The sequence below is a fragment of the Cervus elaphus genome, chromosome 7 (genome assembly GCF_910594005.1).
Source record: "Cervus elaphus chromosome 7, mCerEla1.1, whole genome shotgun sequence".
In the NCBI taxonomy this organism is placed as follows: Eukaryota; Metazoa; Chordata; class Mammalia; order Artiodactyla; family Cervidae; genus Cervus; species Cervus elaphus.
In genome coordinates this window covers 8511900-8652508 of record NC_057821.1, presented here as the reverse complement: position 1 = coordinate 8652508, position 140609 = coordinate 8511900, and the positions used below count along the sequence as shown (strand labels likewise).

Sequence of the window (140609 nt, the reverse complement as noted above, 5' to 3'; positions counted from 1 at the left end):
TGTGGCCTGAGGGGATGGTCCAGGGAGAACGCCGCTCTGCCGCTGCTGCGGGTGGGTGGTGCTGGTGTGGTGGGGGCGCACGACTAACGGTGGTCGCTTCCGTTGTCTGCACTTTGCTTCTTGCTTCTCCTGAGGTCTGGGAGTTGCTTTGAAGGAGGGAGTGGCATTAAGGTGAAAAGTGAAATTATTTTGGTGTTGGTGCAAGAGTCTCTGTTTTCTGCATTGTATCAGAATCTAAGAGAAAATATTCACTTCTTCCGAGGACCTGGCACCTCCTCTGAACCATCTTATTTCTAAGAGCAGCATGTGAACTGGTTAAGAGTATGGGGTGCAGAACCAGACCACTGGGGATTCAATCGTGACTGTAGCTGTGTGCCCTTGGCTGAGTTCCTTAACCTCTCTGTGTCTTGGTGTCATTGTCTGTAAAAGGATGATGTTAACAGTGGTGCCTCCCTGAATAAGGTTGCTGTGAAGCTTAAATAAATTAATATCTTGCAGAATGCTTAGAACAGTGCTTGGCATGTAGAAAGAGTGCTTGTAACTTAGCAAAGATTTTCACTGGGGAATTCATCAGCATCATTAACTTCTTTTCTGGAAACAACTTTGAATCTACCTTCAAGTATTATATGTTCTCTTTTTGAGATCTTTTTCTTTCACTTAACCATTTTGTATCTGTCCCTTGTTGCTTTCTAGTTCTTCTTGATTTCTCTCTCCATTTTCCAACCTATCCAGAAACTTCCTGCCACTCAAGCCTTAAAACTGATTTTATTTATTTATATGTGAGTATTTTTGGCTGTACCTCTTGGCTTGTGGGATCTTAGTTCCCCGACCAGGAGTGAACCTGTACCCTTGGCAGTGAAAGTGCAGTCGAAAACCACTGGACCACCAGAAAATTTCCAAGCCTTTTTTTTAACTACACTGTGTGGCCTTAGACAAGTCACACCCTCTGGACCTCCAACTCCTTATCTGTAAAACAGTGGGCTTAGGTGACATGCCCTCTGATCAAGCATTCTGTGATACTGTCACTTACAATATTCAAGAAGCCTTCCAGACCCTCTCTCATCTGATGTCCCCCTTTAAACAAAAAATTTAGTTCCTCCTCTTCCATGAACCTATTGCTGATCCTCCAGCCCCGACGACCTCGACCCACTCAGCCCAGACCCTGCTCTTAGGCTGCGCTGTCCTGGTTCAGCTGTTAGTTTTTTCACATAGCTGCTTTGTCATTGCAGTGATGCAGGGGCCATACACATTTACGCGCCCACCCATTTCCACTTTCCTTTATTGTCACTGACACTTGAAATTATTTGACTTTCAAATGTTGGCAATTCAGTGGGTGTCAAGTGGTCTTACGTTTTAATTTGCTTTTCTTTACCTTACTAGTGAAGCTGGACATCATCTCCTAGGTTTCTCTCTGTGTGAATTGCTGATTTACATTGTTCATCTATCTTAAAAATGGTTTTTTCATGTGACTGCGGGGGGGGGAGGGGGTTCTGATATATTCTATATAGTAATCCTATGTCAGTATATAAATACTGCAAGTGCCTTCTTCCACTTTGCTGCTCATCTGTTAAATTTGTATATGGTTCCTTCCCTAAGTAGAATGATTTCATTTTCATGGTCAAAACCCATATGGTGGGAAATCCCTGGGGGTCCAGTGGTTAAGACTCCATGCTTCCAACAGAGAAGACACTGGTTTAATTCCTGGTCAGCAAACTAAGATACCACATTCACGTGATGTGACCAAAAACTTAAAAAAAAAAACAAAAACCATATGGTTTATGTTTTCATAATCTTGAGAAATTCTTTCCAGACCCAAGGCAGTAAAGTTATAATTTTTGCTGGAACATAAAGTGATAAGGTGAGTCTCCATATTCTCAGTGAGAATATTTTTAAAATTTTAAAAATTTTTGGCCAGTTTCAAAATATAAAGTTTTAGGCATACAGAAGTTATAGGCAAATAGTCAAACGTCTGCTAACTACTTTTATTTAGTCACTCACAAGTTTAAAATCACATAATTTATAACATAGTATTTTAACACATATTGCTGTTTCCACTTTCATGTTCCATAAAATAATTTTTATTCTAATTCTTCCCATGTATTTATTTTTGATTATGCTAATGGTTTCCCAATTATTTGATTGATTGATTTAAAAATAAATCCGTTTATTTAAACTAAAACGCTCCACCAAGACCAGTTCATTCTTTTCTCCCACCTCCTGGCCCCTGTCTCTGGCACCCACAGATCTGTTCTCTTCTGTTTCTATAAGCTTGTTTATTATTATTCCACATAAAAAAGAGATTATATGGTATTTTTCTTTCTCCAACTTATTTCACTTCACATAATGCCCTTGAGGTTCATCCATGTTGTTGAAAATGACAATATTTTATTTTTTATGACTGAATGACATTCCATTATATGTACGCACGACAATTTCTTTATTCTTTCATTCACTGATGGACAGTCAGTTTCTTTCTATGTTGTGTCTACAGTAAAGAATGCTGCAGTGAACATGGGGGTACCTATATATATTTGAATTAATGTTTTTGTTTTCTCTGAATAAAAACCCAGAAGTGGAATTGCTAGATCATATGGTAGTTCTATTTTTATTTTTTTGAGGAACATCTATACTGTTGCTATATGTCTGTATGTTGCTGAATCCTTATGCAATAATGGTAGGAATGGAAGTTGGTTAAGCCATTGTGGAAAACAGTATGCAGGCTCCTCACATATTTACTAATTGAAATCATCTTAGAATAATGTATCTTCTTCAAAGAGCTTTGAAAGAGTGGCCATAATTTGGAAAGGGAAAAACTTAAGGACTTATATCAAAGGTAATTCTCTCTTTTCTGATGAATAATTTTGGATAAAAATGCTTTGCTTTATATTTATCTGGCCATCTGTGATATTGCACTAAGCCTTCTTCTATTAGTGTTTGTTATTCTCCTTTCACATTTGGATCTTTACTGATCTGGAATTTTTGCATATGGTGTGAGTATGTTTACAACTTTCTTTTTCTCCAAACACTAAATTGACATTAATGCCATTTAGAAACTATTTGATTTATTGCCAGGAATTTTATGCCAAATTCCCCCACATGCATGGGTTTGTCTCTGAATTATTCAGTTCAATTGGTTTGCCAGTTCCTGTGTTCACTTAAACATGTTTAAATTATTAAGGCTTTTAAAAAATGTTTTCATATTTGATACTGCTAATTTCCATTTCTTTGCCACCTCACTTCCCAGAAAACTACACTATCCTCTTCTTTATCAAAATTATCTAAGATTCTCATGGACTTTATTATCATATATATCTTAGAATCAGCTTGTCAAATTCTCCCCAAATTCTGCTTTGATTTTGGTTACAAATATGGGGGGAACCTGACTTCTTCATTGTGATACGATGCCTCATCTATGAATAATGGTATGTCTCTTCACTTCTTGAGGTCTTCATTTGTGTACTTTAATAAAGTTTTCCTTTTATTCCATAAAGTTCTTATACTTTTGTATGTTAATTTCTAAATATATAAATATATTATGGTTTTTAAACTCCTATTATAAATGGTTGGCAATTTTCTATTATTTTCTGATTATTAAGATATTATGGGGCTTCCCTGGTGGCTCAGATGGTGAAGAATCTGTCTATAATGCAGGAAACCTGGGTTTGATCCCTGGGTCAGGGAAATCCCCTGGAGAAGGAAATGGCTACCCATTCTAGTATTCTTGCCTGGAGAATCCCATGGACAGAGGAGCCTGGCTAACCTCCCTTTGCCTCCATTTTCTCATAGTTAGGATGGGGAGGTAATAACATGATTCAAGAGTGGTGGTGGCAGGACTTCCCTGGGGGTCCAGTGTCTAAGACTCTATGTTCCCAATGCAGGGGGCCCGAGTTTGATCCCTGTTCAGGGAACAAGATCCAACATGCCACAACTAAAGATCCTACATGCTGCAACTAAGTCCTGGCTCAGTCAAATAAATTAAATGTTTTTTTTAAAAAGGCTTGTGTTGGCAAATCAGGTAAAATATATGCTAGCAGTTCAAGTAATCCAGCTGCAGGATGGAAAGATGTTGAACTAGTTATAGCAACTGTACCCCAAAGGTCAGGGTCTAGAGCAGTGAATCCTAACAGAGAAGATGGAGAGTGAGAAGAGGCGAGATGGCAAGGGGGTGGATGTGAAGCTGAACAGCCTGGGAAGTCATGTAATCCTGACCCAATGCAGAAGTGTGTAGTTCTGAGAAGACTTTGAAGGAAGTCACCAATATGGTCCTACACTCTTGGTTTTCAATTACAGATGTTGGATGGGTTGAACAATTTTTTACTTTATAAAATGGAAGCTTAAGTTAAAACCACCTGTCCAGAAGAGGAGCTTGTGTATGTCCAGGGAGACTAGGAAGTACCTAGAAGAGCTTCAGTATTATGGCCAACCTCTCAGAAAAAGCATAAGACTACATTAGTGAATTTCTTCAATGTGCCAGTGATCTCATTGTCATTGTTTTTGTTTTCACCAGTCCAGGTGGCTGGTAGACCCTCAACAGAAACTTACAACATTTCCAAGCTTGTGCGACTATATACCAACTGTCTTCCTCTTCTCCGATGTGAATGCAGCCCACTTCCAGGCCTACTCAATGGAGAGGACTTCCTCTGCACCAAACCCACAGTGACTTCTCTTTTCTCTTTTAAGTCCACTATCTAGATTGCGTACCCCCTTTAACAAAAACTCTTCTCTTTCTAGATGTTTCTTCTCACTCTCCAACCGACCTGCAAGTGAACGACATGGAGACAGAGGCCACATCCCTTAGCTCTTGGGAGTCCGTCTAATGCTTTGCACATACACACCATAGTTAGTCCACTTCTGACCATGGTGGCTAGTTTGGTGGAAGAGGCAGTGGGCAAGGAGGGGACTCGCTCTTTGGGCCCTTCTATAGTGGCAGTAAAAGAGGGACAGGGACTTCCCTGGTGGTCCAATGGTTGAGAATCCGCTTGCCAGTGCAGGGGACATGGGTTCGATCTCTAGTTCAGGGAGATCCTACAGGCCAGAGGGAAACTAAGCCCGTGCACCGGAACTATTGAAATCCGCGAGCCCTAGACTATGCTCCACAACAGGAGAAGCCACAGCAATGAGAAGTCTTTGCACCACAACTAGAGAAAGCCCATGAGCAACAATGAAGACCAAGTATAGCCAATAAATAAATGAATACAGAGGGACAGCACATGGGAAGCTGCCTGGGGTTCCCTAACTTCAGTCCGGGGTGCTGCATAAATGGTTATCCAATCACCAACAGCCACAGGACTGGAAAAGGTCAGTTTTCACTCCAATCCCAAAGAAAGGTAATGCCAAAGAATGTTCAGACTACCGCACAATTGCACTCATTTCACATGCTAGCAAAGTAATGTTCAAAATTCTCCAAGCAGCTTCAACAGTATGTGAACCATGAATGTCCAGATGTTCAAGCTTGATTTAGAAAAGGCAGAGGAACCAGAGATCAAATTACCAACATCCGTTGGTAATTCTAAATAGATTACCAACGTTGGATCATCGAAATGGATTACCATTCGTTGGATCTTTGACAAAGCAAGAGAGTTCCAGAAAAATATATGCTTCTGCTTTATTGACTACACCAAAGCCTTTGATTGTATGGACCACAACAAACTGTGGAAAATCGAGAGATGGGAATACCAGACCATCTTACCTGCCTCCTGAGAAATCTGTATGCAAGTCAAGAAGCAACAGTTAGAACCAGACATGGAACAACAGACTGGTACCAAATTGGGAAAGGAGTACATCAAGGCTGTATATTGTCACCCTGCTTATTTAACTTATATGCAGAGTACATGATGCAAAATGCCGGGCTGGATGAAGCACAAGTTGGAATCAAGACTGCCAGGTGAAATATCATCACCTCAGATATGCAGATGACACCACCCTTATTGCACAAAGTGAAGAGGAACTAAAGAACCTCTTGATGAAGGTGAAAGAGGAGAGTGGAAAATTTGGCTTAACAATCAACATTCAGAAAACTAAGATCATGGCATCTGGTCCCATCACTTCATGGCAAATAGATGGGGAAACGATGGAAACAGTGACAGACTTTATTCTCTTGGGCTCCAAAATCACTGCAGATGGTGACTGCAGCCATGAAATTAAAAGACACTTGCTCCTTGGAAGAAAAGCTATGACAAACCTAGACAGTGTATTAAAAAGCAGAGACATTACTTTGTCAACAAAGGTCCATCTAGTCAAAGCTATGGCTTTTCCAGTAGTCATGTATGGATGTGAGAGTTGGACTATAAAGAAAGTTGAGCACTGAAGAATTGATGCTTTTGAACTGTGGTGTTGGAGAAGACTCTTGAGAGTCCCTTGGACTGCAAGGAGATCCAACCAGTCCATCCTGAAGGAGATCAGTCCTGGGTGTTCATTGGAAGGACTGATGCTGAAGCTGAAACTCCAATACTTTGGCCACCTGATGTGAAGAGCTGACTCATTGGAAAAGACCCTGATGCTGGGAGGGATTGGGGCAGGAGGAGAAGGGGACAACAGAGGATGAGATGGTTGGATGGCATCACCAACTTGATGGACATGAGTTTGAGTAAACTCCGGAGTTGGTGATGGACAGGGAGGCCTGGTGTGCTGCGGTTCACGGGGTCGCAAAGAGTCAGACAGGACTGAGAGACTGAACTGAACTGAAGTGAAGTAAATTACCAACAATGCTCAAGACAGTTGAAATATTCTTTGGAGTTGACTAGAAGTGGGGTACAGAACTATGTATGTAAAAACAAACAAAAAAAAGTAGAGTTAAGAGGAAAAAGGGAAGGAAGAAACCACTTCGCTGAGCACAGGTCTCTGGGTTTTTCTGTCTAGCTTAATTCTAAAACCACCTTCAATCTTCTTATTAATAGAGAAGTGAAATTGCCTGTGTTTCCTGTTGCTGCCTTATGAAAGGTTTCACATCTCCTTTGGCTGCCTGAGCAGAGACCCAGGCATGAGAGGGAGCTTGCCGAGCCTCCAGGAGATGGCGGAGGGCCACGCAGAGAGCATTCCAGATCCAGGCAGGCTTTGGAGACCTTGGTAAGGATCCCAAGACCTGGTTCCTAAGGTTAGGCTTACCACCTACCTGGCGTTGGAGGAGAGACTTTCAAAGGGGAAGTGAACATGTGTGGAGGAGAACTCACACAGTTTTGAGACTGTTGAAAGAGAAAGTAGAAGACACTGGTTCAGAGTGGGAGGAACTCTGAGCATTGGAAAGATACGACTCAGAGGGATGTGCCGGCTCTTCCCTTTTTCCTTTTCTTCGTGGAGGCCACCACAAGCTACCTCTGTATGGTCATCTCAGTCCTAACACAGTGAGTGTGTGGGCACACTCAAATGTATGTGTGTGTGTACCTTGAAACCTTCAGTGTGAATCTTCAACTTGTTTTCCAAACTGTAAAAAGGACCATTAGCAGGACTTTTAAGATGAAATGAAATAGCGTGGATCTCATAGTATCTGCCACAAAGTAGAAGCTCAACAAATCTTGGACTCCCCCCTCCTCCATCTTCGGTTCATTCAACACCCTTCACGGCTGATTAGAGAAGTTCAAGGGTAGAACAATCATGTAACCAGGTGGGGTTGAGGGCGGGGGTGATAGGAAAACATGGTCAGAGCATCAGTGAAGCTCAACTAATTACACAAAACAAGTTTTTGGTTCCTAATATTCATCTATACTTTCGTTTTGGGGATATACTTTTCCTCTTTCCTTTTTTCTTCATAAATATCATATTCTCTTGGGAGTCACAGACTTGGAGGGAGGATGGGTAAGTGTAGTGTTAAGGGGTTCCCTCCTTATCCTCTTTTGTTTAGCTCACTATTAAGTCAAGTTTAAGAGCTTTCAGGAACCAAGGTGGGGAGAGGCAGCCTTAAAGCCTGGTGGGGACTACAGGGAAGTCAATTTAGGGTTTTACATTTGTAATGAAAAAATCTACCAGCTGTATAAGTCACAGGTGAGAATGAACTGCTATGTGGTTTGTCTTTTCCTGGGGAAGAAGAACAGGGGAACTTTTATCTCATTTTTCTAGTGGCTTCACAATGCGAGGAGGGCCTGCCCCAAGACAGATGGGACCTGTCAGGGAAACACACAGGGGAGTTTTGAGTTTGGGGGAGACAAGTGAGCTTTGGGCACTGGCTCATGACCAAATATTTATCAAGCAGATTAGTGGGGTTGCCCAGCAGTCTGCCCTGAGATGGTTCAAAGGATAGGAGGATAGGGTGTTCTGGCTCCAGAAAGCAGAAAGGGGAAAATGAAGCTCATCTGGCTGGAACAGAAGAAGCAATGGGAGCCCAGAGAGGGATTGTTCAGGACTGTGGCCCTGAGCTCTTACAAACAGCGCCTCTTATTCTGCCATCTTGCTTTGAGGCCAGACAACTGCACTCTTAGCAGCCCTGTCTCTACCGCATTCCCCAGAAGGGCCCCTTGTCCACCTGTTTCCTGGGCAATAGGACAGACCACAGGTTATGTAATCAAGGGTTAAGTTCCACAGTAACTTCCCTTAAAGGAGCAAGAGAGGTTACCTTGTCTCAGTATCTGGGGAGACCTTGAAAGAAAACAGTTAGACCAGTGGGCAGTCTCGGCTGCATATATCCTGGGAATACAGGGTTTATTCTCTCCACCAATCTAGGGAAATCCAACTGTGTGTGTGTGTGTGTGAGTCGCTCAGTCGTGTCCGACTCTGCAACTCCATGGACTGTAGCTCACCACGCTCCTCTGTCCAAGGGATTCTCCAGGCAAGAGTACTGGAGCGGGTTGCCATTTCCTTCTCTGAGGGAGATCCACCTACAGACTGGTTCTGTGGGAGAATAAGAGACCAATTGCTAAAAGCCCAGGGCAGGATGAGATCTACCTGGTAACTGATGATGCTGGGCTGAGCTGCTCAACGATTTGTCTCTATGCTTGTCCCCGCCTACCCAGGCAATCTGACAATTCTGTTTGGGACGCTCAGTTGATCTGGCAAGGAACAGGTTTAGTATCTCGGGCCTTAGTAGCCCCAAATCTCTCATTTAGAGAGCATCAAGGGGCGTGGGCAACACCACATTCCCACTTAGTGTGTGGAGGATCTCCCTACCCAGGCTGGGACTTCTGGGGTAGACGAAGACCCAGGGCCCCTGGAGGAGCTGGTCCAGGGGACCGAACTCCCCGTGTCTCCCCAGAGCAGAGCATGACTGTCCTCCTGCCGCTGCTGCTGGGCCTCAGCCTGGGCTGCACCGGAGCAGGTAAGGACTCTCCCTTCCTCTGCTCCCTTTGGATTGGGGGGTTCCGTTTTGCTATTGGATTTGGATACCCCAAAGCAGTCCATCTCCCTATTATATATACCCACAGCACTTTGTACTGTAGCTTTGTAGCAATTTTTTGAATTTATATTTTTACATTGAAGTATTGTTGATTTACAATATTGTGTTAATTTCTGCTGAGCAAAGTGACTCAGTTACACACATGTATAGTTCTTTTTTATATCCTTTTTTCCATTATGGTTTATCCCAGGATATTACTATAGCTGCCAGAGCTGCACAGTGGAAACGTGTTTATCTGTGTAGCACATTTAATGTAATTAAGCTGTGTAATTATTTGTGTAACAGATATCTCTTGTTGGAATGTAGGCAAAGGTGATAACTGCCCTGTTGATAACTGCTGCATCCCCAGTTCCTCGCGTGGTGTCTGGCACACAGAGAGTACTCCAGATACACATGTGGCATGGATATTTAATAAAGTATCCAGCACAGAACAAGCCTGACTCTTCCCTTTGACCCCTTTTCTCACTCGGTCATTGGTCTTACTGAAGGTCTTATTCCTGGGTAAATTGTTGTGTTTAAACATGCATTACTTGTGTCTCCATGCTGAGTCATATGTAAAGAGGAAACAGGATCTAGGAGCTTCTCTGTTAGGATCACCTAGTCCCTGAATCAGGACTTGCAGAGACTCCTGTTCATGAGCAGATGCTGCCTCAGGCAGAAAACCTGCACCCTCCTCACCAGGTGTAACTGGGGCTTGGGCTCCTGCAGAGGACTCTGAGCCGCCCCCCCTTTCTCTGGCTCCTGCAGGTGGCTTTGTGGCACACGTGGAAAGCACCTGTCTGTTGGATGATGATGGGAATCCAAAAGACTTCTCATATTGCATCTCCTTCAACAAGGATTTGCTGACCTGCTGGGATCCCCTGCAGGCCAGTATGGTTCCTCGTGAATTTGGGGTGCTGAACGGCTTGGCCAAGTACCTCTCACAGTTCCTCAACAGTAACGATGCCCTGATCCAGCGCTTGTCCAATGGTCTGCAGAACTGTGCTGCGCACACCCAGCCCTTCTGGAGCTCTCTGACCCACAGGACACGTAAGGAGAGAGGGGAGCAGAGGGGCGGTGAGGAGAGGGGAGGCCGCGAAGGCTCCCTCCGTCGACAGGGGGTTTGAGATGTGGGCAGAAAAGAAGCAGAAAAGTGGGAGGACCTGTAATGTAGAAAGAGGGGGAAACAAGGGGGTTGACAGGTGGGGTTGGAATGCAAATGGTGGGGGGTGGGTGATATTTGAGCAGGCAAGGAGCTTCTGCTGGGAGAGTAAGAATGTTTTCCTTAGATTTAGGGCATCTCAGGAGACAGATCCAAGTTCAACCAGGAGTTGAATTGTCAGAATAACCAGAATGGCTTTCCCTAAAATGCTTGTGCCTCTGTATCCCAGGTTCTGGTGTCCCGGGTCTAAGATGGGCCCAGGCATGGGACAATTTGGAAAGCCTCCCAAGGGATTCTGAAGCAAAGTGAAAGTGAAAGTTGCTCAGTCGTGTCCAGCTCTTTGCGACCCATGGACTATAAAGTCCATGGAATTCTCCAGGCCAGAATACTGGAGTGGGTAGCCTTTCCCTTCTCCAGGGGATCTTCCCAACCCAGGGGTCGAACCCAGCTCTCCCACATTGGAGGCGCATTTTGTTCCAGCTGAGCCACAAGGGAAGCAAACTCTCTCCCTAATCACTTGCATAGAGAATAACTTGAGATTGGTAAAAAAAAAAAAAAAAAAAAAAAAAAAACAAAAAACCAAACTTGAAGTTCTCTATCTTAAAAAGGATTGTGTCTCAAGAAATCATTTCTCAGAATTGCTGGGGGAAGGTGCTTGTTAAAAATGCAAGTCCTGGGACTTCCCTGGTGGTCCAGTGGTAAAGAATCTCTGCTTCCATTGCAGGGGGCCTGGGTTCAATCCCTGGTCAGGGAACTAGGATCCCGAAAGCTGTGTGGCACAGCCAAAAATAAAAACAGAAATACATTTAAAATAAAAACATAAAAATGCAAGTTCTTGAGAGCTACTGCAGATCCGTTGAATAAAAATATCCAGGGATGAAGTCTAGGGAATCAGCATTTTAACACAATATCTTGGATTTTTATTGAGGATTTTATTTGAAAGACACCAAAGCAAGCTGAAGGGTCACCTAGAAAAATAAATTACTAACAGATAGCAATATGAATGATCTGATGAATAGGGTCCACCCTCATCCAAATTTAAGAGTTAGTCCTGAATTAGTCTTGCTCCCTTAAACTATTCAGGCTTCCCAGATGGCACAATGGTAAAGAATCTGCCTGCCAGTGCAGGAGACTCAGGAGATAGGGGTTCAATCCTTGGATCAGGAAGATCCCCTGGTGTAGGATATGGCAACCCACTCCAGTATTCTTGCCTGGGAAAACCCATGGACAGAGGAAACTGGCAGGCTGCAGTCCATGAGCTTGCAAAGAGTCAAACACGACTGAGCACGCACACATGCCTTAAACGCTTCAAGGAAAAAAATACTTTCTTTACCGAGTTACTCTGTTCAATGAAATTTGAGAACAACAGTGTTTTCGTACTTTTGCTCAACCCCACCTGTAAGTCTGGATGACAGTTTGCTTTTATGTACTTGCAATGAATACAATGACTTCTGAAACAGTTTGCAGTTCAGCCCCAGCTTCTACTTATGGGGATCAAACAGGATTTTGGAGGAACAAGAAAGGAAGGAGGAGGGATGGAGTGGGAGACAGGAGAGTGCAGAGGAATATATTCCAACTTCTCATTTTCAAAGGGATGTGTGGAGGCCTGGGGTGAGGGCGGGGAGGGTGGGTTGGCAAAATCCAAGAAGCACTGAAGTAGGAAAGAAACCAGGTTGGAGGAAAAGCCAAGATGGGGCCCTCCTTCGTGACTGTTTTTCCCTCCTGTGCAGGACCGCCGACCGTGCAGGTAGCCAAAACCACTCCTTTTAACACGAGGGAGTCTGTGATGCTGGCCTGCTACGTGTGGGGCTTCTACCCAGCGGATGTGATCATCACATGGAGGAGGAATGAGCAGGAGGTCCTCCCTCACGGCAGGGCCCACAAGATCGTCCAGCCCAATGGAGACTGGACGTACCAGACCGTCTCCCATTTGGCCACAACCCCCTCTCTTGGGGACACCTACACGTGCGTGGTCGAGCACATGGGGGCTCCTGAACTCATCCTTCAGGACTGGAGTAAGTGTGTAGCAGCTGGGAGGAATTAGCGTTAAAGCAGAGAGCTACTGGAATTCCCTGGCAGTCCAGTGGCTAAGATTCTTCGCTTCCACTTGCAGGGGGGCCAGGTCTGACCCCCACGTGCTGCCGTAGCGTGGCCGACAACAACGGAAAAAGCAGAGAGCTACTGCAAGTGGGTGGTTGTAAAAAGAACACCAATACTTTGGCAGAGGGAAGAAGACGTAGAGAGGTCCACGGTACAGGGAAGAGAGGGAGATGCTGAAAATGAGTGAGTCTGGAGGAACTGTTAGAGAGTTCTCGACCCGAGATGGGGCCAGGGGATACTGGAACAGAAAGAGTTAATCATCCTTGCTGTTGCTATGGTGCTGTGGTTGGTGTTCTGCGCTTGTTGCAAGGTGGGAGGGGAGCCTGATTGTCCTGAAAAGAGGATGTCGATTTGGTAACCATATTTTCAGAACCCCAAATGGTGATGCAATATTCTAGGATCTTCAGATTTCCACTGTTCCGTTGTCAGGTCAGGGAGGGGAACTGGAGAAACAAGGATCGCAGGAGAGTGAGGAGCCTCTCGGAGTTGCCTCACTGGATGGGGGCTGCCCTCTCAGAGGGAGGAAGCCAAGGCTGACAGATGCTTTGATGTGCACGCTTGGGGGCTACCTCGTCAAGGCATCGCTGTTTGAACCGCAGGACTGGAAGTAGTTAAAGGAATTTGGGAGGGGGACAGGATTCAGACCAGGACCAGCTCCAGGAAGTGGAGGCTGTGGAGGGGGTGCAGAGTCAGGTTCTGGAAGGACCCGTGGCCAGTCTGAAAGTGAACAGGTAGAGACACCTAAGCCCTCGGAGAGCGTGGAACCACAGAAAGTTACCGAGAAGGCAGTAGCAACCCACTACAGTGTTCTTGCCTGGAGAATCCAGGGGATGGGGAGCCTGGTGGGCTGCCGTCTATGGGGTCACACAGAGTCAGACACGACTGAAGTGACTTAGCAGCAGCAGCAGAAAGTTAGGAAAGGTGGAAAGAATTTAATAGGAAAATGCTCAAATAAAGTGGTCAGGGGAGCAAGTATTGTCACCACAGGCAAGTGGAGAGAGGCGTGGGGGGCCCTTCATTTTTGGTCAGGGTGCCTTTGGGGTGAAGCAAGAAAACAGGAAGTCTGGAGAGACCCCACCGTCCTAGCATCTGGAAGCCGGGGTACAAACCTGGGGAGAGGGGTTCCTCGGGGACCCACAGGAACAGAGACCCATGGGACGGGGTTTTGAGGAAAGAAAGGCCACTTGCTCGGGCCTGGATTTGTGTGAGCCCCGGGCTCCAGACCTCTGAACCTCTGGGCGGAGTTCGCAGGCAGCGAAGGCGCTCCGGGGAACAGCTCTGGGAATCGGCCGCAGTTCAGTCCCTGTTTCCGCAGCTCCTGGGCTGTCGCCTGTGCAGACGGTGAAGGTTTCCTTGTCGCTGGTAACGCTCGTCCTGGGCCTCATCGTCTTCGTTTTTGGTCTGCGCGGTTGGCGGAGAGCCACCTCCTCCGGTGAGTGAGCCTCCCGAAACGTCGGTCCCAACCTCTGCTCGCTTTGTGACTGGTTCTCCCGTGGCGTCCCCCATGGCTGTGGAGGAGACGTTCATCCACCACGCCTGTCCTGGGTGGGAGGGATCAACTGAGAGATGGGAATTGACACCTACGCACTGCTATGGATAAAACAGATCACTAATAGCAACCTGGTGTGTAGCACAGAAAACTCCTCAGTACTCTGCAGTGGCCTGGATGGGAAAAGAATCTAAGACAAGCGTGGGTATAGGTGTATGTATAACTGATTCACTTTGCTATACACCTGAAACTAATGCAACAACAGTGTGAATCAACAATAGTCTAATAAAAAAAAAAAAAAAAAAGACTGTCCTCAACTCAAATATTTTCTTCTCCTAGGCTACATTTTCCTCCCGGGGTCCAATTATCCAGAAGGTAATGTCTCTGTTGGTCTGTGTGCCTCCTGGTCCCTTGGAGGGGGAGACAGAGGGAATTATCTCAGGCTTCAGCCAAGGGTGCCGATGGCGGGGGTGGTGTGCGTCCACTGGGATCAGGCTGAGGGAGTGACTGAAGCTGCTGCTGTTGGGATCAGGAGCAGAAAGGAGGAGGACCTTCCCCCTCTGCTTCTGCCCAACAGTGTGTCTGAAAGTGGCTCCTCAGTGCTTGGTGATCTAGAATTTTCCACATCACTGTGTTAAGGGCTCTGGCATGGATGGTTATAGGCACGAACGATGGGGTCTAGTTGGCTTGAAGCTTTATCATCTCCTTTTCATTTCTTCTGCAGGTCAGCACAATTGATAGAGGCAGAACCCTACAGCTTTCTCGCCACGTGACAAGGAGATCCGAACTCTTGGCACACTGCTGGGGCCCTCCAGCTCCTCCAGCCCTCCACATCTTCTCGACCCTATGGTTTCTCTATTTAAGTCTTTGAATTTCCCAGTCTTCCCTATGTGAGGGCTTCCCTTGTGGCTCAGCTGGTAAAGAATCCGCCTGCAATGCAGGAGACCTGGGTTTGATCCCTGGGTTGGGAAGATTCCCTGGAGAAGGGAAAGGCTACCCACTCCAGTATTCTGGCCTGGAGAATTCCATAGACTGTATCGTCCATGGGGTCACAAAGAGTTGGACACGACTGAGCGACTTTCACTTCACTTCATTTCACTTCCCTATGTGAACCTTGGGGGAACTCACTCCTGCTAAGAATATTCCATAACCAAGGTGCTGTCCATAGGCAGAGCCCAAGGCTAAATATCTGGGGTGAATATCATCTGGGGAGGAAGGTCAAAGACCCTCTTGGGGGCCCCCCTGTGTCACAGAGGGCATGAATCACTGTTGATTGCCTCTGAGGAATAAACTGGTGGAATCCTGTTTTTTCCGTGCTTTTTCCTGCGGTCCTGGGGAGGGACGGTGGGCAGTCAGGGGCTGGGCTTGAGTCGCTCCGCCTGGAGCAGAAGAGTCAGTGTTTCCTCCCATTTTCCCATCCGGACACGACTGAACTGGGGGCTGTTTTCTGAGGGATAATTCATAAGAAGACTTTAAACTTTGGTGGGAGGGAGTCACAGAGTCAGAGATAGTAGGAGGTTAACAGTTTTCTGAACTCATAAGGGATCTTAATGAGGATTAAATGAGTTCATACTTGTTATTGGCCAAGAACATTACCTGGTGCCCGGCCAGCCCACCGCCGTGAACTTAGCCATTAGCTAAGTTCAAAACTCTGCTTTCCGGGCCAGGCTTCCTACCAGGTGCTTTACTTGCTCTCTTTCGCTTGATCTTCATCACAACTCTGACACAGACCCTCAGGTGGTCAGGGTTCAAGGGGCAGAGCTCAAGTTCAGGTCTGAATTCTGGGCCGTTATTCCTTCCACAACCACATCTCGAGTGCTTGTCACGAGGTAGGCACTGGGCCAGGTGCTTCATGCTGCATCTCATTCACGCTCCACAATCACCCGGTAAGGGGGAAGTGGGCTGCCTCTGAGTCCCAAGATGAAAGTGAGGTTCAGAGAGGTTAAATAGCTTGGCCAAGATCGAACAGCAAATTCGCTACAGGACGTCAGTCTGCCTGAGCTGGAAGTAACGAGGCTGCTGTATTCTGAGGACTTTCCTGCTGGTGAACACACCATTCTTCAGGGCCCCCCTTCCATGCCCTCCTCCTGGAGCCCACGGGGCATCCACCGTTTGGGACTGGATTTCACACGGGGCAAGAGAGGTGCTTTAAAGAAAGCTGAGCGCCGAAGAATTGATGCTTTTGAACTGTGGTGTTGGAGAAGGCTCTTGAGAGTCCAAACTGCAAGGAGATCCATCCAGTCCATCCTAAAGGAAATGTCTTGAGTGTTCATTGGAAGGACTGACGTTGAAGCTGAAACTCCAATACTTTGGCCACCTGATGCAAAGGACTGACTCATTTGAAAATGACCCTGATGCTGGGAAAGATTGAAGGCGGGAGGAGAAGGGGACAACAGAGGATGAGATGGTTGGATGGCATCACCGACTCAGTGGACATGAGTTTGGGTAAATTCCGGGAGTTGGTGATGGACAGAGAGGCCTGGCGTGCTGCAGTCCATGGGGTTGCAAAGTCGGAGGCGACTTGGAGCGACTGAACTGGAGAGAGGTGCTGTTCATTCCCAGTGAAGGGCGACACCTGCTGGACTAAGGTGGCGTTGTCTTTGGAATGAGAGTTGGATTCTAGAAAGAAACCAGAAATGAAAACAAGTACTGGGGGAGTTTAGCCTAACAGAAAGTTGTGGACAGAGAACAAGTGGTTAAGAATGCTCGTCTGCCAAAAAAGAAAAAAAAGAATACATGTCTGTGTGTGGGTGTCTATGTAGGAACACGGTAGGATCAGAATCTGATGAGCTGGGGGAAGGGGTCAGAAGACAGTGTGTGGAATCTTCCTGCCTTGTCGTCTCCGTGGTGGTCTGTGTGGGTGCGTGGTGGGTGGGTTGGGTCCCTTCCTGCCTGCATGGTTTCAATACTGATGGGGGCCTGGAGAACAGTGGGGGTAGCACTGTTGGCACAGACTTCATATCCAAGGCAGGTGCTCAGGCATAAAAAAAGAAGAAAACAATTCCATTTGCAGCAACATGGATGGGCCTAGAGATTATTATACAAAGTGAAGAAAGTGAACAAAGTGACTTTCCTCAGAAAGAGGAAGACAAATACCATGTGATATCACTTATACCTGGAATCTAAAATAAGATACAAATGAACTTATCTACAAAACAGACTCACAGATACAGAGAATGGATGGATGGTTGCCAAGAGGTGGGCTTGGGAGAGGGACGGATTGGGAGTTTGGGGTTGGCAGATGCAAATTATTGTGTATAGAATGGATAAACAACAAGATCCTACTGTAGAGCCCAGGGAGCTGTAGTCAGTATCCTGTGATAAATCATAATGGAAAAGAATATAAAAAAGGATGCATATATATAAACTCTGGGAGTTGGTGATGGACAGGGAGGCCTGGTGTGCTGCAGTCCATGGGTTCGCAAAGAGTCGGACACGACTGAGCAACTGAACTGAACTGATACATGTGTGTGTGTGTGTGTGTGTGTGTGTGTGTGTGTGTGTAACGGAATCACTTTACTGTACAGCAGAAATTAACACAACATTGTAAATCAACTATGCTTCAATTGAAAAAAAAAGTAGGTGCTCAGGGTTTGTCTAATCAGTGAATTGATTTCCACTATGTCCATGTTCTCGCCAGAAAGATCCTTGTGATCAGGGAACCTCTTCTGGAAGGAGTTTCACCAGAAAGTCAACGGGATGGCAAAATATTCCTGAGTTCAAAACGGCTCTTCTCTGAGCTGGGCCATGTAAGGTAGGAAACAGTAGGGTGCTCTGTGCTGTGATTGGTGAGTGTAGGCTCAGAAACAAATCCCTACAAATTTTATCAATTTTATGTCTCATTGAAGAAAGTTTTTATAGGGACTTCTCTGGCAGTCCAGTGGTTAAGACTCCAGGCTTCCAATTCAGGGGTCTTGGGTTCTATCCCTGGTCAGGGAACTAAGATCCCAAATGCTGTGCCGTGCAGCCAAAAAAAGAAAACAGTTTTTATGTAACACTTAATTAATTAGCCTGTATATCATGTAAATAATCTATCACCTCTACCCAACTCTGAGCTTTCTTTAAGAACTTGCCGTCTGAAGCCTTGCCATATCCTTTCATTTTCACTTTTCCATTCACTGTTCTTGCTTTTGCTTGCTTGACAAAGCTAATTGCTTCTGAAATTCTAGTCTAGTCTGGGGTGGGGCTTTGGTCTATGCCTGGCCGTTTGTGAAGGAGACGCTGTACCTCGGAGGGTGTGGGTGTGATCTCAGCTGTGGAAATCAAAGGGGCAGGACCCCAGGGGAAGGAGGGAGAGAGGCAGCTAATGAGAGCACCTCCAGTCCCCCTCTGGAGACCCCAGGAAAGCTTGCTCTGCCCTAATCTTACTGGGTTTTGTTTTATAGGGAAGGTTGTCCTCTTTCAGATGGCGAGCTGAAAAAAAAAAAAAACCACATAGATCTCCTGGGATCCAGGAAGCCAGATTACAAGGGGAGAAAAAGGAGGATGTGTGTGCCACACAGGCAAGCGAGTGGTGCCTGGAAGGAAGGCAGAAGAGGGGTAACGATGGGTCACCTCTAGGACTGTGTGAGGAGAGCAAACTGTTACATACAGCAAAGTGCCAGAAAGGGGCGTGTGTGTGTGTGGGAGTGTGTGTGTGTGTGAGAGAGAGCTGGGCTTTTGCATTATGTCTAATTCAAGTGGCACAATGATTGGGTCTCTCCCTTCAATGTCTTCTTTGTTTTAAAAACTGAACTGGAAGCTGGGAACTGACTTTGAAGGTCATCTAGTCCAACCCTCAGCGCACAGCAGACATGCGTCTGTGTCCATGAGGGCAGATACCAACACTTTAGTCAAAGGTGTTGACCCCAAGTTTGAGGCTCTTTGGGCCCTTGAAGACGATGGGAATAAACCCAGATGCACCCCCACCTGAAAAGAACACGACATTGAAAGCCAACTATGCTCTAATAAAAATTAAAAAATGTAAGAGGAAAAAACGAAGGGAACACCAAGGATTTCCAGCAACCGCGGAAGCCAGGAGAGAGGCATGGAACAGATTTCCCCTTAGAGTCTCCAAGGAGGACCAGTCCTCTTGGCACCTTGATCTTGGACTTCTGGGCTTCCTTAGCCTGAGAGAATAAATTTCTGCTTCCCCCACCCACTTTTTAAAGCATCAAATGCACCCCAGGAGGCTGTCTCCTCAGGGCCCCATGTTCCAGGTTCTTTGCTTGCTTACTCAGTCCATGGGAAAGGAGCAGACAGGGATTGGTAGCTAATCTCATTGTTCTTTTAGGAAAATTATTTTTAGATCATCTTCTCAAGTAATTCTGTTTCCAAAGGAAAATCGGGTGGATCAGATGACAAATGAGGGTGGAGTGGAACCTTGGTCGAGGTTGGAGTGCGTGCTATTCCCAAGAGTCCTCCATCTGCCCTGGAGCAGGGCCTGGGGGATTCCTCCTGGGTGTTGAAACCAAGCAGGCCTGTGGGGCTTCCAGGCGCAGAGGCCCAACTTGTTTTCAGTTTCTTGTAGGGAGACTCCAGCTTTCACAACCACTTCCAACAGCTGCTCATCAAGGGAGGGGCAGCCCAGAAACCACCCGAGGCAAGATTAAGGGAACCTGAGGAGGTTAGGAGATTAGGAGACAGACTGCCTGCGAAGAGTTTAAGGAAGTGCTAGCCTTGTTCCCAGAGCCGAGGCTTCCCTGGTGGCTCAGAGGGTAAAGAGTGTGCCTGAAGTGTGGGAGACCCGGCCCTGGGTCAGAAGATCCCCTGCAGGAGGAAATGGCAACTCACTCCAGTATTCTTGCCTGGAAAATCCCATGGACAGAGGAACCTGGGGAGCTACAGTCCACGGGGTCACAAAGAGTCGGACAGGACTTCACTAGCCTTGTTCCCACCCTAATCTTGTCAGACTCCACCTTGGACCCACCTTTATAAAAATCCTCATCAAATCCTCCTGGGTGGCAAAAGCTTTTCAAGGCAGAAGCCTGGCATGTCTCCTTTTGGCTGGCAAAGTCATAAAGTGATCCTTTTCTACCTCACCCAAAACTGTGTCTCCGGGATTTGATTTGGCACCAGCTACAGAGAGGCCGAGCTTTCGGCCACAGAGCTTCCGGCCACATGTTGGGCAGGCTGGCCCCGGGGGGCTGCAGCAAAAGGCCCCAAATTCAGAGTCTGCTCCCAGACAGGGACTCACTGACTCTCCTGACCCTGTCTCTCCCTCTTTTTCATTGCACACGAGGCTTCCAAGTGCCCCTGGCCAGACTGGATTGGGGCAGGGAATGAAGACATAAGTGACTTTCATTGTCACTTTCAAATGTCACTTATTTCAGGGCCTCAACCAGGCTAGTTCGAGGAGAGTCTGTTTACAAGGAAGCGGCTGGAGGACAGGCCAGTGGCAGCAGCTGAGTCTCCAGCCCACCCCCGCCCACAGTGGAAGGGGCTGTCAGGACCCAGAGGAGTTCCCGTCTTGCCAGCAGATGCCCTTCAGCCCAGGGACACAGCCAGCCCAAGGTGACCCTGCAGGGTGGGAGCCAAGGGAATAAAAACCCTGATCTCCATCACCTCCCTCCCTCTCTGGGTGAGGCTGAAAGGACAGAAGGCCAGTGGGCAGGAATCCTGTGATGTCATACAGACCCCCAGGTGGAGAATACGGAGGGGACGGCCAGAAGGCAGAGCCGAGGAGGCCAGTTTACAATGTGAAGTTTCCAGTTTACAATATGGAGGAAAGAAGCCAAGGTCAGAGCATGTGGGGATGTGTGTGGGGGAGAGGCAAAGCGTGGGTTCCTCTGGCCTTGGACAAGACCTCCGTAGCAAGAAGACCAGGTTTGTACTTTCCTGCTGGGAGACTGGGGGGAACACTCCCCTCCCCACCCCCTCCACCCCCAGCCCCACCCCCCAACCCCCCCCAGCCCCACCCCCTTACCCCTCCACCCCCCCACCCCCCCACCACCCCCTCCACCCACCCCCGCAAGGTTTTGTAACTCTTTCTGAATCTTTCTTTCTTCTCCTACTGAGTTCACAGTAAGTTTATTGAATTCTCGGAATGAAAGTAGAATTTTGATTGAGGTTATACTGAATATATACAGCAACGTGGGGAGAATTGATTTCCTTTTCCTATCAAGTCATCCCACGAAAAAGCAGAGGGTATGTCCTCATTAATTCAAATGACTTGTTTGCTCTTAGTTGCTTTTTCGCTGCACTATGCAGCTTGTAGGATCTTAGTTTCCCAACCAGTGAATGAATCTGGGCCTTGGCAGTAAAAGCCCAGATTCTTAACCACTAGGCCACCAGGGAACTTATTATGTCTTTAAAATTCACTTTTTCATAGTGACCAGGGTATGCTGAGTTAACTCCTGGACAATTTTAGAGATTTTGTTGTGATTGGGATTGGTGTCTCATTGTAATTTTACTTTCTTTTTTTTTTTTTTTTTTGTAATTTTACTTTCAAGTCAGTTATTTCTGGTACAGAGAAATATAGCCAATTTTTAAAAATTGTAGTAAACATTTAATGTAAAATTGACCATTTTAACCTTTTAAAGTATATGTTTCAATGTTGGGCATGTTCACTTGTTGCATATTTGTGTAACAAATTGCTCAAATGTCTTCATCTTGCAAAACTGAACTTTTATACCCATTAAACACCAATTCTCCATGTCCCTCTATCCCCAGCCCCTGGTAACCACTGTGCTTCTTTGTGTATTACTGAATTTGACTGCTTTAGATACCTCATGTCAACTTAAAAAAATGCACAATGTGAAAGCTGCAAGTTAAGTTTTATTTGGGGCAAAATGAGGACTGTAGCCCAAGAGACAGTGCCTCAGATAGCTCTGAGAAACTGCTCCAAAGAGGTGGGGTGGGGGTGGGGTGGGCAGGGAGGACAGTATATATGTGTGATTTTTGATGAAAGGACAGTGCTTGCAATCAAGCACATATTTTTGCAAACGGTTTCTGCTAGTCATGGGGAACAGTCATCACCATGAAGGATTTTAGTGCTTTTCTAGATATGAGGAGATGCAAGAATTGGACTTATAAAACCAGCTCCTGAAAATATCTATTAATAACTGTCTGAAGACCTGTCCTGCCAGTTTTTCCCCAAGCACAGAGTGCCTCATTTCTGTTCTCCACCCTGAACTCCTTTCAGGGGGTGTGGAAAATCAGCAGCTGCAGCAGCAGATGATGTAATCCTTGTAGAGGTAGATGGCAAGTGCCAATTTGTGGTTGACACCCATATAAGTCATAACAGTATTTTTTTTTTTTTTGTGGCTGACATTTTACTTAGCACAATGTTCTTAAAATTCACCTATGTTGTCACATATGATAAGATTTCTTTCCTTTTTGAAAGCTGAATAATATTCCATTGTATGTATTTACCACATACTATTGTTTATCCATTCATCCATTGATGGATGTTTGTGTTGGTTCCACCTCTTGACAACTGTATACAGTGCTGCTATGAACATGAGTGTGCAAATATTTGTTCTTTTCTTTTTTTTAATCGTAGGTATCCTAATAGTTGGAGAGGAAATGGCAGTCCACTCCAGTATTCTTGACTGGAAAATTCCTTGGACAGAGGAACCTGGCGGGCTACAGTCCACAGGGTCGCAAAGAGTCAGCCACGACTGAGCACATCAACACATCCCAGTGGTACTTCATTGTGGTTTTGATTTACACATTTCTGATGAGTAACGTAGAACGTCTTTACAGAGGCTTGTTGGCCATGTCTACAGAGATGTGTCTGCGCAAGTCCTTTGCCCATTTTTCAGTTGTTTTTGTGCATGGTCTTATTTGTTGTTGTTGAGTTACAGGAATTAAAAAAAAAATATTTATTTTAGTTGGAGGCTAATTACTTTACAATATTGTAGTGGTTTTTAGATTCTGGATATTGCTGAAGCCATGAGTGGGGTTGAGCTCCATGAGGCTCGGCTTGGCCCCAACGCTGCCCTGGCTGCTGAGCTGAACTCCTTTTATTTTCTGATCCTTGGACATTCCTGCCCTGTTCAGCTCCACAGCTCCCAGCTAGAAAGTTTCTGCTCCTTGGTGGGAATTCTGACTATTTGAATAAACCAGACACCCCACATGTATCATGGAAGTTAAAAAAAATAGATTCTAGATATTAATCCCTTGTCAGATATATGATTTGCAAATATTACTTATAGCCTACCAGTTTGGTATACTGAAGCTTCCCAGGTGGCGCTAGTGGTAAAACCTGCCTGCCAATGCAGGAGATGTAAGAGACTCAGGTTCTGTCCTTGGGTGGGGAAGATCCCCTGGAGGAAGGCATGGCAACCCACCCCAGTGTTCTTGCCTGGAGAATACCATGGACAGAAGAGCCTAGCGGGCTATAGTCCACAGGGTCTCAAAGAATCAGACACAACTGAATCAACTTAGCATGCACGCATGTGGCTATACTGGCATCAATTCAGTTCAGTTCAGTCACTCAGTCATGTCTGACTCTTTGTGACCCCATGGACTGCAGCATGCCAGGCCTCCCTGTCCATCAACAACTCCCAGAGTTTACTCAAACTCATGTCCATTGCGTTGGTGATGCCATCCAACCATCTCATCCTCTGTCATCCCCTTCTCCTCCCGCCTTCAATCTTTCCTAGCATCAGGGTCTTTTCTAGTGAGTCAGTTCTTTACATCAGGTGGCCAAAATTATTGGAGTTTCAGCTTCAGCATCAGTCCTTCCAGGACTGATTTTTTTTAGGACAGACTGGTTGATCTCCTTGCAGTTCAAGGGACTCTCAAAAATCTTCTCCAACACCACATTTCTAAAGCATCAATTCTTCAGTGCTCAGCTTTCTTTATAGTCCAACTCTAACATCCATATATGACTACTGGAAAAACCATAGCTTTGACTAGAGGGACCTTTGTTGACATGCTGGCATACCTCAGGATATTGCGTGTTTGGTTCCAGACCACTGCAATAAAGACAATATCACAATTAAGCAAGTCAATTTTTTTTTGTTTCCAGTGCATATAAATTCATATTTACACTATACCATAGTCTATTACATGTGCAAAAACATTATGTCTAACAGAACAATGTATGTATCTTAATTTAAAAATAATGCTGCTGGAAAAATGATGCTAATAGATTTGCTTGATGCAAGGTTGTCACAAACCTTGAATCTGTTTAAAAAAATCCCACACACACACAAAAAATCCCACAATATCTGCAAAATGCAATGCAGTGAAGTGCAACAAAATGAGGTATGACTGTATTTGAACTGAGTTTCTTGTAGTTAGCATATCTTTGGTACACCTTTTAAAAATTAACTCTTCTGATCTCTTTTAATTGATGTATTTAGACTGTTTACATTTAACGTAATTATTGATATGTATATCTGCTTGAGCTGCCATAACAAAATACCACCGATTGGGTGGCTTAACCAACAGAAATTAATTTTCTCAATTCTGATCTCAGACTGCCAGAATGACTGGCTTCTGGTAAGAACTCTCTCTCTGGCTTGCAGATGGTACCTTCTTGTTGTATCTTCCCATGGATCGTGTGGCCAGTCCTCAGATCTTGGCATTCTAGATGGTTTGCCTTCTTATCTTTACCTTTCTGAGTCTTATGTTTGTTTCATATATAATGCCTGGGTTTTTTGGCTGTACTTAGCGGGAAGAGTAGGAAATACATATCTATTTCTTCCTCCCAGAAACAGAACTCCTTTCTGTAGGTTTTTGAGTACAACTTTCACTAAATTAAGTAGGTTTCCTTTTATTCCTAGTTTTCTGAGTTTTTTAAAATAAAAAAAATCATAAATAGATGTTGAAATTTTTTTTGATGTTGAAATTAAAAAAATAGTTTCCCATGATTGATTTATTTCATTATATGTATTTCCCCTCTTAATCTCTGAACATAGTGAATTATATTGAGAGATGTGAACCATATTTGCCTTCTTGTGATAAAGCCTGTTTGATCATCCTATGATTACATATTAATGTTGGTTTTATTTAGATAATATTTTACTTAGGGTGTATATTTACTTTTATAAAGGATGGACATAAATTTATTTTTGCAGTAAAAATTCCTTTATACAATGTGCTGAGCAGATTTTGTTCTTCTGTTTTCTGGAACAAGGTACATATGTATCTTTTGAAACACCCAGATTTTGTTTTTATTAATTACTTTATTGCTTTCTGTTCTCTATTTCACTAATCTCTATCCTTATCTCCAGAGAAGGCAATGGCACCCCACTCCAGTACTCTTGCCTGGAAAATCCCATGGATGGAGGAGCCTGGTAGGCTGCAGACCATGGGGTCACTAAGAGTCGGACACGACTGAGCGACTTCACTTTCACTTTTCACTTTCATGCATTGGAGAAGGAAATGGCAACCCACTCCAGTGTTCTTGCCTGGAGAATCCCAGGGACGGGGGGAGCCTGGTGGGCTGCGGTCTATGGGGTCGCACAGAGTTGGACATGACTGAAGCGACTTAGCAGCAGCAGCAGCATCCTTATCTCTGTCATTTCCTTCCTTCTTTGGGTATGTTCTATCCATCTTAAAAAAAAAACCTTTGTTTATTTTCGGCTGCACAGGGTCATCACTGCTGCGTGCAGGCTTGCTGAAATTGCGGCGAGCAGAGGCTGCTCTTTGCTGCAGCGCTCAGGCTTCTCACCGGTGGCTTCTCCTGTCGCAGAGCGTGGGCTCGAGGACTTGAGGGCTCGGCAGTTGGGGCTCACAGGCTTAGTTTTTCTGCAGCATGTGGAGTCTTCCCACACCAGCGATTGAACCCACATCCCCTCCATTAGCAGGCGTAGCTCCTAACCACTGGACCACCAGGGAAGCTCCATCTTAACTTTTGAGTTGAATGGTTAGCTCATTTTATTTACATCTTTTTATTCCTGATAAGTATAGTTAAAGGTAAAAAATTTCCTATAAGTCCTGCTTTAATTATATCTAAAACATTTGACAGGTACTGATTTAATTTCTATTCAGTTTGAATTATTCTTAATAATTTTAACTTGAAAGTTATTTATGAAAAGTGTAAACTTTTTATTTTGAAGTAATTTCAAATTTACAGAAAAGTTATAAGAATAGTACAAAGATTCCTATGTATACTTTGTCCCAATTCAAGTTTTTTAACATTTTTCCATGTATTTTTTTTTTCTGTTTCTGCCCCTTTCTCTAAGACTTTTTCCTAATGATTTTAGAATAAGTTGAAACAGATGCTCCTTTACTGCTAAATATGTCAGTGTATTTCTTAACAGCAAGGATATTCTTTCATATAAATGCAGAAGAATAATAGTATCCAAGACATTTAAATTTTGTTGTAATACTATTATTTAATCCACAGTGCATTTTCAAATTTCACTAATTTTCCCAATAAAGATTCTCATAGTCTACCCTCCCCAACCTTCTGCCCTGCAATCCAGAATCATGCATTTCAGTAAGTTGCCTTATCTCTTTTTTATTTTTAATTAATTAATTAATTAATTTGGCTACACAGCTTTTGGGGATGTTAGGTCCCCAACCAGGGATTTAACCTACACCCCCCTCCCCGCCACTGAAAGCATGGAGTCCTAACCTCTGGACTGCCAGGGAATTCTCAAGTTGTCTTATCTCTTTAGTCATTTATAATCTGGAAGAGTTCTTCAGTTTCTTATTTATTGAGATCTGAATAATTTGATATTCTGCTATTTAAGATCTTTTCATTTTCTAACTTCCATATTTTGACAGGGGTTTGTTAAAATCTCCAACTGCAATTTAAAGACCCACAGCTTCTAATTGTAGTTTTTTTAGTGCTTGCTTTATAAATTGTGGGGCTGAATTTTTAATTATATATATATATTTATGATACTCTTCTGGGTCTATTGTTTCTTTTTAATTATATAAACACATTTTGTTTTTTCCTTTATGCAGTTTTATTAAAACTTAAAGTCTATTTTGTTATGTAATTATTGCCCAGATTTCTTTTGTGTCACATTTGCCACCTGGTTAATCTTTTTCCTTCTTTTAATTTCAACCTTTATGTGTCTTCTTGCTTTAGGAGTATTTGTATGTGAGTAACGCATAGTTTGGTCTTTTTTACTTCTTCTATTATGGGAGGATATGTCTGTTTGATTGGTGACTGCTGACATAGTGAGACTTATTTTGCAATTCGTCTCACATTTTACATTTATTGTACATTGTTTCTTCTTTTTTTTTTGCTTTCAATTTGAAAGACTGATTTTTTTTCCTGCTGGATTAAAAAATATACATACTGATTCTGTTCTTTCGTGGTTGCCTTTAAAACATAAACTTGTGTTTACTTACCTTTATTCTTTCCTTTTTTTATTCTTAAGGTATTTATTACTATATTGGATATACTTCCTCAAAATTATTTTTAACCTTGAAAATTTTATGAAATGCAGCATATATGCATGCATGCATGCATATATTTCTTGTTCCTTAAGTTAAATGATTATCATTTTCACAAAATGCATTCCAGCTCTGTTTGTAAGGTTTTCTTTTTCTTTTTTCTTTTTTAAAAAAACATATATTTAGTCATTATGAAAATTAATTTCTTGATGCAAAGGTAACACATTGGAACTTTACATATATAGTATATATATAAATAAAATATATAATATATATTTTTATTTTTACCATTTTAATCAGTTTTAAGTGTTTAGTAGTGTTTAGTGTTGAAGTATCTTCATGTTGTTGTGCAACCATAGTTTTTCTTAAATGGAACTTAATTTATTGATGAATGTAGTGTTGCTGAAGCAATGTCTTCATGTTTATTCTACTTTATTATTCTTTCTCCAGAATATGTATCAATTTGACGGCACTGGGTTTTCAAACATTCCTCAACTTATAGACCACAACTATACAATAAAACATGACATCACTAAGAAATTAGGTGTAGTTCTGTTGAATCCTGTTCCTAAGATAAGTGTATATGTACACTGTGAAATTTTTTTATTTAAAAAATGTACCTCATTGAAGAATAGTTGATTTACAATAATGTGTCAGTTTCAGGCGTATAGCACAACAATTCAGTTGAAGCTGACCGGTTTTATGAAGACCTACAACACCCTCAAAAACTAACACCAAAAAAGGATACCCTTTTCACCATAGGGGACTGGAATGCAAAAGTAGGAATTCAAGAGATACCCAGAATAACAGGCAAGTTTGACCCTGGATTACAAAAAGAAACAGGGCAAGGACTAACAGAGTTTTGTCAAGAGAACATGTGGGTCATAGCAAACACCCTTTTCCAACAACCCAAGAGATGACTCTACACATGGATATCACCAGATGGTCAATGCTGAAATCAGATTGATTATGTTCTTTGCAGCCAAAGATGGAGAAGCTCTATACAGTCCATAAAAACAAGATCTGGAACTGACTGTGGCTCAGCTCATAAGCTCCTTATTGCAAAATTCAGGCTGAAATTGAAGAAAGTAGGAAAAACCAGTAGGCCATTCAGGTATGACCTAAATCAAATCACAGTGGAGGTGATGAATAGATTCAAGCGATTAGGTCTGGTAGGCAGAGTTATTGAAGAACTGAGGACAGGCTTGTAACACTGCATGGGAGGCAGTGACCAAAACCATTCCCAAGAAAAAGAAACACAAGAGGGGAAAGTGGTTGTCCGAGGAGACTTTACAAATAGCTAAGGAAAGAAGGGAAGTGAAAGCAAGGGAGAAAGGGGAAGATGTACTCAGAGATCGGAGTTCCAGAGAATAGCAAAGAGAGATAAGAAGGCCTTCTTCAATAAACGATGTGAGGAAATAGAGGAGAACAATAGAATGGGTAAAAACTAGAGATCTCTTAAGGAAATAGAGGAGAACAATAGAATGGGTAAAAACTAGAGATCTTTTCGAGAAAATTGGAGGTATCAAGGGAGTGTCTCATGCAAGCATGGGCACCATAGACAGAAATGGTAAGGACCTTTCAGAGCAAAAGAGATTAGGAAGAGGTGGCAAGAATACATGGAAGAACTAAACAAAAAGGTCTGAATGATCTGGATAACCATGATGGTGTGGTCACTCACCTAGAACCGGACATCCTGAAGTGTGAAGTCAAGTGGACTTAGGAAGCATCACTTCGAACAAAGCTACTGGAGGTGACTACCTGAGCTCTTTAAAATCCTAAGAGATAATGCTTTCTGGCTGAGCTATTTCAAACACTAAAAGATGATGCTGTTAAAGTGTTGCACTCAATACTTTAGCCAATTTGGGAAACTCTGCAGTGGCCACAGGACTGGAAAAGCTGTTCTCATTCCAATCCCAAAGAAGGGCAATGCGAAAGAATGTTCAAATGTGTTAGTTGCTCAGTTGTGTCTGATTCTTTGCGACCCCATGGACTGTAGTCCACCAGGCTCCTCTGTTCATAAAATTTTTCAGGCAAGAATATTAGAATGAATAGCAATTCTCTTCTCCAGGGAATTTTCCTGACCCAGGGATCAAACCCTGGTCTTCTGCATTGCAGGCACATCCTTTACCATCTGAGCCACCAGGGAAGCCCCCAAATGTTCAAACTACTGTTCAATTGTGCTCATTTCATATGCTAGCAAAATTATGCTCAAAATCCTTCAAGTTAGGCTTCCACAGTACATGAACTGAGAAATTCCAGATGTACAAGCTGGGTTTCAAAGAGGCAGGAGAACCAGAGACCAAATTGCCAACATTTGTTGGATCATGGAGAAAGCAAAGGAATTCCAGAAAAACATCTACTTCTGCTTTGTTGACTATGCTAAAGCCTTTGATGGTGTGGATCACAACAAACTATGGAAAATTCTTAAAGAGATGGGAGTACAAGACCATCTTGTTTCCTGAGAAACCTGTATGTGGATCAAGAAGCAGCAGTTAGAACCAGACATGGAACAACTGACTGGTTCCAAACTGGGAGAGGAGTATGACAAGGCTGTAAATTGTCACCCTGCTTATTTAACTTACATGCAGAGTACATCATGCGAAAGGCCGGGCTGGATGAATCACAAGCTAGAATCAAGATAGCCAGGAGAAATAACAACCTCAGATATGTAGATGATACCACTCCAATGGCAGAAATCGAAGAGAAACTAAAGGGTCTCTTGATGAGGGTGAAAGAGGAGAGTGGAAAAAGCTGACTGGAAACTCAACATTAGAAAAACTAATAGCATGGCATCCAGTCCCATCACTTCATGGCAAATAGATGGGGGGAAAGTGGAAAGAGTGACAGATTTTATTTTCAGGGGCTTCAAAATCACTGTGAACAATGCCTGCAGTTATGAAATTTGAAGACGCTGGCTCCTTGGAAGAAAAGCTATGACAAACCTAGACAGCGTATTCAAAAGCAGAGACATCACTTTGTCGACAAAAGTCCGTCTAGTCAAAGGTATGGTTTTTCCAGTAGTCATGTACGGATGTGAGAGATCGACCATAAAGAAGGCCGAATGCTAAAGAATTGATGCTTTTGAATTGTGCTGGAGGAGACTCTTGAGAGTCCCTTGGACTGCAAGGAGAGCAAACCAGTCAATGTTAAACAGAGTCAGCCCTGAGTATTCACTGAAAGGACTTGCTGAAGCTGAAGCTCTAATACTTTGGCAGCGGATATGAAGGGACTCATTGGAAAAGACCCCGATACTGGAAAAAACTGAAGGCAAAAGAAGAAGAGGGCAGCAGAGAATGAGATGCTTAGATAACATCACTGACTCAAAGAACATGAATTTGAGCAAACTCTGGGAGGGTAGTGGAGGACAGAGGAGCCTGGTGTGCTACAGTCCACGGGGTTGCAAAGACCTGGACACGACTTAACGACTGAACAACAATAGCAAAAATATATATATATATATATAATACCTATATATCTATCTACCTATTCTTCTTTAGATTCTCTTCCCTTATAAGTTGTATATGTCACATCTTCTTTACCCATTCATCTGTCGATGGACATTTAGGTTGCTTTCATATTTTGGCTATTGTAAATAGTGCTGCAATGAACATAGGAATGCAGGTATCTTTTCTCTAGTTATATGCCCAGGAATGGGATTGGAGGATCATATGGTAATTCTACTTTTAGTTTTTTAAGGAGCCTCCATATTGTTCTCCATAATGGTTGTACCAAATTACTTTCCCACCACAGTCTAGGAGGGTTCCATTTTTGCCACACCTCTCCAGCATTTATTATTTGTAGACTTTTTAATGATGGCCATTCTGGTCTCTCATTGTACTTTTGATTTGCATCTCTCTAATAATTAGTTCTATGGAGCATTTTTCATGTACCTATTTGTCATCTGTATTTCTTCTTTGAAGAAATGTCTATTTAGATCTTTTGTCCATTTTTTGATTGGGTTGGTTGTTTTTCGATATTGAGCTGTATAGGCTGTGTATTTTGGAAATTAATTCCTCGTTGGTCACATTATTTACAAATGGGAGAAAATATCAATATTTGCAAATGATATGACCAGTGAGGGATTAGCTTCCAAAATATACAGTAATTGACTTCCTAAAAAAGATTTGAAACAAGTAAGGCAAAATATTAAGATTTAATAAACCTGGGTGTTCAGGCAGTGGATGTTTTTTAGTCTTTATGTTTAAATATGTAACAGTTAAAAGAAAATAAAAATCATTAAATGGATTTTTATTAAATGGATTTAAATCATGAAATGGATTTTAAGAAATACTAAGCATAGGAAGAAAATCAGTTGTTACTTGCCCAAAGAACCAGACATAATTAGCAATACCTGATTCCATTAGAACTAGACAGAATTAAAACTTCTATCATCTCTACATGGATTATGAGAATAAGAAGTTTGATCCAAAGAGTAGCATTCTATAATTGGCAGCATGAGGCATCTAGAGTACATTTTACATTGTTATAATTAATATTCAACATTTCTAACACATAGAAAACAGAGTCATACTTATGGACTGACTTAAGTTCCACCATTCTTTTTCCTCCACAGATGTAATTATTGTCTTAAAGTCAGTGTATATCATTTCTCATCATGTTTTGAGAAATGTCCTTGTGAGATGTTGTAAAATATTTAAATCTGGCTAATAACACAATGAATGTTTTTCTTTGGGAATTCAAAGATTCACTAATAATATTCACTGGACTGGCATAACTATTCACAAAACACTTAAAGTTTTTAAAGGCCAAGGATGCTTTCACATTCCACTTGGTACCAAGGGAGGAATCAGTGTGGTATGTGTGAGTTACACCACGTGTGTTGAACAGCGGGGCAGTTGAAGGTGAAAGCCTCCCTAAGTGTTGAGGACATGGACATTAGGGGATTGGTACTTCTTGGTTTCATCTCAGAGGAAAACCCCAGAAATCCCTGTGTTGCAGGTAGAACTTACTTGCTCTGCTTTACCCTGGCCCTTGCTTTATCATGGCCCTCTGTCTGTGCTGGTATTTGTTCCAGGCCCCAAGAGTAGCAGTCTTTAAACTGGGGTTCTTGTATTTCTGGAGGTGTCAGAAAAATTTCCAAGGGGCACCTAGGCACAGAAAAATGTAAGGGAATCTAGATGCCCAACACCTACATGCACATTGACTATAACAGTACTTACTGCTCTTAAAGCAAATACTCTTTCCCACTGCCCCTTTCATATTCATTTCCCTCTCGCTTCACATGGGAAAGGCATACAGCTGACCTATCCCAAGTATATACTCTGACCTGAGTACTAAAGGAAAGGACTATTCAAAACCTGCATTCATGAAGCCTTCTTTCATCCCAGCGCTGTGTTTTCTTTGTCTCATGTCTATTTCTGTTAAGGGCAGTGACCCCGAGACGCTTTGCTCCCCAGGAGACATCTACAGTGTCTATAGACATTTCTGGTTGTCTCTGGGGCTGGAGATGGGTTCTCCTGGTATCTAGTGGGCAGAGCTGGGGGATGCCATGCTGTACATCCTACATGGCAACGGACAGCCCCTTACAATGAAGAATCATTGAACCTCAAATGTCAATAGTGCTTCAGTTAAAAAAATGCCATTTGAAGCAACATGGATGGACCTTAAGATTATCATACTAAGTGAAGTAAGTCAGACAAAGACAAATATCATATATCACTTACATTGTAGAAACAAAAAATGATACAAATGGACTTATTTACAATGCAGAATTAGACTAACAGATGTAGGAAAGAAATGTGTGGTTACCAAAGGGTAAAGTGGTGGGAGAGGTAAATTGGGACCTTGGGATTAACAGATACACACTACTATATATAAAATAATAAGGAGCTACTGTATAGTACAGGGAACTACATTCAATATTTTATAATAATCTATAGTGGAAAAGAATCTGAACAAGAATATGTATGTGTGTGTATGTAACTGAATCACTTTGCTTTACACCTGAAACATTGTAAATCAACTGTATTCAGTTAAAAAGTATAAATAATGCTTCAGGTTGAGTAGGAACCTTGTGTTAAGGGTGAGGTGGCATTAGAAAAAAAGGAGCTTTGGCCTACCTTACAATATTCCAGATTCATGTAATCTCTTGGTGGAAAAGCTGGGATGTTGATGATTTTGATGCTTCCACTCTGATAATGATAAAGAATGAATAGCTCCTTGGCATTGGCAAGAAATACTGAGGGTAGCGGTGATTTCATTCAAGTGACAAACTCAAGGCAAGGTTCCAGTCCTTACCTGTTTTAAGATTAGGATATGTGATTTATAAAATTATGGAAAGAAACAGTAGCTTGCTACAAAGCACTTTAAGCTGACAAAGACTCACTCGTGTCTCACCTGTACTTCACTTGCTTAGTTTGCATGATTTCAAGGCAGTGAAGGCAAAAGTCTCAACATTCATTTCTGACTGATCAACACCACATTTTGTAGTAAAAGAAACACATATCAGGGGTACTTTAATATATATTTTCTTAAACTTATTCAGGCTCATAGGAGAAATGTTTTAACTTTTACCAAATATTACTGGATTGTAGAAATACATTTTTCTGCTTGGGTTCTGGTCTATGATAGACTGTTATTTCTCTGCTCATTTATTTATTATCATAAACTGACCAGATTCAGATTAATCTGATGAACAGATCTTATGAATTCTGCTTCACATAATGCACACAGTAGTCAGTGATAGGATTTCTGTAACTAACACACTGATGACCTAATACTTTCTTTTCATTTTGCTGTTGATTTCCATTAAGAAGATTAAATGGTGTTCTTGAAAGCAGAAAGCCACTTATGAATAAATACAAAACAAAATGTTCCCAAATACAATTTTAGATGTAATACCTTAAATTTTAAAAACCCAGGTTCATTTATTTTGGATTAATTTCTCCATCTTGGATGTTGCCACATTGTTTTTCATTTGTCAAGTGAATAATTATAAAACATCATTTTTGACAATGAAATAAAATGATACACCCATGTTAAAGTATCCTCTTTGCCATATTTTTCATTACAAATGCATTTCCAGATGACATTAAAAAGTGGAAAAAAAGTCCTTATTCAGAACCTACTGAATTTTCATTTTCAATTTTGTGTACTTGTTTCTTTCTAACCCCATTTTCATGTAATTTGAGTTTCACAAACAAGATGTCTCTTAAGTGAAGGGCTAACACATATAATTATTAATTATTTCTATAAACATTTGTAAAGCCTTTTTGGCATTGAGAAAGTGATAAAACCTTTATGTATGTGTTTTGCAAATCAAGTAATTTCTAATTCTTTGCTTCAACAAAACTGAAGAAAAATTCTATGTTTGAATTGTGAGGCTATTAAAAATAGCATTTAATAAGAGCTTGCTATGTGAGTTTTTGGCATTTAACTAAGAGAAAATTTGTAAAATTGGTGAACTTGTTACAAGAAGATTCTTTCCACTCCCATATTTTTTCTGTTCCCATACTTCTATATGTGAACAAAATTCTTTAGTTATTCTATGTTAAACTTTTTTTCCTAAGAGACAGAAATTATACAGAACCTGGCCTCACAATTGGTAAGTAACTTTCATCAGCATGAAGCTGGGAAAATCAGTCTCCTATTCCCATCTCAGTAAGAGATGCATTTTGGTTAAATTTTATTTTTAAAAAATTTATACTTTTTATATATGTGTGTTTTTTTCATAAACTTTGTTCTCTGTGTATATTTTTTAAAATTCATTTCTATTTATCTGTTTGGCTGTGCTGGTTCCTAGCTGCCCCACACGAGATCTTTTGGTTGCAGCAGGTGAACGCTTGTCGCAGCAAGTGGAATCTAGCTCCCTGACCAGGGATTGAACTTGGGGCCCCAGCATTGCAAGTGTGGAGTCTTAGCCACTGGAAAACCAGAGAAGTCCCTCTACTTTTTATATTTTTATTTACCATAATCTGTATTATTTATATTGTTTTGACCAACTGTGTATCTTTAATAATTGTAATATTATTTTAATCCACATGACTAATTTTAAGCACTTAGCAGAGAAAACTAAAAATTCATTTTAAGAACGTACTTTACTGCAAAGAAACGTAATAGCTGGACCAAGAAAAGATTTCCAAGAACAAAAACATATTACATTAGGATGCAGCCAGCACGGAGAATTTGAAAACAATTCTATAGGGTGCAATAAAATGAAAATAGGAATTCAAAGGAAAAACAAGGAGGAGCAAAGTAATTCCAACTGTTAAGGAAGGGGTTGCTTGCACATTTCAAAAATTAATGATGGGTGTCAATCATTATGGTACGTGGATTCCACTGGACATGTGATGGAGTGGTTGACAGTTTAATGTAAATATATAATATACTGAAATTTCTATTCTTTGCAACTATTTGAATACATGCTGAGAATTTCAGGTCAACTTCAGCCTAAAGTGGGAAGAGGTCTCACATTTCTTTTAGGAGCCATGTGGAGAGGCAAGCACTAAGTAATGCTACCCTCTCTGTGTTCCTGCGATAGGAACACAGACCTGCAACTGGGGAAGGGACCTCCGTGTCAGCAGAGGCGGGAAGGAGGGGGCTTTTTTTCAGTTCTATGCCGGGAAGTCCACTCAAACTGAGGAAGGAGACAATAAGACACACTAGCTTTCTTTGAAACCCTTGGTATTCTGGAAGGCCTGCCCGCACCACTGATGACCAACCTCCAAAGCTCCCTTCTGCTCAGTAGCCTGTTCTTAAATGCTCAGCAACTCTTCCCCACAGCAGAGAAGCAGTTTCCCCTTTCCTGTGTGATTTGAATCCATCCCCTTTATTTTCCCCATGATGAGGATCCTACCCTTTTTCATTTCTGTGAAGAGAAAATGGCCCCGCGGGGTCAGAGTGGCGGTGGGGTTATGCCATCCTGGAGCAGCCCCATCAATCTCCTATTTGAAGTAGTAGAAAAAGGTGGATGCCAGACAGAGGGTGGTGTCTGGAAACAGGGGAGGGGAAGACGGACGGAGACTCTCTTAGAGGTCTGTCCCGCAGCAGTGACTTTCCTCCAGTGGACCCTCCATCTGGGGACCACACCATTGCTTTGACTCTGCACTTCTCCTCCTCTCTGATGGGGTAGGCGTCCCCTTCTGACTGTTCAGCACGCCAGCTGGAGCACCATCCATACGCCAGCTGGAGCACCATCCATACGCCAGCTGGAGCACCATCCATACGCCAGCTGGAGCACCATCCACACCCCCACACGCTCACCTAGAGGCTTCGGGGTTTGTTGCTGTTTGTAACCGAGGCTGGCACCTGTTTCTTCCCATGGAATCACTGTTGACACGCTGGAGAAGAGAATTCCTGGAGAGGATCTCCTGAAGACAGGAGAACTGTTGCTCGGGTGCCTGGGTCCCCTTCTGGTCCCTCTCCAGGCCCCTGGCTCGGCTCCCCCAGCCGTCTGAGTAAGCCGGGGAGGTCCCAGCGCTGACCAGGCACGCGGGCACAGCCCACAGAGCCCGGCCACCCCTGCTGGAAGCCTGCTGCTGGGCCCCGGGACATTTGGAAAACCTGGACTGCTGATTTTGCAGTTCTCCGTCTTGGCTGTTGCTTGGATTGCCCGCGAGGCTGAGTTTTCACCAGCCTTTCACCTTCCCTCACTTCACATAAGCAGCGGTGGGAACACACTTGCACATTCCGGCCCCTCAGCGAGTGGCTACTCGGCCACACCCTTCTTCTAAGCTGGGTTTGCCTGCCTCGGATCAGACAGGCCCCTGCCCTCTGCCACACACCTGTGAGTCACCATCTCTGGCCCTGGAGTAAGAGCGGGGGGAGAATACTAACTCACCGACTTGAGTGGGAAACCCACACGTCAGGGTAAAGAGCTGGCACCCTCACTCCCATCTAGGGACTGCCCTGGTGCTCCCGTGGTTAAGACCTCACCTTCCAGTGCAGAGGGTGCAAGTTCAATACCTGGTCGGGGAGTTAAGATCCCACATGCCTCAGGGTCAAAAAACTCAAAACTCAAAACAAAAGCAATATTGTAACAAATTCAACAGACTTTTTTTTTTTTTTTAAGTTTTTCACCTATATTATCCAATCTTTATTCTGATAACCAGAGCACCAAGGAAGAGCAGGCCAGCAATTATGTCCATAATGGTACTTTTTTTTAGGGTTACAGAAAAATGGAAGTTCCATTCAACTTTTTATCAATAAATTTTTTGCCTCCTTAGTCCTTTTCTATACCAACTGAAAGATCTATAAAAGGGAGGGCTAAATGGTTCAGATTGAATGTAGGCTACATGAGATATCTTACTTTAATAGAAGATTTTCTATTTCTGCGATGCAAAAATCTCTTGGCTTTTACCTTAAATTATGAAACCAAATTAAAATGGCTTTTAAGATATTAATGTGAAGATTCCATAAAACTCTCTTGCTTTCTACAACTAAAACTTTTAATTGTACATTTTATCTTCATTTTTGTTTTAGACTTCCATGATTATACCATTCAAAACTGGAAAAAAATTGTTAGTTAATATATTTACTTTTGGGACTATGTATAGAATAAATATCTACAATACTATTTATCCCATGCTTGTAGAGATATTTCTGATCACTGACATTTCTGTCAGAAATAGGATATTCAGAAGAAGTTCAACTTAGGATTTTTTTTCTTAAATTTCTTTATTAGTTTGAATTATGGAGCAACCGTGTCCATGATTACAAGGAGGTAGGAAGATGGGTTTTGAGTAGAGGAAAGGAGATGGCTTATGATTCTCTCTTGGCTGGAACTCTGGTCCTGTTTAAGCACCCTGGATGGCTCCTGATTGCCTCGGTCTGATAAGAGGTTCCCTGGCCTGGATCCCTCCGTAACCCTTCCTAAGGTGACAGATGTGGGTGTGAGGCTCAGAGGGTAATGTATAAGAGAGGAAATGACTATTGCACAAACTAAGGCCACCACAGGTTAAGTGAAACGTGTTACACATCCAAACAAAGGTGGTGAGAAATGAAGGGATAAACGTACCATCCTTAGTGTTCTCCTAGGTCTCTCCTCAAGGACCTGGGTTCCCTTCATTATTCTGAAGGAGCCCTCAGACAGCGCCTGCCACAAGTACAGGGTCTAAAGGTCTGGGCAGCCCTGTCCCCCACCACACGCCAGGGCTTCGAGAGGGAACGCAAGAGGACCCTAGAGGTCCGGATTCCTTCCTCACTACCCTACTTCAGTTTTCAGCCTGTCTGCCCTCTGATGGAGAAGGATAAGAGGCTTATGGAAGGTTCCTGATGGGAAAGACTGACTGAGGGGGAAACTGGGTCTTGCTCTGATGGGAGGGGCCATGCTCAGATCTTCAATTCAATTTTCTGTTGATGGGCGGGGCTGTGCTCCCTCCCTGTTGCTTGACCTGGGGCCAAACTGTAGGGATAATGAGGATAATGGTGACCTCCTTCAAAAGGTCCCAGGCAAGCACTGCTGCACTCAGCGCCCCTGACCCTGCAGCAGGCCACGGCTGGCCCACACCTCCCCCGGAGACTCTTGGGCACTCGGGCAAGTCTGGGTCAGTTTCCTGTGGGGTCACTGCTCCTTTCCCCTGGGTCTCAGTAAACACAAGGTTTTGCTTGTGCCCTCCAAAAGTCTTTCCCTGTGTAAGTTCTGGGGGTTCTACGGTGGGGTTAATAGCGACCTCCTCCAAGGGGGCTTAGGCCATACTCAGGTCTGCTGCACCCAGAGCCCCTGACCCTGCGGCAGGCCACTGCTGACCCGCACCTCCATGGGAGACGCTCAGACACAGTTCTGGCTCAGCCTCTGTGGGTTGGGCGTGCATTTTGTGCCCTTCCCAGATCTGAGCAGCTCAGGCAACCTTGATGAAAGAGGAGAGTGAAAAATCTGGCTTAATACTCAACATTCAGAAAACTAAGATCATGGCATCCAGTCCCATCACTTCATGGCAAATAGATGGGGAAATAATGGAAACAGTAACACTTTATTTTCTTGGGCTCCAAAATCACTGCAGATGTTGACTGCAACCTTGAAATTAAAAGACGCTTGCTCCTTGGAAAGAAAGTTATGACCAACCTAGACAGAATATTAAAAAGTGGAGACACTACTTTACCAACAAAGGTCTGTCTAGTCAAAGCTATGGTTTTTCCAGTTGTCATGTATGGATGTGAGAGTTGGACTATAAAGAAAGCTGAGCGCTGAAGAATTGATACTTTTGAATTGTGGTGTTGGAGAAGACTCTTGAGAGTCCCTTGGACTGCAGGGAGATCCAACCAGTCCATCTTAAAGGAGATCAGTTCTGAGTGTTCATTGGAAGGACTGATGCTGAAGCTGAAGCTCCAATACTTTGGCCTCCTAATGCGAAGAGCTGACTGATTGGAAAAGACCCCGATGCTGGGAAAGACTGAAGGCAGGAGGAGAAGGGGACGGCAGAGGATGAGATGGTTGGATGGCATCACCGACGCGATGGACATGAGTTTGAGCAAGCTCCGGGAGTTGGTGATGGACAGGGAAGCCTGGCGTGCTGCAGTCCACGGGGTCGCAAAGAGTCGGACACAACTGAGCTACTGAACTGAACTGAACCCTACTTAGGTGATCCTTGGGGGCTACAATCACCGTCCCAAGTTTCACCCGCAGTAAGCGTCTCCTAAGCGTTCTGTAGCTGTTTGCAAGTCACCGAACGGATGCGCTTTTCCTCCAGCCAGGCGCTCCAGGACTTTGCGCAATCTCCCACGGATCCTGGGGTTTCGAGCCGCAGCATCTCCTTCTGTCGAGTCTCCAGGCCCGGGTGCAAACTTTTAAGGAGGGCGGTCTGAGGCGCGGAGAAGCGGGACTCCCGGGGCGCTCCTCCCGGGCTGGTGAAATCGCAGCACGGGGCCCCGGGGATTCTCCGCCACCGCACCCGGCGCACTCGGGCCCCACCCCCTCGGGTCGGAGGGTATGATTGGCTCTCTGGAACGCCAGTCACAGCTCGGCGCCGGCCCGGGGCCCAGAGCCCCACCCTCCCGCTCGGATCCCGCGGGGCTGCTCTCCGCTCTCCCGCAGGAGCGCCGGCCCGCCCTGACCCGAGCTGTCCGGCCTCACCGCGGTTCCCCGCGCACCTGCTCGCCCCTGCGGCAGGACCCATGAAAGGAGCCGGACGGGCACTTCTAGTAGTTATCGGGTTCCAGATGCCACAGCACGAAGTGGGAACTCAGGAAGGAAGTTCACGGCATTTGGCTTGATCAGTGCGAATCTTGACTAACGCTGGAATCTTCCCCGTGGGCAGGTGGAAAGAGGGGCGTCAGATGTATCTGAAGAGAGAACCCTGGAATCACTGGCACCACGGATGGGGAAAGGTGGGTCCTGGGAACCCCTAGCGTGGGTCATGCTCCTAGATCCATTCCCGAGCCTCATTCACGGCGCTGAAAGCCTGTATGTGTATGTGTGTTATTAGTGGAATGGGATAAGTAATGTAAATGTATGTAATATTTGTATATATTTTATATATAATATATGGGAGTGCTAAATTTGCTCCAGTCGTGTCCAACTCTTTGCGACAGCTATGGACTGTCTAGCCTGCCAGGCTTCTCGGTCTATGGGATTTTCTAGGCGAGAATCCTGGAGTGGGTTGCCATGCCCTTCTCAAGGGGATCTTCCCGACCCAGGGATCGAACCCTTGTCTCTTAGGTCTCCTACATTAGCCGGTGGTATCTTTACCACCTGCTAGCGCCATCTATATGTATCTATAAGATATTTATAAAATATATAGTAATATGTATCACCAGGCAAGAATACTGGAGTGGGTTGCCATTTCCTTCTCCCAGGGTATCTTCCCAATCCAGGAATCGAACCTGGGTCTCCTACATTGCAGTCGGATTCTTTACCAGCTGAGCCACCAGGGAAGCCCTATAGGAAATAAATATACGATAAATATATATTTAGTGGAATGGAATTAATACAGGAGAATAGGAAGTAGCAACATGAACCACAAATAGTGAGTGTAACTACAGTTTAGTGAAATGCTTCAGTTAAATATATTTGTGTGTATCAACAGGTGTATATATATATTTTAAAAACTTGCTTCTTTATAAATACTTAACAAATTTTAATTAATTAGCTTATTTTTGGCAGCACTGGGCCCTCATTCCTGTGCGTGGGCTTTCTCCCCCTGGTGCATGGCTTCTCATTGCGGTGGGTTCTCTTGTTGCAGAGCATGAGCTCTAGAGTATGTGGATTCAGTAGCTGTGGATCACAGGCTTAATTTGCTTCATAGCATGTGGGATCTTCTCGGATCAGGGATCGAACCCGTGTCCCCTGTATTGACAGGCACATTCTTAACCACTGGAGCACCAGGGAAGTCCTAAACAAAACTTTTTTTTTTTTTTAATTTGAAAAGCATCGATCCCTCTCCTTGAACTGAGCTCCTGGTGCCCTTGCTTCCAAAGTAAACCAGTGGCAGCAACATGCATGGACCTGGTGAGTGAGGAACAGAAAGACAAATAGCACGTATCACTTGTGTCGGGTGGGGGGCATGGGGGTGTTCCCCAGGGGCTCAGTGAGCTGCAGGAGATGCGGGTTTGATCCCTGAGTCAGGAAGATCCCCTGGAGGAGGGCATGGCAACCCACTCCAGTGTTCTTGCCTGGACACTGTTATCCCAGGGACAGAAGAACCTGGCAAGTTACAGTCCATAGAGTTGCAGAGTCAGACACAACTCAAGTGACTTAATCCCCACCCCTCCACATACACACTTACATGTGGAATCTAAAATATGACACAAATGAACCTTTCTACAAAACAGAAACAGACTCACAGGCATAAAGAACACACTTGTAGCTGCCAAGGGGCTTGGGGTCAGGGAAGACATAGATTGGGAATTTGGGATTAGCAGATGCAAACTATTATATAAAGGATGGATAACAACAAGGTCCTACTATATAGCAGAGGGAACTTTGTTCAATACCCTATGATAAACCATAATGGAAAAGAATACTCTCTCTCTATATATATATATATAAAACTGAATCACTTTGCTGTACAGCATAAATTAACACATTGTAAATAAACTATATGTAAATAAAATTTAAAAAAGAAAAGAAAAGCAAACAACCCTCCCCCAAGGTAACCCAGAGCCTTCTCCCTCTGAGCCCTCCCCTACCACCCTTAGACTCATTTATAAGGAAAGGAGCCCTGAGTCACAGTGATCTTCCTTCAGGACATGGCATGTAATGGAAAGGGGCTTTGTCATTTCTTTCTGAAAATATCTCTGGTTGGAGCTTCCACACAGTGGCCAGCTCATCATTTTTCAGTTGCACTGAATTCTTTGTTTTAATAATCATGTAGGAAAAATTAAATTGATTGTTGAATGTCTTTGCACAAAAGAAACTCAAACCCTGGATGCTACACTGGTAAGTTGTACCAGGAGCTTCTCTGATGCCTCAGTGGTAAAGAATCTGCCTGCGATGCAGAGACTCGGGTGGATGCAGGTTCAATCCCTGACTCGGGAAGATCCCCTGGAGAAGGAAATGGTAGCCTATTTTGGTATTCTTGTCTGGAGAATCCCATGGACTGAGGAGCCTGGTCGGTTACAGTCCATGGGGTCTCAAAGGAGTTTGGACATGACTTAGCAACTCAGTAACAACAAAGTTGTACCAAACACTTAAGGAAAAAGCAATTCTAATCCTACAGAAATTCTTACAGGTATTAAAGGAGGGTATATCCCGTACTTCTTTTAGGAGGCTTGTGCAATGCTGAGTTGCTCAGTCGTGTCCTACTCTTTGCAACCCTATGGACTGCAGCCCGCCAGGTTCCTCTGTCCTTGGGGATTCTCCAGGAAAGAATACTGGAGTGGGTTGCCATGCCTTCCTCCAGGAGATCTTCCCAACCCAGGGATCGAACCTGTGTCTCCTGAATTCTTTACTGATTGGGCCAGCAGGGAAGCCCTTTAGGAGGCTTATATAAACTTTATACTAAAAATTTGACAAAGATAGTACAAAAAAGGAAAATAAGTCAGTCCCATCCGTGAATATAGATACAAACATCCTAAACACGTGGTTCACATGGGCTTTCACAACAGGGAAAATAAAACTCACACTCTAATAAAGGAGAAATCATTAACTTCTTGGGAAAGCTGGAGATTGTACAATAGCGCTTTCCTGCCAAGGAAGAGAAGGAAGAAACCACATACATCTAGAAGAGAAAAAAAAGCACATGGCTTCCTTATGTTTCCTTAAAAAAACTTGGGGTGGTGGGTTGTGGATCTCTTACTGAGGAAAAGCCACCTACTGCAACCTCTGTGTTCTGCATCATGTACTTAAACCCGGCTGGGTTGTTCTCAGGTCCCTCCATGGAGACACTCTCCAGCTCAGCCTCATTTCTCACCAAGAATCACTCACTTGGAATCAGATGAATTTAGAGCACAACCAACTTAGGAAAATGAATACTGGAACATATGCTGGAATTACAGTTGTTTTTCTACTCCAGTCGTTTTCAACATGTGGTCTTCGGACTAGAAGCTTCAGCATCACCCAGAAATGTACTTAAAATGAAAATTCTTATGTCTGAACTCAAACCTTCTGAATCAGACATTCTGGATACAGGACCCAGGAATCTGAATTTTAACACATTTTACAGAGGGTTTCTATGCACTCAAGTTTGGGAATGCCTGCTTGGATTCAACTAGTATACTCACAGATCAGATTCCACCTGGACCCATACCTGTGACATCTGGCAGAAATCTTTAGACAAAAATCAGCAATGAAAGAAAGTCCTGTAATTTTCTTACTTTCTAATAGCTCTGGATTTTTGGTACAAATGAGTCTTGAGTGACAAAGTTTTGAGATATCTGGGGAAAGATCACAGAACCAGGCAGACTCCCAGTGAGGCCCAAACAAAGATTTGTCTTACTTGATTTTTTAGGATTAAAAACTTTCCTTCTTACTATTACTGTGGGCTCATTTTTAGGCTCAGTATAGAATCACTCACATTATGGTTCTTCTTTCTTCTTGGTTCAGTCATTCAACAGTCTTTCATTCTTTGTTTAATAAAAAGTCAAGTAGAGTCATTTTGTTCTATGTGTATGAGAAGAGAAAAATGCCAGTTATTCTTTTTTCTCCTTTGACAGAAAAAATTCTCAAGTAATTTTAGCTTCCTACAAATGGAGATGTTAACAATATCACTAGGGCTCTCTACATTGTTAAGAAAGATGAGTGCTCAAACTTACAGATGTTTTACAGGTTAAGGGGTATTTTATCTGGTCTTGTCCAAAGTGTTTAAGGTCTAAGGGTTTGACAAATTATCTTTGTTAGATATAGCATTTACAAAGACAGATTTATGTTAAAAATGCTTTCATTGTTTTCCCCAGCTTCCCGAGCAGAAAAGAACATCCTTTTCTTATTCTCTTACAGAGAATTTTGTCACCTGCGTCTTAAGGCTAAGAGCTGAAATTCTATCACTGGAATTGAGTTAAAAAGAGGTAGACCCTTCTAGAGAGTCAAATGTTATACTGTGAAATCGAAAATGGCATAGTGGAGTTCCTTAGAGAATTGGGGAGTTTTAACAACAGCCAAAAGGAAAGAAAGAAAGGAAGGAAAGAAGGAAAAATATAGTTAGAAGGATAGGAAAGGAAGAAAACAAGTGTTCATTATTCATACGTGATATGATTGTCTACAGAAAAAAATGCCCCAAAATCTAAGACATAAGGATAAATAACAGTTTAGCCAGATGGTGGGATAAATACACACAAAAATCAATTGCACTTTCAAAACAAACAAGTGGGACATGTGATAAAATGGTCTCATTTAATAACAAACTTGCAGGAACTAGAAATAAATTCTCAGAAAGAAAAGACATACAAGATTTAAATGGGCGAAACTAAAAATATTGAAAGTCCCATGGAAATGGAGAGATATACCATAATTATGGTTGCTGCTGCTGCTGCTGCTAAGTCACTTCAGTCGTGTCCGACTCTATGTGACCCCATAGACGGCAGCCCACCAGGTTAGGAAGCCTCAATATTAGAAAATGTCAGTTTTCTCCTGTGTGATCTACAACTTCAATGCAATTCCTCAAAAAAAACCTCTCTATTGGGTATTTCATGGAATGTGGGTGCTAAGTGGCTTCCGTTGTGTCTGACTCTTTGGGACCCTATGGACTAGAGCCTGCCAGGCGCCTCTGTCCATGAGATTCTCCAGACAAGAATGCTGGAGTGGGTTGCTATGACTTCTTCCAGGAGATCTTCTGGACCCAGGGATCGAACTTACATCTCTTGTGGCTCCTGCATGGCAGGCAGACTCTTTACTGTCTGAGCCACCAAGGAAGCCCCATGGAATGTAGACAAACTGATTCTAAATGAAATAAAGTAGAAAAAGGTTAAGAAGAGGCAAGATACCGCTGAAGACAAAGAGGAAGTTGAGGGGATTTCTCAACCATATAACAAGGTATTAACAATGCCACTGTATTTAAGAGCATGCACTACCAATGATGGTATGTGTGTAGCCAGCTGGACCCATAAAATAGAATAGAAAGACAGCATCAGGTCCCCTTGTACCAATATATGAAGAGTGGGCATTCAAGTGGGTAAAAGATGTACTCTTAAAGACACTGAAACAATTGAATATACATTCATCACACGTAAAAATACATTCCAAAAGAACTAAGGTTTAAAAGGGTTTCCCAGGTGGTGCTAGTGGTAAAGAACCTGCCTGCCAATGCAGGAGACATAAGAGACGTGGGTTTGATCCCTGGGTCGGGAAGATCCACTGGAGAAGGGCACAGCAACCCACTCCAGTATTTCCTGCCTGGAGAATCCCATGGACAGAGGAGCCTGGCGGGCTACAGTCCATAGGGTCACAAAGAGTCGGACACGACCGAATCAATTTAGCATGCATGCAAGGGATAAAATGTTAGAGACAAGACATTAAAACTTTCAGATAAAAATGTAAAAAAATTAACTGTATGACTTCAAGATGGGAAAACAGTTATCAAATAAGACACACACAAATACTTGAAAACAGAAAAATAAAGGAAAGGTTAATAAATCTGGCCATATTAAAATTAGAAACTTTCATCAGAATACACTTTAAAGAAAGAAAACCAAAAGCTACAAACTAGATTTTCTTGCATCACACATAATTCACATAGGATTATATTCAGAATAGTTAATAGCAATCCAAGAGAAAATGGTCAAAAGATGGGGATAGGAATTTCACAAAAGAAGGAAATATGAATGAGCAGTAAATATACAAAATTATGTACATCCTGAATAGTTATCAGAGAATTATGAATGAGAACGGCTTTTAAAAATTATTTATTTTTAACTGAAGGATAATTACTCTACAGTATTGTTGGTTTCTGCCGTACATCAACATGAGTCAGCCGAGATACACATAGGTTCCCTCCTGAACCTGCCTCCCACCTCCCACCCCATCCCACCCTTCTAGGCTGTCACAGAGCCTTGGTTTGAGCTCTCTGAGTCACAGCAAATTCCCACTGACTATTTTACATAAGGTTCAGTTCAGTTCAGTCGCTCAGTCGTGTCTGACTCTTTGCGATCCCATGGACTGCAGCACTCCAGGTCTCCCTGTCCATCACCAACTCCCGGAGTTTACTCAAACCCATGTCCGTTGAGTTGGTGATGCCATCCAGCCATCTCATCCTCTGTCGTCCCCTTCTCCTGCCCCCAATCCCTCCCAGCATCAGGGTCTCTTCATGTATGTTTCTAAGCTCCTCTCCATTCTTCCCTCCCTCTCCTCCCTCCCATGTGTCCACAAGCCTGTTCTCTATGTCTGCATCTCCATTGCTGCCCTGCGGTAGAAATGCACTTGGAATCACATTTTATTTTATTCTTTTATTGAGTTGTATTAACACACAATATTACATTAGTTTCAATTTACAACATAGTAATCCAAATCTTTGTATGTGACATGATCACTGCAATAAGACCAGTTTCTATTTGTCACCATACATAGTTGTTCCAATATTATTTACTGTATTCCCTATGTGTACATTACATTCGGGTGACTTATTTATTTTATATCTGGCAGTTTGTACCTGTTAACCTCCTTCACTGATTTCATCCCCCCTCCCAGCCCCTCGGCCTCTCGGAACGGCCAGTTTGTTCTCTGTGTCTGTGAGTCTATTTCTATTTTTTATAGCTGTTCATATTTCTTTTGTTACTGCCCACGTAGATCCCTAAGTAAACTCACATGGCATTTGTTTTTCTCTGACATTTCATTTAGTGTAATACCCTCCAGGTCCATTCATGTCATTGCAAACGGCAAGATTTCGTCTTTCTTATGGCTGAGGAGTGTTCTGCTGTGTATTTACATGCCTCATCTTTTTTCTTCATCTATCTATTGATCCACATTTAGGTGGATTCCAATCTTGGCTATTGTAAACAGTACTTCAATGAACATAGAAGTGTATATATATATATATCTTTTAAAATTAGTGTTTCATATTCTTCAGATAAATACCCAGAATTGCTGGATCCTATGATAGTTCACTTTTAGGTTTTTGAGGGACCTCCATATGTTTTCCACAATGATGACACCAATATTTCTGCCAACTGTCCACGTGGGTTCCCTGTGCTCCACACCCTCATGAATGCTTGTTATTTCTTGTCCTCTCGATGACCATTCTGACAGGTATGAAGAGGTATTTCATCAAGGTTTTGTTTGCTTTTCTGTAATGACTAGTGATGTTGCACACCTTTTCATGTGCTTGTTGGTCAGCTGTGTGTCTTTGAGGGAAAAGTGTTGATTTAATTAGGATGTGTTTTTCCATTTAGTTGCATGAGTTCTTTACATATTTTGGATATCAACCCGTTATTGGGTATGTCACTGACAAATATTGTCTTCAGTTCAGTAGGTTGCCTTTTCATGATGTTGGTGATGTCCTTTGCTGTACTTTTTAGTTTGATGTAATCCCATTTCTTTATTTTTTCTTTTCTTTTGCCTAAGGAGACATATCCAAAATATATAAGGAACTAAATGTTGATTGTTTACCTTTTCAAAGAGTTAATTCTTAGTCTCTTAATCTTCTCTTTTTAAAAAGTCTGTATTTCATGTATTTCTGCTTTAATCTTTACTTTCTTTCCTCTATGAACTTTGGGCTTTATTTGTTCTTCTCTTTCTAATTCCTTTAGGTGTAAAAGTAGGTTATTTATTTGAGATTTCTCTTGTTTCTTGGGATTAGGCCTGTATTGCTTTGAACTTCCCCCTTAGGATTGCTTTTCTGTGTCTCATAGATGTTGGACAGATGTGTTTCTATTTTCACTTGTCTCAAGGTATTTTTGACTTATTCCTTGATTTCTTCCTTGACCCATTGGTTGTTTAGGAGCATGTAGTTTAGTCTCCATGTGTTCGTGTTTTTTGCAGCTTTTTTCTTGTAGTTGATTTCTAGTTTTATACTGTTGTGATCCCAAAAGATGCTTGATATGATTTCAACCTTCTTAAATTTCTTGAGACTTATTTTGTGGCGAAACATGTGATCTATTTTGGAAGATGTTCCATGTGCACTTGAAAAGAACGTGTGTCCTGCTGCTTCTGGATGGAGGGGGCCCTGCAACTGGGCAGAGACATGAGGGTCATTGATGCGATGGGTTAAGCATGTTGGAGCTTAGGTAAGGATGCTGCAGACCACCTGTGGGATGCTCCTCCAGAATACGCATCCTCCCTCTATCCAGGGAGACTTAAGGAGAGGAGTGTGTGCAGAGTCAATGTATATTTCTGCAGTTTCACTTCGGCTAAGGAAAAAATGTATATATTTGTTATCAGTATGTATCTCTTCTCAAGATTCCATTATTCCATAATGCATCTCAATTATTCGATTTTCTTTTTTTCCCCAGAAGTCCTTTTTTAAAAAAAAATTTTATTTTTTAAGCCCTGAGAGAAAGGTTGAATTAACAGATTAAAAAACCCCGCGTCTCTGAACCTCTATAGTTTCTCTGTTAGATCTTCCATGAAGAGACAGTCAACAATCTAATTCTTTCCTTCAGGATGCAAAGTTGTTACATCCGAATTCCTCAACTCCTTAGAGTAAAAGTCACAAGAAATAGTATCACATAGTATCATAACAGTGAAACGTCAATAATTATTTAATTTTAAGAAATCCTTTCAGACTTATGCAACCAAAGAAAGCAAGCGTTTTATACTTTTTTTTTTAATTGAAGGATAATTGCTTTACAATGTTGTGGTGGTTTCAGCTGTACATCAACACTAATCAGTCATAATTGCATATTTATATCCCCTCCTTCTTGAGCTCCGCCCGACATTCCACCCGTCTAGGTCGTCACAGAGCTCCTGACTGGGCTCCCGGTGTTAGGACTGTTCAATTTCAGTAGAAGCACATCTCAGGCCAGTTTTCAGACAGGCAGGTAATGGGAGAACATGACCAGAAAAGCGTCGCTCAAACACATGAATCTGTTATCTAGTGTTCATGAAGCAATGAAACCTCAGACTGAACTTTTAAATAAACATTTGAAGCTACAAATGAGCTAGAGCCTTTTATTCTCAGCTTAGTAAGTATTCCCTTCTGCCCTATAGCTTCAGACTAATATTAATTCTAATTCTCCACTACCACCTATGGAAAATCCATCCATTTCTTATTTTTAAAATTCCATAGTAAATACCTGATTTCTTGTTCTAAAGTATCTTGTTATAAAAAGTTCAAACCCTATAGAAGAGTGCAAAAAGGGTAAAAGATCTCCTTTTTTTTACTTCCCCCTCCCCATATCACTCTGCTTCCCAAGGTAATTGTGCCCTTGTGGCCTGTATCCTGTAAGGACATTTCCTGTATTTTTTTATATTTTCCAATGTACAGGAGAAAAATTCTAAGACATCAGCTGAAGGTTGTTTTGTCTTTCTAATATAGAGACAGATAAAGCATTACCCCTGCATGCCTTGAGTGGCCACAGGCAGACAAAGATATCAACAGGTTAAACTCTTGGAGGGATAGATTAGGAGTTAGAGATTAACATAAACACACCACTATATAAAACAGTTAGCTAAGATCCACCGTGTAACACTGGGAACTGTACTCAATATTTTATAATAACCTGTAAGGGGAAAGAATCTGGAAAAAATGTATAACTGAATCACTTTACACCTGAAGCTAACAACTAACAGCTAAATCAACTAGACTTCGGTTTTTTAAAAAAAGATTTAAAATGATGGAGCTTTTGAACTTAAAGTTTACTTTTGAAAACTATGGTAGAAGAAAGAAGAGTGAAAGGCCTAAATTAGTAAATATCTGGTCAGTAAATGGTAGATTTGGGAAGGACTCCTGATGAAGTTAGAACCATTTTTCTTGCCTGGAGTTGATACAGGATCTATGGGCTGAGGAAAGTGTCAGGGACTGGACCAGGGGCCTTACACTCCAATCCTTCTAAACTGTGTCACAGATGTTTCTGTTTTCGTTTAGTTTAAATAATTTGAGTTTAAACATCTGATCTACTAAATTCGGGAGCAAAAAAGGAAATAGTATGTTTGATGTGCTCTTCTTGACCTATAACCTATTTGGTTTTGCTATTCCAATAACCAGAGTGACAATAAAACATTTAAAAATAAATGTAAGAGGGTAACATGATGATTATAAGAAGCTTTAGGTCTCTTATGACTCAAAGAGTTTTGTTATTTGTTTTTAAAATGATTTAAGAACATGAAAAACTTTTTTGAAGTGTAATTTACATAAAACCAATGGAACCATTTAAAGTATTCAGCTTGATGAGTTTTGACAAATGAATACACATGTAACCACCACCTCACCTGATACACAGAACATTTTTCTTGTCTCAAAAGTTCTCTCTCTCTTGATATTTTGCAGTCACTTCCCACTCTAGACACTTACTAATTTGGTTTCTATCACTTTAAATTGATTTTGGGGGAAAAAAAAACTAAAGGACTTCTGTCCTCAGATTCCTTTTGCTGTCTCAGTTCCTGGGAAGCAAACCTAAATGTAAACATATGTATTTAATCTAATTAACACAGGATATGCTTTTATTTTTTTAAACTATTGATTCTTGTGAACTTTAGACAATGTTGCAAATCATTTGACAGTTTCTCCACTTACTTTCTCCCTAAAAATTAAAAATTTCACCTCTAAGTGAAAACTTCTAAGATCAATAGTGATTATGTTAACTTTGTAGTCTCACCTAAATGATTTTATAACTTTGGGCTAATTTAACTTGAGCTAATTAAGAAATAACTTTTGATTACCTGCAACATGCTTAAAAGAAATAATAATTCATAGAGACAAAGGAAAAAAAATACTGATTCACTGAAAAAGACTGAATCAGCTTTTATGTATATACTCTTTTTTTTCCCATTTATTTTTATTAGTTGGAGGCTAATTACTTTACAATATTGTACTGGGTTTTGTCACACATTGACATGAATCAGCCATGGATTTACATGTGTTCCCCATCCTGATCCCCCCTCCCACCTCCCTCTCTACCCAATCCCTCTGAGTCTTCCCAGTGCACTTGTCTCAGGCATCCAACCTGGGCTGGTGATCTGTTTCATTATAGATAATATACACGTTTCAATGCTGTTCTCTCGAAACATCCCACCTTTGCCTTCTCCCACAGAGTCCAAAAGTCTGTTCTGTACATCTGTGTCTCTTTTTCTGTTTTGCATATAGGGTTATCATTACTATGTATATACTCTTATCCATATTTACTCTTTGCAAAACTCAAATTAAGATGGTCAACTTAAGATGAATGGATAAAAAAGATGTGACATATGTGTGTGTGTATATATATATGTACATATATATAATGGAATATTTCTCAGTCATAAAAAAGCATGAAATAATGCCATTTGCAGCAACTGAGATGGGCCTAGAGATGATCATATTAAGTGAAGTAAGTCAGACAAAGAAAGACAAATAACATGTATAACCCAGGGATCGAACCCAGGTCTCCTGCATCACAGGCAGATTCTTTATCATCTGAGTCACCAAGGAAGCGTCATGTATAACTTATATGTGGTAATTAATAAAATGATATAAATGAACTTGTTTATAAAACAGATTCATAGACACAGGAAGCAAACTTTTGGTTACCACAGGGGAAAGGTTGGCGGGAGGGATAAATGAGGAATTTGGAAGTCACACACACACAGACTATTACATGTGAAACTGATAACCAACAAGGACCAGCTGTGTAGCGCTGGGAGCTATATCAATATTGTGTCCTGGCAGCTGCAGTCCGCGGGGTCGCAGAGTCGGACACGACTGAGCAACCGAGCTGAACTGATACAGGAAAACAATCTGAAAAAGAATATGTGTGCTCAGTCACATCTGATTCTTGGAGACCTTATGGACCATAGATCACCAGGCTCCTCTTTCCAAGGAATTTTTCAGGCAAGAATACTGGAGTGGGTTGCCATTTCCTACTCCAGGGGATCTTTTCGACCCAGGGATTGAACCTGCATCTCTTGCGTCTCCTGCATTGGCAGGCAGATTATTTACCACTGTGCCACCTGGGAAGCCCTCATACTACACTTGATCGTAGCCAGAAGGCCGAGAAATGAAAAAACGAATATATATACATATATATTTGCATGTGTGCATGCTCAGTCACTCCAGTCGGGTCTGACTCTTTGCGACCCCATGAACTGTAGGCTCCTCTGTTTATGGGAATTCTCCAGGCAAGGATGCTGGAGTGGGTTGCCATGCCCTCCTCCAGGGGATCTTCCTGACCCAGGGATGGTACCCACGTCTCTGTCTCCTGCATTGGGAGGCAGCTTCTTTACCACTAGTGCCACCTGGGAAGCCCACATATATGTAAACCTATACACTTGAAACTAACACAACACTGTAAATCAACTATACTTCAATAAAAAAAGATGGTAAGCTCAATGTCACACACACATTATTGTATTAATAAGATTAATTTACATTTAAAGCTGAAGTTGAAAGCTTTAAATAATATTGTCATCTAACTATATTTCTGTATATTTAAAACACATACATTATAATGAATTAAAATTAACAAGCAAAAAAAGAGAGGATTTGTTCACACTTGCTCTTGGAATAGTCACTGCACTGTTAGAAAGAAATAAAAAAAGTTTTTTTCCCCTTGAGTGTAATCAGCCCAGCCAACAGCTATTTCTTTTCAGAATACTCTTACTCACTCAGTATCCTGGTAATTTGAATATTTTGCTGATACTTCCATGTTCTTATATTGTTTTAAAAACAAATAAAAAAAAACCCTTTGAATTATGAGAGACCAAAAGCTTCTTATAATTATTATGCTAACTTCTTTATTTTAAAAGGTTTTATTTTCACTCTGGTTATTGGGATAGCAAAAGCTTTAACAATTGCTCACTCTTAGGTACCTGTCCATTTATATTAATTAAGTGACCAGTTTCCTCTGAAAATTCTTTTTTTGGTCCCCTTCCTGAAGCCTAAAATCTGAATTGAAAAATCTAAAATTGTCCAGCTATTTTTTACCCTTTTCCCCCCACTGGCTAGCCACTACTTGTTTGACCACTAGGTGGCGCCAAAGGCTGAATCTGTCTCCAAGTGGGCTGCAGAAGGACGTTTTTTAGGTGCACTTGGCAAGCTTTACACACTTCCACTAAGGGTAGACTTAGCACACACCGTGACGGACAGCACAGCACATTCACTCTGAAGTCATTCTGCTCTCTCAAAAGAGCTCCCTTGTGTATCAGCCCCACAACGTAGAAAAAGCTGACAAAACACGGGCTGCTCAATCTTTCCTTGATTAATCTTGTCCAGATAAAAATATTGCAGAGTGTGTGTGTGTGTGCATTAGTCGCTCAGTCATGTCTAACTCTGTGATCCCGTGGACTGTAGCCCACCAGGCTCCTCTGTCCATGGGATTCTCCAGGCAACAACACTGGAGTGGGTTACCATTTCCTACTCCAGGGGATCTTCCCCACCCAGGGATTGAACCTGGGTCTTCTGCATTGCAGGCAGATTCTTTACCATCTGAGCCACTAGGGAAGTCCCACTGCAGACTGTAGGTATTTATTATGACTGCAGCCCTGGGGAAGGGCACGGCAACCCACTCCAGTGTTCTTGCCTGGAGAACCCCATGGACAGAGGAACCTGGCGGGCTACAGGCCATAGGTTTGCAGAGTTGGACACGACAGGAGTGACTTAGTATGCACGCACGTAGATGTTTCAGGAAGGGTTAAGCACACCCTGGTTCATATTGCAAGTCTGGCAGGCTTATTTTAATACATTCATTTTAAAGAAGGTTTGTTTCTGGGTTTAAAATATCTTTGTCAATTAGTAGAAACTCTAGGCTGCAATTTACAGGCTGGATGAGAAGACCGTGGAAAGTTGCCAAAGCCCCTCACTGTCCAGAATGTGTACTTACCTTTGGGGTAATGACTGGTAAGTCTTTGTGAACCTGTGAGATTTCTAGATTCTATTCCTCTATTCTGAATTGTTGGTTACTGTGATTAATTAAACCCCGCCAACCGGACCAAAGAGATGTTTTCTGTTTCTCTCTCATAATTGCTGAAGCCCTTTGCTAGAAGCTGTCATCAAAAATTGGGTTTTCTGGGATTTCCATGGTGGTCCGATGTCTATGCTCCCGATGCAGGGGGCCCCAGTTCCATCCTGGTGGAAGAACCAGGTCCCTGATTGCCTCCACTAAGACCTAGCACAACCAAGTAAATAATAAAGAAAGAAAAACAAATGTTAGAAAATTTGGTCTTCTGAGACAAACAACAGAAAAGGACAATCCCAGGGCTCATTGAAATGATGACCATGATTTCTTGATCCTTGCTCTTGCAGAGAACAGAATTATGAGAACAAACTTGCCAGTTTAAGCTGCCATTGCCACCTATTGATACTTGTCAAAACTGTACCAGGGACTTAAAATTGTAAGACTGCTTTAGTACAGAAGTAGAGGCAGTCATTAACACAGTCTTTTAGCTCTTGTTGTTGTTGTTATTTAGTCGCTCAGTCGTGTCCGACTCTTTGCAACCCCATGGACTGCAGCATGCCAGGCCTCCCTGCCCATCACCAACTCCCGGAGCTTGCTCAAACTCATGTACATTGAGTTGGTGATGCCATCCAACCATCTCATCCTCTGTCATCCCCTTCTCTTGCCTTCATTCTTTCTCAGCATCAGGGTCTTTTCCAATGAGTCGGCTCTTCGCATCAGGTGGCCAAAGTATTGGAGTTTCAGCTTCAGCATCAGTCCTTCCAATGAACACCCAGGACTGATCTCCTTTAGGATGGACTGGTTGGATCTCCTTGCAGTCCAAGGGACTCTCAAGAGTCTTCTCCAACACCACAGTTCAAAAACATCAATTCTTCGGTGCTCAGCCTTCTTTATGGTCCAACTCTCACATCCATACATGACCACTGGAAAAGCCATAGCTTTGACTAGATGGTCCTTTGTTAGCAAAGTAATGTCTCTGCTTTTTAATATGTTGTCTAGGTTTGTCAGCCATGAAATTAAAAACTGCTTTGCTCCTTGGAAGAAAAGCTATGACAAACCTAGACAGCATATTAAAAAGTGGAGACACTACTTTACCAACAAAGGCAGAGGATGAGATGGTTGGATGGCATCACCGATGCGATGGACATGAGTTTGAGCAGGCTCCGGGAGTTGGTGATGGACAGGGAAGCCTGGCGTACTGCAGTCCATGGGGTCACAAAGAGTCGGACACGACTGAGTGGCTGAACTGAACTGAACCCTACTTAGGTGATCCCTGGGGGCTACAATCACTGTCCCAAATTTCACCCGCAATAAGCGTCTCCTGAGCGTTCTGTAGCTGTTTGCAAGCCACTGAACGGATGCCCTTTTTCTCCAGCCTGCTGCTGAAGGTTGTCATAGCTTTTCTTCCAAGGAGCAAAGCGGTTTTTACTTTCATGGCTGCAGTCACCATCTGCAGTGATTTTGGAACCCAAGAAAATAAAGTCTGTCACTGTTTCCATTGTTTCCCCATCTATTTGCTGTGAAGTGATTGGACCAGATGCCGTGATCTTAGTTTTTTGAATGTTGAGTTTTAAGCCAACTTTTTCACTCTCCTCTTTCACTTTCATCAAGAGGCTCTTTAGTTCCTCTTTGCTTTCTGCCATAAGGGTGGTATCATCTGCATATCTTAGGTTATTGATATTTCTCTCAGCACTCTTGATTCCAGCCTGTGCTTCATCCAGCCCGGCATTTTGCATGATGTGTTCTGCATGTGAGTTAAATAAGCAGGGTGACAATATACAGCCTTGATGTACTCCCTTCCCAATTTGGAACCAGTCCTGTTCTGACTGTTGCTTTTTGACTTGCATACAGGTTTCTCGGGAGGCAGATAAGGTGGTCTGGTATTCTTATCTCTTTAAGAATTTTCCACAGTTTGTTGTGATCCATGCGGTCAAAGGCTTTAGCATAGTCAATGAAGCAGAAGTAGATGTTCTCCTGGAACTCTCTTGCTTTTTCTATGATCTAATGGATGTTGGCAATTTGATCTCTGGTTCCTCTGCCTTTTCTAAATCCAGGTTGAACATCTGGAAGTTCTCCATTCACATTCTGTTGAAGCCTGGCTTGGAGAATTTTGAGCATTATTTTGCTAATGTGTGAAATGAATGTAATTGGGTGGTAGTTTGAACATTCTTTGGCATTAATATAGTCTGGTAGCCCTAGATCAATGGAATAGGGAATAAGACTGAATGAAACTGTTAACCAATATTTAATTATGGTGATTTGTTTTAGAATACGGTCTTAAATGTTCTGTTTTCTGATAAGCTTCCCTGGTGGCTCAGATGGTAAAGCATCTGCCTGCAATGCGGGTGACCCGGGTTCAATCCCTGGGTCGGGAAGATCCCCTGGAGAAGGAAATGGCAACCCACTCCAGTACTCTTGCTTGGAGAATCCCATGGATGGAGGAGCCTGGTGGGCTATAGTCCACGGGGTCGCAAAGAGTCAGACGCCACTGAGAGACTTCACTTGACTTGACTTGACTCTGATAAGCATGTGAATAAGCCATTTCATTTTCTTCTTATCTATCTATAATCCTCAACTTTAGTCTATGCCTGTGGAAAAAGAAACTCAGTGTTCTTTGAACCATGTCTTTCTTGTTTCAATGAAACTTCAGAACTCAGGAAAAGTATTCTATCATAAATCTTAACATAGACTGAAAACTGTAACTACTTAGGAAAAATGAAAGATAATGATGACCCTAATGACTGGAATTCTGACAAATGCTTTTACAATTTTTAAGCTTAGAAAAATCCCAACTCTTCTTGGTTAAAGGATAGTGAGTCAAATTTTGCTTTTTAGAGCTAACATACCTCTAGAGACAATAAAATATTTTTGTGGCTAGCCTCATTGGTGGAATATGTGATGATTCTATAGAAAATCTGGTATATGGTTCTTCTCTGCAAATACTATGCAAAGTGCTTTTACGGGTATGGCAATGTAGTGATACGCAGTGGTTCACATCCCCTAATTCGGAATCCTGAGCAGGCCAGAAATGTCACATATTAAGGAAAATCTCATTTAATTGGGTGTGACCAGTCATTAATAAGAGAAAGGACTGAAGTTTATATGTGGAAACAAGGCCTACGAAATCCTCTGAGCAAGTCAGTTCCTAGTTTATTAAGTCCCTGCATGACAGGTGGAAAGGATGTTTTTTATTTTATTTTATTTTATTTAATATTTATTTACTTATTTGACTGCACCAGGTTTTAGTTGTGGCATAAGGCATCTAGTTCCCTGAACAGGGATGGAACCCAGGACCCCTGCATTGTGAGCATGGAGTCTCAGCCACTGGACCACCCGGGAAGTCCCAGAAAGGAAGTTAATTTCTTGTGAGCCAGGATCACTGATGAACTTCGGGTGTCTCAGAGAAAATGAGATTTCATCCACACTGAAAGGCCCTATCAGCAAAGCTCTGAGAAGGTGAGTTGGGGGAGGGTTCTTGGAATCAGTAAGCTGATACATGGCAATAAAATTATTTCTGGTTATCAAAGGGGTAAATAAAACTATGACCTTATGGGCAAAAGTCTTCTAGACAGACGACAACTCTCTGGCCTTAATATCACCGAGACCTCCATTTGTTAGCCACACAGCAAGGCGATCGTCACACCTTATTCTAAAACAGACCTTTTATTCTATAAAAGAGCCTGTCAGATTAAGGACACGGAGTTAGAACATTTCTGGAAGATCTTATTTGGTCAACTCATTACCTTAAGGGTAGGAATCATCGAGGAAAAATATTCCAAAAATTGGAAATAAGGCAAAAATCAGCTTTCTTAATTAATATTGTATGTGAACATTTTCTCATAATCCTGCCTGACCAAAATCTGAGTGTTTTCAAGGATTGTAACTTGACTGAAAAACCCAGCTGGCCCTGTACCATGAGAGGTTGATCTGTAGAAAGCTGATAAGGTCTGATGACTTTGCCTTTTCTCTGGTGAGGAAGATAAGCCCATGGTTATGATTTTATTGCTTGTAGTACATTAACCATTTTGAATCTCTTAACAGCCATTTCCCCAGATTATGTACATTTTTGGTTTGCAAATACTCTTTGAATCTAGCCTCTTGTATCCTTCCTGATTCCGATTAATGTTTGGTAACACTTTAAAAAGTCTAACAAATACCTTTCTGCAACATCTGGGAGGCTCATTATAAACAGATAAAGCACCCCCTGCAACCGCCAGGCAGAGCAGGTCTGATAAAACACTTTACTTCTGCTTCTAGGTGGTGCTGTTTGCTACGTTGTCAGGCATGAGACTTTATGGCAACCACCACTGAAACCACTTCGAAGCCACTTCTGTGTCAGGAACTTCACCTTTTTTTACGCTGCTTCTCCAAAGCCAGTTGCTTTTCTTGTCACCTTTGCCAGTGAAATGAATGGAGGGGAGATTCCCATTTCCTCCTGTTGCTTAACTGTGGATTGAAGTCTCAGGTGCTTGAATTTGATTTATTAAAAAAAAATTTATTTATTTATTTTTGGTGGTGCTGGGTCTTTGTTATGGCGAGCGGGGGCTGCTCCTCATTGTGGTGTGGGGGCTTCTCTTGTTGCGGAGCCTGGGCTCTAGGGCACGCCGGCTTCAGTAGCTGCAGCACGTGGCCTCAGTCACTGGGGCTCCTGGGTTCTAAAGCACAGACTCAGTAGCTGGGGCTCATGGGCTTAGCTGCTCCGAGACATGTGGGATCTTCCCGGACCAGGGATCGAACTATGTCTCCTGCATTGGCAGGTGGACTCTTCACCACTGAGTGACCAGGGAAACCCAAATTTGATTTTTTTTTGAAAGTAGGACTTAGATCCTCTGTTGGTGCCCTGACTTCCAAGAGGGCCAGCAGAAGTGGGCTTTATGAACTGTCCTATGGAAAGGCAGGAACCAGAAAGTCAGGGAAAATTTTACGGTATTTTAAGGTGTTCAAGTCTGATGGGACATATAACCAGCGTCCTTACATGAATTGTGAGGAGCTATGTGGAGTGGTTGCTATGATAAATGCTTTGGTTCATGGGCTACATCACTAGTTCTTCAAGTTCAGTTAACCCCCAGACTCACAAGAAATCATAAAATGATTATCTTTGTTTTAAGCCTCAAAGTTTAGGGGTGGTTTGTTCCACAGCAATAGATACACTGTTTTTCTTTTTCTTTCTCTAATTTTATTGAAGTATACTTGATCTGCAATGTTGTGTTACTTTCTGCGGCACAGCAAAATGACTCAGCTATACACATTTTTTTTCATATTCTTTTCCACTATGGTTTATTTCAAGATACTGAATATAGTTCCCTGTGCTATACAGTAGGACCCTGTTGTTTCAAAACATACTGTATTGTGTAGTTTTGTGTATGTGTGGCTTTTTTACTCAATATTATTTCTATGAAATTTATTTATCTTGTTGCATTATCAGTAGTTCACTAATATGCATTGCTTATGTAGCATTCTATTGTATTAATAAGCTACATTTTCTTTATCTGTTTACTGTTGAGGAACTATTTTTTTTAGGCCATTTGAGAAAATCTGTGGACATCATGACATTTTACCCTGAAATAGTTTGGCATGTGTATTTTAAGAATAAGGATATTTCTCCTACAAAAACAGAATAACATCATCACCTCCAAGATACTTACTTTGGATATAACATTATCTAATACTCAGTCCATATTTAAATTTCCCCTGTGATCCTAGTAATGCCCACTTGTAAATGATTGTTACCTTAAGCTGCTCAATTTCAGTCTCATTTGTCACACAGCAACAGGTAACTAATGCCTGCAATTCAGGAGACGCAGGTTCGATCCCTGGGTCTGGAAAATCCCTGGAGAAGGAACTGGAAACCCACTCCAGTATTCTTGCCTGGGCGGGCTACAGTCCATGGGCTTGCAGAGAGTCAGACACGACTGAGTGACTAACACACAAGGCATGCAGTGGGTATGATACCACTAGAGAAAATTAATTTCCTTCCTTCTTCTTTCTTTAGGTTTGCTCAATTGTTATTTTTTCAAAGTTTTAGGAGAATTTTTATGTCACTTATTTTAAACATTTTTTTGTTCTACTGAATGTATTTGAAGTTATAAAATTCCAAGTACTCCTTTAATTGTATCTCACAGAATTCGATAGCTAATAGTTTTATCAAATGCTTCTGAATGAGTTTCTTTTATGACTATCTTTTAAATCTGCTGTTTATCAAAACTTTCTTAGTTTGCAAATCATGAGAATTTTAGGTGTCCTTTTGTTATCAAGTTCTAATTTAACAGAGTATGCCTGCTGAGTGTGGTTTCAAAGATATTAATACTTTGGAGTTTATTGGAGTTTATGGCATCATGCATATTCTAATTCAGTAAATGTTCTATGTGACTTGAAAAATTATATATATAGTTGCTTTTGGATGATTTTCTTTCTTCCTTTATTATTACTTTTAAAATACTCTTAGAAATTTTATTAATTTTTTTAGTTAAAAAAATTAAGAAAATTCTTTTTTGCCTGCACTGGGTCTTCAATGTGGCATGTGGGCTTAGTTCCCCGACCAGGAATTGAACCTGCATCCCCTGCATTGGAAGATGGATTCTTAGCCACTGGACCACCAAGAAAGTCCCTATAGTGTTTTTTAAAAAGCTGTCCTCCTTATATTCATTTTATTTATTTAATCTTTTGGCCACACCAGGCGGCACGTGGGCCCTTGACAGTGCAGAGTGTTAACCCCTGAACTGCCAGGGAGATCCCTGCTTTTTAAATGAATCTTTTGAATCCTGTACCTGATTGCATTTCCTTCTTTGCTTTCACTACCTTGTAGCTTAGAACCAGCTAAGCTCATGGATAGCTCGCTGGTCAATACATGGCCTGGTAAACTGGCTTTCTGGGGGAAAAAAAACAAAACCCAAAGTTCTGATATGTAGCATTTCTGGTTTCAGTAGTATAAATATTTCTGCCATGGTCAGTGTCAAACTACCAGTGGTTAACAACTGCCTTTCAAAACTACTGAGTGTTTTACAATCTGCTCTTGTTAAGCTGTTCAAGACAGCACCAGTGCATCGCTTCTCTTTTTTAAAGAGGGATATTCATGTTGTATTTTAGTTTTACCTCTTGGCTTCATTTATTTCTTAACTTTGTCTTTTCTCTAATCATTTTCTTCTTTACCTCCTCCTCCTTTTTACACGGGAAGTGCTACAAGCCCCTTGTGGAATGAGGGGCACAGCAATGCAGATTTTTTGGCCAATAAAGCAGCAGCCAGACTTCCAGTTTTTAAAGGTTTGTGTCCCCATTACGTTCTCGAGGCCTCTGCTGTGTGGTCTGGTTGTGTGGCACGCATGCGCAGTTCAGGCCGTCACAAGGATTCATCCCTAGAGGCAGGGCGTCCCCATCTCCAGCTCTCTCATCTGGGAGATTCCCCTGCGCCCTCTGGCCCACAGGGGCCCACGTTCTCACTTCCTCTGGCCAGAACCACAGTGTTTTTCTCAGAGATGCCGCTCAGCAGTGCAACTCTGCAGTTGATGTCAGAATTCAGGGCAGAGCCGTGAGAGGAAAGAGGAAAGACTGAGCCCTCCTCCCCCCAGAACACTGCCTCCCCCAGTTTTGAGTCTCTCCACAATCCACCTGTTGTTTATTTTTCAGAGTGATTTAGTGCTTGCTTTTGTCTATGCTCCAGTGTTCTGAGTTGTGATCAGCCGAAAAAATATACTCCAACTATTACACTGAATTTCAAAATAAGTTAAATCTCGTGGCTAGAAAGAACTCAAGGCGATAGTAATTTTAGATTCGTTTTCTCAAAACCAAATACACACTACGAAGAACATAGGGATGTCTTAGGGTGCTTTGTATGTTTTGCCTGAGATCTGGAAAGAAAAGCAGACAGAAGTTTCCTAGGTGGCCCACTAGGATTCTGTTAAATATACCTCTTAACTGCTCACTTGTGTGTGAAAAATGCATTGACTGTAAAGCTATAAAGCATCTCAGAAGTCAGTCAACACCCCATCTGACAGAAGAGAAACCAAGGGCTCAGAGAAGGGGAGTAGTTTGTCCTGTCACTCAGGAAATGCCTGGCAAAGATAGGTCCAGGGCTCAGCCTGTTGAATACAGTTATTCAAACATCCAACAACGTCCTAAGTGTTTAATGTTGGGTTGGGCTAATTATTACAGATTTCAGGGAGGAGATGGTATATGAGTCTTGAGGGAACAGGTTTCATGTCAGTAGTAGAGGAAGGGCATTTGGTAAACAAAATCCTACATCTCCACTTTTGAATTGCCATGACTTACTCTTACTAACTTTCCATCTATTTTTACATAGAATTGTCAATAGTTGTAGTTCATACCCAAGGTTTTTTGGTTTGGGTTCTAAGATGTAAAATGTTTATAGGCATGTAGCCAATGCTCAGTTCAATAAATTTCGCTTTTTGGGTTATTGTTACTATTCTTTGAAATTCATGAGTCCCCCCTCCCCAAATATTTAAGTATTTATCATGTTTTGGCCTCTAATGTGAATGAACACGTTATGAGAGGAATCCTTTTCCATGCGAGCTGGCTCCTAGCTAATTCTCAGGCATGTAGCTGTCGTGGCTACCTGAGATCTGTCACATACACCTGACTCTCATCTGCTCCTCCACGCCTCCTCTGGGAAAGATGTTTTAGAGGTGGGGACAAAATAATACAAAAGATACGCTAGCATTTGGGTGGGCAGCAGCCCCCTTCCCAAGCTTCACCTCTCTGAGTGCACATGGACCATACCAGCTTCTGGTTCCAGAAAGTTTATTACAAAATAAAGAAGGAGAGTCCGAGGAAGGAGATTCACTCGTCATGGAATTTCGGCAGCTCGTCGCCCAGGATGACGCGATGGTCCACCCCAGCGCCTGTGATGGTGACCAGGTAGATGACGCCCCCGCTGGAGCCGTCTCGGTTCATGGCCAGGGCGATCGCTGCGGAGGGTGCCGGGTGGAGAGAAGGAGGGAGAGCAGCTTAGCTGCAGAAGTCGCGTCCCGTGGGACCTCCCGGGTGGTCTGGGGCTAAGACCCTGCGCGTCCACTGCAGGGGGCCTGGGATCCAGTCCTGGTAAAGCAACTAGATCCCGCATGCTGCAACTAAGGCCCTGTGCAGCCAGATAAATAACTATTTTTAAAAAATGGTTTCCCTTCCCTTCTGTCCATATGCCTACTACTACATGCAGACTTCAGAACACATCTCCTAGAGATGCGTATTTAGGGGTGGTCAACCAACTTAAAAAAAATACAAAGGTCTTCATGCAACGTTCATGGTCTCAACACTCCCACCATGATTGATTTTGTAACAAGTAGATAGGCAAGCGCTCCCAAATCCTTGAATATGTAACAATCGGCTCTTATGGGCTGGCCCAAGCGCCCAGCTGGTTTCCTGTGGTCACCCTAGATCTTCCTTTGGTGTGCACAGAACAGTCTTGGGTTATGCCTTTTGTCCTGAAGTCCATTAGTTCCTCAGTCGTGTCTGACTCTTTGAAACCCCAAGGACTGTAGCCCGCCAGGCTTCTCTGTCCATGGAATTCTCCAGGCAAGAATACTGGAGTGGGTAGCCATTCCCTTCTCCAGGGGATCTTTCCAACCTAGGGATCGAACCCAAGTCTCCTGCGTTGCAGGCGGACTCTTGACCGTCTGCACTTTGTCCTGAAAGCCCATCTAGTTCAGCCTTTGCCCCATCACTCTCAAAGGCGTCCCATTTGGACATTTCATCAGATCGGCATCCATGTCTTTCTCGTCCTCACGCTCGACGTCCTTACCACGTGTAACCCCTGCCCCAGATGCCTCCCGCCTGCACATTACCATTCGTGGTGAAGCGTCTGCACTCCTCTGGGGACATGCCTGGTTTATACGCCGCATCCACGTAACCGTAGATGTAGGTGCTGCCAGAGCCGCCAATGGCGAAGGGCTGTCGAATCAGCATCCCGCTCAAGGTCCCGTACACCTGCGGAGGCACCCTCCGCTCAGACTCCGGGAGCCTGCATCCTCTGCTCAGCCCTGAGACGGGCAGGTGGTCTCCACGCCCTGCAGCGAAGGCCCAGCACCTCATACCCTTCTCCTTTGAGACCTTCCTATGCTTTCAGGGGCAGTGTCTTTGGAACTCGAGGCTGGAATGCCACATGACCTCCATCTCCCTCTCTGGGGGAGAGGGGAACTCCGAGGAAGGGGGGGACACTGCGAGAGACTCACCTGGCCCCCTTCGCGTTGGTCCCAGCCAGCTACCATGAGATGTGCGGACAGGTCTTCTCGATATTTATAGGTGATGTTCCTCACCACGTTCGCAGCAGCCAGAACAAGCGGCGGTTCCTCCAGTTCCATCCTGAAGGAAGGGTTAGGAATAGATGGTGATACGCTTTCCTGGAGGTCCACCCTCCTAGACCATCACCCTCATCTCTGCCAGGTGACCCCTAAAAACTAGCTGCAAGGATTCAGACTCCAGCTCCCCTCCCACTGGTGCAGGGGAACCAGAGTCTCACATTACCCACCAGGAAGAAGCTTTCAATTCTTAATTGTTCTCCCTCCTTTATTCTGTCCCCCCCAGCCCCCCGGTCCCCAGTGACAAAAGTCTCCTGGCTGCCAGAGCCTTGCCCATATGGGTTTAGCAGATAAGCGTCACTTCTGCCCCGTGACCTTGGCTGTCACATGGTCACCACCTGATACCATGGTGGGCTGTGTCCTCATCTTCTTCCTCACTATTGATATTAGGAGAGTGATTTGCAGTGTTCAAATCACTTTTACTCATATTTTTTGGTTTTGGAAATAGCTATCTGGTGAGGTAGGGGAGGTGCTATTAGTTATCTCTGCTTTACAGATGCAGAAACCAGCTTTAAGAGATTCAAGTGCCAGTTCAAAGAGAAATGAAAGCTGAAGGCAAAGCAAGAAGTTTTCCTATTCCACGGTAGCGCCCCCGGAATAGGACACGGTGTTGGCGTTCACTGAGTCCGGGCGCTCTAGGTGACCTGGACTGGGGACCCCACCGTTTCATACCCGTGGAGCTCCAGCTGGTAGGCGGCCATGTCCGCTATGGCCTGAGCGTCAGCAGCTGAGCCGGAGAGAGCGCAGTAGATGCGCTGGTGCAGGGGGGAGAGCTTGTCAAACACTCTATTCACCACCGCCTCTCTGTCAGCAAGGAGTGCAAAGTCATCAGCGTCAGAGTTGCCAATTTTTCAGAAAAAAAAAATTTAAGTATAGCTGATTTGCAGTGTTGTGTTAATTTCTACTGTACGGCAAAGTGATTCAGTTATACGTATATACTCTTTTTTTTTCCATATTCTTTTCCATTACGGTTTATCACAGGAGTTTGAATGAGTTCCCTGTGCTATATGGTAGGATCTTGTTTATCCCATCTGTATATAACTGCATCTGCCGATCCCTGACTCCCAACCCTTCTTCCCGCCCCCACCTCGCCCAGCACAGGTCATTCTCTGTCTGTGAGTCTGTTTCTGTCATGCAGCTATGTTCATTTGTCGTATTTTAGATTCCACGTATAAGTGATATCATATGGTATCTGTCTTCCTATTTCTGACTATGCCTAATTTGATCATCTCCAGGTCCATCCACATTGCTGCAAATGGCATTATTTCATTCTTTTTTAGGACTGAGTAATAGCCCACTGTGATATATCTCTCTATATATACACACACATAATATACATATATATCACATCTTTAAAATTTTTTATTGGAGTATAGTTGATTTACACTGTTGTGTTACTTTCAGGCGTATGGCAAAGTGAATTATATAAAGATGTCCACTCCTTTTTTTAAATTTAGTATAAAGACAATCCTCAGAGTGAGAGAAAATATTTGCAAATGAAGCAACCAACAAGGGATTAATTTCCAAAATATACAAACAGCTCATTCAGCTGAATATCAAAAAACAAATAATCCAATCAAAATGGGTACAAGATCTAAATAGACATTTCTCCAAAGAAGACATACAGATGGCCAAAGAGCACAGGAAAAGATACTCAGCCACTAATTATTAGAGAAATGCTTTATCCATTCTGTATATAGCAGTTTGCACCTGCTAATCCCAGACTCCCAATCCTTCTCCTTTCCCCCATCTTTGCAACCACAGGTCTGTTCTCTATGTCTGTGAGTCTGTTTGTGTTTTTGTTCATAAAAATAAAACCTACAATGAAGTATCACCTCACACTGGTCAGAATGGCCATCATAAAAAAAATCTACAAACAATAAATGCTGGTCAAGCTATGGAAAGAAGGGAACCCTGCTATTGTTGATAGGAAGGTAAACTGGTGCAGTCACGATGGAGAACAGTATGGAGGTTCCTTGAAAATCTAAACATAGAACCACCATATCACCCAGAAATCCCACTCCTGGGCATACATCTGGAGAGAACCATAATTCAAAAAGATACATGCACCCAAGTGTTCACTGCAGCACTATTTACAATAGCCAGGGCACAGAAGCAGCCTAAATGTCCACCAACAGAGCAATGGATAAAGAACATGTGCACTGCTACGAACAGAAGGGTGCAGGCATCTTTTTGAATTACAGTTTTGACTGGACAGATGCCCAGGAATGGGATTGCAGGATCCTACAGCGAGTTGCTAAAATTTCTGAGGTTCTTTTGACAATAGAATGGCTTCAGAGTACATGAAATTTAATGCCTGGATTAAAGCAGGAAGGAAAAAATTGTCTCAGACAAATGAAACACTGCAAGTAATGATCAAAATCAGACTTAGATTTTATAATAAAACAAAATACTACATTAAATTAAGAATAATCTTCCCCTTACTAATTTTTCTGTTATTAACCATCTTGAGGAAGTTATGTGTTCTATGGCACATTAAGTAAGTGATGTTGATCTAAGCCTGTACACTTTTCTTGTATGTGGGGAAACTGGCCAAAAGGGAGAAAGACAAAGTTAGTTCACACAATGGATCAGAAACCAGGATATCTGCTCAGCAGAACCATCTTTTCTATCTTTAAACCCAGATGGAAGGAAGGCCTCTGAAAACTATTTCCTAAACTCTTTTCAGACCCAATTCGATGACCCCCTGGGACAGGTCATGTTAGCATTCAGGCCCCAGATTCTCCCCTGGAGTTCAGAGACCACCACCGCCGCCCCCCGCCCCCCCCCGCCCCGCCCAATATCTTATTATAGTGGCCTTTCTGAAAGGTTCACTCAGTTTCTCCAGAGCTTCAGTTTGCCAGTCTCTTTATGAATGACTGAAAATGTGCATTGGGCGCCATGAGCTTCCTTCCAGAAGTACCCAGGGTCACTGGCACTCACCCTGCAGACACCCGGGAATCCGATCCCACCACGACGCCCCCATCAAACTCTACTGCCATGATGGTTGTCTGTGGAGACACAGGATAGAACGTCAGAGCAGGAAGAGCCTTGACCCCTTCACGTTAGATAAGGAAACATTCTCAGAGAGGGGAGGCGACTGGCTCAAGGTTATCTGGTAATTTAGGCCAGAGCTGACTCCCAGGATGGGATTTTTTTTGTTTCCATTTTGTCTATTGTCTTTCCTGGCTGCAAGGGAATGTCAGAGTCTAGCCGGGGATATCACACAGAAAGAATTGCATCCCTAAAATTCTTTCTGCTGTAAAGGGGGCGGGGTGGTGGTGGTGGCGGTGAAGCTCCCAGGGGCATAAGTGCTCCCTCTGAGTGAAGGGCTCAGGGGGGCACTTCCAGGCCCTGGTGACGCAGCCCCACAAATGAATGACCTCTGCATGCGCTCGCTGTGTGCACAGATGTGCTGCTGATCTTGCCACAGAGCAAGTGACCGTGACCTTGGGAAACAAGCTCAAGCCTTTTCATTAGCCCAGAATCATCCACCCCACTCTCCCCTTAACCAGTTTACTGAACAAGGGAAAACATCTCAGAGGTCAGTGGTTACCATGGCCACGTGTCAAGGAAGGAGGAAAGTATCAAGAAACACATGGGACAGTTTAAAATAAAGGTCTCATTTAAGGATTTCTGATCAAGAGGTAAACAGCCAGGGGACTTCCCTGGTGGTCCAGTAGTTAAGACTGCGCTTCCTTTGCAGGGGGCATGGGTTTGATCCCTGGTCAAGGAACTAAGATCCCACATGCCATGTGGCGTGGCTAAAAAATAATGTTTTTTTCTTTAAAAGAGTAAATAGCCAGGGGAAGAGATCTGTACCAAGAGAGGATTTGATTGGGGAGTTTTAGCTGCCTTTTCCAAGTCAAGAACAGAATTAAGGAAGAGTGAAGGAGAACAAAGCCACAGTTTTTAACTTTAAAGATCCTACAAAGGAGGAAACTGCATCACACAGAAGGCAAGTGACTCGCCCAAGGTCACGCAGGACTAAACCCCCGTCCAGCTCCCAGGGTTTGGTCTGACTTGTACTTCGTACTTTCGGCTGTTCATCTGGTGGTGAGGGGAAGAGTTTCTACTTTATGAATGGTTTCACAGCTATATTCCTCAGGGCTTCATAAGTCGCTCTGGCCTCCGGGGCTATTGGCCGGAGTGCTCATTTTGACACATTGATTCATCGTGAAGAGCGGACCAGATATCAGCGGTAACCCCACCCGAGAGGTTACTCCGTTATTACAGGCTGCCCGAAGCTGAGAGCAGTGGCGGTCACTTGAAAGCAGAAGCCAGCCAGCCAAGGGTTGCCACCAGCCCCCGGGGGCACAGCCTGGGCAAAAGTCCTCCAGCAGGTTGTGGAGGTGGGTGCGGAAGACACGGGGAGGGGAGCACGCTGCACCCGGGCCAAGTAGCTGCCTTCCTGGACCAGGCTGGCACTGGCAGCGCCAGTTCACAGGGAACCCGCGTTATCAGTGGCGGGACCGTGAGTTCCCCGGAGCGAGCCCATCAAAGGTCTGTGGGGCGCGTTCCTTCCCGGTCAGCGCCCACACGCTCCCAAGTGCCGTCCTGTCCACTCTGGGCACCGTGTCCTCATTTCTGCGCACCTTCCCCAGCTCCCCCGCTTCATTTAAGCAGCCCCTGTCTCTAGTTCAGAGTGAAAGCGAAAGCGCTCTAGAGCAGCTTCCCCTCAACGCTTCCAGCTCGGAGCCCAAGCACCCCTTCCCCGCCGGCCCCCCGCGCCCAGCCCCTTGGCGGACCCCCGAGCACTCCGCTTCTGTACGGAGACGCCCGTGTTCCTTTTGGGATGGGCGCCCTGGCCGCTGCAAGCGGTCTCCTCCCTCTTGCGAGTCTCCGAGTTCACCCTGTGGCACTTCCAGGGTCCGCCCGTCCCTCCGTCCCTCCGCTGACACTCCAGACTCATTACCCCGGTGTGGACTTCTCCTGCCCGGGGCAAATCCCCGGTGGGGGCTCCGGACCGCAGCATCCCGGCTCCGCTAGGCTCGCCGCTCCCGGCTCTGGTTTCCGACCTGGGACCGCGCGCCGCACGCTGCCCGAGGCTCCGCCCCCCCGCTGCGCCCGCCAGGGGGCGCCCGACTCCGCGCCGCCGCGCGGGGCGGCCTGGCGCTAACCTGCGCGGGGAGGGTCTGCCCGGAGACACATGACGCAGGAGACCGGGGCCAGCGGATCTGCCCGGAGACAGATGACGCAGGAGCCCCGCCCGCAGACCCGGGGCTAGAAGTCCCGGGCAGCGCTGCCACTGCAGGAGGCGGCGGCACGCGAGGCGGGGCGCGGGTGGGCGATGGAGGAGGTCAGCCTCGGATCTGAGGTCAGCGCGATCCTCCTGGGTGCTCTGGGCCGGCCGCCTCCTCAGGGGCCGGGCCTGGCAAGCCGGGCCGCTTTCGTTTTCTCTTTCCCCTAAACCGCCTGCTTCTGGGCAGCGCCGCGGGCTCGGCCGGCTCCCGGTACTTTCCGAGGCCCCGCCCCGGCCCGCCCCGGCCCCTCCCCGCGGCGGTCCCTGCTCCCACCCGGGGCTCGGACTCCGACAGCACCCCGTCGGGGACAGCGAGAGCCGGGACCGCGCGCGCCCATGGCCTGCCCGGGGTCCCCCGCTCCCCGCGGCCGTCCGCGCCTCCCCCGCGCCGCCGTCGCGTGGCTGGGGACGGCGCTGCTGCTTCTCGCCGACTGGATGCTGCTCCGGCCGGCGCTGCCCCGAGTGGCGTCGCGGCTGGTGCCCCCTGCGCTGCCTCTGCTCCGGGTCTGGGTGGCCGGTCTGAGCCGCTGGGCGCTGCTGTGGCTGGGGGCCCGCGGCGTCGTCGGAGCCGCGCTGGGCTTCCGGAGGGAAAGCACGCGAGTCCCGGGGTGGCTGGCTGTTTTAGAGCCGCTAGCGGCGGCGCTGGGCTTGGCCCTGCCGGGACTCGCCTTGTTCCGAGAGCTGGTCTCCTGGGCAGCCCCCGGGGACGCGGACAGCGCCGGGCCCCTGAACTGGGGAAGTCGCCTGGACGCCTTCGCTCTCAGCTACGGGGCAGCACTGCCCGCGGCCACCCTGTGGTATAAGATCAGGAGCCTCTGGGTGCAAGGAACTCGCGGGGCTTTTGGCCTGGCGATGAGTCGGCTTCTAGTGTTCCTGGGTCCGGAGAAAAGCCACGTGCAGCTCATTCTGGCCCTGGTGTTTCTCTCCTGTTTGGGTAAGGGGGGTGCAACGGCAAGGGGGATGGGACTGGAGGACTGGGTAGGAATCGAGGGGCATGGCCAGTGAGATGGATTGGTGTGGGTTCTCGGGAATGTGGGTGAGGGGAAGGGGACCCAGCTCAGGTCCTGATCACCCCAGTGGAGCGGGAAGGTCCTGACTGGGTAATTGTCAGGGGTCCTGGACTCTAGGGTGGTCCTGCGTGTTGTTGCTTCACTGGCCACTGAGGACAAGGGCTTTTCCCGGGCAGCCCATCCTATGACCGCTAGGTTTCCTCCTTAAACCTCTAAAGGTCTGGTGGGGCCCCGTGTAGGTGGAGATGGTATCTTTCTGCCACTGCTCTGCAGGAGAATGAATAAATGTGAAAAGCCAGTGGGCCAGGGTCTGGTGAGAGTTGACCTGCTTAGATTGGCTATTTCTTCCCCTCCCCAGGGGAGATGGCCATTCCGTTCTTCACTGGCCGGCTTACCGACTGGATTGTACAGGATGAGACAGGCACTGCCTTCACTCGGAACGTAACTCTGATGTCGGTCCTCGCCATAGCCAGGTCTGGGCACTGAAGTTGGAAGGTTGGGGGACAGGGGATTCGGAGAAAGTGGGAGTTGGAAGTTGGGGCAGCCGTCCAGGGTGGACTTCTGGGGGACCTCCTGACCACAGCGGGCCCCCCTTCTCTTGTCTCCCTGTAGCGCAGTGCTGGAGTTCACAGCTGATGGAATCTACAACAGCACCATGGGCCGCATGCACAGCCACCTGCAGGGAGAGGTGTTTCAGGCTGTCCTGCGCCAGGAGACAGAGTTTTTTCAAAAGAACCAAACAGGTTTCTCATGAAACTCTTTTCACTATCCATTCACTTACTGTTTATATACCCATAAAGTATTAAATTATTAGTCTCTCAGTCATGTCCATCTCTTTGGGATCTCATGGACTGTGGCCCACCAGGCTCTCTGTCCATGGAATTCTCTAGGCTAGAATACTGGAGTGGGTAGCCATTCCCTTCTCCAGGGGATCTTCCCGACCCAGAGATCGTACCCAGGTCTCCTGCATTGCAGGGAGATTCTTTACCATCCGAGCCACCAGGGAAGCCCATACCTCCTCTTTTACTTATAATCTTGATTTCTCTCACACATAAACATTGTCATGTCTTATTCTCAACATGCCTCAAGAGCAAAACATACTCCTTTTATTTAAGAAAATCCTAGTGTTTCCACCCAAGCCTCACAGACTTATCCCTCTGTGTGTGTTTAGATAGAAATGACTGGAATTTAAAACCATGAAATTTTGAGATCACAGAGTGCAACCACCTTGCTTTGCAGAGAAGGGAACTGAGGCCTGCCCCCAAACGCTGACACTCGCATAGACGCGTACGGATGGAGATGAACTCGGAGCAGAATCCCTCTCTTGATTCCCAGCCCAGTGCTTGCTACAGTTTCCTGGACTGCTGTCTAACAGAAGCTTTCTCTCCAGCTATGTTAGATGATCTGCTTAAGTTTTTCCTGCCCCTGTACCTGGGATATAAAAATTCTTAGAGAACAGAAATCTGTCAGAGAAAAGGAAATTCACAAGGGCATCATTGTTTTTTTTTTTATTTTTTAAAAACTGGAAGGTCTTTAGCCAGTCTTTTCCTCTGGAACACTTTCTCCTTGTGTTGAGGTTCCAGGTCCCAGGTCTCCCTAACCATTGACCTTGTCTTCTCAGCCTTCTTAGAACCCTTCCCCTGGCACCCTGGCTCACCTGTCCCCCCCATCACTCTGAGATCCTCATTCACACCACCCTCTTCTCCCCAACCCTTGACAGGTGAAATCACATCTCGGGTCACAGACGACACGTCCACTGTGAGTGAGTCTCTGAGCTCGGATCTCAGCCTGCTGCTGTGGTACTTCATGCGGGGCCTGTGTCTCCTGGGGCTCATGCTCTGGGCGTCCCCGCCCCTCACTGTGGTCACCCTGGTCGCCCTGCCCCTGCTTTTCATTCTGCCTGAGAAGCTGGGGAAATGGCGCAAGGTATGTCTGGGGAGTTGCCTCAACCTACGCTGACTCCTACCGCCCAGACGTGGTGGGCTCGCTTCCTGTCATGTTTCTTTCCTGGCCCCTTCACTGATTCTTCATCTCTGTGGGTCTGTTTGTCCACGTTCTTGGGTTGCTCAGGGTCAGTTTTCATGTTCTCTGTGTCTGCTAACGTCTGCCCACAACCTGTCTTTAAGAATACGATCACTGAGGTTAGGATTAACATATAGACACTACTATATGTATATTAATAAAATAGATAATCAGTAACGACCGACTGGATAGCACAGGGAACTCTACTCAATACTCTGTAATGATATATAGGGAAAGAATCTGAAAAAGAACAGATATTGGGTTGCCATTTCCTTCTCCAGGGGATCTTCCCAACCCAGGGATGGAACCCAGATCTCTTGTATTGGCAGGCGGATTCTTTATCACTGAGCCACATGGGAAGTCATGTATATATATATGTATACATATACATACACTTTGCTGTACTACTGAAGCTAGTACAGTATTGTAAATCAGCTATATTGTTGTTTAGTTGCTAGAAAGAAAGAAAGTGAAGTCACTCAGTCATGTCCAACTCTTTGCAACCCCATGGACTGTAGCCTACCAGGCTCCTCCATCCACAGGATTTTCCAGGCAAGAGTACTGGAGTGGGTTGCCATTTCCTTCTCCATGTTTAGTTGCTAAGTCATGTCCAACTCTTTGCAACCCCCGCCCTGCACTGTAGCCCACCAGGCTCCTCTGTCCATGAGGTTTCCCAGGCAGAATACTGAAGTGGGTTGCCATTTCCTTCTCCTGAGGATTTTCCCGACCCAGGGATCAAACTCATATCTCTTGAATTGGCAGGTAGATTCTCTACCACTGAGCCACCACAGAAGCCCCCAAATAAACTGTACTCTAATATAAAAGAAAATAAAAGAATATGACACCGATCTCAGGAATATGACCCCCATGGCCCTTCTGAAGCATTTCCCTCTTTACTGTTTCTCTTTGGTATGGGGGGTGGTGGTGAGTGGTACAAGCTGTGTCTTTTTCTCTCTTGTCCCTCTAGTGCCTCTCAGCTGTAAACTCTGATTGGATAATTCAGGTCCTAGCAGCCCTCGTGGTTTGCCAACTGTGTGTGGTATCTCTGGTTCATATCTCCACAGATGCTGGCAGAGCAGATGCAAGAATCTCTGGCAAAGTCCAGCCAGGTGGCCATCGAGGTGCTGTCAGCCATGCCTACAGTTCGGAGCTTTGCCAACGAAGAGGGTGAGGCCCAGAAGTTCAGGCAGAAGCTGCATGAGATGATGGTGCTCAGCCGGAAGGAGGCCCTGGCCTACGCGGTCGACCACTGGACCAGCACTGTGAGTACCTGGGCGTGAATGCCTATCCCCCGGTCCCTGAAATGTTTCTTCACCATTCCCTTTCCCCTGACCCTGCTCCGCACTCTTCCTTCACTGGGCAGGGGTGGGTTCAGTGTCTGTATCCGAGCAACCAGAGGCTGGGTGACCTAGTGCTCCGAACCCCCTCCCTCTTTCTAGGCATGCTACACAGCTTCTTTTCCACATGGTGCACAGACTCTCCATGACCTCCTTTGTAGGAAAGCACCATGTCTTCAGTCCCAGGACTTTTCCTTGCCTCATGGGGCAGCGTGGGGAATGGCAGGTAGCTTTTGCTGGGCTGCTTCATGCTGGGACTATGCAGAGAAAAGGGACTAGCAGAAGCCAAGGATGAGGGGCATCTTGTGATGTAATTGACAGAGAATTAGACCAGCAATCAGAAGTTCCTGCCTTGATGCTACCACTTATTAGCTCTGTAGCCATGGGCTATATTAGTAATAACTTACCTTCTCTGAGACTATTTTCTTATTTTAAAAGATGAGAGTGACATAACCTTGTTTATAAGATTCTTGATATGAATATTAGATGACATTACATTCATGAAAGCCTCTTGTGAAGAGCAGAATGCTCCCCAAACAAGGCATTCCTGGTGATGGTGATGATGGTAGTTGACTTGTGCACCTGAGTGATCACACCGCGGGATGCTGTGATTCATTCTTTAATTCCTGTTGAGCCCCATGTGTTACTTGGCGCAAATGGACTTTCTCTCTCCTTGATATTAACCATTCTGGTTCTTGACTTTCCTGCTTCAGCTCCTTGTTCTCTGTGGTCCCTCCACAGCTCTCAGGGATGCTGCTGAAGGTGGGAATCCTGTATTTTGGTGGGCAGCTGGTGACAAGTGGGTCTGTCAGCAGTGGGCGCCTGGTCACCTTTATTCTGTACGAGATCCAGTTCACCATAGCTGTTCAGGTGAGGTCCCTCCGTGGCCGCTCCCCAAGTGCTACCACCATCCAAGTCACTTCCCTCCCCTCCTTCGCCCTCCTCATATCCTGTAACCCTGGCAACAGACTGGGGCCCTCCCACATCCCACCTCACTATTCATACCTCCCCTCCAGGTGCTTCTGTCCAGCTATCCCAGGGTGCAGAAGGCTGTGGGCTCTTCAGAGAAAATATTTGAATACCTGGACCGGGTCCCTAACTGCCCAAAGAGTGGATCATTGGCTTCCTTAACGTTGCGTGGCCTCGTCCAGTTCCAGGGTGTCTCCTTTGCCTACCCAAACCGTCCGGATGCCCCCGTGCTGCAGGTACAACCTACAGATCCCTCCGTTCCTCCAGCCTCCCTCTCCACTCGGTCATCCTAAATGGTTTTCCTGCCTTCAGCCTGCTTAGCACCAGGTATAGATAGAACCTCCCTCACCCTTCAGAGGCAAAGATGAGCAGCATTCGTCCCCTAAAACTGCCCCAGGGATTTCCCTGGGTGGTCCGCTGGTTAAAAATCCGTCTGCCAATGCTGGGGGCATGGGTTTGACCCCTGGTCCGGGAGGATCGCACACACCATGGGGCAACTAAGACCGTGTGCCCTAGAGCCTGTGCTCTGTAACGAGATGCCACTGCAATGAGAAGTCCACGCACCACAAAGAGAGTAGCCCCTGCTTGTTGCGACTAGAGAAAGTCCGCACGTAGCAGTAAAGACACAGCACAGCCATACATAAACAGACAAATAAAAAGCTGCCCCAAGCTCAAGAATAGTCCGGATTTCCAAGGAGAATGTCTGTGGATGCTCTTAGGGAGGAGGTTCTCCTGTAAGGCATCACCAAAGCAGAGGCTGTGTCTCCAGTCTTCCATAGTTCCTTTTTCTTTCCAACTGCGCTTTTGAATATAATTTTTTCTCCCCCCTCCCCCCGCCCCCGCCACAGTGTCTGAGATCCATCATGTGGCTCTTGGTGCTTAAGTTCTGCCTCTGTCTTTGTTTCATCTTTCATCTCTACTCCACGGGGAGGGGTCTGTGTGTGCAGGAGGGGAGGAGTTGCTGTATTTCCCCCCGTTTTTCTCCTTTCTTCTCTGGGGGAAGACATAGACGAGACAACATAATGAGTGGATGATACCTGGTCTTAAGGTTAGGGGCCTCTGGCTGTCTCTTAGTGTCTGGTTCTCTGGCTTCCAGGGGCTGACCTTCACCCTTCGTCCTGGGGAGGTGACGGCGCTGGTGGGGCCCAATGGGTCTGGGAAGAGCACGGTGGCCGCGCTGCTGCAGAACCTGTACCAGCCCACCGAGGGCCAGGTGCTGCTGGACGGGGCGCCCCTTCCCGAATACGAGCACCGCTACCTGCACAGACAGGTGAGCAAGAAGATGGCATGGGGGAGGGCAGGGAGCCTCAAGTCAGGAGAGCCTTCTCCGCGAGCACTCTGAGCGGAAGTCAGGAGGCCTCGGGTGGAGGTGGGCGTGTGGTCAGCAGAGAGGCCGTGTCACTGTGACAGGCTCTCAGTGGAGATGCTCAGCCTTCAGTCTCTAGATGACCACACTCCTGTGTTCCTCGTTCTATGACTCTGAATTGTATTTTGTCCTAGGTGGCTGCTGTGGGCCAAGAGCCTCTGCTGTTTGGAAGAAGCTTTAAAGAAAATATTGCCTATGGCCTGGTCCAGGAGCTGACCATGGAGGAAATCACAGCTGCTGCGGTGGAGTCCGGAGCCCACGGTTTTATCTCTGAGCTCCCTAAAGGTTACGACACAGGTGCTTGCTCCCATCGACCCCCAGACATCTTTACCTTCACTGAAACCTCGATTCTTGCCTCCATTCCTTAGCTCCTCCGTCAGTTTGAAGTTGTAAGATCCTGTTCTGGTGTCTCTTTCATCCTCATATCCTCAGAACGCCTTTACCTTCCCAGAACCTTTCTTGCCCTGCTGCATCCATCAGTCCTTGTGTGTGCATGCAGGAATGCATACATGGGTGCATGTGTGCTTACCCAGCCCTTGCCTTGGCCCTTGTCTCTGCAGAGGTGGGTGAGGCTGGGAGCCAGCTGTCAGGGGGTCAGCGACAGGCAGTGGCCTTGGCTCGAGCCCTGATCCGAAAACCACGCGTACTCATTCTGGATGATGCTACCAGCGCCCTGGATGCAAACAGCCAATCCCTGGTGAGACAATCATCTTCTTACTGCCTATTTCCCACCCAAGGTGCCTTCCTTCACTCGTCCTTTGTCATTATACTAACGTGGACATTTCCCAAACCAGTCCTTGCAGTTCTCAGTTCCCACGAGCTTGTCTCCAAGGTGCCCTAGTGCCTAGGGCCATATGACTGAGCTCAGTCATGTCTGACTCTGCAACCCCCTGGACTGTAGCCCGCCAGGCTCCTCTGTCCATGGAATTTCCCAGGCAAGAATACTGGAGTGGGTTGCCATTTCCTCCTCCAGAGGATCCTCCCGACCCAGGGATGGAATCTGAGTCTCCTGTGTCTCCTGTATTGTGGGTGGATTCTTTACCCACTGAGCCATCAGGGAAGCCCAAGATGCCTAAAATTGGTTAGAGGAGATGATCTACAATCCTGAATCAGTGAAGCCAAACATGAGCAAAAGGCCATCCTTGTAATGTTAATGTGAATTGAACTTCTACTATGTGCCAGCCATGCTGGATGGCCCTTCACATGTACTCTCTTGCTCACTCATCACGAGCCCTTGTGAGCTGGGTGTTGTCATCCTCATTCAGCAGATGAGCACATGGACACTAAGAGAGGTGGAATTACCTGCTCAGTGTTAAACCTGGACTCCAGTTAAAGTCTGCTTGACTTGAATGCTCATGCTCTTTACTCAGTTTTATTTCTTTAAAAGAATATAAAAATTAGGGTGGAGAGACTTTCCAGTACCCTCCCCTCTTTTGTTTTGGGTTTCACCCTAGGACTCTTTCCTTTTATTCCACTGTTGCCACCGCATGTAAACAGCCCTTCACGAATCATAAGTTTGACAGAGAAGCTCTCAGAAGGAGACTTCACTCTCTTTGGGGTTGTTGGCAGAGGTGGTATTGATTGAGGCAAGGTCTATCCCAGCTCTGGAAACACAGGTGTCTTCCTGAGCCAGGAGGAGTCCTCAGCTCTGACAGAGTCTGCATCTTTCCTCAGGTGGAGCAGCTGCTCTATGAAAGCCCTGAGCGGGGCTCCCGGTCAGTGCTGTTCATCACCCAGCGCCTCAGTTCGGTGGAGCAGGCTGACCACATCCTCTTTCTGGAAGGAGGCACGATCATTGAGGCAGGAACCCACCGGCAGCTCATGATGAATAAAGGACGCTATTGGGCCATGGTGCAGGCTCCTGGTGGGCCAGGTGCTCCAGAATGAAACACTCATCAGACCCGCAGACTCTGTCTCCCTCCCTCCCTCCTCTCTATAGTGGAGAGTTTGAGAACAGAGGTCTTACTGCATCATGGGTAGCTGCTTCTGAAATGTAACCCCCCTAGGTGATGCCTGAAATTTTGCCATGAGTGTTACCTGCTCTCCAAGCTCCTCTTGGTGATGGAGATTTCAGGGTTGAAAACAGGGGTGCTAACTCCTTGTGTAACTGGGTTTGGAGCCAGGGTTGCTGTGGCCAGCACCCAGACAATGAAGAGAAATATTTAGAATACACAGAAAGGGAAGGTCGGCTTCTTTCCAGTCCGACCCCAGGCAGATGCTGGCCCATAGATACATTGTAGTTTCTTGATATTTATAATAAAATTGGTGTTTTGTACCCTGGTTTCTCATGTTTTCAATGGCCCAAGTGGCCCGCGAACTTTGCAGCGCCCTTTTCGGAAGCTGGGTCTTTCCCTCTTTCGGCATCTTCAGTGATCCCCAGCCCGAAGCGTGGCATCTTCTCCCTTAAGTTTTCCTGTTCCCACGGTGCTCTCTCCACCTCTCCAGCCCCCTGTGCCCGCCCCCCCAAGAGTGAGCCAGACAGGGATGCAGCGTCCTCCAAGGCGCCAGCAGCAGCAGTGCCTCAGAGCCTGGAGGAGGAGGCTGCAGGGTGAGCACGGCTGAAAGCAGTCCATCCCTCTCGCCAGCGCCGGCCCTTTGCAGCCGGGCTCACCGCGCTCTGCGGTGGAACCTGCGGGGGTCATCAGCGAAGTGGGCGGGGCGCTCTAGTACACCTCCTCCATTCAGAGCGCGCCGTGCTCGTGTGACGTCAACAGTTGCTGAGCAGATGAGGCCGAATCAGGTTGCAAGGCGAGGCGGGGTTTAGAAAAGGCGAGCTCCGGAGTGCTCGGTCCAGCGAGAATTACGCGAGGAGCTGGGGGCGGAAAGCGCAGTTCTTGTGGGTGGCTACAGGTTGGGGAGACCGTTGAACTGGGAGAGGCCCTAGGAGGCACCAGGTGGAAGTCTGGGGCTGCGCCTTCCCCTAGGCTCTCCGTTCCCCCACTCGTGCAGGTATATTCGGCGGGCGGTCGCCCCGGGACCTGTCCTGGGTCTCAGGGCCGCCAAGCATTCCTAGCCCTCCCCTACTTTTTATAAAACGAGGCTGCTAGGCGCCCCCTCCCCTGTTTCCGCTGAAACTGCTCCCAGGTTTTCGCTGAGGTTGAGCCCGTTCGGGGGTGAGGCTGCGCTTTTGATGCTGTGACCCCCACCCCGCCCCGTAACTGTCCCCGGAGGATGCCGCAGGCTGGCCGTGTCTTTCGCTGAAACCTCATCGCCGGCGGGGTGGGGGTGGGGGGTGGCTTTCGAAGCCGCTCTGTCTTTCTTCCTTTCTTCTAACGGCCCGGCACCGTCGTTTCCCCAATTTCCACGAAGGCGGAGCAGAGAAGCCTCTTCCCAACCTAACGCTCCCGGTGCCCGGACTCGCACGGGACGCCTCCTCGGAAAGGGCAGGGGGATGTGGAAAACATTCTGGTTCCCTCCCCTTAAGGCTTCGGGCTTTCGCTTTCACTTCCTCCTCCGCGAGCCGCCAGATCTCTGGGTGCTGGGCAGCGATGGCGCTGCTGGACGTGTGCGGAGCCCCCCGAGGGCAGCGGGGGGACTGGGCTGTGCCCTTCGCGGGAAGCCGGCAGCGCTCGGACCCCGGCCACTACGGCTTCTCCCTGCGATCTCCGGAGCTCGCCGTCCCCCGGGGCATGCAGGTCAGGGCTCTAACAAAATCCCGTGGGAGGCGGGCGGGCTGGGGTGGGGGTGTGCGCAGAGTAACGGAGGGGCTGCATGGAGGCTGTTCCGAGGCGGGGAAACGCGCAGGGGGCATCCTTTAGGAGAGCTTCGTCTGGGGTCCAGGGCCGGAGCTGGGGAAGAGGCCACGTGGGACCTGGGGGCTGGCCGCTTGCGGGCTAGGAAGTGCAGATTACGACAGAGTTGGGGGTGGGATCCCCATTCTCCATCACACACAGATCATGGAGTCTTCCTTATCGGGTGACCCTATGATACAGGGGCTGTAGACCCTTGGGAAACCCATGACCTTGAGCGGTGGGCCTGGCCTCCGCCATTGTGTGCCTCCTCAAGTCCCCTAGGACTTGGTCTAGGTCTCCTGGGCCTCTCTTCTGTAAAATGGGATACGATTCATATAACGTGTTTCCTGAGGATTAAATGACCTATGAATGGAAAATCATCATAGTTACCCTTAAAATGTTTAGTTATGGTAACTTAAAAATTTTTTATTTTCATTTCTGGTTGTGCTGGTAAGTGGAAAAGGTTGGTGTCGTGGCCTCTTCTTTTTCTTCTCTCCAATCATTTCCTTGTAGAACTAGGTTGTTAACTGCTTCATTTATTCATGGTATGGCTATCTTCACCTTCCCATGCCCTGTAAATTTGCTTTCCTGGAGCATCCAGCTTCGCAAGTTTGCAGTGGTCCTTTCTCTGCCTCTTCTGTCTCATTAGCCCACTGAATTCTTCCGGTCCCTGGGTGGGAATGGAGAAAGCAACGTGCAGATCGAGATGGCTCACGGCACGACCACGCTGGCCTTCAAGTTCCAGCATGGGGTGATTGTGGCTGTGGATTCTCGGGCCTCAGCTGGGAATTACATTGGTGAGTGTGTGGGTTCCGGCTGGCGGAATCTGGGGAGCTGGGCCCTCCTCTCAGCAGGAGTCCAGTAATCTGCACCAAAGTGGGACCAGGTGTTGACTCAGGACATTTAGGGAAACCTGTGTGCTCATTCCCCCTCTCCCCAAACTCCATCTTCTTCCAGCCACATTAAAGGTGAACAAGGTGATTGAGATTAACCCTTACCTGCTCGGCACCATGTCCGGCTGTGCGGCTGACTGCCAGTACTGGGAGCGCCTGCTGGCCAAGGAGTGCAGGTAGGCCAGGCCTCTTACTCTCTTCTCAGCCCGGGTTCTGCATCTTGCAGATCCCTGCTCCTCCCCCAGTCTCCCTACACTCACAGAGCATCTTCGTGCTAATGTCCTATCTCACAAAGCTGCCTTTTGGTGATTAAAAAACCTTCTCTCTAATCTCAAGCCTGTGCTGCTGCCAAGAAGCCAGATTGAAAGTGAAAGTGAAAGTGTTAGTAGCTCAGTCCTGTCCTACTCTTTGCAACCTCATGAACTGTATAGTCCGCCAGGCTCCTCTGTCCATGGGATTCTCCAGGCAACAATACTGGAGTGGGTTGCCAGCCCCTTCTCCAGGGAGGGGATCTTCCCAACCCAGGGATTGAACCTGAGTCTCCTACATTGCGGGCAGATTCTTTACCATCTGAGCCACCGGGGAAGCCCAGGTTATTTGTCAATTATTTAGCAATGACCATCAACCCTGGTGGGATATCATTTACTGGGATTTCTCTAGGTGATTTTGATGACTTCCCTGGCAGTCCAGTGGTTAAGACTCTGCACACCAACATGGGGAGCATGGGTTTGATCCCTGGTTCAAGAACTAAATCCCACATGTTCCACCAAGAGCCCAAAGAATTAAAAAAAGAAAAGAATTCTATATAAGTTCCAGATCTTTGCCCATCCTTAGATCTTGCAGAACCATTCCTTTTAGATACTTATCTCTTCAGCCATTTTCTGCCCATCAAGTAACCTGCCCAGAGGGCTGCCCTTCTGCCCCTTGTAAATTCTTTCCCTGGACTGTCCTGTCCTCACCCAGGCTGTACTATCTGCGGAATGGGGAGCGTATCTCTGTGTCGGCCGCCTCCAAGCTGCTCTCCAACATGATGTGCCAGTACCGGGGCATGGGCCTCTCCATGGGCAGCATGATCTGTGGCTGGGACAAGAAGGTGAGTCCCCTCCCTGCTCTGTATTCCAACGTGTAGATGAGAGGTAAGTGTCCCCACCTCACACTCCCCTCCCCTCCCCTACAGGATGCAGGGCACAGAGAATGCTTAGTTTCAGAACTGTTACTCAACAGCAATTTCTGGGGCTGGATGTGGACCATTGTTTCATAAACTCATCCCTTTGGATCAAATAGCTGATTTGAAGTTTGCTTTTCCTCCTCAAAGTTCTATGATTGTTTCCAAAGTGCTTTCCTAGTTCCCATGTTCCTGGGCTCATCTGTAGTCTTTGGTCCACTTCTTGTGGCTCACACTTGAATCTGGGTGTTACCAACAACTTCCAACCTGGAACTTTCTTGCTTCCTCTAGGGTCCTGGACTCTACTATGTGGATGACGATGGGACTCGACTCTCAGGAAATATGTTCTCCACCGGTAGTGGGAAGTCCCATGCCTATGGGGTCATGGATAGTGGCTATCGACCTGACCTTAGTATTGAAGAGGCCTATGACCTGGGCCGAAGGGCAATTGTTCATGCCACCCACCGAGACAGCTATTCTGGAGGCTTTGTCAATAGTAAGAGATCAAAGTGCCCCCCTCTGTCCCTGGGGTGGGGGGAAGGGGGTTGAGATCGGGAGATACCCGGGAGGCAGGGTGGCAGAGAGCAGATTTCCAGAGCCGGAAGAGGGGCACTGAAGTCCCCGTCATAAGGGCTTCGAGAGTGTGTGTTGCTGTCATTGCCTTTGACGTAACAGCGTTAGCAGGACCTCGCTGAGGGGAGCCTGACTCCGTGTTCTTTCCCGTCTGCCTGCAGTGTACCACATGAAGGAGGACGGCTGGGTGAAAGTGGAAAGCACAGACGTCAGTGACCTGATGCACCAGTACCTGGAGGCCAGCCAGTAATGGTGGCGATGACCCGCGGGCCTCCTCGGGGGAAGCCTGGCTGACTCAGGGACCTGGCCGGATCGCACTCTGGGAGGAGGAGGCCTGACCTGGCCCAGAGACGGAGAACCAGGGGCCACTGGAAGGCAGAGTCCTTCCCTTTGTGAATACACAGAGTCCATCCCTTTGTGTATTCTCTGTCTCAACGAACATCACCCCCACCCCAACCTAAGCACAATAAAGGAAAACGGTTATAAAAGCTGTGTTTTGTGTTGTGGCTGGGGTGGCTGGGGGGAGGGGACAGGAAATGGAGGCAGATTTTTCCTGAGAAGAGAGAAACCCCTGCCTAAGAAACGGGGCCTCACCAAACATTTCTCCTGGGCTTCCGCTCTCACTTCTCCAGGACCTCTGGAAGGCTCCATGCTGTCTATGGACGCCTGCGTGCAGTGTAACCTAGGTTAGGGTCCTTTCTGTGAGCTCACAACCGGGAGGCTCCTGTGTGGTCGCTTGTTAATGGTTTGGATATGTTGGAGTAGGGCACTTGGAACACCTGTTTTTGACTTCGTTCGAATAGGAGGAACAAGTTTCCTCCTCACGCGTGTGCGGGAATTGTAAACATAGCCCCATTTACCTCAGATAGCCCCGAGGAGATGAAACCGTTCATCTTAGACTGGGACTCGAACCCACGTGGCCAGAGTGTGAATCCAGACAAAGCTCAGGATCTTCCGGCTGAGATCACACACCTGGTTTAAGGACTTCACGAAGCTCAGGTTCTTGATGTCTCATTGGAGAATGAATTCAGTGAGAGACAAAGTGATAGGTAAGAAGTGGATTTATTTAGAGAGAAACACTCCACAGACTGAGTGTGGGCCATCTCAGAAGGCAAGAATGGGCTTGAAATGTAATATGGTTAGCTTTTATGGGCTGGGTAACTTCATAGGCTAATGAGTGGGAGGATTATTCCAACTATTTTGGGGAAGGGGTGGAGATTTCCAGGAACTGGGCTCCCGCCCACTTTGGGGTTTTTGATGGTTGATCTTAAAACTGTCATGGCACCTTGTGGGTGGGTCATTTAGCTCGTTGATGTGTTACAGTGAGCACACACCTACGATCAAGATCTAGGGTGAGTCGACTTGTCCACCATCTTGGACCTGTTTGGTTCAGCCGGTTTATGTTGTGTCCTTGGGCTCTGTCATTCTTTTAAAGGCTGGGCCCTGCCCTCTTCCCTCCTGTTTCAGAGTGGAGATTACACGGAAAGATGGACGTTAGCCATTCGGTTTCATGATGGGTCATGCTCATTGCAAGATGACAAGACTGTGATTGAAGTGGAAGAGGAGATAAGGAGGCTTCGCTGAAGTTGGGAAAAAATGAGGGAAAAGTAACCAGGTTAGAAAGATGAGATAGGCAGAGTGAGATTTTCTTTTTCTTTTGGCTGTGCTGCATGGTATGTGGGATCTTAGTCCCCTGACTTGTTAGGGAAATTAAAAAGGAGGAAGTCTTGTTCAGGCTTCAGAAGCAGGAGTGCGGGCCTCTGACCTGCTTCTGACCTGCCTGGACACTGCCCGATTCTGTGGCTGTCTGCAAGCAGAGCAAGCAGGTGGCACTTGAGATAAGAAAGATAGTGGTGGGCCTTCCCTGGTGGCTTAGTGGTGAAGAATCCACCTGCCAATGCAGGAGACATGGGTTTGATCCCCGATCTAGGGAAGATCTCACGTGTCTCGGAGCAATTAAGCCCGAGCGATGCAGCCACTGAGCCTGGAGCTTAGAGCCCGGAGCCAAACTGCTGAGCCCGAGAGCCACAACTACTGAAGCCCTCCTGTCCTAGAGCCTGTGCCTGGCAACAAGAGAAGCCACTGCAACGAGAAGCCCACGCAAGCAACTAGAGAGTGCCCCCACTCACCACAACTAGAGAGAAACCTGAGCAGCAACAAAGACCCAGCACAGCAACAAATAAACAAAAAATAAAATTATATTAAAAAAAGAGAAAGGGGTGGACCTTGGAATTCTTGAGCCCCTGGAGGTCTGGCCAACCCCCCAACAGGTAATGAAATTCTATGACTCGCAAGGTAAAAGAAATAGCATTATAAAAATGTTAAAGTAAAACCAGAGCTGTATTTTTGCACACAAACTCATGTTGATATCGGTCTGTGGCTTGGAATTATAATCAGGAGCCCCTGAAACTGCAATTTGAAGTCTCACTTGTGGGGTGGATGCACCACTTGGGAACTTTTCCTAACTAGGACTCCAGATTTGCTGTTAACGAGGGACTTCCCAGCTGTTTAAGTTGGAATGTTGGTTAACCCAATTTGGTGATGAATGTGCTGTTCACTTTTCTCAATTGTTTCTATTTCTCTTCTTTTAATGACTATCTATTGAAATCAGGCCAGTTAATCCTCTATTAAATATTAAAATCATTTCACCAGGTATTGAACCATGTCTCCTGGATTAGAAGCATCCCACTTGACAGCTAGGGAGGTCCCCATTGTGAGATTCTCTGAATTATGTTGGGAGTCTCTTGAACTGCACAATGTCACTTTCCCAGGAGAGTTAATCAAGAGAAAAGCCTGTAAGTAGAAAGCAGCTGAGTGTGGAGTTTTTTTTGTTTGTTTGTTTTTTTGTTTTTTATTTTTAGAGAGAGATCCTTAAAATTCCAGAGTGAACAGGGTTGGAGAAGTTTAAATAATTTCCTAACTTCAAATCTAAATTTGAAGTGACTCATGGTAATTGTGCCAATAACATTTCAAGAGGGTGGTTTGGAATTCAAGTGGTCCTCCCTTGGGGGACATTTTGAGTCTGGGAGGTAGTTTCAACCAGAAGAGTTATTTCTGGAATAAACCCAGCTGCATGTTCCACAGATGGGATCTGGGTCTGGTCAGACCTATAGAAACCTGATTACTGAAACTAATCAGTGTTAGAGTAGACCAAGAAACAAAGTCCACTTTCCTCATATGATGCAGGCGTTCCTCACATAACTGGAGCACAAATTTAAAGGTTTCTGAGCAAGTGCTTGATCAGGAGCTCTGCTGAGGGAGACATGAAGACGTGGGGTGAGCGCCTTCTCAGAGAAGAATCTGAGGTGGAAACTCACACAGGTCCTGGTGAGAGTGGAGGAGTCTCCTGTTCCGCAGAAGTCCTGCTTGTTTCTCACTTGGTCTCTGCTCTGCTGTTTTTTTTAACCCCGAGATCCCACAACTGGAACTTGGATGTGGGAAAGAGGGCTGTTCTCAAAATAGGCTCAGTTCAGCTCAGTTCAGTTCAGTCACCCAGTCGTGTCTGATTCTTTGCAACCCATGGACTGCAGCACGCCAGGCCTCCCTGTCCATCATCAACTCCCCGAGTTTACTCAAACTCATGTCCATCGAGTCAGTGATGCCATCCAATCATCTCATCCTCTGTCATCCCCTTCTCCTCCCGCCTTCAATCTTTCCCAACATCAGGGTCTTTTCTAATGAGTCAGTTCTTCACATCAGGTGGCCAAAGTATTGGAGTTTCAGCTTCAGCATCAGTCCTTCCAATAAACACCCAGGACTGATCTTCTTGAGGATGGACTGGTTGGATCTCCTTGCTGTCCAAGGGACTCTCAAGAGTCTTCTCCAACACCACAGTTCAAAAGCATCAATTCTTCTGTGCTCAGCTTTCTTTATAGTCCAACTCTCAGATTCATACATGACTACTGGAAAAACCATATTTTTGACTAGGCGGACCTTTGCTGGCAAAGTAATGTCTCTGTTTTTTAATATGCTGTTAGGTTGGTCATAGCTTTTCTTCCAAGGAGCAAGGGTCTTTTTAATTTCATGGCTGCAGTCACCTCAGAGCGGAGGTAAGAAAATCCAGCGGTTCTTCATTGTAAAGCAGCCTAATCCTTGAAACAGCGTCATCTTACTTAATGGCAGTTTTAAGAAGTGCAGTAGTTTCCTACGACAGAGTACTTGTCGCTGAAGGTGGCAGACTAGCCCTGGCACGCGGAGCCGGCCTCGGGCACCGGTCCCGCGGCCCGCGGTGTCGCGCGCCCCCGGCCGGCCGCCAGGCGCGCAACCAGGCAGCGGCTGCCGAGGCGGAAGCGAAAGCAAAAGCGAAAGCCCAGGAGCCTGGCCGCCCCGGGCTGGCGGAGCCTCGCCCGCCGGCAGAGGCGAGACGGAGCGGAGGCCGCGCGAGGGGACCTCAGAGCTCAGCCCTCGGCACGCCAGCAAAGAGCCCGGGAGCCGCCACTGGTGAGCTCGTGCGCGTGGAAACCTGGAACGCTGACACTGCCACAGCCCGCCCGGCGCGCGCGCTGCGCCCCCGCCTCCCGCCCCTTTGGACCGGGGGCCTGGGGAGCGCGGCGGGCATCGTCTGGCCCCTGGGAACTCGGCGACGGCTGGTGGGGCCGGGGTGTGCGGAGGGGGTCTCGGGACGTGTTTTAGAGGACGAGATGGTCAGGTGCAGATGGTCAGGCTTCCCAGCTGCCTCTGTCAGGCCAAATGCCTTGGGTCCTAGGATGGGGGGTGCTCGTGAGACGGGGTACCCAGGGCATCTTTCAGGGCAGCACAGGGTTTAAAAAAAAAAAAAAGGAAGCCAGCGGACGCTTGGGCAGAGTGGGAGTGGGGACAGGGACTGGAAGCCACCTCTGTCCTTCTCTTCTACCCCTAGATCTCGCCATGTGGCGCCCGGACCTGAGACCCTGGGCCTCCCTGCTGCTGGCGGACTTGGCCTTGCTCTGGCTGCTGCAGGGGCCCCTGGGGGCCCTGCTTCCCCGCGGGCTTCCCGGCCTGTGGCTGGAGGGCGCCTTGCGGCTCAGTGGACTTTGGGGGCTGCTGAGGCTGGGGGGGCTGCTGGGGTGTGTGGAAGCGCTGCTGCCCGCCATCTGCCTGGTGATCCCCCTGTTTCTCTCCTTGCGGGCTCTGGTCCCGGGGGCCTTGAGCGCCCCTCCGGTCAGAGTGGCTGCAGCGCCCTGGGCCTGGCTGCTGCTGGGCTATGGGGCGGTGGGGCTGAGCAGCGCCCTGTGGGCCGTGCTGAGCCCTCCAGGAGCCAAGGCCGAGGGGCAGGGCCAGAACAGAGTCTTGATGTGGCGGCTGCTGAAGCTCTCCTGGCCTGACCTGCCTTTCCTGGTGGCCGCCTTCTCCTTCCTCTCTCTGGCGGTGTTGGGTGAGTGGGGAGAGGGCGTGGGGACTCGGGGGTTGGGAGGAGGCCCTTTAGCAGGTGCACTCTGACTGTGGTCCTCCTGCCTGTTGCAGGTGAGACCGTGATCCCTTACTATTCTGGCCGTGTGATTGACATCCTGGGGGGCGACTTTGATCCTGATGCCTTTGCCAGTGCCATCTTTTTCATGTGTCTCTTCTCTTTTGGGAGGTAGGTGATGAGCCATTTGTTAGCCACCAGTTTTTACAGGGGACCTCACTTTCTTATCTTCAATCCCCTTTGTGCACAAAGCACAAAATTCTTAAACGAAGAAAAGCCTGAATTTGTTCATTCACTGTTTTATGTCGAGCATCCATCCATTTACTCCTTCATTCGTCACCTGGCTCTGACATCTTCAAAGTTTATATTGCTTATTACAGTTCAGATACAAGTGAGTGTAGTACAATAGGTGTTTTTGTGCTGAATGGAATGTCTCTCAGTTGCCTCTGAGCATTTTTATCTCCATGAAGTTCCATTTCTCTTTTCTGACTCTGATCTCTCAGCTCATGTTTGTTTCCACAGTCAGACTATTGTTGGGGGTGGGCATGTTTGTTCATCCTGACCCTTCTTCCCTAACTCATCTTGTCAGTCTTGAAAGCTCTTACTCTGAGCCTTGTCATCTTTCTTTCCAGCATCTTTACTCTTTTCCACTGTATTTACTTTCCCTTTTGTTTTTCAACACAGCCAGGAATCTGCTGTCTACAAATGAACTAACTAACTACTTGGTAGGGTTGGGACTAGGATGAGGCTCACCGGGTCCTCTTTTTTCCTTCCTCTGTTGATTCCTGCCCCTCATGTCTCTTATTTCTCTTCTGCTCTCTTGATATACTGCCCCCAACTTTGTACTTCTTTTCCTTCTGTGCTTTTTCTTCTCCTTCCCTCCCCCTTCCTCTTTGCATCTCTCTCCCCTTCATCCTCCAACCCTCTCTCCCCACAGCTCACTGTGTGCAGGCTGCCGAGGAAGCATCTTCCTCTTCACCATGTCCAGAATCAACCTGCGGATCCGGGAGATGCTTTTCTCCTCCCTCCTGCGCCAGGACCTCCCTTTCTTCCAAGAGACTAAGACAGGTAAGGCCTGGGGTGCAGGTCTGGGGTCCCCCTGCATGGTCCTTGCCGATCTGCTGCCGCCTACCTGCACCCAGCCGGTTCTGCCTGCATCCTTGGTGCCAGGGCTGGGAGCTGTTTTTCTCTCTTTGGGGACCTGTCTCTCTGCAAGGAGGGAGGGCTCCATGAGATCGGGAGGTCAGGAGGGAGTTTCTGGGGGTTCTGCATTACAACACATGGTTTCCTTTCCTGCTCTGTCCTGCCCAGGGGAGCTGAATTCCCGGCTGAGCTCAGATACCAAACTGATGAGTTCTTGGCTTCCTATGAACACCAATGTGATGTCTCGAAGCCTGGTGAAAGTGCTGGGACTTTACAGCTTCATGCTCAAGCTGTCACCTCGACTCACCTTCCTCTCTCTGTTCGAGGTGCCTCTCATGATAGCGGCTGAAAAGGTGTACAATGTCCGCCATCAGGTATGTGCGGATGCTGGGGAATCCCCAGGGAAGATCACACCCCAGGGACTTTATGCGAACGTGTGTGTTTTTGGGAGAAGGAGAGATTTTCAGATGTTGAATGTGGTTCCCTGTGCTATACAGTAAATCCTTGTTGCTTATCTACTTTGTGTCAGTGATTTGTATCTGTTAACTTCAAACTCCAAATGTATCCCCTCCTCCACGTTTGGTAACCATAAGATTTTTTTTTTTAATGTCTACGAGTCTGTTTCTGTTTTGTGTATAGATTCACTTGTATTTTTTTTAGATTGCACATAGAAACAATATCATATAATATTTGTTTTTCTCTGTCTTACTTCACTTAGCATGAAGGGACTGGAGTGGGGTGTGTGGGTTGGCTGTCTTCTGCCAAAGCGGCTCGCTCCATCCTTGGCCCCACTGTTCCAGGCAGTCCTTTGGGAGATCCAGGATGCTATGGCAAAAGCTGGGCAGGTGGTACGGGAGTCTGTTGGAGGGCTGCAGACCGTGCGCAGTTTTGGAGCCGAGGAGCAAGAGGTCCGTCGCTATAAGGAGGCCCTTGAACGATGCCGGCAGCTGTGGTGGCGACGGGACCTGGAACAGGCCCTCTATCTGCTCTTAAGGAGGGTGAGGAAGCTGAGGGCTGGAGGAAGGGTGCACGTGGGGGCTGGTCTTGGGGGTCCTTGGGGTTCCTGATGCCTTTGCCAGTGCCATCTTTTTCATGTGTCTCTTCTCTGTTGGGAGGTAGGTGATGAGCCACTTGTTAGCCCCCAGTTTTTACAGGGGACCTCACTCTCCTGTTTTCAATCCCCTTTATGCACGAAGCACAAAATGCTTAAATGAAGAAAAGTCTGCATTTGTTCCTTCACCATTCTATGTCAAGCATCCATCCATTTACTCCTTCATTCGCCACCTGGCTCCAACATCTTCAAAGTTTATATTACTTATTGTAGTTAGAGTCGAGTGAATGTAGTGTAATAGGTGTTTTTGTGTCGGATGGAATGTCTCGTCGTAAGGGCAGGGAGGCCAAAGAGTGGAAGGTCCTCAGGCTCCCCTTTCTGCTCCCTCCAGACGCTGCACTTGGCGACGCAGGTGCTCTTGCTGAACTGTGCGCTGCAGCAGATCCTGGCCGGGGACCTCACCCGCGGCGGGCTCCTCTCCTTCCTGCTCTACCAGGAGGACGTGGGCGACTACGTGCATGTGAGTCGGGAGCTGTGCGTGCTCTCATTTTCCTCCTTTGGCTTCTATTTGTTCCCCTTAAAAAAACAAACGGAAATAACCCCAACTCATTGGCATTTAATATTTCAAACGTGGGTTAAAAAGAGAGGAAAATGATAAATCTATAAACGTGAACCTCCTTGTACTCAGCATCTGTTTTATTTTTTTTTTACTTTTTTTTTTTTTTAACATTTTTAAGACAGCTTTTTACTTTATATTGGTATCTAGCCGATTAACAACGTTATGACAATTTCAGGTGTCCAGCAAAGTGAATCAGTTATGCATATATATATATCCCCTCTTTTTTAGATTCTTTTTGCATGTAGGTCATTACAGAGTTTTGAGTACGATTCCCTGTGCTCTACAGTAGGTCCTTATTAATTATCTATTTTATATGTAATTGTGTGTGTATATCAGAGGATATAGACTATAGTTCTCTGTGCTGTACAATGGGACCTTGTTTTTTATCTCCCTGCATCTAACAGTTATCAACTCATGGCCAATCTTATTTCATCTGTACCACTCACCGACTTCTCCCCACCCACATTACTTTGAATCAAAGCCAAGATATGGTTTCATCTGTAAATATGTATCTCTAAATGTAAACATTACAAATACATAACCACAAAGCCATGATCATACCAAAAAAATTAACAATAACCTCACCAAATACAGAGGTCAAATTTCCACATGTTTCATAGAGGTATGTATTATATTGATCTCTTTTTTCTCTCTCATATACATCTGTGGTGGCAACAATCAATAAAGCTTAGTGTCAGGATCTATTAAATTATTCAGGGTTGCAAAAATGGTGACACTCTGCCATTCCTTCATTTATTAGCCAGGATGCATCTCTCGGGGGAGATGTCTTCTCATGTACTGATAAGCTGCTGGGTGGTATAGTTTGATTAGGAAAGGCAGAATAAGCATTTAGTTCTTTCCCTATAGATGTGTGCTCAGTTGCTCAGTCCTGTCCGATTCTTTGCAACCTCGTGGACTGTAGCCCACCAGGCTCCTCTGTCCATGGGATATTAAGGCAAGAATACTGGAGTGGGTTGCCTTGCCCTCCTCCAGGGATTCTTCCGGACCAGGAATTGAACCTTTGCTTCCTGCATTGGCAGGCAGATTCGTTACCACTGAGCATGCTGGGACACCCTCCTTATATATACCAGTTTTGAAAAGTAATTAGTTACTGCATCTCGGGCATTAGTTTATAATTTTGTAAACATCTCTGACGTGTGGAGAGCTGTGTGAGGCAGTCTGGTGGCTGCAAAGATGAGGTGGGCACAGTGCTTGCATTTAAGGAGTCCCTGTCCCACCAGGCTAGACAGCTGTGTACAAGTAACAGCACAGTAGCTGGAAAGGTCTAGAGATGAAGGTGACGCTGGATGGGAGGAGTAAAGATGTCTCCATCCTTTACGTTACAAATTGGAATAATGGGATATTGGTGCCCATTTTAAGTTGAGTCAAATTGCACATTTATTCCGGATTGTCCAGTGGTTAGGACTCTGTGCTTCCACTGCAGGGTGCATGGGTTTGATCCCTGGTGGGGCAACTAGCGTCCCACTTGCCACCTGGGGCAGCCAAAATTTTTGTAAAAATCTTTTTTTTTTTTTAATACTCATACTAGTTATCTCATATGGAAGCCATCTGCCTCATTATTCAGGAAAGTGAAAGTGTTAGTTGCTCAGTTGCATCCCAGTCTTCAACCTCATGGACTATAGCCTGCCAGGCTCCTCTGTCCATGGAATTCTCCAGGCAAGAATACTGGAGTGGGTTGCCATTCCTTTTTCCAGTAAAAAAATCTTTTCTAAGAAAGTTTTTTTTTTTTTTTTAAAATCCTTAAAAATTAAAGGTGATGATCTTTTTGGGACAAGGGGAGAAGCCCAGCTGGGGTGGAGTGTGGCGGGCCTGTGTGAGGAGCTGGGAAGCTGGTTCGTGGTGCAGCTGCCTTTGCTTAGCTGAGCCCTGCCCTCCTGTTTTGCAGACCCTGGTGTACATGTTTGGGGACATGCTGAGCAACGTGGGGGCAGCCGAGAAGGTGTTCCGCTACCTGGACCGAAAGCCAGATCTGCCTCCACCGGGGACTCTGGCCCCATCGACTCTGCAGGGCTTGGTGAATTTCCAGAACGTCTCCTTTGTGTATCCCAGTCGCCCTGACCAGCCTGCGCTCCAGGTGCCCGATGGGGGGAGACTGGGCCCCTGACTCCCTGCTCTGGATGATCGGCCTCGAGGAGAGGGGAAGCCAGGAGAAGGGGCAGGCCTCTGACTCTTCCCCGGCTGTTCTAGGATCTGACGTTCACCCTGAGTCCTGGGCAGATGACGGCGCTGGTGGGGCCCAACGGGTCTGGGAAGAGCACGGTGGCCGCGCTGCTGCAGAATCTGTACCAGCCCACCGAGGGCCAGGTGCTGCTGGACGGGGCGCCGGTCTCCGAGTATGAGCACCACTACCTACACCGTCAGGTGGGGAGGACGACCGGGGTGGGCAGAGGGCAGGGGAGGGGCGTGGGGCGGGGACCCAAGGGGAGAAGGAAGGGCGGGTCCCTGCCGCGGCAGTTTCCGCAAGCCCTCTGCTCCTGTCGCCTCCGCCCAGGTGGTCTTGGTCGGGCAGGAGCCCGTGCTGTTCTCCGGCTCGGTGAGGGACAACATCACCTACGGCCTGAAGGGCTGCAGCGACGAGAAGGTGCTGGCGGCGGCCCGCGCGGCCCGGGCGGAGGAGTTCATCCGCGAGCTGGAGCTCGGGCTCGATACAGGTACCCGCGGCCCCGGCGCTCGCCCCCGGCGCCCGCGAACTGGGCGCTGTGGCCGCCTGAGCCCCTCGGGAGCCCGTGTTCCCGGAGAACCGGCCGCCGCGGAGGTCCCCCCCCCCCCCCCCTCGTCCACAGGCGCTCGTCCTCCGCAGCGGGGCCTGGGGAAGTCCCAGCCGCGCTTGTGAAGCGGCCGTTGTCTGGGCCCCTGTCTCTGAGGAGAGGGGGTTTCTCGGTCTCCTCAGAGGTCGGGGAGAAAGGCAGCCAGCTGGCGGTGGGGCAGAAGCAACGTCTGGCCATCGCCCGGGCCCTCGTGCGGGACCCCCGCGTCCTCATCCTGGATGAAGCCACCAGTGCCCTGGACGTGGAGTGTGAGCAGGCGGTGAGTGCGCGGCGGCGGGACCCCTCGTGGGGCCGGGGCGCGCGGGGACCTCCCCGATCCTCTGAGGCTGCCTGACCCCGCGGAGGGAGGAGGGCAGCCGACCTTGCCCTTCTGCCCTGTGCTACCTTCTCGTGGCTCACGCCTCTTGCCCCTAAGCCGTGGGCCCCGGGCGTCCCGCCCCTTCTTATCTGGCACCCGGGGCATCGCGATCCTCCCCCTTCAGCTGCAGGACTGGAGAGCGCACGGGGCCCGCACCGTGCTGGTGATCGCCCACAGGCTGCAGACGGTTCAGAGCGCCGACCAGGTCCTGGTGCTGAGGCAGGGCCGGCTGCAGGGCCCCGAGCAGCTCGTGGACGGGCAGGACCTCTACTCCTGGCTGGTGCAGCAGAACCAGAGTGTGGAGACCCCAGACACGCCCGGCCCTGCCCAGGGCCACCGCAGCGCCCCGGAGTAGCTCCTGCCTTGGGTTTTCCTGGCTGGTTGTTTTTGGAGCTGGATTTAGACCGTGGGTACTACTGCTGGGGCCGTGGGAGGGTGGGGATTGGGAGATGTGGTATCTGTCTGCAACCAGGAACCTTGTTAGTTACTTGACGAACAGAGCCTTGCCTGGTGCAGAGTACTGTATTGTGGCATCTTGAATATATTTAAAACTATTTTTTCTTACATAAATAGCATACATTTGTATAGTAAATTTAGACAAGAGCCAGGTAAGAAGGGGAAAAGTAAAATTATGCACTGTTTCATGTCCCAGAGATAATCACCATGACTATTTTGCTGGCTGTCTGATCAGTCTTTGGATTGTTCTTTGAGATACATAAATATTCATGAGTTTCCCCTTCCCTGTATTTTTCTCAGTTCCCACCAGGGTCTGATATTTTGGGGACCACTAGGATATGGAGGGGCAGAGCACTGTTCCCTAATTAACAATATTAATAAAACTTTGATAACAGCTACTGTGTACAGTGTTTTAATATGTGTAGGAAATATGCCAAGTCTTTTCTGTGTGTTATCATTTTTAATCCTTATCCTCAACCTTTTGAGGTTGTTTACCTTTATTCCCATTGTGTGTATGAGAAAACTGAGTCTCAAAGAGATTAAAGGACTTTCCCAAGGTTGCACAGTGGTGGAATTGGACTCGGAATCCAGGTGTGACCCCAGAGTCCACACTCTCAACCAATTATATTGGTTGTATATATATTGGTTGTATATATATATAAAACACAAGATATATTGTATCTTGTGTTATAGTCTACTGTATAATCAGATCTCATAAAGCTCTTTCACTTCTAGTTGTGAACAGTTCTGAATCCCTTATCTTCTCTCTAATCCCATTGTTACAACTTTCATTCATTGTGTTGTGAAAGTGAAAGTGTTAGTCACTCAGTCCTGACTGTTCAGGACCCCATGGACTGTAGCCCACCAGGCTCATCTGTCCGTGGGATTCTCCAGGCAAGAATACTGGAGTGGGTGGCCATTCCCTTCTCCAGGGGTTTTTCCTGATCCAGGGATTGAACCTGGGTCTCCTGCATCACAGGCAGATTTTTTACTATCTGAGCCACCAGGGAATGATCTCATGTCCAAAGATGTTCCCCTACTATTGGTTCATCTCTTCCAGACATTGTTAATGAAGTCATTTTTCTTTCTAGGGGACAAGTAAAAGCAGTATCACTCTTTCCTGTGTCCCTTCTCTTTTCTGCGTTGATATTTCTTCCCCAGAAACACAGCTTATCTAGCCCATTTCTCTCTGCTTTTCCTTTTGGAAAGGATGTTCCATCCATGACAAACTTCCTGCCCTCCTGATACCTTTGTGCCTCTGTATATGGCGCGCCCTGCCATTCCCTAAAGGGCTCTCCCCGTTAGGCCCTAGTTCTTTAAGATTCACCTCAGGGTTTAAATCTCTCAGGAATCCTTCTCTTAGCATCTCAGTGCTCCTTTCCATGCGCTCCTGCTGCTCTGCTCTGGGGGCTCGCCTCTCTCACTGTCCCTATTAAATTCTCCACTCCCACCATCGGTCTCTGTCCTGAAACTAGACCGTGAGCCCCTGCAGAGGAGGCCATCTGTCTTATTCAGCTTTATGTCTACTGCCTGGCAGAGGGCTCCATTCACATTGAATAATAAATAACTGTTTTGGGTAAGTGAATAAATCTCCTTCCTCTACTGTCTTCCATCTCAATATTCCTTAGACCCACAAATCACTGACATTCCAAAGCTGTACAGTCACTGGTTCCTGGAAGGTCTTACATTTGCTCTTTTTTAGAAAACTGAAAGTTTCACTTTCCCAGAAGCAGCAGGTACTTCCCAGACTAGCACTGAACGCACCAGAACTTTTGTTGTTTTGGATTTGTTTCTGCCTGGCAACTGTTGGGATCAGGGTGAGGCCAGAGTAAATAACTTCCTATGCATGTGAACCTTTACCTCATCTGCGGTAGTCCTGCTGCTCCACACCTGTTTATTGTTCAAATTTCACTGGGGGCGAAACAAGCATTGGGAGAGAGAGAAAGTGAAAGTCGCTCAGTTGTATCTGAGACTCTCTGCGACCCCATGGACTGTATAGTCCATGAAATTCTCCAGGCCAGAATACTGGAGTGGGTAGCCTTTCAAATTTCACCGAAGGCAAAATAAGCATCCGGAGAGAGAGAAGCCTGGCCTGATTCTTTCCCCTCCCCACCAAGTGTTCTTCCTCCATCTGTAAAATAGGAATAATAAGTTCTGTATCCTCTACCTTGTGGGAACTATAGTCTTCACGGAGAAGAGGATCTATTAAAATTCTTTTGTAACCTCAGTATAATTACACCCATGGATTCATAATACCTAAAACTTGAAAGACATCTTAAAAATAGCATAGCTGTCAAATCTTTTATAGATAGGGAAAGGGGCCTGAAATCACAGAGCCCATCAGTCAGAGAGCTGGGAGGGAAACTCAGGCATCCGGATGGGCAGAACAGGAAGGTGCTGCAGACCCTAGGATCATAGGGGATCATGAAAATGTGTTATCCTTGAGGGACAGTCCCAGGTAAGACTTGTTTCAGAGGCACAGAAAAACATTCCCCAACAGTGTATTCAACAGACTCCTACAAGTGTGGTCTGCCTGGTAACCACAGGCATTAGTAATTCTGATTTGTCCAGAGTTCCAGTTATTACTTTTTTTAATTACTTATTTTTTGGCTGTGCTGGGTTTTGGTTGATGCTTGAGGGCTTCCTCTAGTTGTGGTGAGTTGGGACCACTCTAGTTGTGGTGGAAGGGCTTCTGATGCGGTGGTTTCTCTTGTTGCAGCGCACAGCCTTTAGGGCACTTGGCTTCAGTAGCTGTGGTGTGCAGTTGCCCCACAGCATGCGGGAATCTTCCCAGACCAGGGATCGAACCTGCAACCCTGCAGTGGCAGGTGGATTCTTAACCACTGGACCACCAGGGCAGTCCACTTCTAGTTCTTTTCATTTTCCCCTCCCACTGCCTATCACCGTTTGACTCCCACCCCTTAAATTCCCCATCTTCTCGTCACTTACCTTCAGAGTCTTTCCACTCAGCCATGTGCTGCTCTTTCCGAAGCAAGATATGAATGGCAAAGAGGAAACAGGAAACTCTCAGATTACTATGGGTCCCCAAACAAGCTCCCACCCTGCCTGCCCTGCCCAACGTGGGAACAACACTGACCTTCAAGTCTTTCACGCCCCAGCTGAGTGGGGCAGCCACTTGCCTCTGAATGGCAGTGGGGCCTCAGAAGGAAGTGTGGAACTGTCAGAATCTGCAGAGGAAGGACTAGGGGGAAGGGAAAACAAAGATCTTCCCTGTTTTGGGTGCTGAGTGAGAGGAGCATCCATTTACTTGAATCCAGTGCCATCTGTTGGTCCTGGGAAATACTGAGTTTCAAGAACTTTTATGAATTACGATATTCAGTATCAATAATAAGCATTCATGGAGTGCTTTCTCTGTGCTCCTGCTGTGCTAAGAACCTGCCGTATCTTACTCCACCTTCAAGGTAATCTTCTGCGGCATGTGTTGCTTTCCCAATTGTAAGAATGAGAAATGGAGACTGAGAAACATTTGCTCACTTGCCTGGGACACAGAGCTAGGTCAAGATGGACTTTGCCCAACTTCACATGTTTAGAACATATTTAAGAATACAAAGGTATACACAAAGACAACTGAAGAGGAAGGGAGAGAATATAAGCTAGTTTTCGGATGTTTATAGTAGAAAACTAATAGGAACTATCTAAAGAAGGGAGAAACTAACTGAATTATATAAAGATAAAATCAAGATAATGCCAACATAAACAGCTTCCCCAAAATCTGAAAGACTGCAATTTAGAAAAACACTAAAAGATATAGTGAAAGATTTTAAAAATGCAATACTCATATAAGCATATTTAATAGAAAATAATAATCTCCAAATTGTACTGAATCCATCTGCCATATTAATAATTATAAAAGGACTTAACTCATTAAAATATTAAAAATATTTTCGGATTAGATTAAAAGAAAAACTCTGCTGTTTGCAATATACAAAAGATATGCTTAAAAATACAATGACTCAAAAAGATTCATTTTTTTTTCACTTTTAAATTTTAATTTTTTGGCCACTTCATGTAGCATGTGGTTCTTAGTTCCCTGGCCAGAGATCAAACCCACTCCTCTTGCAGTGAAAGCATGGAATCTTAACTACTGGATTGATAGGGAAGTCCTGAAAGATTCATTCATTTATTCAACAAATCAAATGATAGACAAAGGCATAAAAAAAGAGAATGTAAACCTAAAGAAAGCAGAGGTCAATCTTATTATTAAACAAGGTGACATTCAGATCCATCTCTCCAAATTGATTGAGATAAGAAGGCACTTTATAATGGAAAGTGTAAAATTAAAACTGGATATCTAAGAGATATGTAAGTTCCAAATAGCATATAAGTAACCATCATGGAGCAGAAATTAAGGAAGATACTAGGGAACTATTCAGAAAGGTAGTAGTAGGTGATTTTAGTTCACTTTTCTTAGGACTAGAGAAATCAAGTAGATAAAAGTTATGAACACAGAAGATGCTACTTAGTCAAAAGTTAGATCTGATGGATCTATATTGACATCTTCTCACTGAAAACTGGGAACACAATTTTTCAAGTTTCAACAAAGTATTAATGAAAATGGACCACACATTCTGGCACAATAAACTTCAGTAATTTCGCCCCAAAAGTAGGAATGATATAGATACAATTCTCTGACTATAGTGGAACAAACTAGATAATAATAAGGTCAGAAAAGATAAACGCCCTTCCACATGGAAACTTAAAGAAACAGTCTTTCTCTTGGGCCAGAGAGTGAGAAAGCAACAACTGAAAAATTTCTAGAAAAATGACAATTGAAAATCACACATCAAAACTTTTAGGATATGGCTAAAGCAGTGTTCAGAGGAGAATTCATCACCTTAATTACTTACATCAATAAAAGGAAAGAATGAAACGAAGTGAATTAAGTGAAAAGGAAACAAAATAAATGGAAACAATCGAAGTGTCTACCAGTAGATGAATGGATCAAGGAGATGTGGTACATACATACGATGGAAAATTACTCAGTCATAAAAAAATAAAATCATGCCATTAGCAACAACATAGATTGGCCTAGTAGGTATCACACTAAGGCAAAATAAGTCAGAGAAAGACATACACTGTATGGTTTCACTTACATGTGGAATCTGAAAAACAAGTGAACAAGCAAAAAGCAGAAAGACAGGTAGTACAGAGTGGCTGCCACAGGGGACGGGACAGGGGAGAATGAATGAAATAGCTGAGTGAGATTCAGAGGCGTACACTTCCAGTTACAAAAGAAATGTGATGTGTCACAAGAATGAAATCCACAGGGTGGCTAAAACAGTGAATACTATGGTAATAACTTGGTATGATGACAGATGGCATCTAGATTTATCATATTGATTACTTTGTAATGTATAGAGGTATCCAATCCCTATGTTGTACACTTGGAACTAACATAGTGTTGTAACCTAATTATATCTCAATAAAAAATAATTAAGTCACCAAGATAGCGGTTGAAGAGATATTTTTGCCAGGTAATAGAATGATTTTTTTTAACACCCTCAACGAACAGCTGCATCTACCACGCCCAACTTCTCTCACTCCCTAGAGAACAGGGAGGGAAAGCGGAAGAGGGGTGCAAAATGAGGGGTGAGTTTTGGGGGAAAATCACAGAAAAGCCCGTATCTCTATGAAGTAGAGCTCTTGGTTGAAGTCAGGCAGGAAGGGAAAAATAAAAAACCCCCATCTTAGTTTTCAAACTCAAGTAGAACAAAAAACAAGAATGTGGGAGAAGGCAACCAGGCATGACCGCTCTCTTTATCAGCTGTCTCCCCGAAACCTCTGGTTTCTCTGAAGACCTCGGGAAACCCAGATCTCCCACTGGGGACACTGACGGGCAGCACAGAAAACTCAGCAAAGCTTCTGATTGGACCACCCAGCGGCTTCGATTTACATAAGCTGCATCAGCGGCCACTGGCCAGGGAGATTGCCGGCTGGTATCGCCTTCTCTCTTTGGTTGACTTGCTACCTTTTCCCACAGATGTCATTCCTGTTCCCGATCCATGAGACCACTGCCTTCTTTTTAAGAGACAGGGATGGAGGTCTATCTTGGCACCAGAATTATAATACGATTCTTCAGTCATTTTGACCTTTTGTGCATCTTATTGCAGGGATGTTAAAGATGTAGAAATGAGGTTTTCCTGGGTTCCCAAGTAAGAAATACAGTGCAATGAAAACAGCATAGCCCGCGGACTAACTTCCTGTGAACTTTGGTTCATGCTGTCATTACTTAACCTGCAGAAGGGAAGTCATGATAGTATCACAGTGAAGGGTTGTTCTGCTGAGTCTCTCTCTCCCTCCTCCTGCCCCCCATATTCACACTGTGCCTAGAAAAATGATTCGTAACAAGCAGCTGACAGATTTAACTCTTGCTGTTATGATGCAGTCAAGTTAGATTTCAGAACGTACGCGCGGTGGACACATTCACACCGGAAGTAAGAAAGAACAGCGCTGCTAACTTCCGGTTCAGCATCCGTATCCTCCAGTCTTCCGGGTCTAAGGACTCCTTCGCCTCCCTCCAGATGCGCGCACAAGCCCCATTTACTGTGTGTTCTCTGGGCCCCACGGTCCTCTTCTCCCCGCGGGCTCTTGTTTGTCTCTGAGAGAAGGTGCAGGAGCCCGGCCAGGGGGCCGGCCGCGGAGGAGGGAAGACAGGCTGAGACCTGTGCGGCCTTCTCATCTCCGGCTCTTACTGCTTCTGGTGCCCCCAGGTCACGTCCTCACTCACTCAGCCTCGAGCAAAACAGTTTTCTTCTTTTTCAGATGGGGTGAGATACATGGGAAAGATACATAGGTATCTGTGTGAAGAAAGAAGGAAATTAAAATTCAGCGGCTCGAGCTCCTTCGGATGGCTCCCCCCCCCCCGCCCCCCTTTTTTTTTTACTCAGCACCACACACGCCCTTCCAACTGGGAGCAACACCCCCACCCAGCTCTAGAGCACTCACAACCATAACACTCACACTCACAACGGGTGACACATCCCCACACTTGGTCAGTTTCTGGCCTGTAGTCAGGCTCCTAATTCATAAACATTCTAATCTACTGAGGACTCTGGGCGACATTCTGGTTCCTGTCCTAGCAAGTTAAGTGAGGCTGTAGTAACAAGGACGCTGGTGCCTTTTTTTTTTTGGCCGCACTGCTCGGCCTATGGGATTTTAGTTCCCTGACCAGGGACTGAACCCGAGTCCCTTGCGGTGGAGTCCCGATCACTGAACCTCCAGGGAGGACCCATTATCAAATGCCTTAATTAAGCAAGTTATTTCTGATTCACATAGCATCTGTTGTAGGTTCAGGTGATTCTCCAGGGACCTTCTTTCCCCGATGACTCATCTAATTAGACTGCTTTTATATACTGATTCCAACATTTGGATACAAGCCTGTTTTGGTTGACTTGGTGATGTTGCCAAAATTGGACCTCTTTACATCGGTGCCAGATTACATCTTGGAGACAGAGTTTTGGTGAGGTATAAGGAAATAACTGTATTCCTTTGCCAGGCTGGTGGTGGTGGGGGGCATAGGAGAAGGAGGTAGTGAGGAGTCTCAGTGTTCAAGGCGCAGGGAGTGGGGTGGTCAGCTCGTGGACATTCTTCTGATTGGTTGGTGATGAGGTTATCTGGAATTAGCATCATCTACCTTCTGGTTCCCGGGATCTGGGGTCTACATGCTTTTGGGCAGCCTACAGTTAATGACTTCCACCAGGGAGCGCTTTCAGTATCTGCAAAACAGCTCACAGGATATGACTCAGAATATTATCTATAGTCCTTGAGGAAGAACTAAAGGTGTTTGCCTTTGTATAACGGCTCAGCTATTATTATTTTGTCTTGTTTCTTTCTTTCTTTTTTTTTTTTTTTTTGGTTGCATTTTCTCATTTCTTTGATTGAGCTTTTTCTACAGAGGAAAGGCAGGTGGAGGACAAGGGTGTGGGGTCTATTCTGGGAAGACTTCATAGGGTCCTGGTCGGTTACAGTAGGGGAAGAGGAAAGTCCTCCAGAATTTAAGGATCAGTGCGGAGGATTCTTCTCTCGGGGCGCGGGGGTGGGGGGGTGGTGGGGGGTGGGGTGGTGGTGGTGGTGCCAGAACTAGTCTCTAGCAGCTATAGGAGAGTAGGAGCTGCAGTTTTCTGCATGCTTAAGGAAGAGAGAAAGTTGGTGAACACTAGTAATGTCTTCCATACTGCCCCATCTGTTTCTTTCTTTCTTTTAAATTTTTTATTTTATTTTTGTTTCCCATGGCTTGTGGAATCTAAGCTCCCCAACCAGGGATCAAACCCAGGCCCATGGTAGTGACAGCACAGAGTCTTAACCACTGGACCACCAGAGAACTCCCCCCATCTTTTTCTTATTCTTCCTGTCATGACCTTCCAGGGGAAGAAATATTTATTCTGACACTTCAGATGCCTGGGCAGGGCATGTTTACTAACAGTAGAGGGGGAGGGATGTCACAGGACACTAAAGATTACAAAGTTGCATTTTACCTCCCCCGCCTTCATACTTATTTAATCTATAAATCTGAGGTTGAGCTGCCTCTCCTATTTTGTGTGTGTGCATGCTTAACCGTGTCTCTTTGTGATCCTCATGGATTGTAGCCGCCAGGCTCTTCTGTCTATGGGATTTTTCAGGCAAGAATACTGGACTGGGTTGCCATTTCTTACTCCAGGGGATCTTCCCAACCCAGGGATGGACCCCATGTTTCTTTTGTCTCCTGTACTGACAGGCAGATTCTTTACCACTAGTGCCCCCCTGAGAAGAATAAATCTTTAAAAAGATAATTTACCTCTTGTTACACTTTTCCAGTATTTGAACTGAATTGTATTTAAAAGTTTATGCTCTTTGCAGTCAGTTCATTATTTATTCAAAATTTTTGCTATAGGCTTTATCTTGAATGTGCAAAACCGTTCGCCCTGCATAGAAGTCCCTATATTCCTCTGGCAATTCTGCAAGGGTTTTTAAGACTCTGTCCAAAATTTGTGCAGCTCTTGATGCTGCTGTAGGATCTTTGTCTCCATAGGTATCCATTTTAGCATAGCATTCAGAGGGAAGGTACTTCCAAAAGACATTCACTCCCACTCCAAACTCTTCAGAAATTATATTATGGAATCATAAAGCAGGAATGAATAATACATATCCAGCTTTAAGGGAACATTCATACCATCTAGCCTTGGAAAACAGTAGATATTTAGATAAGTCTGGGTTATCTATGTTCAGCACTTCTGATTTAATACCCAATAATTATAAATATTGGGCATCTTGAGGACTGAATAGTATAATGCATTTTTTTTTTCCTGTCACTTCTATTGAGAAGTTATCTGTTACATTATAGTGGATCCAAAGTTGTAACTTTGGTGAGCTTAATTTGAAAAACACTGGACAAGAACCATTCTTTGAAGAATTTTGGAAACTCGATATCTCCTTCCGATAAAGAAAACTGCTTTCTGATATTTGCAAGATCCTTTTTAGGCTCTTCCCCAAGTGATCCTAGGTCATCCTTCTCAGTCTTTCCTATTAATGCTCTCCGGTGGCCTTATGAAGAAATGTCTCTATATATCCTTGTAGTAAAAACTGGATCCACAAAGCATGAAGTACAGTAGATCCTCTGATATAAAGAATTCCTTATGGTTTTCTTCAGTTGTGCTCTGTACCAACTTGTTAAAAGTTTAAGGAAGTCCATGGGGCAACTGCAGCAACGTGAATCTTCACTTCTTTCCTCCTTCTGATTTGGCTTAGGTGATCCACTGTCCATCTGCTTGTGAAAGTGAAGTCGCTCAGTTGTGTCTGACTCTTTGTGACCCTATGGACTGCAGCCCCCCAGGCTCCTCCATCCATGGTATTCTCCAGGCAAGAATACTGGAGTGGGTTGCCATTTCCTTCTCAAGGGGATCTTCCTGACCCAGTGATAGAACCTGGGTCTCCCACATTGTAGGCAGACACTTTACTGTCTGAGCCACCAGGGAAGTCCTCTATCCATTTGCTTGTACGTGCTCCCAAGTCAATTCCTTTCAACACCAGAGGTTTTCTCTGGGGATCCAGGTGTCCTATGAACTGCTCCTGCGAATCACCCTCGAGCTGGGGTACTGGGACGCGCTGCCCATTCTCCTTCACCTCTGGGGAACCTCTGCGTTTCGCCTTTCTTTTCCGGAATCTTATTTCCGCCATCTTCAACAGAGTTCCTTTGTGACCCGTCATCTGTCTTCCTCCTACACTTCATGTGCTTGGAAGTCCCAGGCCTTCAGGATTTACAGCTGGTTAGCGGTAAACGTGGAAGCATGAGGACCTTGCCTGGGGTGTCATGCTTCATAGAAACTTCACCGTAAAACCCTCTATTAGAGCATCAGGGATTTGACTGGCCTTTTATTTACAATTTGCTATTACATTTATGAATAAGAGTATTACATTTATTACATTATGGACAGAGTATTGCATTTGTGGGTAGCTGAGGGCATCTCTCAGAGAAGGCAATGGCACCCCACTCCAGTACTCTTGCCTGGAAAATCCCATGGACGAAGGAGCCTGGTGGGCTGCAGTCCATGGGGTCGCTAAGAGTCGGACACCACTGAGCGACTTCACTTTCACTTTTCACTTTTATGCATTGGAGAAGGAAATGGCAACCCACTCCAGTGTTCTTGCCTGGAGAATCTCAGGGATGGGGTCGCAGAGAGTTGGACACGACTGAAGTGACTTAGCAGTAGCAGCAGAGGGCATCTCGGCATGTTCGGTAAGACATAGCTCAAGTATTCCAGACTCTCTGGGTCTACTACCATTACAGTCCCACCTTACACACCCATCAAAACATGTGTTCTCTTAGGGAAGTGAAGAAGAAAAAAATTTACTGTATTCTCCCATGCAGTGAAGTAGTGTGCATATATGTATTTATTGTGGCCAAACACTAACTTGTAAGGAATTCCTGATACATTTTTTGTTTCACTGTTTATTCCTTCTCTGTTGTCCCCATGTCCTGGGTAGTCCGAATTATAACATTTCCTATTGGCCACTTGTGTCAAATATCAACTTTATCAGCTTCATCAACTCTTTCTAGATGGCTTGAATTTTCTCTTCTTGTGTGTCCAAGCTTTTATTTATTTATTTATTTATTTTTTAATTAATTAATTAATTAATTTATTTTTTCAAGCTTTAAAGATGATTTGATTCTTCCTGACACTACAGTGGATTGTTTCTCTGTCACTCCACCCAAATTTTACATTTCTTCTGGACCAGAAACATGTCTGTTTCATCTTGCAGGATTCACAATATTGGGCCATGGATCAAGAGGCAAATTGAATAATAATACACTTATAGATTACTTTGGAGAAAAAGAAGTCTTGCTCTCCTTACTTATCAAATATTTTTTCCAGTTTCTTTTCAGCAGAAGACCTCCCCTTGTTCTAAAATAAGTTTGTTGAAGCCACACACAGCTTGAACTTCCTCATACCCCTGTTTTTCAAATCTTCCTATTTTAATCCTGTGTCTGAAAAAGTGTTTTTTCTTTTTTTTGAAACAATGCATTTTATTCTTTTTGCCTTCTATTTATATGTACAAATCTAGCTTGAAATTACACTCAGATTCATACATTCCTGATACATATCAAATTAGCCAATTTCACAGAAAAAAATAATTTTAAACCACTGTCACTCACTGCTCACTTTCATCACCGCAGAAGGTAGCTATAAAAACAAGTACTAACATTACAGGTGACTGACCCTCAGCATAGAGACATATCACTTTTAAGCCCCCAAAACGTATTGGGTTGGTCCAAAATACATTTGGATCAATAGAATTTTTTGGCCAACCCAATAATATCATTAACTAAGAAGGTTATGGGGTTTCTCTGGTGGCTCAGAAGGTAAAGAATCTGCTTACAATGTGGCAGGCAGATTCTTGAGAGTCCCTTGGACTGCATGGAGATCAAACCAGTCAATCTTAAAGGAAATCAGTCTTTAATATTCATTGGAAAGACTGATGCTGAAGCTGAAGCTCCAATACTTTGGCCACCTGATGCAAAGGGCTAACTCATTGAAAAAGACCCTGATGCTGGGAAAGATTGAAGGCAGGAGGAGAAGAGGACGACAGAGGATGAGATGTTTGGATGGCATCACCAACTCAATGGACATGAGTTTGAGCAAGCTCCAGGAGATGGTGAAGGACAGGGAGGCCTGGCGTGCTGCAGTCCATGGGGTCGCAAAGAATCGGACACACTGAGTGACTGAACAAACAACAAAACAGTGCACAAAGGTCAGCTTCCAAAATTCCCGAAGGACTGGTACGTCTACTACCGTCATTTTCTCATTTAATTCACTCTTTACCTTTTTGAAATATTGCCTCTTCTTTTAATACTCTGTTCCACTGAAGGCTACTCGTGCCCCATTGATTATAAAACATAATAATGCTTTTTTTCTCTTTTATCCTCTTTAAACATTGTTTCAAATCTACCTTTATTAGCTTAAGAAGTTTAACATTTAGATTCACTATCCATGCTTATGTGTTATTTTCATCAAGTTATTATAAACATAAATCCATGAGAGCTATTGTCTCCTGGATATACACCAAACTCTTTTCATATTTTAAAATTTTTATTGGAGCATAGTTGATTTACAATGTTGTGTTAATTACTGTTGTACAGCAAAGTTAATCATATACACATATCCACACTCTTTTTATCCTTTTAAACATTTTTTTTTTTGCAGCATTTTATTTTTTCAAGAAGCTTCTCTCCAAGTTTGTTTTTTCTTCCCTCTCTTGGTTTATAGGAAATCCTCCTCTCCAGATAATTCTCAGTCTCTTCCATTTTTTCTCTAATAACCCTTTCCCTGAGTCCCCATAAGGCCCAGGCCTCGGGATGTGTCCGCTGTTGTCTTCATTTACATGCTCTCTGTTGGCAGTGTCAGTCACTGCATCATCATGGAGATCTACTGGCCACAGCAGGCCAGGGACCATGCTGGATAATGATACAAAGATCCGTGGAGGACAATCTGCCTAGTCCTTCTGAGACCACATACTCTGTAGAGCAGTTTTTCTTTTTTCTCCTAGTCCAGTTTCCAAGTACCTGAACTGCAGTCCGTGATTCTGCAGGTGATCAGTTCTTGAGTGGTATCACATGACTTTATGAAGGCATCCTACCCAGCACCTAATGACTCTAAGCTCCTCTAGCTTGATTGGTTATCTGGATGAGGAGTTTCCAATCCCGGGGTAGACAGAAAGACGTCTCTGCTCTGCATGAATATTTGACTGAGTGTGTGTGGCCAAGCCCCATTCTAAAGAGGTGAAGATGTTCCTGTCTCGTTTGTTTTCTTCCAGAATGAGTCCTAGCTGGGTTCCCTGGGTGGTGGCCTTCTTATCCACGGTTCTCAGGCTGGATGCTTCTGTGACTCAGGGCAGAGATTCTCCAGGTAAGAACACGGTGGTTTCTTTCAGGTATACACACTGACATGGGGAGAGAGGCCTTCCCCTTACAGGTGCAGCCTCCAGTCCAGACAGGAAGCAGCTCTGGCTTCAGAGAGTCTTCTTTCTCACAGAAAAGCTTTCCCTCCCGCTTTACCACATGAAATGGACCGGCGGGGAAAGGACTTCCTGTCCCAGAGCCACTGATTCAACGAAAGGGAAACAGATTGCTTGCTCAGGGTCCTTATGGTATTGATGGCCATCTGGAGAACTGTGAAAAATTGAGGCAGGCTGAAAATAGCCACTGTCTTTCAGCCAGGAGTTTGATGATTGTGACTGCTTCTATTTGTGACCGTTTCTTTATGCATATAAGGACTTGACTGCTTCATTTGACATTTTTAAGCCTCTTGTAACATGGTCAGATTATACCAAGTGATTTGACAAACAGGAGAAATTGAATGTGTGATGCCCGTCCTCAGGTTACCAGGTACATATGCTTACTGGTATTTGTCTAGCTGAGAAGTTAAGCTTTGCAAACATGAAGTGACAGTACATTCCAAAAACATATTTATCAGAAGAAAACAGGATACAACATTCTAAAAACAGAACCTCTTTGAACGTCAGTCTCGTTAAACACAAAAGAGGAACAAAACCTAGGGGTGGGGAGGGTGGCCGTGAGGAGATCATTGTTCTTGGAGAACAGAAACCTCTCTGAACTTATAATTTCTATTAAACAACAACAACACACACACACACACACACATGATCAGTAAGATCTAAACTCTGACACAGATCTGACTGAAAAATAATTTTTTTTCTAATTTAGACTGTAAGATGAAAGAGGCAATTGGAGATTAGAGACTCATCTGAGCTTGAGATCAGTCTGGCTGACCCGGGAAGGATGTTGCCCTCCTGACACTCAGCCCAGCAGTTCCTCTGCACTTAGACATGAAAGCAGATCTGCATCTGAGATCAGGAACGGTCACCCTTCACATCTCAGCCGAAGTGCCATTTCTTCAGGAAGATCGTTCCTGGTTGATTGGCACTATGAACCCATTTGAATGTCCTTTTACGTTGTTCTCAAGTGCGCAGAGTGGGGTTCTCTCTCCCAACGAGCTCACAGCGCTTGTCATCACTCGCTTCTCTCTATCCTCTTTCCCCCCCTTCCATTCCAACGTGTCTGCTGTGGCTTTCAGTATCAGGGTGGCTTTAGAAAAGATGGAGCAGTTTTCTGTGTGTATTTAAAATATTAGTAAATGTCATCATGTGATGAATTACATTCTGCTTTTTTAAAAAGTTTAATTTTTAATTTTTTAAAATTAATTTTTATTGGCGTATAGTTGCTTTTCAACGTTGTGTCAGTTTCTCCCATAGAGCATGGTGGGTCAGCTGTGCACACACATGTACCCCCTCTTTTTTGGATTTCCTCCCCATGTAGGTCCCCGCAGAGCTCTGGGTACAATTCCCTGTGCTCCACACTAGGTTCTCGTTAGTCATCTGTTTTATACATAGTATCAGTGGTGTAGATCCATCAGTCCCAAGCTCCCAGTTTCATCCCACCCACCTCCCATTCCCCACTTGTATCCATACGTTTCTTCTCTATGTCTGTGTCTTTATTTCCGTTTTGCAACGTTTTGCAAGGTCATTTATACCACTTTTTCTAGATTCCACATACATGCATCAATATTTGATATTTGTTTTTCTCTTTCGAACTTGCTTCACTGTATGACAGTCTCTAGGTCCAGCCGCATCTCTACAAATGACCCCATTTTGTTCCTTTCTGTGGCTGAGTAGTATTCCATTGTACGTGTGTACCACGTATGCTTTCTCACATTCTGCTTCTTTTCTTACCTGACCCAAATGCTTTTGAGTTCTACGTTGGTGGTGGTGTGCGTGAACTGAAGCCCTGTCCTTACTGATGGGGAAGCAGGTCAGGAAGGGAAGTGTCTGTTTCTACGTGAAACCAGTAGATGCAGAACTAAAACTCCAGTCAACTGAGACCTAGCCCACGGCCATTTACCAGTTTCTCTCTTAAAATTGTCCATATCTTCAAATTTAAGACAACTATCATTATCCTAGTCTGTTTAGACTGCTATGACAAATACCACAGATTGGGTGGCTTATAAACAACACACATTTATTTCTCAGAGTTCTGGAGGCTGAGGCGTCCAGGATCAAGTCTCCAGCCTGGTTGTGTCCTGGGAAAGACTGTCATCCTGCTTCAGAGCTGGTGGTGCCTTCTATCTGTGTCCTGACGTGGTGGAAGGGGCTGGGGTGCTCTCTGGAGCCTCTTCTCTAGGGGTGCCAATTCCATTTATCAGGAGCCCATGCTCCCAACACCACCAACTAATACCATCACCCTTGGGATTTGAGATTTCAACATATGAATTTACCATAGTAAACAATCACACTTTTTCTCACCTATGAAGATTGATTAAATAACTTTGGAAAATTAAAACTGTTTTGGAGAACCTGAACCATCTAGAAATGAGGTACAGTGTATGAAAGTTAATATAGAGCTCAAACTAATCACTACCAATACTAGCAAGGTACTTTGAAAGTAGAAAATCCAAAAGTCTACAAGCAATAAATGCTGGAGAGAGTGTAGAGAAAAGGGAACCCTCTTACACTGTTGGTGGGAATGCAAACTAGTACAGCCACTATGGAGAACAGTGTGGAGATTCCTTAAAAATCTGGAAATAGAACTGCCACATGACCCAGCAATCCCACTCCTGGGCATACACAACGAGGAAACCAGATCTGAAAGAGACACGTGCACCCCAGTGTTCATCGCAGCACTGTTTATAATAGCCAGGACATGGAAGCAACCTAGATGCCCATCAGCAGACGAATGGATAAGGAAGCTATGGTACATATACACAATGGAATATTGCTCAGCCATTAAAAAGAATTCATTTGAATCAGTTCTAATGAGGTGGATGAAACTGCAGCCCATTATACAGAGTGAAGTAAGCCAGAAAGATAAAGAACATTACAGCATACTAACACATATATATGGAATTTAGAAAGATGGTAATGATAACCCTATATGCAAAACAGTAAAAGAGACAGAGATGTACAGAATAGACTTTTGGACTCTGTGGGAGAAGGCGAGGGTGGGATGTTCTGAGAGAATAGCAGTGAAAGAAGTATACCATCAAGTGTGAAACAGATCGCCAGCCCAGGTTGGATGCATGAGACAAGTGCTCAGGGCTGGTGCACTGGGAAGACCCAGAGGGATGGGATGGGGAGGGAGGCGGGAGGGGAGATCAGGATGGGGAACACATGTAAATCCATGGCTGATTCATGTCAATGTATGGCAAAAACCACCACAATATTGTAAAGTAATTAGCCTCCAACTAATAAAAATAAATGAAAAAAAAAAAAGAAAGTAGAAAATCATAATGGAGAATGGGTGTGATTTTTATTTATTTACTTATTTACTTTAAATTTATTTTTATTGAAGTATGGTTGAATTACATGTTGTGTTAATTACCGCTCTATGGCAAAGGGACTCAGTTATACATGTATATATGTATATATATAAATATATACATTCTGTTTCATATTCTTTTCCATTATGGTTTATCACAGAATATTGAAGGATTTGGATTTTGTTTTTGATTTGGAGTTTTAAAAATAATTTTTAAAAATGTATTTCATTACTTTAAAGTGCTTGGTCTGCCTTGCTGCCTGGGCTCTTCTCTAGCTGGGACAAGCAGGGGGCTTCTCTCTGGTTGCGGTGCATGGGCTTCTCTCTCGGCGCCTGCTTCTCTTACCGCAGAGCGCGGGCTCTGGGGCGTGCAGGCTGCCGTAGTTGTGGCTCCGGGGCGCTAGAGCACAGGCTCAGTGGGTGTGGCCCATGGACTTAGTTGCTCTGCGGCAGGTGGGATCTTCCTGGATGCAGGTGTCCCCTGCCTTGGCAGGCAGATTTTTTTTTTTTTTTTTTAAACCACTGAAACACTAGGGAATCCCTGGATTTGGATTTTTTAAAATTTACTCTTCAGTGGAAGTGTTTAATTTTAAAGGCTCCAGAGAAGGTTTAAGTTAAGCTTATATTCCTTATCACCATGTTATTACAACCACTAGAACTGTACATATAGGGCCAATGATGGTGATGATGATGATAAAGGCATATTCAAACCAGGAGTTAATATTACTTTGCTCAGAGTTGATAGAGGGGGTGAGGTCTCTGAGTAATCGCGCACAGGAAAACGTACAGGAGAAAATTCTTGAGAAAACCCAGATGAGTTGGGGAGTAGAGGGGAAATTTACTCCACACTACTGTGAGTCTCCTCTGCATCTTTTTTTTTTTTACCCCACCTCCATCTTCCTTTCATTTTGCTCCAGAAGGAATATATAAAATGAACCTGCTGATGGCAAGAAAACTGAACTATTCCATTCAGGGTTGGTTGGTTTTGACTTTGATAATAAGGAGAATTAAAAGTCTGGGCTTCTGAAAGCCTGGGTTGGAGACACTTAGCACATTGTCTGGCAAAACACAAACAGTCTATAAATATTGGTCAAATAAATGTATATTTGTTGAATGAATGTTCGTGTCTCTGGACTCATTTTGAGTTGCTTCTTTGGGTGACATGTCTCCTATTTGGCTGGCCTGATAGGCTGGACCTCAGGCTTCTTTCAAAGAAGAAAGGGTGTTCTTTTTAAAAAAAATTTATTGGAGTATAGTTAATTTATAATGTTATGTTAGTTTCAGGCATACAGCAAAGTGAATAAGTTATACATATACATACATCCACTCTTTTCATTATTTTTTCCCCCATATAGGCCATTACAGAGTATTGAGTAGAGTTCTGTATGCTATACAGTAGGTCCTTCTGTTAGCTATTTTATATACAGTGGTGTGTATATGTCATTCCTGATCTCCCAATTTATTCCTCCTCTTCTTACCCCTGGTGACCATAAGTTTGTTTTCTATATCTGTACTCTATTTCTGTTTTGTAGGTAAGTTCATTTGTACCCTTTTTATTTTCTGATTCCACATTTAAACAATACCATATGATATTTGCCTTTGACTTACTTCACTTAATATGATAACCTCTAGGTCCATCCATGTTGCTGCAAATGGCATTATTTTGTTCTTTTTTTATGGCTGAGTAATCTTCCAGATGTTCAAGCTGTTTTTAGAAAAGACAGAGGAATCAGAGATCAAATTGCCAACATTCGGTGGATCATTGAAAAAGCAAGAGAGTTCCAGAAAAACATCTATTTCTACTTTATTGACTATGCCAAAGCCCTTGACTGTGCGGATCACAATAAATTGTGGAAAATTCTGAAGGAGATGGGAATACCAGACCACCTGACCTGCTTCTTGAGAAACCTGTATGAAGGTCAGGAAGCAACAGTTAGAACTGGACATGGAATAGCAGACTGGTTCCAAATAGGAAAAGGAGTACGTCAAGGCTGTATACTGTCACCCTGCTTATTTAACTTACATGAAGAGTACATCATGCAAAATGCTGGGCTGAATGAAGCACAAGCTGGAATCAAGATTGCCAAGAGAAGTATCAATAACCTCAGATATGCAGATGACACCACCCTTATGGCAGAAAGTGAAGAAGAACTAAAGAGCCTCTTGATGAAAGTGAAAGAGGAGAGTGAAAAAGTTGGCTTAAATCTCAACATTCAGAAAACTAAAATCATGGCTTTCGGTCCCATTACTTCATGGCAAATAGATGGGGAAACAGTGGAAACAGTGGCTGACTTTATTTTTTGGGGCTCCAAAATCACTGCAGATGGTGATTATGGCCATGAAATTAAAAGATGCTTACTCCTTCAAAGGAAAGTTATGACCAACCTAGATTAAAAAGCAGAGACATTACTTTGTCACAAAGGTCCGTCTAGTCAAGGCTATGGTTTTTCCAGTTGTCATGTATGGATGTGAGAGTTGGACTATAAAGAAAGCTGAGCGCTGAAGAATTGATGCTTTTGAACTGTGGTGTTGGAGAAGACTCTTGAGAGTCCCTTGGACTGCAAGGAGATCCACTTTGTCACAAAGGTCCGTCTAGTAAAGGCTATGGTTTTTCCAGTTGTCATGTATGGATGTGAGAGTTGGACTATAAAGAAAGCTGAGTGCTGAAGAATTGATGCTTTTGAACTGTGGTGTTGGAGAAGACTCTTGAGAGTCCCTTGGACTGCAAGGAGATCCAACCAGTCCATCCTAAAGGAAGCCAGTCCTGGGTGTTCATTGGAAGGACTGATATTGAAGCTGAAACTCCAATACTTCGGCCATCTGATACAAAGAGCTGACTCATTTGAAAAGACCCTGATGTTGGGAAAGATTGAAGGCAGGAGGAGAAGGGGATGACAGAGGATGAGATGGTTGGATGGCATCACCGACTCAATAGACATGGGTTTGGGTGGACTCCGGGAGTTGGTGATGGACAGGGAGGCCTGGCATGCTGCGGTTCATGGGGTCGCAAAGAGTCGGACACGACTGAGCGACTGAACTGAACTGAACTGAATATTCCATTGTATATGTGTACCACTTCTTTTTTAAAGAATGGATGTCTCTTTGCTAAGAGGAACCAGGGTGGGGCCCAGAGGAGCAGAGGCTACTTCGTCAGATTTACTGAGGTCAAAGCCCTCCTCTCCAATCCACATGGTCCATCGTAATATACCAGGTATGGGTGTTCTAAAGGGGCTGGTTCATAGTCTTTTTTTGGTTTTCCAGAAGATTTTGTGACCCAGGCAAAGGCTGACTGTTACTTCACCAATGGGACAGAGAAGGTGCGGTTTGTGGTCAGATTCATCTTTAACCTGGAGGAGTATGCACGTTTTGACAGCGACTTGGGGATGTTTGTGGCCTTGACGGAGCTGGGGAAGCCTGATGCTGAGCTGTGGAACAGTCGGCCGGATATACTGGCGAGGAGCAGAGCCTCTGTGGACATGCTGTGCAGACGCAACTACAAGCTGGGTGCACCCTTCACCGTGGGGAGGAGAGGTGAGGCAGAAGTTGGGGTCTCCTTGGTGGGAGCCTGGGCGTGGCTCTTCTTCCTTGTCCTGGGCAGTTTCCTGCTTCAGGATATCTATCCATCAGGGTCAGGTGCAGGGCAGACTTTATATGATCTGTCCCCAGTTATGACTCACTTACTGTCCTCAGGGGTCAGGTCACTGTGGTCTTGGTCCCAGATACCAGGGCTAGTGTCTTCCCGAACACAAGGAAAATTGTGGGTGTGGCTGATAAAGCCTGCATCCTCCTTGGGGACACTGACATTTCCAGTGTCTGAGTCCTGGGGGTGAGCTTTCCCCACATTTCCGGTTGCCACGTGGGTGATCTGGGAAAGAGATTCAGGGCAGAGACAGCCCCTGAAGGCACTGTGGTGTTGGCTCTGTGGACTCCCTTCACCACCTCTTGTTTTTTCTCTCCGCTCCTAGTACAGCCAGAGGTAGCAGTGTATCCGGAGAAGGCCCCAGCCCTGCGGCACCACAATCTGCTGCTTTGCTTGGTGACGGGTTTCTACCCAGGGGACATCGAGGTCACCTGGTTCCGGAATGGGCAGGAACAGAGGGAGGGGGTCATGTCCACTGGCCTCATCAGGAATGGAGACTGGACCTTTCAGACGACGGTGATGCTGGCCATGACGCCTGAGCTTGGGGAGGTCTACACCTGCCGTGTCGACCATCCCAGCTTGCCGAGCCCTGTTTCTGTGGAGTGGAGTGAGAACCAGCTTGTACTTTCTGGACCCAACTCGAGTCGATCTGACTCGGAACGGGGCGTGTGTTACCTCCGCATTCATCTCGGCCACAGCACTAGTTCCTTGCTCTGACCTGAAGGAGTCCTAGAGATTGGGGTCGTTGGGTGGGGTTGTTGGGTGGGGAGAAACCATGGCAGATAGCTATCCTTGGATCTTCCAGTAAATAAGGAGGTCTAATCACCTTGTCACTCACTTCTGGTTTTGGGAACTCGCGTCCTCTGGTACTTTGACCTTGGCATTTAGGGGGGCATTCTTCTTGGCCATCAGAATCATTAACAGAAACTCCATGAGTACAAACCTTGGACCCAAAGATGTATTCTTTCTCTGGACAGCACTTATTGCCGTCCAGCACAGGCCCTGGGATTTCAGGAGAAAATGTTAGTCGCTCAGTCAAGTTCCACTCTTTGGGACCCCAAGGACTGTAGAAGCCAGGCTCCTCCGTCCATGGGATTTCCAGGCAAGATTACTGGAGTGGGTCACCATGCCCTCCTCCAGTGGATTTTCCTGACTCAGGGATTGAACTGGGGTCTTCTGCATTGCAGGCGGATGGAGTTTCAGGAGGGAGCACCAAATATTGGGAGATTTTGGCCAACTTTGAGACCTGTTTCCCTTAGGAGCTCAGTCTGAATATTCTTGGAGAAGGATACTGGGTGGAGCTGCAGCCTTCCTGGTCGGGCTAGTCTTCTTTCTGGTGGGAATTGTCATCCACATCAGAGCCCGGAAAGGTAATAAGTTTTGAGGAGCACCCTGCCACCTATCCCCCAGCTTCCCCCACTTTCCACTTTTCCTGACGTCTAAGATGTGTGACAGAGAAAGGCTGACCATACTTCTCAGGGATCACTGGGATAGTCATTTATGAAGCCAGAAACATTCTCCAGGGGGTAATTAGAGATGGAGTTCTGATATTGTGGGTCATCTCCCACCACTCAGTATAATCACTTTTGATCCTAATTGATGCATTCTATTTCTTCCTTCTTTTTTTTTTTTTATTCCAGGACGTGTGGTGACTCCGTTGCTTGGCAATGAGGTAATGTCTCCTTCCTTATCTTTGGGTCCCAGATCAGTCACCCAGCCTTTGGCAGAGGGAGGGATAAGATATAAGTGTCTCTGGCTGGGTGCGCTGTCGGCTGAGTCCTTGCCCAGGAGGGTGGGGACCTCACGAGACTTTATCGCTGTCCCTGCAGGTCCCAAGAGCAGTGCTTCCACCACAGCCGCACTAGGTTCTAATTGATGCTTCTCCCCCGAGGGCCTGAAGAGCGATAAGGTGGCCCTGGACCAAGTGAGGGATGCTGTGAGGTCAATGTTTGGGGTGACTCATTCTGTGAGACCTTGGAGGAGTCCTTAACTAACTCTGGAGGGCTGCCTTCTGAGATCACGCATCTCTCACCCTCCTGCCCTTCGTCCTCCTCCTTGTCTACACGAGTCCTTATTTCCAAGGACAGTGCCCAGAAATTCCCCCAAGACCTAGCTCCTTCCAGCCCTAGATGGTCCAGCCCTAACCATCCGAGTCGTGGTCTTCAACTTTCTCTCCTCCAAACGCAGCCCCGCAATCTTCAGAACTCAAGTGTTCAGATAGTCACTGCTCCCTTTTCATTGTTTTTTGTTTGTTTTTGGCCGCACTGTGAGGCCTGCGGGATCTCAAGCGCTGTGACCAGGGATCAAACCTGTGCCCCCTGCAGTGGGAGTGAAGAATCATAACCCTGGACCACCAGAGAAGTCCCATTTTCATTGATTTTTAAAGTCTTTTTTTTCCTTTAAAATAAAACTGAGATACCAACAACCACATAAAATGTGTAATTTAATACATGACTTAAGACAAAACTCTTGTAATCAACACCCAGTTCAAGAACTAGACCTTTTCCAGCTGCTGCAGAAGTCTCTCTGCTGTGGGCCCATCAAAGCTTCCCCTCCTTCCTCTCAAAAGGAATTACATGTTTGCCAACTATTGTACACAGGATGGAGGAACAAAAAGGTCTTACTCTTTAGCACAGGGAACTATATTCAGTATCCTGGGATAAACGATGATGGAAAAGAATACGAAAAAGTGTGTGTGACACACACATACAGGTTAATCACTTGGCTGTGTGGTAGAAATTAACACAACGTTGTACATCAACTATAACTCAATAAAATTTGCAAAAGTAATCATGGGACTTCCCTGCTGGTCCAGTCTCTAAGACTCGTGTGCTCCCAGAGCAGGGGCCTGGATTCAAGCCCTGGTCAGGGAACTGGATCCCACATGCCGCAACTAAGAGTTTGCACGCCACAGCTGAACAAGATCCTGTGAACCACAGCTAAGACCTATTGCAGTCAAATGAATAAATATTTTAAAAGAGCAAATTAAATCTTTTTTTTAAAAATAAAAAGTAATCATATCTGGACCATTATATCAACTATTTTAAAAAATTTCTTTGTGGTATATTTACTCAAGTGTAAATTATTGGACACTCTAGCTTAGGAGTCTTTTAAAAAATTTAAATGTCTTTATTTTTAACTGGATAATTGCTTTATAATATTGTGTTGGTTTCTGCCATATGTCAGCATGAATCAGCCATGAGTATAGGTATGTCCCCTCCCTCATGAACCTCCCTCCCACCCCCCACTCCATCCCACCTCCCTAGGTCATCACAGAGCCCTGATTTGAGCTCCCGGGTCAAACAGCAAATTCCCCCGGCTCTCTGATTTTCCACATGGTGATGCACATATTTCAGTGGTCTCAGCTCATCCCACCCTCTCCTTCCCCTGCTGTGTCTGTGTCTGCATTGCTGCCCTGCAAATAGGCTTCATCAGTACATGAGAACCGATGGTTCTGGATTCCATAGATGTACGTTAATATATGATATTTGTCTTTCTCTTTCTGACTTACTTCACTTTGTATAATAAGCTCTAGGTTCATCCACCTTATTAGAACTGAGTCAAATGTGTTCCTTTTTATTTAGTTGTCATTTATGTTTATTCACATTTACAGTTTTGTCCTCCATCCCTTTTTGTTCCTTATGATTAGTACAGTGACATTCCTGAGCTATTGGCCTGCACAGTTCTCTGCAGTCTGGATTTGCTGACTGAATCATCCGGTGCCGATTGCCATGTTCCTCTGTCCTCTGCAGGTCTCGCAAATAGACAGCTGCTTGAAGCGGTTGGATTAGACTTAGATGTCATTCCTCTGAAATGTCCATAGGTGGCGCTGTGATCTCACCATGAGACACACACACTGCTTGTCTCGGTAATGTTAGGAACCATTGCCTGGGTCAGTTAAATCCCTGGGAAATGTAGAAATGAGCAAGCTCCTGGAGTTGGTGATGGACAGGGAGGCCTGGCGTGCTCCAGTCCATGGGGTCGCAAAGAGTCAGACACAACTGAGCGACTGAACTGACTGAACTGATTGTAGATAGGGAATGCACTAATTCTATCATCCCTTCTTCTTTTACATGCACTGTTGCTTCTGTAAAGAGATCCTTCCCTTCACTGAGGAGTGTTTTGCCACATGGTACTGGTGGAAAGAAAAGATCAAAGTTGAATTATTTCCCTTGATTTACTAGTGTCCAAGTTAAAGTATTTTTTGTAGTCTCATAAACTCAAGGATTTTAATGGTGACCTGTTAGGATTGGGCTCCAGAGTGTGCTTGGGAGGGGAAGGTGAGGTGAGAGAGGCAGTCACGGGTCTTATGTGGCTGGGCTTTTGGGGACAGAACAATCTCAACTGTAGCATCCTTGGCAAGCCAGGGATGAGCTGAAAGAAGCCTAGGTTTCACGTCCAGGTGAGGGAAATGGTCACAATGCTAGATTAGCCATCAGATAAAATTTCTCTTGAGAAAAGTTCAGAAATGTAATCCTCTTAAACGCGAGTTGTCCTTGCTTAGGCAACCATGGGTCGCTGCTCTGAAATGTGATGTGGTACTTCTACAGCCAGATGGCGATCGCGGCGGACTTTAAGTTGGTTTTCTCCAAGTTCAAGAAATTCAAAAAGGTAAAATGGTGGTCTGAGGAGGCCTTACAAATAGCTGTGAATAGAAGAGAAGAGAAAGGCGAAGGAGAAAAGGAAAGATATACCCATCTGAATGCAGAGTTCCAAAGAAGAGCAAGGAGAGAAAGCAAGAAGAAAGCCTTCCTCAGTGATCAATGCAAAGAAATAGAGGAGAATGGGAAAGACTAGAGGTGAATGCAGAGTTCCAAAGAAGAGCAAGGAGAGAAAGCAAGAAGAAAGCCTTCCTCAGTGATCAATGCAAAGAAATAGAGGAGAATGGGAAAGACTAGAGGTCTTTTCAAGGAAATTAGAGATACCAAGGGAACATTTTATGCAAAGATGGGCAATAAAGGACAGAAATGAAAAAAAAAAAAAAAAAGAAAAGAAAAAAAAAAAGGACAGAAATGGTATGAACCTAACAGAAGCAAAAGATATTAAGAGGAGGTGGCAAAAATATACAGAAGAACTATACAAAAAAGATCTTCATGACCCAGATAATCATGATGGTGTGATCACTAACCTAGAGCCAGATATTCTGCAACAAGAAATCAAGTGGGCCTTAGGAAGCATCACTATGAACAAAGCTAGTGGAGGCGATGGAATTCCAGTTGCGCTATTTCAAATCCAAAAGATGATGGTGTGAAAGTGCTGCACTCAATATGCCAACAAATTTGGAAAACTCAGCAGTGACCACAGGACTGGAAAAGGTCAGTTTTCATTCCAATCCCAAGGAAAGGCAGTGCCAAGGAATGCTCAAACTACCACACAATTGCACTCACCTCACACGTTAGTAAAGTAATGCTCAAAATTCTCCAAGACAGGCTTCAACAGTACATGAACCGTGAACTTCCAGATGTTCAAGCTGGATTGAGAAAAGGCAGAGGAACCAGAGATCAAATTGCCAACATCCACTGGATCATCGAAAAAGCAACAGAGTTCCAGAAAAACATCTACTTCTGCTTTATTGACTATGCCAAAGGCTTTGTCTGTGTGGATCACAATAAACTGTGGAAAATTCTGAAAGAGATGGGAATACCAGACCACCTGACCTGCTTCTTGAGAAACCTGTATGCAGGTCAGGAAGCAACAGTTAGAACTGGACATGGAACAGCAGACTAGTTCCAGATAGGAAAAGGAGTACATCAAGGCTGTATATTGTCACCCTGCTTATTTAACTTATATGCAGAGTACATCATGAGAAACGCTGGGCTGAATGAAGCACAAACTGGAATCAAGATTACCAAGAGAAATATCAACAACCTCAGATATGCAGATGGCAGAAAATAGCAGAAGAACTAAAAAGCCTCTTGATGAAAGTGAAAGAGGAGAGTGAAAAAGTTGGCTTAAAGCTCAACATTCAGAAAACTAAGATCATGGCATCCGGTCCCATCACTTCATGGCAGATAGATGGGGAAACAGTGGAAACAGTGGCTGACTTTATTTTTTGGGGCTCCAAAATCACTGCAGATGGTGACTGCAGCCAAGAAATTAAAAGACACTTGCTCCTTGGAAGAAAAGTTATGGCCAACCTAGACAGTATATTAAAAAGCAGAGCCATTACTTTGTCAACAAAGGTCCATCTAGTCAAGGCTGTGGTTTTTCCAGTAGTCATGTATGGATGTGAGAGTTGGACTATAAAGAAAGCTGAGCACTGAAGAATTGATGCTTTTGAACTGTGGTGTTGGAGAAGACTCTTGAGAGTCCTTTGGACTGCAAGGAGATCCAACCAGTCCATCCTAAAGGAAATCAGTCTTACATATTCATTGGAAGGACTGATGCTGAAGCTGAAGCTCCAATACTTTGGCCACCTGATATGAAGAACTGACTCATTGGAAAAGACCCTGATGCTGGGAAAGATTAAAGGCAGGAGGAGAAGGGGATGACAGAGGATGAGATGTTTGGATGGCATCACCAACTCGATGGACATGAGTTTGAGCAAGCTCTGGCAGTTGGTGATGGACAGGGAGGCCTGGCATGCTGCAGTCCATGGGGTCACAAAGAGTCAGACACAACTGAGTGACTGAACTGAACTGAACTCTCCAAGTTCTTGGAGGGAATCCCCATGGAAATCTGACATTTTCTAAGGGGATTTCCACACTAGCCTCCACATCTCCTTTTTCCTCAGTCTGCAAGGCTCTGAACGAAGCAATGGGGGACATGGAAACTCAGGGGAGGGAGCAGAGGTGATGAGGCGCTTTCCAGTCCAGCCAGAGAAGCCCTGTGCTTCTGTCCCCTCACTGCCTGTATCCGTCCTTCCCTCCTTAGGCCTCTGTTCTTAGTTATTGCTGTCACCGACCTTACAGAGGAAGTCTGCAGCTCTATCGATACAGATCTTGATGAAAGACACATTGAATTTAATATTCTATAAAAGGATCATGTAGATACAAACCCAAATCTGATTTATTATAACTTGAGTCAACAAAAGCAAGTCCATTTGGCAAACTGACTGTTCTGTGGCCTCAGGGCACTGACCAGCTCCCCAGTCACCACGAGATGTCACCTCATCACAGGCTCTAAGGCCTAGAAGAGACAGTAGAGATGACCTAGTTCAATCCACGCATTTTTCAGAGTATAATGCACGCAGTCCTGCTAGAACTGAGCTTCAGGAGACTAGGAATTCTTTCTTCTTCCCCACCACTGATGGATTCCCAGTGCCTAGAACAGAGCAACTCAATAAATGTTGATTCAGTGAAAGTAGGAAGTCAAAAAATTCAGGCACACAGACGAGATTAGAAAAAGAAACACATTTCTCTTTTTGATAGTCATATAAAAAATAGAAACCATATCTATTCTAGTAGAAGTAACACATGCAGTTCTCTAGTACATAGCCTGTCCATTGCTATTCATAACAACTGGCCTCTAGGGCATATATCAATTTTTACAAATTTGGAAACATCACACATATACTAATTCAGTTTCTTCATTAGTTTCTGCAAAGTGAAAAAGAGAATACCCCATTTTACTTTCACTTTACAATTTGAAAGAGAGAATGTATGACAGAAGAGTTCTTTAGATGTCACTAGAAAATTAATGCAACTGGTTGCCCAAAGATGGTGAGAAATGTGCAAAAAATATTGATTCAAAAAATTAATCAAAAATTGAGTAATTAGTTGCTAATGAAGGAGATCATGACTTAATGACTAAATCACCAATAAAGGAGATAGTGCATTGGAGAATATTTAAGATTGCTGAGGTTGGCATAAATAAAATCACAGAACAATTTCATCATAATTCTTGGTTTCCAGATTAGATACAAAATAAGAAATTGGGTTCTCTGATAGGAGAAGATTCTGATGTTGACACTGAAGTCTATCCATAGAGCAAAGATTCTGAGATGCTGGCAAAAGAAGTTAGTGTTTGTCCTCAACAAACTTCCGAAACCGAGAGAACTGGCCTTTCACAGATGTGCTCACCAGAGAAATCTCTGTTGACTGTTCTCCAGTCCTCCAGTCCAGATCCACTGCTTTTCCTTCTCAGTCTTTATTTCCAGGTCTACATCTGTCTATGAAAGTGTGTTAGTCGCTCAGTCGTGTCCGACTCTTTGCAACCCCATGGACTGTGGCCCACCAGGCTCCTCTGTCCATGGAACTCGCCAGACAAGAGCACTGGAGTGGGTAGCCAATCCCTCCTCCAGGGGATCTTCCTGACCTGGGTCTCCCGAATGGTAGGCAGATTCTTTATCTGAATCATCAGGAAAGCCCCTCTGTCTATACTTGTTGCCCAACAGGATCATTACAAGGACTTCACCCAGAATAAAAATATTTTCTTGCTCCAAAGAGGACATAAGGATGGCCAAAAAGCACATGACAAGATGCTCAGCATCATTAATTATTAGAGAATTGCAAATCAAGACTACAATGAAGTATCGCCTCACACTGATCAGTGTGGCCATCATCAAAAAGTGTATGAACAAAGGCTGGGGATGTCCCTGGTGGTGCAGTAAGCGAGACTCTGCCTCCAGTGTAGAGGGGACCATACAGGTCCCCAAGGACACGCAGCGTTCGGGTGTCTCTGCCTCCTCAGTGGGCTGTGCGGTGAGTGGTGCTGGGTCTGTGGGTGGGGTTTAGGCGAGAACTTACATAATGCTATCAACCAATACTACTTCAAAAAAAATCTCCACTAGAGATTATGTAATTTGTTGAAGGCCACAGAGTATTTTTTGTAAAACGATTTCTTTTACTCTACAGCAAGTCAAATAACTCTACATTATAATTTCCAGTGGTGGCACAATGCTTCTTGTATGAAATTATGTCATAATTCACTTGCAAGTCCTTATTAGATAGTTTGTCTCCTTTTTGGTTTTTAAAAATGTAATTTAATTTATATTTAGATCACCACAGAGCATCGAGTAGAATTTCCCTGAGCTATGTGGTTACAGAGTTCATCAGTTCCTTCTGACACAAGTACATTTTCCTCAAAATCTATTGTTTTACATCATATCTCATGGTGTCTCATAAGTCAAGGAAGGTAGTGAACAGCTTTTGGACAATTATCTTCTTTCCCAAGGAATATCATTTCATTTCTTTCTACCTCCGTACAGTCAAACCCTGAATATGAGAACCAGAAAAACTGAAAAATATCCCAAGGAGAAATACGCCAATTCACTTTCCTTTTCTGGTTCCTGAACTCTCCAAACACGTTATCAGCGATCCAGTTCAGTAGGTTTTGGTGATGACCTAGTGATGGGTGCCTATCAACGGTCCATGGGTACTTTTTGAATGGAGAACTTTCTTTGAAGGTGTTTACCCAGAGACAAATGAGATCCCAAGTCATCGGATTGATTGGCCTTTCCCCTAGGTACTGTCCAATCCTAAAGTTCACAGGTTTCCTCATTTTCCTGCTCTGCACAGTGAAGCGTCGGGTCCATTGGTGGCAGCTGCTGTGACTGCCAGAGCTTCTCTTCCACCGTTCCTGTTTCAAGGCTGCAAAGATGAGGGTGACCGTCCCCAGGAACCCCGGGACTGTGGCTGGAGTGGCGATGGCTGTGTTCCTGGCGCTGAGGATCCCTGGGGCTCACTGCAGAGATGCTCCGAGTAAGTGCCCGACGGCTGCTTTTCAGAGCTCTCCAATCTGGGAATTAACCTCCGACGTCTCTTTGGTTTAGGGTTGGATGCAGCACACTCTGGCCAAATCACAGGGAGAATTTAGAAGGGCTTCTATCATGGTCCAGGTTTTTCCTCTTCAGAAAAGAGAATGTTGCTAGATTCCTTTTTTTCCACCTCTGCATTTGGAGGGAAGGCTAGTGTCTCTCGGGGAAAAGACTTTGGGATCGCAGAGTTCCGGCAGAAAAAGAGAAAGTCCATTTCCACACCAGAGGCCAGGCAAAATGGGAAGCATTAAGACTGCTTAGAGAGTCAATGGCAAGGATTTATTGTCCTAGGCACTCTTTGGGGCGAGGGGGTGTTTATGTCCGCTTGGACTGAAGGTTGGAGAAATTCAAGACAGCTTTAGTCTCCACAGCTTCACTCTCTGAGGAGGATGAGCTCCTAGAGCGTGAGCTGCAGATCCGCAGGCCCTTTGTCAGGTCTGAGAGGAGAAATGGGATGGGTCCAGGCAACAATTGCCACTAATTCTGAGTTTATGCACAACCCTGAATCCATATCGCTGCGGAATAGGGCTGTGAGACTACTGAAAAAAGAAGAGAATTGATATTTACTGTGCATGCACAAATTTCCAAATCCTGTAGTAATACCTTATACACATCTTTCCAAAACACAAGCTCATGCACACAGATGACTCTAGGGTAGGTGTTATTAGCCGCCGTTTATTTTTAAACATCGGTTATTTTGGAATACAACATTATTTGTATAACACAGGCATTATGCAAAACGTATATGGAAAGTTTAATAAAAGTGATACAGAAATATCCAAAAAACCAATAACCAGATCTGAAATGACTGTGCCCAGCACCCCAAAAGACCCCCATGTCCGTCTTCCTAATCACACCCACTTCTAATTTCCAGAAGTCAGCTCTATTATGACTCTTATAATCTTAATATTACTGCTTTTCTTCACGGTTTGGACATATATGAACATATCCTTAAACAACATAGAGTAGTCATTTCCCTCTTTAAATGTTCTGCACATTTATTTTGTTACCAAACTGTTTTTTATTGAAGAATAGTTGGCTTACAGCATTGTGCCGATTTCCTCTGTACAGCAAAGTGACTCATTTGCTGAGTCACATTTATACACATTCTTTTTTTGTTCTTTTCCATTATGGTTTATCACAGGATATTGAATAGAGTTCCGTGTGCTCTACAGTAGGACCCTGTTTATCCATTCTAAATGTAGTAGTTTACATCCCCAAACTCCCAGTCCATTCCTCTCCTTCCCCGTAAGCTGCTAGAAACCACAAACCTGTTCTCCATGTCCGTGATTCTGTTTCTGTTTTGGAGATAGGTTTGTTTGTGCCATATTTTAGATTTCACATTTAAGGGATATCATATGATATTTGTCTTTCTCTTTCGGACTCACTTCACTTAGTATGATAAGCTCTAGTCGCATCTGTTCTATGAATGTATTGTCTCACTTCTGCTCAAAATAATGTTTGAAATCTGTCATAGATCTTTCATGTAACGATCATCAATCCATTTTCATCGTTGTGTAGAAGATTCCATGTTATGAGTGTGCCACAATGTACTTACCCATTCTTTTTTTTCTTTTATTTGAACTTCAAAGTTAGCACACATTCATTGTAACAATTTCAAACCTTATTAATATTCAGTTCAGTTCAGTTCAGTCGCTCAGTCGTGTCCGACTCTTTGTGACCCCATGAATCGCAGCATGCCAGGCCTCCCTGTCCATCACCAACTCCCGGAGTTTACTCAGACTCATGTCCATTGAGTCGGTGATGCCATCCAGCCATCTCATCCTCTGTCATCCCCTTCTTCTCCTGCCCCCAATCCCTCCCTTTTCCAATGAGTCAACTGTTCGCATGAGGTGGCCAAAGTATTGGAGTTTCAGCTTCAGCATCAGTCCTTCCAATGAACACCCAGGACTGATCGCCTTTAGGATGGACTGGTTGGATCTCCTTGCAGTCCAAGGGACTCTCAAGAGTCTTCTCCAACACCACAGTTCAAAAGCATCAATTTTTTGGCGTTCAGCTTTCTTCACAGTCCAACTCTCACATCCATACATGACCACTGGAAAAACCATAGCCTTGACTAGACAGATCTTTGTTGGCAAAGTAATGTCTCTGCTTTTTAATATGTTATCTAGGTTGGTCATAACTTTCCTTCCAAGGAGTAAGCGTCTTTTAATTTCATGGCCGCAGTCACCATCTGCAGTGATTTTGGAGCCCCCCAAAATAAAGTCTGACACTGTTTCCACTGTCTCCCCACCTATTTCCCATGAGGTGATGGGACCAGATGCCATGATCTTAGTTTTCTGAATGTTGAGCTTTAAGCCAACTTTTCACTCTCCTCTTTCACTTTCATCAAGAGGCTTTTTAGTTCTTCTTCACTTTCTGCCATGAGGGTGGTGTCATCTACATATCTGAGGTTATTGATATTTCTCCCGGCAATCTTGATTCCAGCTTATGCTTCTTCCAGTCCAGCGTTTCTCATGATGCACTCTGCATATAAGTTAAATAAGCAGGGTGACAATATACAGCCTCGATGTACTCCTTTTCCTATCTGGAACCAGTCTGTTGTTCCATGTCCAGTTCTAACTGTTGCTTCCTGACCTGCATATAGGTTTCTCAAGAGGCAGGTCAGGTGGTCTGGTAATCCCATCTCTTTCAGAATTTTCCAGAGTTTATTGTGATCCACACAGTGAAAGCCTTTGGCATAGTCAATAAAGCAGAAATAGATGCTTTTCTGGAACTCTCTTGCTTTTTCGATGATCCAGTGGATGTTGGCAATTTGATCTCTGGTTCCTCTGCCTTTTCTAAAACCAGCTTGAATATCTGGAAGTTCACGGTTCATGTATTGCTGAAGCCTGGCTTGGAGAATTTTGAGCATTACTTTACTAGCGTGTGAGATGAGTGCAATTGTGCAGTAGTTTGAGCATTCTTTGTGATTGCCTTTCTTAGAGATTGGAATGAAAACGGACCTTTTCCAGTCCTGTGGCCACTGCTGAGTTTTCCAAATTTGCTGACATATTGAGTGCAGCACTTTCATAGTATCATCTTTCAGAATTTGAAATAGCTCAACTGCAATTCCATCACCTCCGCTAGCTTTGTTCGTAGTGATGCTTTCTAAGGCCCACTTGACTTCACATTCCAGGATGTCTGGCTCTAGGTGAGTGATCACACCATCGTGATTATCTGGGTCATGAAGATCTTTTTTGTACAGTTCTTCTGTGTATTCTTGCCACCTCTTCTTAATATCTTCTGCTTCTGTTAGGTCCATACCATCTCTGTCCTAAATGAAGTCAAAAGTAGAAGTAACTTCTTTCCCCTTCGTCTCCCCTTACCCCACCCCCAATTCCACTTCCTGGGGAGAATCCCTTTATCAGTTAGGTGATAACCGTCCAGATTTTTCTCAGTGCAATGGCAAATATATATGTTAACTGACAAGTTTATCTCTGCTTGCTGTCTCATAGGACACGCAAGCTTAACAAGGACAAATGGACTGTGGACTTTCTCCACTAAACTTCTTTCTTTCCCAGATTTTCTCCTTTGTAAATACCACCACCATCCCACCCAGACGTTCTGGCCCTGAGGCTGGGAGACATTCTTGAGTCTTTCTTCACTGTAGGATCCCAAGCCCAATCTGCTAGCTCTACCTCCAAAATGTGGCCCTGTCCAGACACTTGTTACACCCTCCACTGCCAACAACCTGGTCTAAGCCTTCATGTACTGGCCCATTTTGATGTGCACTTTTGGATTGCTTCCACTTTTCCCCCTATGTATCCTGAAGCACATGAGCCTGCTTTTTCTTCGACAATATATTTAGAATGGAATTGGAGGTTCAAAATGGAATATGTATCTTTACAACAGAATATCCAAGAATTATTCAAATTGATTGCTTCTTATAAGAAGAACCCAGTTCTTGGCACCTTTGATATTTTAGATGTTATGTTTTCTTATCTGGTGGATATAGAGTGGTATTTCACTGTATTTTTCTTTTGAAGTATAGTTGATTTACAATGTTGTCTTAATTTCTGCTGTATAGCAAAATGATTTAGTTATGCACTTACATACATTCTTTTAAAAAATTACTCTGTTCCACTGTGGTTTATCACAGGATATTGAATGCAGTTCCCTGAGCAGTACAGTAGGAACTTACTGTCTGTCCATTCTTATCTAAGAGTTTGCATCTGCTCATCCCAAACTCCCACTCCATTCATCCCCTCCCACAAGCCTGTTCTCTGTGTCTATATTTCACTGTATTTTAAACTTGAATTTCTTTGATTTTAATGAGGATGGGCAACTCTGCCTATGTTTATTGTCTACTTGTGTTTAGTCTTTTTTGTAGTACCTATTTTGACATTTCTCCCCTTTTTTTTCTGTTATAGTATCTGTCTTATTTATTTTTAGAAATAAAAAAATACTCCAAACCAAGCACATGGTCACCACCTGCTTTGCCAATATTTGTTGGTACTTCCTGGCTTGTCTTTTTATTCTCTTATGATATCTTGATGAGCGTAAGCTGTTATCCTAATGAAGTTGATCAATCATTTCTCCTTTATGGCTTGTCATTTTCATGATTTGCTTAAGAAATCCTTTATACTTCCAGAGTCATGAAGATGTTCTCAGATTTCATCTCTAATGTAATAGTAGGATTGCATTTCATACTCAGAGCTTTAATTCATCCAGGTTTAGTTTGTACAGGGTGTGAAGAATGGTCTAGCTTCATCTAAATTTTTCCCGGGGATACAACTCTAAGGGTTGAGAGCAGATTTTATTTAATCCTTTGGTATTTTCCTTCTGTCGTCCATGCCTCCCTAAGACAAGTGGTTGGTTGGTTGGGATGCAAGGCTGAACTAAATCTCACCTGATGGGCTCTCCCACAGAGAATTTCGTGTACCAGTTTAAAGGCATGTGCTACTTCACCAATGGGACGGAGCGTGTGAGGCTTGTGGCCAGACAGATCTATAACAAGGAAGAAATCCTGCACTTTGACAGTGACCTGGGCAAGTTTGTGGCTGTTACAGAGCTGGGCCGGGTGTGTGCTGAGACCTGGAACACCCAGAAGGACCTCCTGGCAGAGTTTCGGGCCTATGTGGAGACGCTGTGTAGACACAACTACAAGGAGACGGCCAGCTTCACCGTCCAGCGGAGAGGTGGGTTTAGGATGGGCCGAGATGCCTTCACACAGAGCCTCGTGGGGAAGGACGCAGGAAAGTGATCTTTTGTGGTTTCCCAGCATCTTAGGGGGACCAGGAGGGGTGTCAATCTCTAAGCGGAAAAAATGTTGGAAGATCTGGCAGGGCAGAGCTGGGAGGGTGTGAAGATCACTGGGGGCTTCCTTGGTGGCGCTAGTGGTAAAGAACCTGCCGATGCAGGAGATGTGAGATGCATTGAGAACAGTGACTGGCAACTCCAGTCCTTCGAATGTCCCGAGCCCTGGCCGTATCTGCTGGGGCTTCTGAGTCCCTGTCATCTCCTAGACTCCACACCTTCCTACAACATCTGACTCTTCTGTACTTCCTTCATCCTTACCCTTGCAGAAGCAATTCTTCCTCCTTGAAATGCTCTCTTCCCTTTCTTTTTCTGTTGAAATCTCTCATCCTTTTAGTCCCAACCTCAAGAGCAGTGCTTCTGTCAGCTTCACTGGGGCAGCTTGGTGGAGCTGGCTTTGGTCCTCCAACTATGTGCCCAGCACACTTGGCATATATGTACACATGCACATATATGGGTGTGTATATATAGTTTAAAAGTTACCCCGTCTATTAGTAGATGCAAGCTATTATATATCGGATGGATAAACAACAAAGTCCTTCTGTAGAGCACAGGGAAGTATATTCAATATCCTGTGATAAACCATAATGGAAAAGAATATGAAAAAGAATATATATGTATATACATATATAATTGGGTCACTTAGCTGCACAGCAGAAATGAACACACTGTAAATCAACTATGTGGTGGTTTAGTTGCTAAATTGTATCTGACTCTTGTGACCCCATGGACTGTAGCCTGCCAGGCTCCTCTGTCCATGGAAATCTCCAGGCAAAAATACTGGAGTTGGAGTATTGGCAAAAATACTGGAAGTGGTTGCCACTTCCTTCTCCAAAAAATCAACTGTACTTCAATAAAAAAATCAACTATACATCAGTAAAATCAACCATACTTCAGCAAAAAATTATCCAGTCTGTGTTACAAAGAGCTTTCACATAAATGATCTTGTTCAAGAAACCAGTGATTGCTAAATAAAGGTCTTCTTCTACTACAAAGTAGGCTAACATATAAACTAAATAAACCCAGAGCTGGAATTCTAATAGATGACAAATGTTTGTTATCTTTGTGTGTGTGTGTGTGTGTGCATGCAAGCATGTTAAGAGAGCATTATTTATAACCAAGCCTGAAAACAACCCAACTTTTCATCAAGAAACAAATTGAGGCATAACTATATAATAGACTACTACTCAGCAATAAAAAGAAATAAACAGGGACTTGCCTAGTGGTCCAGTGGTCCAGTTATCCACGCCTTCCAATGCAGGGGTAGTGGGGTTCTTGGCCAGAGAACTAAGATTCCACATGCTGTGTAGCAAGTAAGCCCATGTGCCACAACAAAATATCCGTGCTGTAATGAAGACTCTCCTGCCACAGCTAAGACTCAATGCAGCCAAATACACAAATAAAATGTTAAAAAGAGAAACAAGCAAATGGACAAATGAACTGAGTTATAACCATACAACAGAATACTATACAGCAATGAAAGGAACAGGAAACCATTACATGAATGCATCTCAGAGAGATTATGTTGAGATACAGAAGCCAGAAACAAAATAGCACATATGGTAACATTCCATTTACATGAAAATTACAAACGTGTAAGATTAATCTATGGTGTTATAAATTAGAATAGTAATTGCCTCTGGTTAGAGGTGGCGGTAATACCTGTTATCTGGTCTACTTTAGTTTCTGAGGACAGACTGCAGCCCCTGGTAAGAATTTCTTTGCTGCCTCATTCTCTAATTTTGTCTCTTTTCCTCCTAGTGGAGCCTACAGTGACTGTCTCTCCAGCCAGTACAGAAGCCCCGAACCACCATAATCTGCTGGTCTGTTCAGTGACAAATTTCTATCCTCGCCAAGTTAAAGTCAAATGGTTCCGGAATCAACAGGAGGAGACAGCGGGAGTTGGGTTCACACCTCTTACTCAGAATGGGGATTGGACCTACCAGATTCACGTGATGCTAGAGACAATACCTCAGCTTGGAGACGTCTACGTGTGCCGCGTGGACCACCCCAGCCTCCAGAGCCCCGTCACAGTAGAATAGCGTAAGGGCCGCTTCATTGACCCTATGGACTCGACAGGAAAGGAAAAGTTCAGGGAGTGTGCTGCGTCTGGTGGGGTGGGGTCTGTCTTCATCCCTCATGTCCTACGTAACTCCCTGACACAGATTCTGGGCTGGAGGTGACCGAGGACTAGATCCCAGCATCTCAAGTTGAAAGGCATCTGTTGAGTCCTTATCTCATTTCCCCCCCAAGATGTGATGGTGGTCCCTTCATACGACCGACCCCTCTCCCCTCTCCTCCAGGCTGCAGTTCAGCCTGAGTAATGTGCCTTCTGAAGTGCTCAGGCTCTGGGCTTTGACGTAGAGGCTGGTATCTGAAGGTGACCCGTGGAGGACGGACAAACAGATGGACATGCCTCCTTGGGGCCACCATCCTGCCCCCTTCATCCATCAGAGCCCCCCGGGATCTTTGCCTGCCCTCCCCTCTTCTGTCTGGTTTCTGAGCCCCTCTGTCTCTCATACATGCGACCAGACTCCAGGCTTCCAGACAAGGATGCTGTGGGCCGTGGGGACGCTGATGTGAGGGCTTTGACTTCCAGGGGCACAGTCTGAATCTGCCCAGAGCAAGATGCGGAGCGGAATTGGAGGTTTTGTGCTGGGGCTGATCTTCCTTGGTGTGGGCCTTTTTGTCCACTTTTGGGATAAGAGAGGTAAGGCACGTTGGGAGAAAAAGGGGAAGGCAGGTGCTGGGCTGAAAAGCCTCTGTTGATCCTTCTCTAGCGACTGTCTCAGTGACGTTGGGGTGATCTTCTTTTGTGGCAGTTGAATCTTTATTGTATGTGGGTGGGAGAAGAGAAAAGAACGTTCTGGAACTGCCCCTTCCTTTCCTTTCGGAGGCTGAGATAAAGAGAGATGCCATTTTCTCACTTCACAGGTGAATGAGTTTTTGTTTCCCTTCCTTTTTATTCTTCTGATGCCAGCCGATCCTGAGGCTCCATCCACAGGTAAGACCCCTCTCCTTCTGGTCTGGAATAATGACACTCACAAGACAGACAGAGCTGTGGAGTGGGCTGGTCTGGACTCTCTCACCTGCCTCTGTTAATTCCATTCTTGGTTCACACCACATTCACTCATGTGAGTTGGGGTCAGGGAAAAGTCTGGAACCTTCTATGCAGTGTCTGCAGGAAACCTCAGAGGTGGTTTCTCTAGAAGAGGACCCAGCCTTTGCTATCAGCCATTCAGGAGTGTCTGAATGATGCCCCAGACTCCACCGTGACAGGAAGTACTCCTGAACTTGCCGATAGGAGAAAGGACAGGACCCCCAGTTCTCACCCATCCGATTAGTCCATGACCTATGCTCAGAAGCTGGCCTCGCGGCCCTTCAAGCTGAAGATGTGTGTTCACTTTCGTGGAGTATGGTCCTTCCTTAGTTCCAGGAGACATAGTGAAGAGCAGGTGTTAGACGAGAATAATCTCAGTGTCCCCAAGGGACCCAGAGCGGGTAGGGCTGAATCTGCTTCAGGGGTGGGTGTGACTTATGAGTCCTGCGTCTCTCCTCCAGGGTTCCTGCACTGACCCCAGCGTTCTTCTTCCTGGGATCTGTCGTGACTCTTTCCTGATCTTCTCCTGCTATTCCTCTCTGTGGTTCCTGCCTCCCTTCTCTCAAGACCTGTGAATAAGCCAGCTCTGCCTGCATCATCCATCAGGACTGACTCCCGGTGACCCAGAAGCAGCTGTCACATCCTCTTTTTGTTTCGATTTTTTCCTGAATTTCTGCCCATGACTCAGCTTTCCTCGTTGGCTCTCTGAGCCGCTTGCTGAGTCTGTTTGAACCATAATGCCCTCAACAGGCATTTCTGATCTCGTTCTCTTTTGAAGACTGCCCGTGAATTCAGTGTCAAACTCTTTTATGTTTCCATTAAATAGTTTTCAAAATTAAATAGATTTGTGAATCCCTTGTGTTCCTAATTCTTATTGAGTGTGATGGTGGTGGTCCTGGGGAAACACTAACAAAGAAAAGGTCAGATTCTCAAGTTCAGTTATGTCCCAAAGAAGGTCAGATCCAGGCAAGGCCACTAGAAGGTCTTGGGTCCCCGTCCTTGGTCTAATTCAGGTATCATGTAACAACATGAAGTGAGGTGTGAAGTAAATTCAATTGTCCATTGTCTGTGGGTCCTGGAAGCTGGGACTGTGTGCAGCAGACTTTTCTGGCTTCTACTACAGTCTGATGAGTTTTTATATATTTGTGCAAGTGAAATGATTTGGTCCCTTCATGGACCCAATGCCTGATGTGATGAATGAAGTGGATAGCACAAATATCTTCTGTCAAATGCCCTGTCTCACTGGGGCAAAATATCAATAAAATTATTGCTCATTGAATCCAAACTACCGGAATGTATAATTAACAGTGGAAGCTTTTATTAGCAAGTATTTTTTCCAGTGCATATGATGAAAACTTTCCTAAAATCAGCCTAAAGGAAAACATTCATTTGGGGGTTTCACGTAATTGGAAAGTTTGTGTTCGGATTTGACTTCAGAAAAATGCCTAGATCCCAGGATGTCAGTGAGACCTTCTCCCCTCTCTCTTAGCCGCTTCTCTGGGCCTTCTCCCCTCCTGCCTCAGTCTCTCTTCTCAATGTACTTCTCTCTGTATCTCTCTCCATCTATATCTCTGCTTTCTTCTTTTTGTCTCTCTCTCCCTTTCTCTTTTGTTGTCTCTGTCTGAAGGACCCTTTCTCTGTCTGTTAAGCTCTTCATTGGTTTTCCTGTCTTTCTGTCTCTGACTGTGCTTTCCTGTTTATATCCATGTTCAGCTTGTGAGTGCTTCTCTTTCTCTGTATTTTGCCACCTCTTCTCCCTCTATGCCTCTCACGTGCATTTCTCCACTTACTGAGCCTGCCTCTCAGAGTGTCTCCCGTCCACCTCTTCACGCCTCCGTCTACTGGCTCACGTGCCTGTCACTGCTGCTCTTTCTGTCATTCTCTCTGTCCGTTATCTCTCTGTGTACATTCTCTCTTGATATTGTTTGTCTCTCTGCTTCTCTCTGTCTCCACTCCTCTTTTGGGATACAGGTTTCCGGCTTTCTCTGGCTCATGCTCTGTGTATGTCTCTTGACTTCTGCTCGTCCCTGTTTCTGTCTCTTATTTTCTCCTTTGGGAATCAAGCATTTTCCACATGGCTGGTGATACGGCCATCTCAAATTCTCAGCCCATCACCCAAATGACAAAAGACCATTATGTTGAGTTCAAATTAATAATCTAGATGAAGTCTGATTGAGTGACACTCCCAGCTTTCACTTGGACAGTCACAGGACAGTCACTTTATCCATAGTTATGAGGGACTCTGATTGACCAGGGTTTGGGCTTGAACACAATTCTCTGTCATAGATGGGGACTTTTTTCCTTTCCCAAAACAAGGGTGGAAAAGAGTAAGACTGGATGGATAATCAACATTGTCACCACCATCATCCATTATGCAAAACTTTGATACCTGAAGTTTCTCTGTCTCTGCTTTTCTGTTTGAAAAAAAATTCAGGTTTCCTCTATGTAGAATTTATGTAGGCTGTATACAACCAATGCTTCACTCTCCTATTCTAAAGGGAGAAATACTAGATCACATTGACCTCCAAATCTAGGACTTCTGATGATGTAAATTTCTTTTTCTACCATGGATATGGCTCTTAGTAGTCCAAAAATTATGGTGAAATGATAAGTTCACCCCCCATTAATACAGGAGGAAATGATAGCATAACCACAACAAAACTATAATCATCAAATGAGTGAAAGGTTCAGAGTGCGTCCAACTTACTGAGCTGGCAGAAGAGCGTCATAGGTCACAGAATCTGGCTGAACCTTGGCTCTGCTCCCAAGGAGGGTCTACACTGCCCTGGTCTTACCGGACCCCTCTGTGAGATGGCCCAGGACAGGGCTCTCCTGTGTCACACAGTTTAGAAGTCCTCTTCATTTTGGTGGGTTTCAAGGGGCACGTGGCTTTGTGTGGGCACTCTGGATGCTGAGGAATATCTTAGGCGTGTAAAATTCCTTTTTTTTTTTTTTTTTTGTAATTTACCCAAGGCATTAAAAAAAAATGATTTGGAAATAAATTAAGGATACTATCTCAGTCTACCATTCTGAAGAATTATTCATCTACACTACATAGTAAGCTTTCATTGACGTTCTTCTGCTATGAAATGAACAATCTTTAGACAGATTTGACATAACATTTAGAAATTTTTAACTTTTAAGCTTATGTGTGTGTTTTTAATAGTGCATTAGAAAAGATGCAGAATTTCATAGAAGACAACTTCATATTCGAACCTATGCAGTTATTCCACTCAGTGCTGAATGTAAAATCCCTAATTCTTTTTTTTCCTGGAATTTTTTTTCTCTTACTTCTTTCTTGTTTTTTCATAACCTTTCTTTATTTTTAAAAAAATATAAATTTATCTATTTTAATTGGAGGCTAATTACTTTACAATATTGTATTGGTTTTGCCATACATTGACATGAATCTGCCACGGGTGTATATGTGTTCCCCATCCTGAACCCCCCTCCCACCTCCCTCCCCATCCCATCCCTCTGGGTCATCCCAGTGCACCAGGCCTGAGCACCCTGTTCCATTCATTGAGCCTGGACTGGCAATTCATTTCACGTATGACAATATACATGTTACAATGCCATTCTCCCAAATCATCCCACCCTCTCCCTCTCCCACAGAGTCCAAAAGACTGTTCTATACATCTCTGTCTCTTTTGCTGTCTCGCATACAGGGTTATCGTTATCATCTTTCTAAATTCCATATATATGCGTTAATATACTGTATTGGTGTTTTTCTTTCTGGCTTACTTCACTCTGTATAATAGGCTCCAGTTTCATCCACCTCATTAGAACTGATTCAAATGAATTCTTTTTAACGACTGAGTAATATTCCATGGTGTATATGTACCACAGCTTCCTTATCCATTCGTCTGCTGATGGGCATCTAGGTTGCTTCCATGTCCTGGCTATTATAAACAGTGCTGCGATGAACATTGGAGTGCACGTGTCTCTTTCAGATCTGGTTTCCTCAGTGTGTATGCCCAGAAGTGGGATTGCTGGGTCATATGGCAGTTCTATTTCCAGTTTTTTAAGGAATCTCCACACTGTTCTCCATAGCGGCTGTACTAGTTTGCATTCCCACCAACAGCGTAAGAGGGTTCCCTTTTCTCCACACCCTCTCCAGCATTTATTGCTTGTAGACTTTTGGATAGCAGCCATCCTGACTGGTGTGTAATGATGCCTCATTGTGGTTTTGATTTGCATTTCTCTGATAATGAGTGATGTTGAGTATCTTTTCATGTGTTTGTTAGCTTCTGTATGTCTTCTTTGGAGAACTGTCTGTTTAGTTCTTTGGCCCATTTTTTGATTGGGTCATTTATTTTTCTGGAATTGAGCTGCAGGAGTTGCTTGTAAATTTTTGAGATTAATTCTTTGTCAGTTGCTTCATTTGCTATTATCTTCTCCCATTCTGAAGGCTGTCTTTTCACCTTGCTTATAGTTTCCTTCATTGTGCAAAAGCTCTTAAGTTTAATCAGGTCCCATTTGTTTACTTTTGCTTTTATTTCCATTACTCTGGGAGGTGGGTCATAGAGGATCCTGCTGTGATTTACATCAGAGAGTGTTTTGCCTATGTTTTCCTCTAGGAGTTTTATAGTTTCTGGTCTTACATTTAGATCTTTAATCCATTTTGAGTTTATTTTTGTGTAACATTTAGATCTTTAATCCATTTTGAGTTTATTTTTGTGTATGGTGTTAGAAAGTGTTCTAATTTCATTCTTTTACAAGTGGTTGCCCAGTTTTCCAAGCAGCACTTGTTAAAGAGATGGTCTTTTCTCCATTGTATATTTTTGCCTCCTTTTTCAAAGATAAGGTGTCCATAAGTATGTGGATTTATCTCTGGGCTTTCTATTTTGTTCCATTGATCTATATTTCTGTCTTTGTGCCAGTATCATACTGTCTTGATGGTTGTGGCTTTGTAGTTTTTCTGGGAATTTTTGCAATAATTCATAATTTTGTGTGGTGTATTATGAAACCCTAATGGGGGAATCTGTTAGGCAGTAACAACTGATAAAACTAAATTCTTGATGAATTGAGATCCTGAAATGCAGGCTCAATTACTGTAGCTTCTCTCTCTTTTTGCTATGACTTCAAGTATTTCAACTGCAGCCCCAGGCCCTCAGCTTTTCTATTTTTTTCTCCTGTGAATGAGCAGGAAAGGATGACAAAGAGACAGATTCCTCTGATCCATCTTCTCAGGTTACGTTCTAGTGAAAAACTTTTCAAATGAGAGGCATTTAGACCTTTATTAGGAAAGAATTGCATCACATTTGTAAGGTTCCTAAATGGTCATTCTACCCCCTCACACAGATTTTTCCTGGCCCCTCCTAGGTAGCAGACACCTACCCTAAGTGTTTCCTTTTTGTCTAACTTTACTTCTAACAATGTATTTACGGAGCAGATACCTTAATTTTTATACTATTTGAGTCAGTTATGTTGGATTTTTGGCCATGAGCAGAAAGTTTGCCTCTTAAACATGATTTATATTTATGCTTTTGATGGACTGGATTGAAAAGATTTGATTCTTTCCTGTTGTTTAAGACACTGCCATTTCTTTTCTGAATTATTGAAGCAGCCTCCCACTCATTTCTCTACTCCTTTCTCAATTCCTACACTTTACTTTCCACAGAGCAATAAGAAATATTCTGAAAACCTAAATCACATTATATCTATATAAGGCCTAAACATCTCAAATGTTTTCCTACAGTACTTAAATCTAGATTCCTCAGTTGGCTAACAAAATCCTCTGTGACTTGGTCTTTGTTCATATTTCTGAGTTTATCATATGCTTTTCTACTGTTCCACTTCATCTGTTTGGGTTATACTGGGTGCTCTAAGAAATCAATCTTAAAAATTCAGAAGATTTGCAAGGCTGCTGAAGAAAGTGAAATTCCCAACTTTTAGGCTGTGCATACCTTCCCGTCAACACCAGTATAGTCCCTGATATAGAATAGGTACATATTTGTGGTTGGCTTCATGGAGATCTCTGTTTCAGGGCTTCATCTGTCTGGAATCTTTTCTATTTTGGTGTAAATTTGGTGCATATTTGTACTTTTGTGCCAATACCACACTTCCAATGACTATAATTTTATCATGTGCTCTGATATCTGGAGTGTCTTCCCTCTTCCACTCTAGATTTTCTTTCCAGAATTGTCTTGGCTACTTTTGCACACCGACACACATAGAGGCCTTCATACAGCAGGATTACATCATTATCATCCCGTGTTAATTTTGGTGTTTCCCATATTTCTCTTTGATGAATAGGAAATGGTACTATTTGAGTGGGATTTAAAAGTTGTCTCCATACTGTGCTCTCTACAGGAACAGAATTGCTTCATCATATAAGATCTTAAAGTCAGCAATCTTGCTATATTCTTATAAACCTCAAAAGTGATTTTTTTTTTTTTTTATTCCCTAGCAGCATGCAGAACTTCCCCAACCAGGGGCTGAACCCACACCCTTTACCGTGAAAGCCCCTAGACCACTGGTCCACTGTACTGCTCTGGGGGGGCCCTCTCGTAAGTGATCTTGAAAAATTTTTGATCGCCCCCAAACACAGTTTCTGTACACAGGTATAATGTATTAAAAATAAGAAGTTTGTCTCTCCCTTTCTGACCTTTTTAGCTTCTTTCTTTCTCTACTTCTTTGAAAGAGATATCCAGTAAACTAGTGAATAGACGTCATAACAAGCTGCTATACTTGTTTTGTTCCAGAACCCATATCATCCATCTGTTTTGAAGTTCTCATTCAAAGTATCTCTTTTGGGGCTGTTAGTGCCTGAGACAAGAGGAAATGGTGTTTATCTGATTTCTGTTAACCACAGAAAACATGTTAAAAAGTGATGGCTTCTCCAAGAGAAACTTTTCAGTACTCAAAAGTTGACATTTTTATATGATTCAGACTACATCTAACTCTTCAGTGTTCTGGCTTTCTATAAATGAATAAGCAGTCAATATGTCATCCACTGGGACTTGGTACCCTGAA

General features: G+C 44.8%; 7 protein-coding genes, 1 long non-coding RNA gene and 1 pseudogene across 10 annotated transcripts; 7 read left to right on the top strand and 2 right to left on the bottom strand.

Moving 5' to 3' along the window:
- The first annotated feature begins 8956 nt into the window (after window positions 1-8956).
- LOC122696919 (HLA class II histocompatibility antigen, DM beta chain) lies at window positions 8957-15357 on the top strand. The gene is made up of 6 exons (XM_043907096.1): window positions 8957-9244; window positions 10070-10351; window positions 12194-12478; window positions 13879-13995; window positions 14392-14427; window positions 14777-15357. Exons 1-6 carry the CDS (start codon window positions 9190-9192, stop codon window positions 14788-14790), a joined length of 789 nt encoding a protein of 262 aa, XP_043763031.1. The 5' UTR covers window positions 8957-9189; the 3' UTR covers window positions 14791-15357.
- Window positions 15358-40344: 24987 nt separating this feature from the next.
- Window positions 40345-59199, top strand: LOC122697725. Its single transcript, XR_006342156.1, has 3 exons — window positions 40345-40626; window positions 57933-58149; window positions 58951-59199. It is a non-coding gene; the product is annotated as an uncharacterized LOC122697725 (long non-coding RNA).
- Window positions 59200-63430: 4231 nt separating this feature from the next.
- PSMB9 (proteasome 20S subunit beta 9) lies at window positions 63431-70048 on the bottom strand. Its single transcript, XM_043907094.1, has 6 exons — window positions 69916-70048; window positions 67944-68011; window positions 65673-65804; window positions 64875-65004; window positions 64488-64629; window positions 63431-63614 (listed from the first exon to the last, which is right to left on the bottom strand). Exons 1-6 carry the CDS (start codon window positions 69973-69975, stop codon window positions 63487-63489), a joined length of 660 nt encoding a protein of 219 aa, XP_043763029.1. The 5' UTR covers window positions 69976-70048; the 3' UTR covers window positions 63431-63486.
- Window positions 70049-70389: 341 nt separating this feature from the next.
- Window positions 70390-79226, top strand: TAP1 (transporter 1, ATP binding cassette subfamily B member). Its single transcript, XM_043907093.1, has 11 exons — window positions 70390-71176; window positions 71611-71725; window positions 71865-71995; window positions 72973-73178; window positions 74339-74536; window positions 75353-75481; window positions 75628-75816; window positions 76677-76850; window positions 77081-77243; window positions 77507-77643; window positions 78621-79226. Exons 1-11 carry the CDS (start codon window positions 70579-70581, stop codon window positions 78831-78833), a joined length of 2253 nt encoding a protein of 750 aa, XP_043763028.1. The 5' UTR covers window positions 70390-70578; the 3' UTR covers window positions 78834-79226.
- A 535-nt stretch (window positions 79227-79761) lies between these two features.
- PSMB8 (proteasome 20S subunit beta 8) lies at window positions 79762-83796 on the top strand. Of its 2 annotated transcripts, XM_043907092.1 has the most exons (7): window positions 79762-79895; window positions 80371-80581; window positions 81327-81474; window positions 81635-81746; window positions 82534-82663; window positions 83027-83231; window positions 83470-83796. In XM_043907092.1, the coding sequence occupies exons 2-7, from the start codon at window positions 80435-80437 to the stop codon at window positions 83556-83558; spliced, it is 831 nt and encodes a 276-aa protein (XP_043763027.1). In that variant the 5' UTR covers window positions 79762-79895; window positions 80371-80434; the 3' UTR covers window positions 83559-83796. The 2 variants fall into 2 exon arrangements, with proteins under 2 accessions (XP_043763027.1, XP_043763026.1); XM_043907091.1 differs by having other exon boundaries at window positions 79763-80581.
- A 3774-nt stretch (window positions 83797-87570) lies between these two features.
- On the top strand, window positions 87571-95504 carry TAP2 (transporter 2, ATP binding cassette subfamily B member). Its single transcript, XM_043907090.1, has 12 exons — window positions 87571-87748; window positions 88167-88661; window positions 88751-88865; window positions 89632-89762; window positions 90006-90211; window positions 90638-90835; window positions 91280-91408; window positions 93414-93602; window positions 93716-93889; window positions 94020-94179; window positions 94419-94555; window positions 94779-95504. The coding sequence occupies exons 2-12, from the start codon at window positions 88175-88177 to the stop codon at window positions 95007-95009; spliced, it is 2157 nt and encodes a 718-aa protein (XP_043763025.1). The 5' UTR covers window positions 87571-87748; window positions 88167-88174; the 3' UTR covers window positions 95010-95504.
- An 8474-nt stretch (window positions 95505-103978) lies between these two features.
- Window positions 103979-105283, bottom strand: LOC122697702 (annotated as a pseudogene).
- A 3057-nt stretch (window positions 105284-108340) lies between these two features.
- LOC122696914 (HLA class II histocompatibility antigen, DO beta chain) lies at window positions 108341-118003 on the top strand. 2 transcript variants are annotated; one of them, XM_043907088.1, is made up of 6 exons: window positions 108341-108510; window positions 115197-115466; window positions 115901-116182; window positions 116835-116945; window positions 117216-117247; window positions 117405-118003. In XM_043907088.1, exons 1-6 carry the CDS (start codon window positions 108390-108392, stop codon window positions 117438-117440), a joined length of 852 nt encoding a protein of 283 aa, XP_043763023.1. In that variant the 5' UTR covers window positions 108341-108389; the 3' UTR covers window positions 117441-118003. The 2 variants fall into 2 exon arrangements, with proteins under 2 accessions (XP_043763023.1, XP_043763024.1); XM_043907089.1 differs by having other exon boundaries at window positions 108350-108510; window positions 115200-115466.
- Window positions 118004-119235: 1232 nt separating this feature from the next.
- LOC122696913 (boLa class II histocompatibility antigen, DQB*0101 beta chain-like) lies at window positions 119236-134471 on the top strand. Its single transcript, XM_043907087.1, has 7 exons — window positions 119236-119443; window positions 123911-125216; window positions 130144-130413; window positions 132293-132574; window positions 133131-133241; window positions 133466-133535; window positions 134093-134471. Exons 2-4 carry the CDS (start codon window positions 125114-125116, stop codon window positions 132571-132573), a joined length of 654 nt encoding a protein of 217 aa, XP_043763022.1. The 5' UTR covers window positions 119236-119443; window positions 123911-125113; the 3' UTR covers window position 132574; window positions 133131-133241; window positions 133466-133535; window positions 134093-134471.
- Window positions 134472-140609: the final 6138 nt, after the last annotated feature.

Coding starts and splice junctions, on each gene's coding strand:
- LOC122696919 (XM_043907096.1), top strand. CDS start 9,190: ATGACTGTCCTCCTGCCGCTGCTGCTGGGCCTCAGCCTGGGCTGCACC. Junction 12,479..13,878: donor ACTCATCCTTCAGGACTGGA/GTAAGTGTGTAG, acceptor CTGTTTCCGCAG/CTCCTGGGCTGTCGCCTGTG. Junction 13,996..14,391: donor GCGGAGAGCCACCTCCTCCG/GTGAGTGAGCCT, acceptor TTCTTCTCCTAG/GCTACATTTTCCTCCCGGGG.
- PSMB9 (XM_043907094.1), bottom strand. CDS start 69,975: ATGCTGCGGTCCGGAGCCCCCACCGGGGATTTGCCCCGGGCAGGAGAA. Junction 65,005..65,672: donor TACCAGCTGGAGCTCCACGG/GTATGAAACGGT, acceptor CCCTTCCTTCAG/GATGGAACTGGAGGAACCGC. Junction 63,615..64,487: donor CAGACGCTTCACCACGAATG/GTAATGTGCAGG, acceptor CACCCTCCGCAG/CGATCGCCCTGGCCATGAAC.
- TAP1 (XM_043907093.1), top strand. CDS start 70,579: ATGGCCTGCCCGGGGTCCCCCGCTCCCCGCGGCCGTCCGCGCCTCCCC. Junction 73,179..74,338: donor AGCTGGGGAAATGGCGCAAG/GTATGTCTGGGG, acceptor ATATCTCCACAG/ATGCTGGCAGAGCAGATGCA. Junction 77,244..77,506: donor CCCTAAAGGTTACGACACAG/GTGCTTGCTCCC, acceptor TTGTCTCTGCAG/AGGTGGGTGAGGCTGGGAGC.
- PSMB8 (XM_043907092.1), top strand. CDS start 80,435: ATGGCGCTGCTGGACGTGTGCGGAGCCCCCCGAGGGCAGCGGGGGGAC. Junction 81,747..82,533: donor CTGCTGGCCAAGGAGTGCAG/GTAGGCCAGGCC, acceptor GTCCTCACCCAG/GCTGTACTATCTGCGGAATG. Junction 83,232..83,469: donor TTCTGGAGGCTTTGTCAATA/GTAAGAGATCAA, acceptor GTCTGCCTGCAG/TGTACCACATGAAGGAGGAC.
- TAP2 (XM_043907090.1), top strand. CDS start 88,175: ATGTGGCGCCCGGACCTGAGACCCTGGGCCTCCCTGCTGCTGGCGGAC. Junction 88,866..89,631: donor TGTCTCTTCTCTTTTGGGAG/GTAGGTGATGAG, acceptor CTCTCCCCACAG/CTCACTGTGTGCAGGCTGCC. Junction 90,212..90,637: donor TGTACAATGTCCGCCATCAG/GTATGTGCGGAT, acceptor CCACTGTTCCAG/GCAGTCCTTTGGGAGATCCA.
- LOC122696914 (XM_043907088.1), top strand. CDS start 108,390: ATGTTCCTGTCTCGTTTGTTTTCTTCCAGAATGAGTCCTAGCTGGGTT. Junction 108,511..115,196: donor TCAGGGCAGAGATTCTCCAG/GTAAGAACACGG, acceptor TTGGTTTTCCAG/AAGATTTTGTGACCCAGGCA. Junction 116,946..117,215: donor CCACATCAGAGCCCGGAAAG/GTAATAAGTTTT, acceptor TTTTTATTCCAG/GACGTGTGGTGACTCCGTTG.
- LOC122696913 (XM_043907087.1), top strand. CDS start 125,114: ATGAGGGTGACCGTCCCCAGGAACCCCGGGACTGTGGCTGGAGTGGCG. Junction 125,217..130,143: donor TCACTGCAGAGATGCTCCGA/GTAAGTGCCCGA, acceptor GCTCTCCCACAG/AGAATTTCGTGTACCAGTTT. Junction 130,414..132,292: donor CTTCACCGTCCAGCGGAGAG/GTGGGTTTAGGA, acceptor TTTTCCTCCTAG/TGGAGCCTACAGTGACTGTC.